Source organism: Rhinatrema bivittatum, unplaced genomic scaffold, assembly GCF_901001135.1.
Source record: "Rhinatrema bivittatum unplaced genomic scaffold, aRhiBiv1.1, whole genome shotgun sequence".
In the NCBI taxonomy this organism is placed as follows: Eukaryota; Metazoa; Chordata; class Amphibia; order Gymnophiona; family Rhinatrematidae; genus Rhinatrema; species Rhinatrema bivittatum.
Window position 1 is genome coordinate 1 of NW_021820908.1, and position 139,999 is coordinate 139,999.

The window sequence follows — 139,999 nt, forward strand, 5'->3', positions numbered from 1 at the left end:
GAAAGTTGTTAAATCACAAGAGGATTGTGAGAAATTGCAAGAGGACCTTGCAAACTGGGAGGCTGGGCATGCAAATGGCAAATTAAATGTAATATGTACAAGTGCAAAGTGATGGATTAAGGGAAAACTAATCCAAATTATATCTACAAATACAGGTTTCACAATAGGAGTTACCATGCAGGAAAAAGGATCTAGGTGTCATCGTTGAAAATACATTGAAATCGTCTGCTCAGTGTGCAGCAGCAGCCAAGAAAGTAGAGTGCTAGGGATTATTAGGAAGGACTGGAGACTAAAACAGAGAATATCATAATGCCTCTGTATCACTCCATAGAGAAACCATACAATGAGCATTGTGTGCAGCAGCAGCAAGAAAGCAAATAGAGCACTGGGGATTATTAGGAAAGGAATGGAGAATAAAACAGAGAATACCATAATGTCCCTGTATCACTCCATAGAGAAACCATACAATGAGCATTGTGTGCAGCAGCAGCCAAGAAAGCAAATAGAGTGCTGGGGATTATTAGGAAAGGAATGGAGAATAAAACAGAGAATCATAATGCCTCTGTATCGCTCCATAGAGAAACCATACAATGAGCATTGTGTGCAGCAGCAGCCAAGAAAGCAATAGAGTGCTGGGGATTATTAGGGAAGGAATGGAGAATAAAACAGAGAATATCATAATGTCCCTGTATCGCTCCATAGAGAAACCATACAATGAGCATTGTGTGCAGCAGCAGCCAAGAAAGCAGAGTGCTGGGGATTATTAGGAAAGGAATGGAGAATAAAACAGAGAATATCATAATGCCTCTGTATCGCTCCATAGAGAAACCATACAATGAGCATTGTGTGCAGCAGCAGCCAAGAAAGCAAATAGAGTGCTGGGGATTATTAGGAAAGGAATGGAGAATAAACAGAGAATATCATAATGTCCCTGTATCGCTCCATAGAGAAACCATACAATGAGCATTGTGTGCAGCAGCAGCCAAGAAAGCAAATAGAGTGCTGGGGATTATTAGGAAAGGAATGGAGAATAAAACAGAGAATATCATAATGCCTCTGTATCGCTCCATGGTGCAACCTCATCTTGAGTCTTGTGTGCAGTTCTGGTCACCACATCTCAAGAAGGATATAGTAGAATTAGAAAAGGTGCAGAAAAGGGAGACCAAAATAATAAAGGGGATGGAATGATTCCCCTATGAGGAAAGACTAAAGAGGTAAGGTAGGACTCTTCAGCTTGGAGAAGAGATGGCTGAAGGGAGATGAAGTGGAACAAGTAAATGTTAATCAGCTGTTTACTCTTTCGAAGAGTACAAAGACTAGAGGAGACACAATGAAGTTACTAGGTGATACATTTAAAACAAATAAGAGAAAATATTTTTTTTATTCAACACATAACTAAGCTCTAGAATTTGTTGCCGGAGAAAAGCTATTAGATTAGCTGCATTTAAAAAAGATTGGACAATTTCCTGGAGTAAAAGACCATTGATAATTATTAAGGTGGCTTAGGGAAATCCTCTGCTTATTCCTGGGATAAGCTGCTTGGGATCTCTCTACCCCTTGGGATCCTGCCAGGTTCTTATGGCCTGGATTGGCCACTGTTGGAGACAGGATGCTGGGCTTGATGGACCTTTGGTCTGACCCAGTATGGCATGTTCTTATGTTCTTCCTTGCTTCAAAATAGCATCCCTGTGGAGGTGGTAGAGACAAGGACAGTATCAGACTATAAGAAAGCATGGGAGAAGCATAGATGTTCTTTGAGAGGAAAGGATTGAAAAGCTGAGCAGGAGATATGGATGGGCAGACTAGATGAGCCATGTGGCTTTTATCTGCTGTCATATTATGTGTTTCTATACAAAGGGAGGAGCAAGGTGCTCTTAAGCCCCCATATTCATTCCACTAGCTGTGTATGGTAAATTTAAACTGAAGCTCTGTCCAGAGCTGTACTCAGTCAAATAGATGAATCATATTGTGTCATATTTTCTGAAGGCTGCCTTGTTGTATCTGTTTCAGGGAAAAGGCAAAGTGAGGACATACTGGCTTCTGGGGGAGCAGCCGGAGGAGGACATCATCTGATGAACATGTTTGATAAATATCTTTTTTTCAGTCTGTATGGGTTTGCTGCTCCAGGGACTTGAGAAGACCTTCTGAAGATGCAGGGGTTGCAGCTTGCTCTTCCTCCAGCGGTTTATTACGGAAACACTACCGCCCACCGCAGGAGGCGCTTCTCTTTCATCTCAAACATCCATTTCTAGGTAACTGCATCAGGAGAGACTACAGCAAAACCGAGAACCTGTGCACACAACAGTGGAGGACAGAGCGCATACACACTCATACACTGGAGTGATACCCTGGCTGCAGGAAGTCCACCATTGGGCAGAATCTGTTCATCTTTCACACACCCTTACCTGGATTACTGTACAGTGCTGGACCCAGCAGCCTTTTACTGCTACTACTCTGCTACTACTACTTATTTCTGTAGTGCTACAGCTGGATGCAGCATTATAGAAATCTTCCGTTTCAAGCAATAACACCAAGGAAGCCTCAACGCCTGCACTCCCGTAATATCTTCTGAAGACCGAACTGATAGGACAGATTCCCCAGAGTCCCAGGTGCAGGTCGAATAGTGACAATGTGTATCAAACAGATGAGGATATTGCTCCAAGAGATCCCTGAAAGGGCAAACATTTCAGAAATCTGGGCTGGATGAGGAAGGCTGGACAAATAACCATGGTGGGGGAGAAGAGGACACCCAGCTGAGTACCATGCTCCCCCATCCAACTGTGCCCTTTTTGATATAGCCTTTCCCATCCAGCTGATCTGTATTCACCTTTCTTCATCCATCATTCTCCTTCATGATTTTCCCTTACTCTGTCCCTCCATTTGTGCCTTTTTAAAATACACTTCTCTCCAGCATTCCCCTCCCAAGAACATGTTCATTGAGGTTTACCTCTACAGATGTGCTGTTCTAACCCAACTTTGTCTATCCAAAAGCTGTGCCTTTCTTGATAGATCCTTGGCCATCCAGCTGTGCCTTTCCTAAAATATACCTCTATCCAGCTGTGCAGTCCCTGAATTACAACTATCCTACCAGCTGTGCCCTTCCTGAAATATTTCTCTTTTAACTTTCTCCCTCTTAAAACCCACTACATCTAGCTCTGCCTTTTCTGAAACATCCTTGCTCTAGATGTGCCATTCCTAAAATCTGTATCTGTCTCTATGTGTAACAGCTACACCCACTGTGCAATAGCATTCTCCATTTAGCTGTGCTATTTGAAGCATTATCCTCTGTTCAGTTGTGTCTTCCTCCAGAGACACCATCTCTGCCACTCCTGTCAGTCCCATTGCTGTCCCATTGCTCTGTGTGCTGGGACAAGCAGAAGATTAAGGGGAGAGGCAAAAGTATGCACTGGACAGGAAAAGATAGACATCAGCTGCATTGGAATAGTGGAATCAGCAGGCGTATCAACAAAAATAAAACAGAATGGGAATCCACAGTGATGTTTTTTGCATTGATGTATTTCATGAAGAGCTGAAATCTTGTAGTATTCAGGATATGCATGTTTGAAACTTTAGGAAACATAGCATATGAATAAGCTATGTTCCATTCCCTTTGCCTTGGTCCCCAAACCAGCCCCACCTCCAGCAACTGGCACGGGTGTACCTAAGAGTAGATTGCCTTCAGTCAATATGTCCTGGCATGTGTATCAAAGAGCAACACGGTCTGATGGACCACGCTCTGTGAAGTCTTCTTAGTTTGATTACTCAAGTCGTCTTCTTCACGATGGTCTCTTTTAGACTTGGGGCCTCTTTCCCTGCAGTGATTTGAGCTGCCTTATGATATCATCCTTCATCTCTTACACACTACACATGGCAGACGACTGGCATACTGATGTTTGCATTTCTATTTACTGCTTTTTCTTCCTTCCAGTGTCCCTCTTCCTGGAAGATATCCACCTTTTTCCTTCATAGCATAGGGAGAGGGAGTCTCAGAGACTCAGAGAGCATAAACCAGAGAGTTTTCATTGGTTTGAGGCGAGATTGTTAATCCCCTTATATAGTAACATAGTAATGATAGTCCATGTCTGCCCAGCAAGTTTCTTCTGTTAGTAACTGCTGCTTCATGCAGGTTATCCCATGTTTCTGATAAGTTATTGCTAGTGGTTTATTTCTATGAACTGCTGAAAGAGCAGTGACTTATGGAATGGTCGGCTTCCATATGGAACGAGTTTACAGTCGTGTATACAGTCAGTCTTGTGACAATGTGTTTATAGACTGAACATTGGCTCCTAGGTGGTTTATTTATATGCAGAACCGTCTGTCTTGCAAAGGATGGTGGTAGGTGGAACTGTCAACTGTGTTAGACTTGGTTGAGGTGCTAAAAAATCAGCTCTATTGTGATTGGTTGGTAGGTGTGAAACCGTCAGCCTTACTGTGGTTAGTTGTTTATGGAATAGTTGGCTGTGTTGCAGTTAATTGATTTAGGACAGTCAGTCATGCTGCTGTTGATTGACCTATGGAAAAATCAGCTATGTTGCAGCTGACTGGTATATGTAACAGTTGGCCCTGTTGTGGTTGATTAGTGTGCAGAATATTCACCTACATTGCAACTAGTTGATGTGTTGAACAGTTGGCCATGTTGCAGTTGGTCACTGTGTGTGGAACATTTGGCTGTGTTATGTTTGGTTGATATGTAGAACAGCTGGCCTTATTGTGGTTGGTTAGTGAGAGTGTGGAACAGCCAGCCAGGGTGTGGTAGTGGATGAAGTGTAGAACAGTTGGCTTTGTTGTGGCTGATTGATGAAATGTGGAACAGTCAACTATGTTTCATTTGGTCGGTATGTATGAAACAGTTGGCTGTGTTACAGTTAACTGATGTGTGGGATAGTTGGCCATGTTGTGGTTTGTTAATCTGTGAAAGCCAGTTGCACTGTGGTTTGTAGACATGTGGAACAGTTGGCCCTGTTTTTAGTTGGTCGTTTTGGGTGGTACAGTCAGTGCTGTTGTAATTGGATGCTGTGCGTGGCTGTGTGCCATTCTGGGGTTAGTTTTCTTATAGGCTACAACAAAAACAACCATGTCAGAACACCACAGGACCAACTGATTGTCACATCTCTGGTCTTCTGATAACTTGTACACATATCACTGGGAAGAAGAGGATTGACAGTACATCTAAAAGTTTGTAAAAACAAATTACACAAACCAAGTCCCCTTGGGCCTGTTCTTTCTACATTTCTGTTATCAACCATATTAAACATTACATCAAGATAAAGAGAATGTTACAAACAGAAAGACCCACAATTAAATTATGATATTAATATTCACCTTGCTGCCCAAATATGCGCACTACTTTGCCTATTCTATTGAGCACAAAGGTTAGAATTATAGAAGGATTCAGAGACAGCTGAGCCAGCCCTGGTTTTAATCTCATTGCAGACTTGTTTTAATGTCCTAAAAAAATAATAAAAAAGAAGCAGAATAAGGATTACAGGAATTCAGAGGCTATAGAGGTGGGGTGGAAACCAAGTTCCAGCAGAGGGAGACTCCTACCATTTGGAAATGTTCACAAGGAGCGTAAATTCTTCCAGTGGGTGTATGTAAAGGGTTGGGGGTCTCCACACTGCACTTGCATTTGTTAGATCAACAGTTTCAAACAGGTTGCTGGACAATTACATTAAATACAGATTGCTGCAAAAAATTACTAACCAACTAATTATAAAACAGTATAAACTTTAGTCAGGTTGCCCAGTCAGACACAACTCTCAGCCACTTTCTGGTTGATTGCCAGCCATTTTTATTCCCAGCAGAACATGAAGTAGGGCAAATAATAATAAACAAAAATGTAGTTTTATAGTCAGAGCTCAGTTAGGACAACCGAGGTTCAACTCTGTTTTGAAGCACTCTGGGAGTTCCTCAATGTGAAAAACTCTGATGCAGGAGTTGAAACAGTTTTTTAATGACTTTGTATCTTCAGTTAATTCCCATTTACACAGTTCATTTCCACTTTGTAAAACATTCAAAATTAAGTACAAATACAGAGAGAAGATTCATTTTTGCTGTGATAATTTTTAATTTTTAACTTGCATTCCAAAGATCTTGTATACAGAATAATCAGTAAAACCTTGATCTCTTTTCTCAATGCTGATACCAAAAATAATGGTCTCATCTTTAAAAAAAAATAAAAAATAAAATAGGATATTATCATTTTAACTTTCAGCAGGTTATCATCTTTGGTCTGAAGGCATCATTCGATTCACAGACATGAAAACGGCACAGAACCCTTGTACAGCAAGCCTTGTTTCCCATCCCTTAGTTTCAGGGTTTCACAGGTGTCATTTCTGTTAATCCCTAGTGAGGGGCTGCACTCTCCAAACCTTGCAACAAGGAACTCTTAGCCATAATATTACCACCGGTGAACTAAAGAGACACTCCACGAGGTGCCATTTCTTGCTCTCTGATTCATCAGAGAATATTCACAGCAATTTAACCCCAACGTGCAGCCAGGGTTCACAGATGGTTACTGCACATTACTAGAAAGAGTTTGCACAGAAAGATTAGGGGCCAATGCAATAAATTGTGCTAGTCTGTACACACTTGCTAGTGAGCCGTTCTACGCACATTTTTGTCCAGATTTAACGAGGAGTTTTGCGCACAACCACGCTTTAGCATATGTGCACAAATTAGCACACCTCTATGGAAATCCCATGTTAATGATGGCATTAGCTATAAACCCTCAATGCAGAAAGGTGGGTAGGCTTAACCTATATATTCTTATCACTGGAAATTCAAGTCCTGGTCAGAGGTAAAGTTCCTGTACTCAGTGTTAGTCTGCGGGGCTGAAACTGGACTTCATGGTGCGGGGATCAGTATGGATATGCAGAAATTGTGCTTTGTGCACAAATTGGCTTTTCTGTACAGACAGTAAATCCTTTTTTCTGCACATAAAACCTGATTATGCACAGAAATGTTAAATAAAATAAAACCTGATTTGCGCGTGCACAAAGCTTAATTTCTGGTAAAAAAAAAAAAAAAAAAAAATAACTCTCCCGAGGTAAAATGTGAGCTCAGCTTAAGCAAAAAGCTGAGTGCCCATTTTAACTGAATGTGTGTGTGTGTGTGCATATTTTTAAACTCCTGGTATATCAGTACAATACCAGTTTACTGCCTTGGGAGCTAAACCTTTGAAAGTACAGGCATTAAGAAATGGTGCACATGGTTTTAATGCATAGCTTATTACATTGGCTCCACAATGAGCTGAGATAATGGGTCACCAGATAGCCTCAAGTTATCGGCTTGAGCCAGTCCTGCTTTTGCCCTATTGCGTGCTGAGAATTACAATCCTACTTTTCTTAGGGAAACTGGAACTCTGAAAACCATTATCCCTCCAAACCCACCCCATTTGCTGGATCCGTGGAGTGTTCAGGCCTCAGAGAGTGGTTTTTACTGTACCTCAGAGGCAGGGACTTTTAAGTGTTTATTTTTGATTGTGCTTTTTACAATGAGATTTCTACGATATGTTTGAGAAGAAATCTATCTGTAAATATATTTTATCCTCTCAGTCAAAGGTTGTAAATATAAGTATCTAAGATAGGGCAAAATATTTTGTTTAGATACAATAAAAGACACAAGAAGGAGTGACATGCCTGTCTCTTACTTTGCCTCTCTGTCTCCTTCCTCAGGTGGTTTTTGGTCACCATTTAGTGTGATGCATAATCCCGAAGCACCAACATCAGGGCTTAGCATCCACCAAATCTGCAAAGAGATATACATTTTTTAGAATTAAATTGCAGGGCAGGTTGCTCAGAGCGGGACCTGTACCTATCGAGCTGAATGAAACAGGAAATGCAGGGACGCCATGTCAGTTTCAAGCTGACACTGCCGAAAGAAACAGAAATGAAAGGGAAGCACTAAAACATAACATTGCAGAGAGAGAGATGCTGCTTGCTTGGATACAGTACAGAAAATAAAAAGAGCGTTGGGAAGCAATGCCTGAAATCACCTGCTTAGAAATAAAAAATATCCGACACAAAGGAGTTAAATTCAACCCCTCTGAGAGTCTACTTCAAATGAAGTAAGCTGCACGGCTGAGAAACCCTGTGATTTTGTAAAAGGGCTTTGTGGGCTCCAGTGACAGGAATGAATTTCTTTAGCAGAAGTTTTGGGATGAAGCTGCTCATCTACTACTCTGTGCGCTTAGTCATGTCCACATGTTTATTAACTCCTTCAAAAAAATGAAGCAGATTTGTGAGGCAAGACTTGCCCTGGGTAAAGCCATGCTGACTTTGTTCCATTAAACCATGTCTTTCTGTATGTTCTGTGATTTTGATGTTTAGAACACTTTCCACTATTTTTCCTGGCACTGAAGTCAGGCTAACCGGTCTGTAGTTTCCCGGATCGCCCCTGGAGCCCTTTTTAAATATTGGGGTTAAATTTGCTATCCTCCAGTCTTCAGGTACAATGGCTGATTTTAATGATAAGTTACAAATTTTTACTAATAGGCCTGAAATTTCATTTTTTAGTTCCTTCAGAACTCTGGGTGTATACCATCCGGTCCGGATGATTTACTACTCTTTAGTTTGTCAATCAGGCCTACCACATCTTCTAGGTTCACCGTGATTTGATTCAGTCCCTCTGAATCATTACCCATGAAAACCTTCTCCATTACGGGTACCTCCCCAACATCCTCTTCAGTAAACACCGAAGCAAAGAAATTATTTAATTTTTCCACGATGGCCTTATCTTCTCTAAGTGCCCCTTTAACCCCTCGATCATCTAACGGTCCAACTGACTCCCTCACAGGCTTTTTGCTTCAGATATATTTAAAAAAGTTTTTACTGTGCGTTTTTGCCTCTACAGCCAACTTCTTTTCAAATTCTCTCTTAACCTGTCTTATCAATGTCTTACATTTAACTTGCCAATGTTTATGCTTTATCCTATTTTCTTCTGTTGGATCCTTCTTCCAATTTTTGAATGAAGATCTTTTGGCTAAAATAGCTTCTTTCACCTCCCCTTTTAACCATGACGGTAATCGTTTTGCCTTCTTTCCACCTTTCTTAATGTGTGGAATACATCTGGACTGTGCTTCTAGAATGGTATTTTTTAACAATGACCACGCCTCTTGGACATTTTTTACTTTTGTAGCTGCTCCTTTCAGTTTTTTTCTAACAATTTTTCTCATTTTATCAAAGTTTCCCTTTTGAAAGTTTAGCACGAGAGCCTTGGATTTGCACACTGTTCCTCTTCCAGTCATTAAATCAAATTTGATCATATTATGATCACTATTGCCAAGCGGCCCCACCACCGTTACCTTTCTCACCAAGTCCTGTGCTCCACTGAGAATTAGATCTAAAATTGCTCCCTCTCTCGTCGCTTCCTGAACCAATTGCTCCATAAAGCTATAATTTATTCCATCCAGGAACATTATCTCTCTAGCGTGACCCGATGATACATTTACCCAGTCAATATTGGGGTAATTGAAGTCTGGTTACGTTATATCGATGACGTATTTGTTATCTGGACAGGCACTGACGTGCAGTTTTTTATGTTTTTTGATTGGGTCAACTCTTTAAACTGTAATATACAATTTAATTTTTGCATTCATCCACTGCATGTTTCTTTTTTAGACATCTTGATCTCGGTAGTGGGAGATCATTTTGAGACCACCCTGTTCCGTAAAGACAAGGACCACAACACCTTATTATCCTATGATAGCTGTCATCCTAGGGCTCTCCGGGATAATATACCCATTGGCCAATTTTTAAGGCTACGCCGCCTCTGCTTTTCTCGAGCCGAGTTCATCACCCAAGCCCAAACTATGACTGCCCGGTTTTTAGATCGGGGTTATCCGGCCCAGTGATTAAGAAGGCATTTAAAAGGGCTTTGTACACAAACCGGGATTGGCTCTTTCTCCCACCTACTAGTTCTGATGATACGGCTAACAACTGCATCCTGCCTTTTTCAATAGTGGGAAAAGCGATAGGGATGGATTCGGCGCCATTGGTCAGCACTAGCATTATCAGATTTATTTCATAGTCCCCTTCGTTTTACATTCCGACGGGGAAGAAATTTGCGCGATCGACTGGTGCACACAGCAGCGCTAGATGTTGACAACACTCATAGGAAGGAGGGTACCCACAGACCGTGTGGGCACTGCACTATGTGCAGCCATACAGACACCATCTCAGTCTTTATACACCCTATCACCGGGCGTTCTTTTAGACTGTATTCAAACTCTGATTGCACCACAAAAGGTGTCATTTACATTGTGAGATGTCCCTGTTCTTTACTGTACGTAGGAAAAACGACCAGGATGGTTAAAACAAGGATAATAGAACACTGCTCAAATATCCGGTCACTTAGAATGGACGAGCCCCTGGTGTCCCACTGGTCCCACAGTGGCCATTCCATCTCTGATCTCTCCTTTCTAGTGTTAGAGGTGGTTCCCCACCCACCCCGGGGGGGGGGGGGGGGCGATTTCTCCGGTACACTGGGTCGGAGAGAGCAGAGATGAGATCTTCACTCTTGATACCGTTTCCCCCAAAGGACTTAATAAAGATATTGAGTGGTATCTTTTTGACTGATGGAGGAAATCCGCTGATTAATTTGGTTGAAATAGATCTCGCGAGAGGTTCTGTTTTTGCGCCTTTTTCTGTTTAAATGGCTGTCATTTTCAGAGGGCGCTTGCGCTCCAGTGATTACTGCTACAGGTATGTGATTCTATGTTTTAATGGTTATTGTAGCCAAGCTGTTCCACTTCTTATGTACGTATATTATATTGCAGATTATAACTGTTACCTTGGTCCCTCCCGATGCAGCAGTCGCGAAACACGGGACCGTGTCGGGGGACTTTAAGAAATCACTGTTATTACTGATGGAGGTGCCAATCGAATGTATTTGACATTGAATCTTCTGAAATAAACAGACTTTTTGAATTCTTCAGTGGAAGTGAGATTTGTCCTGCACCAGTGTGCTTGGGTAATTGAAGTCTCCCATTATTACTGCACTACCAATTTGGTTAGCTTCCCTAATTTCTCTTAGCATTTCACTGTCCGTCTCACCATCTTGACCAGGTGGACGGTAGTATACCCCTATCACTATAGTCTTCCCCAACACACAAGGGATTTCTACCCTTAAAGATTCAATTTTGTATTTAGTCTCATGCAGGATGTTTATCCTGTTGGACTCTATGCCATCCCGGACATAAAGAGCCACACCTCCTCCCGAGTGCTCCTCTCTGTCATTGCGATATAATTTGTACCCCGGTATGGCACTGTCCCATTGGTTATCTTCTTTCCACCATGTCTCTGATATGCCAATTAAGTCTATGTCATCATTCACTGCTATACATTCTAATTCTCCCATCTTACTTCTTAGACGTCTGGCATTAGCATACAAACTTTTCAAAGTTTGTTTTTTGTTTGTATTTTCATTCTGCCTTTTAATTGATAGGGATAAGTTAGCATTTTTTAGCTCAGGTGAGTTTTTAGTTACAGGCACTTGGACTACTTTTCTAATTATTGGAACCTCGCTGTCGGGATGCCCTAATTCTAATGCATCATTAGTATCCTTTAAAGATACCTCTCTCCGAACCATGCGCTGCTGAGCGACTGTCGGCTTTCCTCTTTGTTCTAGTTTAAAAGCTGCTCTATCTCCTTTTTAAAGGTTAGTGCCAGCAGTCTGGTTCCACCCTGGTTAAGGTGGAGCCCATCCCTTCGGAAGAGACTCCCCCCCCTTCCCCAAAAGGTTCCCCAGTTCCTAACAAAACTGAATCCCTCTTCCTTGCACCATCGTCTCATCCACGCATTTTGCATTTAGTCTCATGCAGGTAAATGAAACTGTTCAGAGACTGGATTCCAACACGAACTGTAAAGGACGCATATGAGCAAAGGTCCAGGGCACCAGCTCCAGAGTGGACATCATGGAGCCAAGAACCTGCAAATAATCCCGCACTCTGGTGAAATGGTTGGCCAATAAGTCCCACACTTGTCCTTGTAGCTTGACAATTCAGTCCGAGGTAAGGAACACTCTCCCCTGTTGAGTGTCGAATAGAGCTCCTAAAAACTCCAAAGACTGGGTGGGCACCAGTCAGCTCTTGGCTAAGTTGATCACCCAACCCAGTGATCGCAGGAGTTGAAGCACTTTGAAAATTGCCAACTGGCCAAGCAACTCTGACTTTGCCCGAATTAGCCAGTTGTCCAGGTATGGATGCACCAGGAACCCCTCTCTGCGCAGATGAGCCGCCACCACAACCATTACGTTAGTAAACGTTCTGGGCGTGGTGGCAAGACCGAAGGGCAAAGCTAGAAACTGAAAATGGCGACCCATCACAGAGAGCCTCAGAAACGTCTGGTGGTCAGCCCGAATGCCTATGTGAAGATACGCTTCCGTTAGGTCCAGTGATGCCAGAAACTCTCCTTTTCTTACCGAGGCAATGACTGAGGTAACATCTCCATGCGAAAACGGGGCACCCTGAGGCAGTGGTTTACGCGCTTCAAATCCAGAATGGGTCGGAAGGACCCCTCTTTTTGGGGGAATACGAAGTAAATGGAAAAAAGCCCTTTTTGCTGCTCTGCCTGAGGAACCGGGGTGATGGCGCTGAGTTGCAGAAGGTGTTGCAAGGTATATTGTACTGCCTGTCGTATCTCTTCGTAATCGCATGGGGAGACCAGAAACCGCTCCGGAAGGTGGTGTCTAAAATCTAAAGCGTAGCCTTGATTTATCGCAGTAAGGACCAACTGGTCCAACATCACCTTGACCCATTCCTCATAAAACAGGGACAATCTGCCCCCCGACAGCTGGAACTGAGGAATGGGTCAGCGTCCCTTCATTGGGAAGACTTGCCCCAGATGAGGACTGGGTAGCCCCAGTTCTGCCAAAGCATCAGCCACAAAAGGGCTGAGACCAATTCTGTTGGCGACCGGACGCTTGCCAAAAGGAAGAAGCTGGAGCTCTGGATGGACGAAATCTCCGATTCCCTCTGAATTGAGATGGTGAAGAAAAAGGAGCCCCTCGACTTGGGCCTATCCTCTGGCAGTCAGTGAACTTTGTTCTCCCCCAGGGATTGAATCATATCCTCGAGGTCCTTGCCAAAAAGCAATTTACCCTTGAAAGACAACGTCCCCAGCTGAGCCTTGGAGGAAATATCCACCGACCAGTTTCTTAACCACAGGAGCCGTCGAGCCGAGACTGCTGACACCATGGATCTGGCCAAAGTCCGTAACAGATCATAGAGTGCATCCGCACTGTAAGCAATTGAAGCTTCCTGCTTGCTGTGCTTCAGCATCGGAAAGACCAGCATTAGCCTATAACTGCTGAACCCAGCGAAGGCCTGCTCACAAGGCAAAATTGCTGGAAATAGCTGCCCGCACTCCCAGTGCCGAGACTTCAAAATTTTTCTTGAGCTGCAGCTCCAACCTTCTATCCTGCAGATCCTTCAGGGCTGTAGCACCCGTAACTGGGATTGAGGTCTTTTTGGTGACTGCAGACACCGCTGCGTCCACCTTGGGCACCCGCAGTATGTCAATTACTTCCTCTGAGGAGAAGGAGGAAGAGGAGGAGTCAGTAAAGGTTCGCTCCCTCCAGGAAACCCTGGCTGAGGAGAGAGATGAGGTGGGAGAATCCCCCTCCCCCATAGCTGCACGAATCGCTGATCTAAAAGACTCCAAAATGGCCTCTGTTCCTGCGCTCAGCGGGAACAGATCTGCCTCAGCTGATCTCGGTGCAGCTAACACTGAAGGAGCTCGAGCAGCTTTGCCTTTAACCATTTTTGCGGCCCTGGAGGATCCCTCCCCCTCCCGGGAAGACATGCCGAGCACAGCCCCTCCCGAGAAAGACACGCGCGGGCCGAGCTACATGCAAGGCACGCAGACGAGCGCGGCATCGGGGCTGAGAAAGCTAAAATTCGATTCTGTAAAAAAATAGAAAAATAATCGTGGTCCGCCCAAGCGCCGAGTCAGGAAGTGAAGAGAGCCACAGCACTGGTGACACTGACAGAAAATGAAAGAAAATCAAAACTTTTTTTTGTTTTTTAAAGACTTGCCCGGCAGTGATCCACGGTCCTGATCTGGTGGGGTGGAGTGAACCGGGCTCCCCGGTGTCGCACCCAGACCTGCTAGCTTGGAACAAGAGGGCCCTCGACCCTTGTAATGCAGCTGCCTCAACAACCAGCGGGGGATGGTCACCTCAGGACCTTACAAACCCCCTGGGAGGCTCAGGACAAAAACTGCTTTTTTTTTTTTTTTAAATCAAAGTAAAAAGGTTTTACCAACCTAAAACTCTCTAAAACTCACAGAACTCACAACTCTAACTCCACTATGGAATCAGCACAGACTGTAGGCCTTGCACCTCCACCATCTGCTGGAGACTGAAATACTGCCGGACTGTACGTGGCACCATCCTGTATAAGGCGGAGTTTTTTTTTTTAAAACTTCTCTATCTCCATCTGCTAGAGGGGGGGCAAAACCCAGGAGTCTGGACTGATCCGGGTACGTACAGGGAATGAATATGCAAATGTTCTCTCATGCATATGCAAATTTTCTCTCATGCATATTCATTGTGGATATCCTGAAAGCCCGACTGGCTGGGGGTTCCCCAGGACAGGGTTGGGAACCACTGACCTAGACACAGGTGTGATGATGTCACTGGAGACATCCATATATTCTGCCTCCATTTGTTGGGAGGGGACATAACCCACATGTTTGGATTGGACTGGTGTATGAGGATGATATGGAAAAGCTGTTCAGTGCGCTTTTTTTTTACTCCTGGATTATTTACATGTCATTAGCTTCCTGCATCCAGTGGGGACTACTTATTTTAACAAGCATATTAAATGAAACCCACACTAAAATCCAACTTGGATTGTAGCATGTGTTTTATTACTTCGACCCCTTTATGAGTTGTACAGAACAATCATTACCAGAGGTACAACAGCACATTCATGAGCCCTTCCCCCAGATAAGCAGGACAATGTCATCAATACAGTCAAAGGAAACATGTAATATGGTAGAAATATTCACTTCTTTTATAGTAGATATATTTTTTTCTGTTGGGGGAAATGGATTTTGGATCAAATGAATAAGAGAGGAGCTGTTTATCAACCATCAATAATAAAGACAGCAACAGGTATTATATATCACAAATTTATCAGCAGCAATTCCAGAATCTGCACTGTAGAACAATAGCAGGGAAATATTCTGTTCAAAGGAAAAGACTGGATGAATTAGGCTATGTATCTCCTGGGGAGAGGGAAGGTGAGAGAGTTGGGCTGTGCATTATTCAAGGGAAGGAGAAAGAGTTGAGCTGTGTATCACCCAAGGGGAAGGAAGGGGTGGGGGGGAGTTGGACCATGTCATCCATGGAGAAAGAGAGAGAGTGGGAGAATTGGGCTTGCAATGTGCATCACCCAAGGAAAAGGAGAGGGTAGGAGAGTTGAGATGTATGTCACCAAAGGATAAAGAGGGAGTGTAGGAGAGTTGGGCCGAAAGTCACCCAAGGAGAAGGAGAGGGTGGCAGAATTGGGGCTGGTGTCACAACAGAAGAAAGGGAATGAGAGAGCAGGGCAGTGCATCATGCAAGGGAGTGGGGTGGGAAACTCAGGCTATATTTTATGTAAAGAGTAGGGGAGGAGAATTGGACTTTGCATCATGCAAGGAGAGGGATGGTGGGAAAGTTGGGCTATGCATCATGCAAGTGGTGAGGAGAGACTCAGGTTGTGCATTACCCAAGGTGAAGAGTGGAAGTGTCAGGTTGTGCTTCAAGAAGAGTGATGAGAGGGTCAGTCTGTGAATACTACAGAAGAAATGCATAACAAGGGTTTATAGATTGGGATAATTCTCCAAGGTGTAGGGCATCGGTTCATCCAGATATTCATCAATGGGTGTAGTGAAGGTAGCATTTTTCTTAAATGGAATGTCTCTTGTCCGGATGTTTGAAATACCCTAAAAAAGACCAGATTTATTTATTTGAAGATTTTTGGATACCGTCGTTCAGACATACCATCACAACAGTTCACACAATTAAAATGGAAATACAATGAAGTAGGAATAAAACTATAAAATCTAAGAATTCAGTCTGATAGATAAAACAATAAATAAACTAAGAGCCTATAAAATTTAACTAAAACATCTTACATATTAATAAAATGATGAAATAAAAAGAAAACATTAAAGAAAATAAATTGCATGATCTTGTGTCAGTCATGTTCTTGATAGGTTTTCCCAAATAACCAGGTGGATATTTAAGTACAAACATATAGCAAATGTTGCTTACCTGTAACAGGTGTTCTCACAGGACAGCAGGATGTTAGTCCTCACATATGGGTGACATCATCAGGATGGAGCCCAATCACGAAAAACTTCTGTCAAAGTTTCCAGAACTTTGACTGGCCCCTACTGGGCATGCCCAGCATGGCACTAACCCTGCAGCCAGCAGGGGTCCCCCTTCAGTCTTATTTGAAAGCTACAGGCAGTGCCGAAAAATAAAGTAATAAAACGTTACGAACCCAACACCACGGGGCAGTGGGCGGGTTTTGTGAGGACTAACATCCTGCTGTCCTGTGAGAATACCTGTTACAGGTAAGTAACATCTGCTTTCTCACAGGACAAGCAGGATGGTAGTCCTCACATATGGGTGAGTATCGAGCTGAGGATGTCCGAACCTGCACCAAATGTACCCAAAGGCGTGCAATAGGCACAACAACTGGGGTGGAATTTGGGAGAGGGCATCCTGAACCCCACAGGGCAGGCGGAAGGGTGTTGGTATGTCATGTTGTAAACAGGTTACGAAGGACAGACTGGCCGAAGATGGACTCCTGTCTTCCGGCTTTATCCAAGCAATAGTGGGCTGCAAAGGTATGGAGAGAACTCCAGGTTGAGGCCCTGCAAATGTCAGGAAGCGGCACCGATCGTAGGTGCGCTACTGAAGTCGCCATGGCCCTCACAGAGTATGCTTTAACACGGTCTTGAAATGGAATGCCCGCTTGCTGATAGCAAAAGGATATGCAGTCCACCAACCAGGAGGAGAGAGTCTGCTTACCCACAGGCTTTCCCAACTTGTTAGGGTGGAAAGAGATGAACAAATGAGTGCTTTCCCTGTGGGCCGCTGTACAGTCTAGGTAAAAAGCTAGAGCCCGTTTACAGTCAAGGGTATGCAGAGTCTGTTCTCCTGGGTTGGCATGGGACCTAGGAAAAAAAGTAAATAGTATAATGGATTGATTTAGATGAAAATCCGACACTACCTTAGGTAAGAATTTCAGGTGAGTGCTGAGGACCGCCCGGTCCTGCAGAAGTTTAGTGTAAGGCGGATAGGTAACTAGGGCCTGCAATTCACTAACTGCGCGCTGAAGTGATTGCCAAAAGGAAAATCACTTTCCATGTGAGTGAAGAGGCTCGAATGGCGGTTTCATGAGCCGACTGAGAATTAGATTAAGGTCCCAAGAAGGAGCCGGAGGACGTAAGGGAGGCTTTATATGGAACAAGCCTTTTAATAAGCATGTTACAAGGGGTTGCACTGATATAGGAACATCCCCGATACCCATGTGGAAGGCGGCTACCGCACTGACATGCATTCTGATGGAAGTGGACTTTAGACCCGATTCTGACAAATGCCAAAGATAGTCCAGAAACTTCAGGATTGGACAGGAAAAGGGGTCAAGGGACTGAGAAGAGCACTATGACGTGAACCTTTTCCACTTGTAAGAGTAAGATTTTCTTGTGGAAGGCTTTTGCGAAGCAATCAAGACACAGGAAACTGGATCTGAAAGGTTAAGTGGTTGAAGTATTAACCTCTCAACATCCACGCCGTCAGGGACAAGGCTTGAAGATTGGGATGGCGTAGGCTCCTGTCATTTTGAGTGATCAGGAGCGGGTCCTTTCCCAAGGGAATGTGCCTGCAGATGGAGAGATCCTGAAGTATTGGAAACCACTCTTGGCGGGGCCAGTGAGGTGCTATCAGGATCATGGTTCCCTTGTCCTGAAGCAACTTCACAAGAGTCTTCGAGAGAAGAGGAAGTGGAGGGAATGCATAAAGCAGACCGGTTGCCCATGAGAGCGAGAATGCGTCTCTGGGCTGAGAATGTTTGCTGCGAATGAGGGAGCAGTAGTTGTCAATTTTGTGGTTCCTAGGGGATGCAAAGAGGTCTATCTGAGGATATCCCCATTGTCGGAAGATGGAGTTCACTACCGAGGGGTTGAGAGACCACTCGTGTGGTTGAAATACGTGACTCAGCTGGTCTGCCAGCACACTGTCCACTCCCGGCAAGTAGGTGGCCCTGAGGTACATCGAATAGGAGAGGGCTTCTGCCCAAATCTGGGCAGCTTCTTGACACAGAAGGAAGGATCCTGTGCCTCCCTGTTTGTTGATGTACCACATGGCCACCTGGTTGTCCGTCTGAATTAGGATGACCTGATTTGACAGGTGATCCAGAAAAGTTCTTAGAGCATATCTTATTGCTCGAAGTTCCAGGAAATTTATCTGGTGTTTGGCTTCCTCTGGAGACCAAGAGCCTTGGGTTTGCAGATCGGCTACATGGGCTCCCCACCCGAGGTTGGAAGCATCGGTGGTGAGAATGATTTGAGGATTCGGAACCTGGAAGGGCAATCCCTGAAGGAGATTGTTCTGATTTTTCCACCAGGGGGACAGACAGAGTGAGTCGGTGACGTGGACAATGGTCGACAGAGGCTGAATAGCTTGAGTCCATTGAGACCTCAGAGTCCAGTGCATGAGTCTCATGGCCAAGCGGGCCATTGGTATGACATGGACTGAGGACGCCATATGTCCCAGGAGGACGAGAAATTGGCGTGCAGTCGCAGCATGCTGAGACTGCAGTTGGTGAGCAAGAGACCCGATGGTCAGTGTTCGTTGTTGAGGCAAGAAAGCCTTTGCCTGTAAGGTGTCCTAGTCTGCCCCAATGAACGACAAGGTTTGAGATAGGACTAAGTAGGATTTGCCGTAGTTGACAAGAAATCCTAGCGAAATTAGAGTGTGTAAGTTTAGATTGATTGATGACAGAGCAGCTTGCTGAGTGGGAGCCCTGATTAACCAGACGTCCAGATAGGGGTGGATGTGAACACCTTGTTTCCTGAGGAATGCTGCGACGTCTATGAGGCATTTTGTAAAGACTCGTGGAGCAGACGCTAGGCCGAATGGAAGCACTCGGTATTGATAGTGCTTGAGGCCTACTAGGAATCTCAGGAATTTGTGATGAGCTGGACTTATCGCAATGTGGATGTATGCGTCCTGGAGGTCTAGAGAGCAGAGCCAGTCTCTTCTTTGTAGAAGAGGTAGAAGCGAGCCCAAGGTGACCATCTTGAACTTTTCTCACTGGAGGTACTTGTTGAGGGCCCGTAGGTCTAGAATAGGACAGACTCCTCCCGATTTTTTGGGAATTAGGAAGTACCGGGAATAGAACCCTAGGCCTTTCTGAGACTGTGGAACGGGTTCTATTGCTCTTGACTGGAGAAGGAGGGAGACCTCTTGATCCAGAAGAATGGAGTGTTCGGACATTCTCCACATCGGCAGAGGTGGGAGGTCCGATGGCAGGGCAAGAAAGTTCAGATGGTAACCCTGAGCAATGATTGCCAATACTCATTGGTCGGTTGTGACTGAATGCCACATGTTGAGAAAGTGGCACAGTCAACCTCCTACTGGTATGTGCAAAGAGGAATCTGGCTGCTGCTCTCCAAGTGGAAGTCAAAAACCTGAAGTAGGCCCCGGCTGGGGAGCTGCTTGTGGTTTCTGTTTTCGGGTTTGGCGAGACTGATGTTTCTGATAAGGTCTCGTAGCACGGGATCTGGCTGGTGGTGGGTAGGACTTTCGTGGACGGTAGAATGACTTCTTAGAGTCCTTTCTAAAGGGCTGCTTTGAAGAGAAGTCAGAAGGCATCGAAGAGAGCTGTTTTATTTATTTATTTATTTTTAGCTTTTATATACCGGAAGTTCCTGTATACAATACATATCACTCCGGTTCACATTTAACAGAGTTAACTATCGCCGGGGAGGCGATTTACAAGGAACATGTTGAAAAAATGAACGGGTAATCTATAATAAGGTACAATCTATTATAAAACAACTGGGATCAACTTAGAGAACAACTGGGAAATATAAAACTGAAGCAATATAGACACTACATTATAGACACTGTAACCGAAGCAGCATAGACACTGTTAAATAGACACTACATTGTTGCTGAAAGACAATAAGTGTGGATTGATTTAGGGTCTTATTGTTTTAGGGTCTCATGGATTGTTTTAGGGTCTCATGATGATCTTTTAATTCAGCCACCGTCCATTGAATCTGTTCGCCGAATAGATTATCTCCTACACAGGGCAGGTTGGACAACCGGTCTTGCACTTCTGGGCGAAGGTCAGAAAACTTGAGCCAGGCCCACCGTCTCGCTGAAATAGCAACTGCTGACACTCTGGTAGAGGTGTTGAAGATGTCATAAGATATTCTGATCTCATGCTTGCCTGCCTCAAAACCTTTGCTTACAAGGGTTTGTAGTTGAACTTGGAATTGCTAAGGCAGGGAGTCTGAGAAATCCTGTATCTGCTTAAATATGGCCCTGTTATATTGGGTCATATAAAGCTGATAGGCAGCAATTTGGGAGATGAGCATGGCTCCTTGGAATTCTCGGTGTCCAATGTGGTCCAGGAATTTTTGTTCCTTACCAGGAGGGGTAGATGAGTGAGGTTTTGACCTCTTTGCCCTCTTTTGAGCAGACTCCACCATGACGGATTGGTGGTCAAGCTGTGACTTCTGAAATCCTGGGGATGACTGCACTAAGTAAGTAGTATCAGCTTTTCTGTGTACTGGAGCAATTGTTCCTGGATTTTCCCAGTTCTTCTTGAGAAGATCAAGAAGGACCTGGTGGACGGAAATAGAGGTTATTACCTTGAGGATATCCAGGAATTGGAGCAACTCCATCATCTGGTGCCTATCATCCTGTTCCATCTGCAATTGAAAAGGAACCAATTCAGCCATTTCCTTCACAAAATTTATAAATGAGAGGTCCTCTGGAGGAGAACACTTTCTACTCTCAGTGGGTGAAGGTGGAGAAGGTAAGTCATCGGTGTCTGTTGAGGTATCATCTCCCCAGGTATCATAAGGATCAACACCCTTTCCTCTAGGAAGTAGAGGGGGACAGGCTGGTTGGATGCCTGTAGGTCCTGGTCTAGGCTCTGAAGGAATCGGAGGAATTATCAGAGGCAACGATGATGGCATCGAAGGCACCGGTATAGGCATTGAGGGATGACTCGGTGGCGCCGATGGACATATTGGCACCAATGGTTAGATCGATGGCGAGGGACGTACAGGCATCGATGGCTGAGGCATAACTCCGGAAGGAGGAATGCGGAACGGTGTTTCTCCTCCCAAAGATGCTGTCAGTGGGGAGGGCATCGGAGCCATCGGAGACCTGGGCTCCATCGATGGAAAAGAGGCTATGAGGGCTTCCATCCTGGAAAGCAGCGGTGCCAGCGCTGCTGGAATTGGGTCGATGAACGGTTCCACAGTCAGTGCCGGTGTCGGTGCCAGAAGAACCTGAAGACGTTGTATCGCCTTGTCGAAGGCATCCTGGACCATCCGGTCCAGTTCTTCTCAGAGACCTGGAGCAAGCAGCCCCGGCTCCGGAACAGAAGAAGGAGGTAGGGGCATAGCCGGAGGGACCACCATTACAGGCGGAGTCGTGGCTCCCAATCCCCGATCGGGTGAGGGTTGCCTCGGTGACCTGGTCGCAGGAATGGTCAGTGCCTTTCCTGGACGGGGTTTTTTTAACAGCGGCTCGGTCGATGATTTCGCTCCCTCGATGGTCCGAGTCTTACGGTGTCGATGGCGATGTTTCTCCCTTCGATCTCCTCGATCCTGAGGGGGAGTAGAAGGTGTCGATGGCCAAGTAATCATCGATGCCGGTCGGTCACCGGTCGGTGGTCGATGCTGGCGTGAAGTCGACGGTGCCGGTTCTGACGACGTCGATGCGATGGACGGAGTCGGGGTTTGAGCACGGAAGAGAAGTTCCATCTTCTCCATTCTGGCATTGCGACCCTTCGGGGTCATTAGGGCACATTTGGTGCAGGTCAAGACATCGTGTTTGCATCCTAAACACATTACACAGACTTTATGGGGGTCTGTGATAGACATGGTGCGGGTACAGTCCGGGCACTGACAAAACCCCGACGCCATGGCTATGGAAAAACTTTAGCCGTGGTACGGTCGACGGCCAGTAGGCCGCGAAGGCCAAACTCGACGGTAATAGACAGAAAACTGGTAAAAACTTACCAGAGAACAGCGGACTTATAAAAGGTAGAAGAGGGACCCCTGTGGGCAACTTAACTTTTAGTAATTCTGTGAAGAAAATTCCTGTCAGGAATCTCTTCAGAGCTCCTTTACCGCGAGGCTACTGCTGCGTGGAAAAAAAGAAGACTGAAGGGGGACCCCTGCTGGCTGCAGGGTTAGTGTCATGCTGGGCATGCCCAGTAGGGGCCAGTCAAAGTTCTGGAAACTTTGACAGAAGTTTTCCGTGATTGGGCTCCATCCTGATGATGTCACCCATTATTTGAGGACTACCATCCTGCTTGTCCTGTGAGAAACATATCTACTGAGAAATCAAGATTCAGTTAGGAAAGAAGACATGAGGTATGAGAAGCACTTAGAATGGGCACCGACAGACAGAGAGAAAAGAGAGAGCTCCCAGACTGTGCAGCCTTTTCCATCAGTAGCTGACGCAAAGAACAACAAAGATTAATGGATACATTTTCAATAGCATAGCTAACTGCAAAGATACACACATTAGTCCTGGGGGAATTCTGTGCTACTGCGGAGTGCAGAATTTGCACAGAATTCCCCCCCTTGCGCAGAATTGCCATTTTCTGCACAGAATAGCCAAATTCTGCACAGAAAATAGCAGGGGAGACCCCAGCATGCCATGAAATGAGCGAGCGAAGAGAAAGGCCCGCTTGTGCCACAGGACATGCGCTCCCGGTGAAGATGAAGGCCGGGCGCGCCGTTTGCGGCGAAAATGGAAGGCCCCCGTGTGCCGCGAACGGAGTGTACTCCACTCGAGGCGAAGATGGAAGGCCCTGTATGCCGTGAATGGAGTGTGCTCTGCTCGCGGCGAAGATCAAGGCCCCAGTGAGAGAGAATCTGTGTGTGTGTGTGTGTGTGTGTGAGAGGAGAGGGATGTGAGAGAGGGGAGGGGGTGTGGGGGAGGAGAGGGTGAGAGCAGGGAGAGGAGTGTAAGAGAGGGGAGGGTGAGAGAAAGCATGGGAGGTAAGAGAGTGGGGGTTGCTTCAGTGTGGGTTTCAGAGAGAGGGAGCCTATATGAGGAGATTGTGAAGGAGAAGATTGGAGGAGAAGTCCATTACCTGCTATTAAGTTCACTTAGAGAATAGCCACTGCCATTTGCAATGGTAACATGGAATAGACTTAGTTTTTGGGTACTTGCCAGGTTCTTATGGCCTGGATTGGCCACTGTTGGAAACAGGATGCTGGGCTTGATGGACCCTTGGTCTGACCCAGTATGGCATTTTCTTATGTTCTTTGTGTGTGTGTGTGGGTGTGTGTGTGTGTGTGTGTGTGGGTGTGTGTGTGGGTGTGGGTGTGTGAGAGAGAGAGAGAGAGATTGGGAGCTCGTGTGTATGAGAAAGGGATCATGTGTATGTGAGGGTGCTAGCCTGTGTGAAGGGATTGTGGTATATGTGAGACATAGCCTGTGTGAAGGGGTGCGTGAGAGAGATATTGGTAGCCTGTGTGAGAGAAAAAGGAAGCTTGTGTGGGTGTGGATGCAAGAGAGAGGACCCTGTAGGAGTGGATATGTGTGTGCAAGAGAGTGAGGGAGCCTGTATGACAGTGTATGTGTACTAGAGAGCGGGAGCATGTGTGTGAGAGAGGGAGGGACAGAGGGAGCCTGTGTGAGGGGCAGTACTGAGAATGGGGGTCAAACTCTGGGACTGGTGATAGAATGGAAGGGGTTGAGGCTAGAGGTGGATGGGAGAGATACTGGCAGGTGGAGGAGTTGGGGCCTGAGAGGGCAAAGTGGCCAGGGCAGTAGGGAGAGCGAGTGGAAGGGACACTCTTTCAGTGAATTTCTAGGGAAATTCTGCTCAAAATATTTAAAGTGGGTCTGTAATGGTCACTGTCCGATTACAGATGGGACATTTTTAAAATCCTGTAGCCATTTTAATGTCAACAGCCGTCGATGAAATGAAGAGAAAGTGTGAGAGAAAAAAATTTTTCTCATGAGAGAAAAACGAGACAACGATTACTCACCAGCCTGTGGAAACCTGAGAGATCCCGTGTGGGAGAATATATATATAAGAAAAAGTGACTTTTGTCAGCAAAACACTGTGAGAAAAAACTCACAAGGCTCCTGCTCCGCGATGCCTACAGCAGCACGGAAAAACGAAGACTGAAGAGAGACCCTTGTGGCACAGAATATCATGGCATGCTGGGCATGCTCAGTGGCCTCACAGGGCCAGTCAAAAGTTTCTAGAAACTTTGACAGAGTTTTCCCACAATACGGCTCCATCAATGATGTCACCCATATGTGAGGACTAGCATCCTGCTTGTCCTGGGATAATCATTCGTCTTCTCAAGATAGCACAATAGAGCTTGACGAACTTCTAACCGTTTGAAAGGAGAAAGGAGACATCGATGGATGGAAAAGCTGGAAGCTCAATTGTCTAGTTCACATGAAAAGCAGAAACCACTTTAGGTAAAAAAGAAGTCACTGTCCTCAAAGAAACCCCCGACTGATATCTGAAGGAAGGGATCCTGACAGGACAACGCTTGTAACTCCGAAATCCACCTAGCAGAAAATATCACTACTAAAAAATCTACATTAAGAGTCAAGTCCTTCAGCGTCACTCTTCGGAGAGGCTCAAAAGGCACCGTACGCAAACCTCTGAGAACCAGATTAAGGTTCCAGCAGGGACAAACTCTCCTGACCGGAGGTCACAAATTTCTTGTTCCCCTGAGGAACCTGATAACATCCAGATGCGCCGAAATAGTGGAGTCCCCGATCTTACCACAGAGATAGCCTAAGGCCGCCAGTTGAACTCTAAAGAAGCTGGGAGACAAACCTTTGGAAAACCATCTTGCAGAAAAGACAAAATATCGTGAATGGAGGACTGGAGGGCACGGATTCTATGAGTAGCACACCAAGTCTCGAACACCTTCCATACGCACATGTAAGCCAGATTATTGGACTTCCTCCTGGCTTGCAATAAAGTGGTCACAACCAATTCCAGATAACCTCTACACCTCAACTTCCTCCTCTCAGCTAGACAAAAGTGATCGGCCTGGTCTGAAAATATTGCACCCTGACGAAGTAGGCCTGGCAGATGACCGAAACGAATCAGACCGTCCACCGCCAGGTTGATGAGATCCGCGAACCACGGATGCCGCGGCCACTCCAGAGCGACCAATATCACTTCTCCGCAATGTTTTTCTATGCGACAGAACACCTTGCCCACTAACGGCCAAGGAGGGAACACATAAAGTAGAACCCCCTGAGGCCAAGATAGAATCAGAGCATCAATGCCCTCAGCCTCATGCTGTCGATGTCGACTGAAGAAGTGAAAAGCTTTGGCGTCGCCATTAAATCCATATGAAGGGACCCCAACGTCGCCTGATGAGCCGCATCACCGCGTCCGACAATTCCCACTCGCCTGGATCTGAGTCCAACTTAGGAAATCCGCTTGAATGTTTTCGACTCCGGCTATGTGAGATGCAGCAATCCCCTCGAGGTGGGATTCCGCCCAATGCATTAAGACTCGCTACTGCCTTACTCTTGGTGCCACCCTGCCGATTGATATATGCCACTGTTGTCGCATTGTTGGAAAGAATCCTCATCGACCGCCCTTTCACTACCGGCAAGAACTCCCTCAAGGCTAGATGGACGCCCTGGTCTCCAAACGGTTGATAGACCACGCAGATTCTCTTGCAGACCAGAGACCCTGGACCGACCAAAGCTGACAAACGGCTCCCCAGCCAGTTAGACTGGCATCTGTAGTAACTATCACCCAGTCTGGGACCTCAAGATCCACCCTGCGAAGGAGATTGGGAAAGTGGTGCCACCAAGCTAGACTGTCTCTGGCTACACCCTCAAGGGGCAACAGCAAGTGAAATTCCTCAGAGATCGGTTTCCACCAAGCCAAAAGCGTCCTCTGCAACGGTCTCATATGGAAAAACGTCCACAGAACCAATTCCAAGGTTGAAGTCATGGAACCTAGAACCTGTAAATAATCCCACACCTTGGGAACTCGCGGGTTCAACAACTGGCGGATCTGATCCTGCAAATTGGGCACTCAGTCTTCTGAAAGATAAACCCTGCTGAGCCAAGTGTCGAACCAGGTATTCCAAGGACTGAGTTGGAAACAAATTACTCTTTGCCAGGTTTACGACCCAGCCGAGACTGAAGAACCTTGAGAACGCTGCTGACCCACTGAAGACGGAGAGTTTCCAATTTTGCCTGGATAAGCCAATCATCCAGATATGGATGCATCAAGACCTCCTCCTTCTGAAGCACCGCCACTACCACCACCATCACCTTGGTGAAGATGCGAGGGGCTGTGGCTAGTCCGAAAGGAAGAGCCCGAAATTGAAAATGCTGGCCCAGCACCATAAAGCGGAGAAAGCGCTGGGAGTCCAGGTGTATTGGAATATGCAGATAGGCCTCCGTGAGATCCAAGGATGCCAGCAAATCCCCCTTGCGAACAGCTGCTATCACTGAACGCAAGGTCTCCATCCGGAAGAGGGGAACTTTGAGGGCCACATTCACCTTCTTCAAATTGAGGATGGGCCGAAATGTGCCCTCCTTCTTTGGGACTACAAAATAGATGGAGTAGCAACCCGTGCAAAGTTCCGTGGTGGGGACAGGAATCACCACTCCCAAGCTCTGGAGACGCGCTAGGGTCTCTCGCACTGCCAACTGCTTGCTCACTGGACCGCAGAGGGAAATTGGAAAAAGATTGCGAATGGGCCAAGCAAAATCTAACACGTAGCCATTTCTTATCACACTGAGAACCCACTGGTCCTGTGTAATTTTAGCCCACTCGTATAAAATTGCGTCAAGCAACCTCCTATAATAGGAATGACGGAGTGGGCCAGCCTCACCTCTTTGTGAGGACCTGCCACCGGCAGCTGAGCCTCCTGTGGCTCCTCGAAAGGACTGCCCCCAAGACTGACCGCGAGAATAAAACTGTCTCTGAGAACCAAGGGTAGGTCTTACTGGTCTTGATCGCCTGTCCAACCGAAACCGAGGCCTAGCCTGAAAAAATCTTTTGGCTTTAGGCCTATCTGAAGGTAAACGGAGCGGCTTGTTATCTCTGACAGATTGAATCAGTTGCTCAAGGTCTTCACCAAACAATAGGCGACCTTTGAAAGGCAAGGAACCTAACTGCACCTTAGAGGAGACATCTACTGTCCAGTTACGCAGCCAGAGTAGTCTTCTGGCCGCCACAGCTGAAGTCATAGCTCTAGAAGAGGTACATTCCAAATCGTAAAGAGCATCTGCTCCGAAAGCAACTGCCACTTTGATGCGCTCAGCACTGTCTGCCTGCTCTCCAGCCTTGGGAAGGTGATCCTGCAGCTGCTGCACCCAGCGGAGGCACGCACGCTGCATAAAGCTGGAACAAATCGCCGCATGTAAACCTAAAGCCGAGACCTCAAAAACCCACTTGAGGTGCACCTCTAATTTGCGATCTTGCATATCCTTCAAGGCCACAGAACCGACCACCGGAATAGTTGTCCTCTTAGTAACCATAGACACCGCCGCATCAATCTTAGGAAGCGCAAAAGATTCCAAATCCTCCTCCAGAAGGGAATAAAGCTTTCCCATGGTACGAGGGACCTTCAGACCAGCATCAGGCGTACCCCATTCCGCAGTAGCCAACTTGCGAACCGACTTATGGAATGGGAAAGAAACTGGGGGACTCCTCACCCCCATCTAGGACAGGTCCTCACCCTATAAGTCTGCATCGCCCTGGGGCATCTTAACCCCCAGCACTTGAAAGGCCAGCAGGAGTAAGACCTCTAGTTCCTCCCTTTTAAATAAACGGACCTCCTTCGGGTCCTCTGCCCCTGGAGTAAGGCACCCCGAGTTGTCCCCAAGACCTGTTTCTCCGGTCATCAGCTCACCTGTACGCGTCGGCAAGTCCTGATCAGGCACCTCCCCAGATAAACTAGGAGCCGTATTTGAATCTGCAGAGCCATCTCTGGGACGATGAGGGCTTTATCGAGGCTGGACCAGAACCATCCCCCGGCAATGAGGCCCCCCTGGCAGTTCCCCCGGGGTGTGCCTGAACAGACCTGGCCACAGGACTGCCCTAGAGGGCTGCTGACCCACCAAAAAGGCATTAGAAGAATGAATTCTAGAGAGAATACTCTCCCTGCCCCAGACCCCTCAGGGGAAGTAGCAGGAGGAACAAGCACTATGGCAGCTTCCTTCTCCCCTGGCCCCTCCCAATCGAAAATTAAGTCGGACCAGGCTGGAGACAAACTTGGAGGACCCTCCCCCACTGCCCCCGATGGTGTGGGAACAGCCGCCGCGAAATCTAAGATGGCCACCGTTCCTGCACCACCGGAGGAAGCAGCAGCAACTAGGACAGGGCCCCGACCTAAAATAGCACTGCAATCCCCGGAGCTGCAATGCTGCTTCGCAGGTGAAGGAGCCCCTGACAAGCCCTCCCCGCCCTCCATACACACTGCACAGAGACCGGCTCGATTGAGCCATGATCTTGCCGAGCTGCAGGCCCTACACGCTGTACCACGCGCCATGAGGGGAAGGGGAAACAGATTACAGGCAACTGACCACCGAAAAAAAAGCAAAAACAAACACCAACAGACCCCCCCAAATTGGGCCGACCTTAATGGCACAGGAGGAGGAAGTCACCTGCTGAGCTGCTGCCTGTGATTAAACCTGTCCTGCTTTTTTTTTTTTTTTTTTTTTAAACAAAAATTTTACCACAAACAAAGGAACTGAGACCTAAACCTGCAATAAAAAAAGACAGGCGGTCACAGAACCAGAGGGCAAGAAATTAAAAAAAAAACCCCAGTGAGCCTGCAACCACCAGAACAGCCTCGTGAGGGGAGGGATATGGACAACCAGATGTACACCCTCTGGGCACACAGACAGGCATACAAAAGGGTGACAACCCCCGACCCGTCCACCTCAACCGGATGGGGTAGGACCTATCAGGCCAAAAAAGAAACCCCCGGAAGGCTCAAAAGAACACAGTCCTAGAAAAAAAAAAGGGAAGAACACATATCACAGTCTGCCATCTACTGGAGACAGGCTTATGAGGCAGTGTCAGTAAAACTTTCTGTGTCTCCATCTGCTGGCACGGATGCATAAACCCAGGAGTCTGGACTGATCTGGGTGGGTATGTACAGGGAACAGCGTTTAACATTTATTTATTTTATTTAACACTTTTATATACCGACATTAGTGTGCAACATCATACCGGTTTACATCCGAACTGAAAGGTGGAAAGTACATAAAACGGGAACGGGGGGGGGGGGGGGGGAGCAGTGAACCGGGAGAAGCCGGAAACAGAGCAAAAGATATAATGCAAACAATAAGTGATGTACTGCAAATAACAAGAAATAATAACAAAATATAACAAGAAATAGTAAAAAAATATTGACCGATGTTAGGGCCTGAAACCCATCCCTATTACAATGAGCTGCTTTGCATGCATTTGCATATATAAATTGTGCAAATCCATGCAAAGCAGTTTATGCATATCTTAATTCTATGCAAATAAAATAACGTGGCTGACAGGAAAAAAATCAGTCCCGTTATTTTATTGCGTTTGAGGGAGATATAATTATTTTACCAAGGGAGTATCAGGACACTAGTGTGGATCTCCGATGGTCCCATGGTAAAATTTAAAGGACCAAGCAGCCCCAAACCAGAGAAGAGACCTCCTGCCTGTCCTCCTGAGGCAGTGGCAATCCCAAAAATAGTAAAAAGGTTGTGAGATAGAACACCACACCACACCACACCTCCCTTCCCAAACCCCTCCCCTTTGTCTTAACACCACCCCCTTGCCCCAAACAATACCTCTTCCTTTGCAATACCCCCCCCCAGCAGCAGCCCCCACCCCTCCCCCCTGTCAAAATCTATAAAAATCCCTGGGATCTAGTGATCGATCCAAGCTCTTCCCCCATTTTCCCATCCAGAAAAAAAGACCCTGGTGGTCTGGGGAGAGGGCAACCTGATTCCCCCATTTCCAGATCTCACTACCCCCTAAAAAGCTTGTTGATCTATAGTGAGGGCCCAGAACACCCCGTACCTCTGGGCCCAAGCAACACCATTTTCAAAAATGGTGCCAACTTCCTTTGCTGTACCATGTGGTAGGGACAAAGGCTGGACAGTGCCATTTTGGAAAATAATGTTAAAAGGGTCCAGTGCTAGGAAGCACTCCAGGCCCCCACTATAAATCAACGAGTGGAGAGGCTTGGTGGACCATCAGACCCCTTGGATTTTCACAGATTTTGACTGGGAGGGGGCTGCTACTGAGGGGAATTATTGCAAGGGAGGAGTATTTCTTGGGGCTGTCATCATGAGAGTAGGACTCGTTTTGACATGCAATATTTTGTCACTTGCTTGTCTTGTGATAAAAAATTGCATGGCAACATTTTGTAAGGGATGGGCTAAATTTCACAGTGATGCCACCTCCCCCACCCCACGATATTTCACCCCTCCTGCAATAAAAACATTGTGGCTTGATAAATCTCCCCCTTCGAGTGGTCATGCGTACAGCTGTCCTATAATTAACCAAATAAAGTTATTTGGCTAACTTTAAGATAGCCGGCTATATTCAATAGTGAAATAGCAAAGTTACCTGGATTACTTTGTTCAGCTAACTTTGCAATCTGGCCTGTGACCGAATATGGACTCTAAGCTTTTTTCACCACTGAGTTGGAGAAAAGCCTTACTGAATCGGGACCCAAATCCAAGTATTACACAGCCCCATTCCCTGACTCCATCAACAGCACCACACCTTGGCATCCTGCAGGACTGTGCCTGAGACATGTACTTACTGTCACTTTGTGCACATTCTCTGTCCAGAAGGTCGTGGGCTGCTCTTTGAGGTAATCATGTTCCTGAGACAAAGGACAGAATACTGAATGAGGGTATATAAAACCAATAAATAAATAAATATTTTGTAAGGAAGCTTATTGTTTGAGGAGTATAAAAAGAGATTTCATACCCTTTCCCCCTCCTGCCTACACACACATTCAACTCCATTGTTACTGTACCATCTCAGTTACCATCTCTCAGTTCCTGCATTTTCATCTGTCATTCAGTTCCTCTTTCGTGCTCCAGCTCACTTGACTCATTTTGTCCTCTCATGTTATACACTTAACCATAGTTACCTTTTCTATGTGCTCTGATCCCTGTAGAGTCAGGAGAACCAAAAGAAAGCAGCAGCAGTGCCAAATCTAGACTGATTCTTTACTTTCATAGTTTTGTGGCAAAGACAATATTTTCATATATTGATCTGATCTCATTTTGTTCCTCCATGTACTTTACTTGTTCATGATTCTCCTCCTGACTCTGTGCTCCATCTGTGAATAATATCCAGATCTCTGTCTCCTTTCCATCACTTATACTGGATGTCAGCCAGCTCTCTCCCGCTGAATCACCATAAAACAGATGTTCTACTGTTCATATCCTGCTCAGTGGCTGCCTCTGCCGTAGCTCTGAGGTTGAACAAAGTTAGGGCAGAGGCAGCCACTGAAAATATTGGAGTGAGATTCACCCACCTAAGAATAGCAATGAGTATCCCCTGATGAAATACTAAGTTTTGAATCGTGCCACATTGGGATTTACAAATTTGAGTGGGATAGCATTTAAGATGGCGATTTTAATATGCACTGTAAGAAAAATTCCCAAAAAAATATAACACAGGATTTTGGAAAAATTAACTGGTAGTTAATGATTAAGACAAGCCATGGTAACCTGGATGGCACTTATGATGTCAATGCATGAAACTACAATTTTCCATTTATAAATATTTTTTCATACAGTCAATGACTGAGATTTAGAGTGAGAGGAGTGGAGTAAGAGCTGCGTTGGATTCTTTTCTGATCTCACCAGTGAGATTCTATTGCCTGGCCCTGATCCTGTGTTTCCTGGTTCATGTTCCAGTCCTGGTCTTTGGGTTCTTCCTGGCTCCTGCTTCTGTCTGGAAAGTCCTGGCAGCTGCCTGCACCCAAGGCTTCAACCTATGGAGTATGCTGGCTGCTTCAGATCACCTGGCCTCTTCAAGGTACACCCCTGCCTAGTCACCATACCTCCTCTCCTTCCCCTGCAAAGTAGGCTGTGATACCACCTCTTGTTTAAAATGCAGCTCCCATTGTCATTTTGAACAGGAGACCGCCACACTTTGTCCACTGCAGAGCTTATCTGACTCTGTATATTTATTTTATTTATTTATTTGTTTGGGGTTTTTATATACCGGTATTCGTCGAGACATTATATCGGTTTACATGTAACTTATAACAGCAGGGAAATACAATAAAACAGGGAGATAGGCGAAACTTGGAGAGTATACAGAGGTATTATAACAAGCTTTGGAAAGATCAAGTAGATAATAAATATAAGCAATTAACATGGAATTGCTGATAATAAGTAAAACATGGAGTTGCGGATAATATATAACATGGCTAATAAAATAACATGGAGTTGCGGATAATAAATATAAGTTAATACATAAATAGATATATCTTTGCGGGAAGACTATACACGAACGATGAGCAGCTAAAGGTACTGGCAAGGGGGGGGGGGAGGGGTGGAGGAGAGCATTGGCAGGGGTGGTGGGGTAATCTAGTTATTCCGGGAAGGCTTGTTTGAAAAGCCAGGTTTTCAGCTTCTTTTTGAATTGTTGAGTGCTTATTTCTAGTCAAATGTCTGGTGGCATAGTGTTCCAGTGAGTGGGACCTGCTATAGAGAATGCTCGCAGTTTAGTGGATGTTAATCGATAGGTCTTGTGTGGGGGATGTGAAGAGTGCCTTTGTATACTGATCTGGAGGGGTGCTTGGAGGCATGTAGGCGAATTTTGTTGTTGGTCCATTTAATGTTACTGTTGTGGATGGATTTATGTATAATGGATAAGTTTTTGTAGAGGATGCGGTATACAACTGGGAGCCAGTGTAACTCCTTAAGGATTGGTGTGATGTGTTCGTTTTGGTTGGTATTCTGGCTGTAGTGTTTTGGAGTATTTGCAGGGGTTTGATGTAGGAGGCGGGGAGGCCTAGGAGGATAGAATTGCAATAGTCAATTTTTGTCAGGATAATAGCCTGTAGTACGGTGCGGAAGTCGTTGAAGTGGAGGGGTTTAATTTTCTTAAGGATGTGAAGCTTGAAGAATGATTCCTTTATTGTGGTGCTAATGAATTTTTTATAGTTGAGTTGGTTTTCGATGGTGACTCCCAGGCTACGTGCGTGTGGTTGGAATGGGATGGTGTTAATGTGTTGGTTATTGTGTGTCATGAGCTTGGAGGAGTTTTGTTGCGAGATAAGGATGAGCTCTGTTTTCATTGTGTGTGGGGGTTAGGAGTTTGGCTTTCTGGCAGTTGGCAGGCCACGTCAGAAGCTAAAATCTATCGCCACGTCTAACTGTCTTTTCCTTGGGCCTACGCTTAGTGCATAGGAAATGTCACGTTCCGACCGCAGCAAGCTTTAGCAAGTAACAGCCTTCATCTGCCACTGGCTACACAGGAAATCAGTCTGCAGTAAACATATCTAGTGCAAGCTTTTGCAACCCCCAGAACAGCTCATGGCCTACTTGCCTTTCACACCTAGATAGCTCAGTACAATTGCCTCACGACCAGCTAATGACCTCCCCCCTCCCTGCCTGCAGACTGACCGCTTGCACCTACTGCCCACTTGCGCCTACTTAGTAAAAGGTCAGCACAAACATTTATGGTGGAAAAACACTGTGTGACGTATGTATCCTATGCTATGCGATGAAATCATTTACAATAAAAGGAGAGGCTTCCCAGAAGCCGGGAGCATGCTTCACCATGAATACTGTCTGAGGTGTCTTCATTGCTATTGCTACAATTGTGTTCAGAGCGAGGTGAAGGTTGGTGAGTAGGTGGTCTATTGCACTAAGGCAGTTCTCCCATGTTTTGATGGCTTTGGGTAACGATTCTTGGATGAAGATGAGAATTTGGACATCGTCCGCATATAGGAAGTGAGGAAGGCCTAGGTCTGTAAGAAGCTGGCAGAGAGGGAGGAGGTAGATGTTAAACAATGTGGATGAGAGGGAAGAACCTTGGGGAACCCCTTGGGTGAGTTGGGTGGGTGATGATTCGGAGTTTCCGATTTTGACCACATAGCGCCTATTCTTAAGGTAAGAGGTGAACCAGCGGAGGGTTGCACCAGTGACACCGATTTCGGAGAGGCGACTGATTAGGATGTCATGGTTGATGGTGTCAAAGGCTGCTGAGATGTCAAGTAATGCCAAGATGTAGGAGTGACCTTGGTCAATTCCTTTTAGTATGGTGTCCGTAAGGGAGAGCTGGAGGGTTTCAGTGTTAAGGAATTTCCGGAATCCGAATTGGCTGTTAGCAAGTGTATCATGTGTTTCAAGGTAGTCTGAGAGTTGGGCATTGACTATTTTTTCCCTGACTTTTGCCAGGAATGGGAGGTTGGAAATGGGACGGTTGTTGGCTAGGTCTGAGGTGTCGAGGTTGGGTTTTTTTAGGATGGGTTTTACCATAGCGGGTTTTCGTGCGTCGGAAACTATCCCGGAGGTGAGCGAACAATTGATTATTTGTGCTAAGGCAGGGGTAGGGAACCTATGGCTCGCGAGCCAGATGTGGCTCTTTTGATGGCTGCATCTGGCTCGCAGACAAATCTTTAATAAAAAAGTAAAAATCTTAACAAAAACCCCCACCCCCCAAGACCTGCCAAAAGCCCCTGGAGGTCCAGCGGGGGTCCAGGAGTGGTCCGGGAGCGATCTCCTGGACTTGGGCTGTCAGCTGCCAGTAGTGAAAATGGCGCCGACAGCCCTTTGCCCTCACTATGTCACTGGAGTCGACTAATGGCGGCGGTAGCCCCTGTGACATAGTAAGGGCAAAGGGCTGTCGGCTGCCAGTAATCAAAATGACGTCGACGGCCCTTTGCCCTCACTATGTCACAGGGGCTACCGCTGCCATTGATCGACCCCAGTGACATAGAGCAAAGAGCCGTCGGCGCCATTTTGACTACTGGCAGCCGACAGCCCAAGTCCAGGAGATCGCTCCCGGACCACTCCTGGACCCCCGCTGGACCACCAGGGACTTTTGGCAGGTCTTGGGGTGGGGGGTTGTAGTAAATTAATTTTGGAGGTCTTGGGGGGCGTCAGGAGGGTGGAGGGTTTTATTAGATTTTTACTTTTTTATTAAAGATTTGTATGCGAGCCCTGGACCCCCGCTGGACCACCAGGGACTTTTGGCAGGTCTTGGGGGGGGGGGGGGTCAGGAGGGTGGGGGGTTGTAGTAAATTAATTTGGCAGGTCTTGGGGGGGTCAGGAGGGTGGGGGATTGTAGTAAATTAATTTTGGAGATCTTGGGGGGTGTCAGGAGGGTGGGCGTTTTTGTTAGATTTTTACTTTTTTATTAAAGATTTGTCTGCGAGCCCTGGACCCCCGCTGGACCACCAGAGACTTTTGGCAGGTCTTGGGGGGGGGGTGTCAGGAGGGTGGGGGGTTGTAGTAAATTAATTTGGCAGGTCTTGGGGGGGGCATCAGGAGAGTAGGGGGTTGTAGTAAATTAATTTGGTAGGTCTTGTATGGCTCTCACAGAATTACATTTTAAAATATGTGGCGTTCATGGCTCTCTCAGCCAAAAAGGTTCCCGACCCCTGTGCTAAGGGCTTGGCGATTATGTTTGGGATGTCTAGTAGGGCTTTGGAGGGTAATGTGTCGTAGGGGTGTGAGGAGGGTTTGAGCTTTTTTAGTACAGTTTCAATTTCTATTGCTGAGGTTGTGTCTAGAATGTCCAAGGGAGGGTACTTGTTACTACGTATAGGGAATGCTGCAGGGGAGGGGGGTGGGGAATCGTAGCAGGAGATTCTTTATCTTATATTCAATTAAACATTTTCAGCCAGATTTTAAAAGCCCTACGTGCGCACATTCCAGCCTTTACACACGTGGCTGGATCTTGTGCGCACCGAGCAAATTTTTTAAGAGGCCCAGCCACATATGTAAAGGCCGGTACATGAATAAGTGCTGGGCCTCTTTGAAGGGGCGGACCAGGGGCGTGTTCTGGGTGGGGGGGCGGGCCAGGACAGCACCATTGTTGGCTGTCCCGAAGACTCACGCGCCGGCAGCCAGCTGGTGCACGCAACTTACTTCAGCTCGGGAACTGAAGTAAGTTGCAAAACAAAGAAAAAAAAAAAAAAGGTAGGGTTTAAGGAGTGGGGAGGAGAGGAGAGGGGAAGAGGGAGGGAGTTTAGATAGGGAGTTGGGAAGTTCCTTCCCACTCCGCTCCCTAATTGGAACAGACTAGGAGGGAACTGGGGACGGCCCGAATGCGTCACCGTGCGGAGGTTGCATAATTTCTCCCCCCATTGCGCGGACCGCCCACACATACACGTGCAACTTATAAAATCTGGTGCACGTGTGCACGCCTGGAAGCACACGCACATAGACACACGCACACACTTTATAAAATCTACCCCTTTATCGATTTATTTAAATTTAATATCCCACCTTTCTCTTTCATCTCAGAGCAGGTTAGAATAACATATAATAGAAAATAACTTCAGTACAAAAATCACAAAAAAAAATACCATTCTGATCTTAACTTTTTTCCTATTTGGTGTCTTCCACATTTGTATTGAAATCTTGGATCCTTTATTATTCTCTTTTCTGTTCCTTTGTGCTCTTTCAAATTCTGGTCTTTTTTTGTTTGTTTTTAGAGTTCCAATTCTGTGGATATGTTTTAGCTCAATTCACTATTAGATTAATTCTTCTCCATCATGTGGCTAATGAACAGTTAATAGTTTTTATACTAACCAATGTTCTCCTGTGATAAAACATCCAACCTAAAGTGAAAGCAGGATTAGGCAATAAAGCCACTTCTAATGCAGACAAGGTTACAACATGCTAAGTGCTTCAGGAGGCAGAGATGTGGCACTGAAAAGCTTCTCATGCAGGAGCACAAACAAATAGATCAAACAGTGAGTCTATAGACTGTGAACCACTAATCTTAGAAGAGATAAGAACTGTGGTCAGCCAAGCCTTCTCATTACTTTATGCATGCTTTCAACTGTAGCTCTTCATTGCACTTTTTGTCTGTATTAATACAAAAATCTAGAATATGAGGGCAGACTGTAAGGCCCATCTAGGCGGACAAATTTACTTCCCGATGCAATGCCATAAAGTTGCGTTTGCTGTTTGAGTGCATACAAAAAGCACCCTGTGTAGTGCAAAACATCAGGAGGAGCTTTGCTGGCTCCATTGCCAGTTAGCAGACTTTGACCAGCTTTTCAAAAAAGCTATTTTTATTGGCTAATACTGTTTTTATATTGCACGTTATATTGCATGGTTTACATTCAGCATTGCTCCAGCTGCATGCATGTTGCCTGTTATTGTGAACTAGCATTTTTATACAGTCCTATAAATTTGTCTGTTTAAATTCATTCATTTTCCTTTTATCTTTTCTTTTTTGCAATCCTACTTTTCATCTAATCAATCTGGTAAAATAGAGAAACAAGGGCAAAAATAAGGATGATAAAAGCAAAGGTGAAAGAAAAGACAATAAAAGAAGCATTTCAAACTGTTCCAGCTGTGGTGCCAGGTCTCAGTGGGTCTGTTGCCTCCCTCAACAGCATCTGATAAGACCCATCCTGTCTCCACCTCCAAGGTTGGCATGGCTTCCTAAGGGCATGTTCCTTAGTTTGCAACTGTTTTGGGGAACTTTATTTTTGTTAGCCATTGTGTCTGGATTTGTGAATTCTCTTCAGTTACTCAATCTGGTTACAGGATCATCCATGTCTACTGTCTCTCTTATTCCTATAAGCCAGGGTAAGAACATAAGAAAATGCCATACTGGGTCAGACCAAGGGTCCATCAAGCCCAGCATCCTGTTTCCAACAGTGGCCAATCCAGGCCATAAGAACCCGGCAAGTATCCAAAAAAGCAAGTTTGCTTACCGTAAACGGTGTTTTCGTAGATAGCAGGATGAATTAGCCATGCTGTCATGGGATCTGTCAATCAGGTCCAGGAGACGGAGCTTGTCAAAGCAGAGATTAGATTTTTGCTCTCTGCGGCTGCGCGTGTGTTTCCGCGCAGGAAAGTAACAGAATCTCCTCAGTCTGTGATTAAGCTGTAATGTAGTCAAAGAATCAGCGACAGCCAGGGAGGAGGGTGGGTCAGCATGGCTAATTCATCCTGCTATCTACGGAAACATCATTTATGGTAAGCAAACTTGCTTTTTCCCGTTGATAGCAGGGCTGAATTAGCCATGCTGTCATGGGAGTACCAAGCTCCCGATCACATTGTTTATGATATATATATTTGTACGTGATCTTTAACAATGTGGCAGTCACCGAATACAAGTGGATAGAGATTGCAGGATTGCATGCCCTATCTTCGCGTCAGTGGCTGTTTGTTGATCAAGGCAGTACTGAGATGTGAAGGTATGGAGCGATGACCATGTAGCTACCTTACAAATATCTATGGGTTGTACATTCTTAAGGTGTGCCAAGGAGGCCGCCACTGCTCTGACTTGGTGAGCTTTAGGATGAGAGTGTAGCTGTAAATTCTGTTTATCATAACAGAATTTGATGCACTGTGCTATCCAGCTAGAGTGCGTTTAGCTACTGGTAGTCCAGGAGCCTTTGGGTCAAAAGAGACAAAGAGCTGAGAAACACGGGAGTCCGAGTTTGTCCTTTCTTTGTAGTATGCTAAAGTTCTTTTGCAATCTAGTGTGTGCAGTAATTTTTCCCTGTCATTTGCATGAGGTTTAGAGAAAAAGGTGGGTAATTCCATGGTCTGATTGAGATGGAATTGAGAAACCACTTTTGGTAGGAAGGATGGGTGAGTTCGGAGAACCACCTTTTCGTGATGAAATTGCAAATATGGAGAATAAGGGACCAAGGCCTGTAATTCACTTACTCTTCATGCCGATGTTACTGCAACCAGGAATACAACTTTCCATGTGAGGTATTTAGAACATAAGAACATGCCATACTGGGTCAGACCAAGGGTCCATCAAGCCCAGCATCCTGTTTCCAACAGTGGCCAATCCAGGCCATAAGAACCTGGCAAATACCCAAAAACTAAGTCTATTCCATGTTACCGTTGCTAGTAATAGCGGTGGTTATTATCTAAGTCAACTTAATTAATAGCAGGTAATGGACTTCTCCTCCAAGAACTTATCCAATCCTTTTTTAAACACAGCTATACTAACTGCACTAACCACATCTTCTGGCAACAAATTCCAGAGTTTAATTGTGCGTTGAGTGAAAAAGAACTTTCTCCGATTAGTTTTAAATGTGCCACATGATAACTTCATGGAGTGCCCCCTAGTCTTTCTATTATCCGAAAGAGTAAAAAACAGATTCACATCTACCTGTTCTAGACCTCTCATGATTTTAAACACCTCTAACATATCCCCCCTCAGCCTGTCTCTTCTCCAGCTGAAAAATCCTAACCTCTTTAATCTTTCCTCATAGGGGAGCTGTTCCATTCCCTTTATCATTTTGGTCGCCCTTCTCTGTACCTTCTCCATCGCAATTATATCTTTTTTGAGATGCGGTGACCAGAATTGTACACAGTATTCAAGGTGCGGTCTCACCATGGAGCAATACAGAGGCATTATGACATTTTCTGTTTTATTCACCATTCCCTTTCTAATAATTACCAACATTCTGTTTGCTTGTTTGATTGCCGCAGCACACTGAATTGACGATTTCAATGTGTTATCCACTATGACGCCTGGATCTCTTTCTTGGGTAGTAGCACCTAATATGGAACCTAACATTGTGTAACTATAGCATGGGTTATTTTTCCCTATATGCATCACCTTGCACTTGTCCACATTAAATTTCATCTGCCATTTGGATGCCCAATCTTCCAGCCTCACAAGGTCTTCCTGCAATTTATCACAATCTGCTTGTGATTTCACTATTCTGAACAATTTTTTATCATCTGCAAACTTGTTTACCTCACTTGTCGTATTTCTTTCCAGATCATTTATAAATATATTGAAAAGTAAGGGTCCCAATACAGATCCCTGAGGCACTCCACTGCCCACACCCTTCCACTGAGAAAAAAGTCCATTTAATCCTACTCTCTGTTTCCTGTCTTTTAGCCAGTTTGTAATCCACGAAAGGACATCGCCACCTATCCCATGACTTTTTATTTTTCCTAGAAGCCTCTCATGAGGAACTTTGTCAAATGCCTTCTGAAAATCCAAGTACACTACATCTACAGGTTCACCTTTATCCACATGTTTATTGACTCATAAGAACATGCCATACTGGGTCAGACCATCAAGCCCAGCATCCTGTTTCCAACAGTGGCCTTGCCAGGTTCTTATGGCCTGGATTGGCCACTGTTGGAAACAGGATGCTGGGCTTGATGGAACCTTGGTCCATGGGTTCAAACGGGAAAAGCATAAGCTGTTCCAGAACTATGTTAAGGTTCCATGGAACTGGAGGCTTAGAGATCAGAGGACAAAGGTGAGTTAACCCCTTAATGAAACGAGATAGTAAGGGGTGATTGGATATAGGCATATTGTTAACTGGTCTATGATATGCCCCTATGGCACTGAGATGAACTCTAATGGATGATGTTGCTAGACCAGCTGCGTATAGTGTATGTAGATAATCCATGAGCAATTCAGGTGAGCAGTCCAATGGTGGTACACTTTTGGAAGTGCACCAGGTAGAGTAGCGTTTCCATTTATAGCTATAATCTTTCCTCATTGAGAGTTTCCTGGATTTTAACAAGATGAATTGTGCCGAAGTGGAAACTCCTTGTTCTGTTAAAAGGAGCCTATCAATCTCCACGCTGTCAAGTGGAGAGATGAGTGTAGTGGGTGTAAAGGTGTCCCTTGATCTTGGTAGAGAAGATCTTGGCGATTCGGTAATCAAATTGGGTCCATGATGGATAGTTGGAGAAGGAAACTGTACTATGGTTGCCTTGGCCAGGCCGGGGCGATGAGTATCAGTTGGGCTTTGTCTGCTATGCACTTTTGAATTGTCCTTGTTATGAGTGGTATGGGAGGAAAGGCATTCAGGAGGCCTGTCATCCACGGGATGAGGAAAGGCATCTTGAGCAATCCTGAATTGGCTTGGTCTTATCAAGCAGAATTTGGGAACCTGAGCATTGATTTCCGTTGCAAAGAGATCTATTGAAGGCGTCCCCCACTGCATGAAGATGTCTTGGGCGACTTCCGAATTGAGTGCCCATTCGTGAGGATGAAATATGCGGCTTAGTCTGTCCGCGCTTGTATTTGCCACACCTGGTAGGTAAGTTGCTTGCAGATGTATGCAATTTTGGTGAGCAAAGATGTATGCAATTTGATGTTCAAAGACTGACAGGGTCTCCTTGCAAAGGGACCACGAACCGGACCCTCCTTGTTTGTTGATGTAAAACATTGCCACTTGATTGTCTGTAAAGATCATGACCCTGTGACCTTTCAGGTTGTCTTGAAACACTTGTAGTGCATTCCAAATCGCTCTGAGTTCTAATAAATTTATCTGTAGGTTTTGCTCCGAGATTGTCCATAACCCTTGCGTTTCATAAATCTCGAGGTGTGCACCCCCATCCCTTGCGAGACGCATCTGTAGTTAATACTGCGTTGTGAGGAGGGGAACTGAACAATGCTCCCTTGGACAGGGTGGAGTCTAGGAGCCACCATGTTATGTCCTTTTTCATCTCGGAGGTCAACAATAACTTCTGTGTCAACGGTTGTGAGTGTTGTTTGCACTGACATTTTAGTCCCCATTGCAGGCGTCTCATGTGTAGCCTGGTGTTGAGAACCGTGAAAATAGCTGCCGCCATGTGGCCTAGGAGTACTAAAATTTGTCTTGCCGAAGGTCTCTGAGTATGGTTCAACACATGGATAAGATGACGCAATTGTGATATCCTGTCGTTTGGTAGGTATGCCCGGCTGCAAGTGGTGTCCAGGTATGCTCCTATGAATAGTAGCTGCTGTGTCGGTTGTAGGTGTGATTTCTGAAAATTGATCACTAATCCTAATTCCTGTAAGCATTGTATCACCTGACGGAGGTGATCGAGCAATATGTTTGGAGCTGAGGCGATTATGAGCCAATCGTCCAGATATGGGAAGATGGATATACCCTGTTGTCTGAGATGAGCCACCACCACAACCATACATTTGGTGAAAACCCTGGGTGCAGCCGATAGTCCAAAGGGAAGAACTTTGTACTGGTAGTGTTGATGCTTGTAGCGGAAGCACAGCTATCGCCAAGAGGAGGGATGGATCGGAATATGCTTGTAAGCATCCTTTAGATCGATGGAACACATCCAGTCGTTGGGTTGAATCAGAGGAAGGATTGATTTCAATGATACCATTTTGAACTTCTCTTTGGTGAGGAATTTGTTCAATTCCCTCAGGTCTAGGATGGGATGAAGGCCACCCGACTTCTTGGGTATGAGGAAGTATGGGGAATAAAATCCTACTGATTGTGTCCTCGGGGAAATTTTTCAAATGGCCTGTTTGCAAAGCAAAGCTATTTCGTCCCCTAGTTGTGGTTGAAAGCTTTGACTCTTTAGAGTAGAAAGGTGAGGTAATATGGGTTTTGTGATAAATTGGAGTTGGTAATCGTGTCGTACTATGTCTAAAACCCATTGATTGGATGTTATTTTCTCCCAGGCTGCTAGGCAAGAATGGATTCTTCCGGGTGGTGCTTGATGTCGTGGTGGTGGCTGGGTTATTAAAAAGATGGCGTTGATTTCACTGCAGCAGCCGGTTGTTGTGCCTGCTGCCTCTGGTTACGTGCTTTACCCCTACGTTGGTTCGGGGTGTGCTGATGCAGAGCAGGACACTGGTAAGCAGGGTACAATTGTGTACAAAAGGACTGATAAGACCTGTAAGGCCTACGGGCATATGATTGCCGATGAGTAGATCCGCTATAACGACGCGTAGTTGAGTAGTGAGATTGTGATGTTAAGGATTGTACTGCTAGAGCTTCCTCTTTCAGTTTGCCGACTGTGTCCTGAAAACGTTCTCTGAACAGGTTATCTCCTGTACACGGTAGGTTCGTTAGTTTCTCGTGTAAATCTTCCCATATCGTACTGGAGCGTAACCATACTAGCCTTCGGGCTGCAATTGTTATGAATACCGGCCGCGGCTTGCCACGACCGGGACCTACCGCTGTCCCCAGGGGCCGAACGGAGCGTCGACGCTGACGAGGCTCGTCAGCAGCAGCTTCCCCAACATGGCCGCGGCGTCTTCTCCGCGCGGCTTGGCTCCGCCCCCTGACCTGCTGCTAGGGCCGCGCGGGCGGCTCTGGCTCTGCCTTTAAGGAATACTCACAGGATGTGAGTCAGCGTCTTCCTGCGGCTTCCTGATTGGCTGGGACTATTTAAGCAAGGTCTGTGCCCTCACACCTTGCCTTGACTTCTTGGCTCCTGAGTTGCTTGGTTCCTGATTCCTGTTCGTCTGTCTGCGCTGATTCCTGGTCCGGCTAACGTTACTTCTGGTTCCTCGATCCCTGGCTTGGCAACGTACCTTCTCTGGCTCTTGACCCCTGGACTGGCTGTTAACCCTTCTGGCTTTCGACCCTTGGACTGGCTGCGGATACCTCTGGCTCTTGACACCTGGACTGGCTGTGAACCCTTCTGGCTTTCGACCCTTGGACTGGCTGCGGATACCTCTGGCTCTTGACACCTGGACTGGCTGTGAACCCTTCTGGCTTTCGACCCTTGGCCTGGCTGTGGACACCTCTGGCTCTCGAATATTGGACTGAACTTCCTTAAGTGTTCCTCGGGGTTTGCTCCTCGACCTGCTGGAGGCGCCAGCATCTGGATTACACGACCTGCAGGGGGCGCCTGCATCCAGATCTTCATTGTTTCTACCTGCAACTCCGAGGACCGGCCTCGCCTACCGACGGTGGCCTAATCAGTCATTGTTGGACTAAGGGTCCACTTCACCGATCATAACAGCAATGGCTGTTGCAGACGCCCTGAAAGATGTTTCATATGCCTCATATACTGACCTCAGAAGGTGTCGAGAACACTCCTCCATGTCATGAAGAGGCGGAGGTATCTGATCCATCGTTGAGGAAAGCATACCTTTTGTAGGTTGTATGCACTCATATAGGTATTATACCATGTAGAATTGATGGTGCATAATGCGGGCATTCAACATTGAGTTGTGGTCTATATTCCTGCCAAACTCATCTAAACATCTGTTATCTTTGCCCGGTGGATATAAGATATGTGACTTTGATTTCTTGAATCTTTGCATCGCCAACTCTACCACAATTGAAGCATGCGGTAATTGTGGTATGGAGTAAGGTGCTGTTTTCCTCATATGAAATTTTATATCCGTTTTTCTTGAAACCGCTGACAGAGCGTAAGGTGTTTCCCACGATTTCTGTAAGACTGTATGTAAGAGATCTTATGGTGGAAGAGATGTTGGTTCTCCTGGAGTGTCAAAATTTTTAGGAGACCAAAGGTTTCTGATTTAGGGTCTGTCTCTTTTTGGACCTCTAGAAGTAGTATTGCACCAATTTTCCTAAAAATTTGGGATATGTAAGGTCTTATGGAGGGGAATACGGTTCCTGCGGGTCCGATGGGAATCCCATAGATGATGATGGGGACATTTGTGGAGAAGGGGAATCGAGAGATGTATCCTGCCTCTGAATTGGTGAAGTTGGTCGCTTTGTTGTTGGGGATGCCGAATGCTCCACCGACGGTTCTCTAGTAGTATGTGTCTTTTGTTCCGGGGAACTGACAGAGGTATCGTTAGACATCTTGAAGGATGATTGAAGAGTTTCATAAAACCCTGCTAACGATTGGGACAATTGAAAAAATGCCTCTTTTGTACGATGGGGCATTGTTGAACGACCAACTGGTGCTTGTAACTCACATGCTCTAGGTTGCATTGGAGGTTTTTGAGTTAAAGTACTTGAAACGTTATAGTCTTTCCCCTTCTTTTCATGCACTATTTTCATTGAATTCTCTGAGGATGTAGAAGCATTAGAGGAAGTGACTTGTATTATCTCTTTATGAGATAAGGTTCTTGCACCTTGCGTATGAGACGATGTAGATGTAGAAGGGCTTATGTCCCATGTTCCACTCATCTTCGACAACTTTTTGTGATGCGAGTGATGTGAATGTCTATGATAATGGTGTGACGACGATTCTGTGTGGCTTCTACGTGAAGACGGTGATCGTTTTCTAAGTTTTGTTGTCAAACCTGTAGAAGTAGATCTCGAAGAGCGAGAAGCACCCGAGCGAATTGGGGTTACAGATGGAGAGGTGGAATAAGATATTCCTGATGATTCTCGTCGTCGTTTTAACCCATGTTGGATTGGATGAGATGGGTGTTTTGAGTGATGTCTAGCTGATTGTGGTGTATCATGTGGCGTCATAAGTTTGTTTGTCGTCATATGTTGAAGAGGCATCAGGCTTTCCAATGCTCCATGCTCTGGCGCCGTGTGCGCCGATGTTGTCGGCGCCATATGCACAAATCTCGACTTATGTGCAGATCTGGACTTGTGCGCGTATGTTTTCAGTGCCGTACGCGGAAGTGTCGTCGGCACCGATGTCTCCGGCGCCGTGCACGTAGATACGTCCGACGCCATGCGTTTTAGGCACCGAGGTTTTTGGCGCTTCTCGCTCTATTGGTTCTGTCGAATCCGATGGTCTATGTCGGCACGTCAATTCCTTACCTCCAAACCTGGAGGACTAAGGATCACATTATGAAGCACGATTTTGTACTGGAGCCATTGATATCGAGGGGCCAGGTGATGAATGAGCCTCCGATGGCTCTGATGAAGCAAAAAGTTCCAGCAGCTGGTAAGCTCGCTGTTTCAGTGCTCTCGGGGACATTTTGCAACAAATTTCACAATCTTGATGACTGTGATCTGGCCCCAGGCATCGGTCATGGCCATCTGTGACCGACTTTACCTTGCCAAAAGTACAGGGTTTAAACCCCGATTTTGTTGCCATTTTAGAAAAAATGGAAAATAACGCTGAGAAATCAGCTCCGCTTGCAATCCCGCGCGTGGAAAGAACAGACTGAGGAGATTCCGTTACTTTCCTGCGCGGGAACACACATGCAGATGCAAAAATCTAATCTCTGCTTTGACAAGCTCCGCCTCCCGGACCCGATTGACAGATCCCATGACAGCATGGCTAATTCAGCCCTGCTATCAACGGGAAATGCTTGCTATTCAATTTAACCTTCTCTTATCCCTATTGGTATCGGAATCACTGTTATACTAACTACATCAGTTGTGTTAAAGATTCTTCATTTGTGAACAGACAAATATGTTTATTTATCCCTTGCCTACTTGAATGTTTGTTCTGTAAAGCAGAAAGTTGATTTTATTTATTTATTTGTCGGTTTTTAAACACCGTTGTTTGTAACAGGCCTTCACAACGGTTTAGAGAAATAACAACTGTTTACATAAAACAGAACAAAAACTGATTACATTATAACAAAAAACTTAGGAGGGATATAGTTTGGAGAACATTATAAGTAGAGCAAAGAGATACATTTATTTGTAGACATATCAAACTATAAGGAGAATAATTAATAGGGGAGAGTGTATTATTATGGGGAGTCCTTTGAGGAGATTAAATAGAAATTTAGATACATAGTTAATTGTTATTAGAACCTTTATAGGTTGTAAGTGTATTAATTCTTATTGTCATTGCTTTAGACCAAGGCGAATCATATGTAATAGTCCATGTTAATTGATGGGGGGGTTTGGGAGGTTGTGGAACTGTATTAGTGGAAATGTATTTTATCCTATGCCGTCTTTATATGTTTGCTCGAAGAGCCAGGTGTTACGTAGCGGATGTTTTAGTGTGCCCTTGGGCCTCAGCCCGGCCCCAGACGCATCCATGACCGACCCGAGGGTTGACGTGTTCCATCGAGGCTGACGGGCTGACCCTCTGCCAGGCCTGCAAGCTCCCATGGCCAACACCCAAGGATGTTGGAAGTTGAATGGTCCTCTGACCATTCCGAGCCCTTTCGGACCTGCTGCTACGAACAGCATGGAGCAGCAGGTCTGGCCTGAGGTTGAGGGCAGACGGGCCTTGACACGTAGACAGGACTATGGTCGATGTGACGGCATCACAGACGAAGACACTTGGCTTGATGCAATGGCAACACGGACGAAGACACTTGGGTTCATGCAACGGCATCACGGATGAAGCCACGTGGGTTGATGCAACGGCATCACAGACGAAGACACTTGGAACTTAACAGCTGGAAGGAAGGACATTTGTACTGTCTCTCAGGGCGCCCTACTCAGCCCACCCGCGGGACTGAGTAGCGGACCACCCTGTCCCACTACGCGCCCTACACAGCCCTTGGAGGCTGGTCACGGACGACGAGGAGAGCGGGACGAGCGCAGGGAAGATCCAGGCAGGGAGGAACTCCAATGATGGAAACAATGTCATCCGAAGCTCCACCTATGACTGGCGGGAACAGAGGCTCAGGAGCACAGGGACCAATCCCACCTGCAGACCGCTCCATTCTCAGGCACACATTATCCGAGAACCACAGCTCTATAGGAACAGAAGGCTCAGGAGCACCAGACGAAGACGCAGAGAAGAACATCCGGACAGGCAGGCACATCAGGACGTGGAAAATCATGACAAGACATCAGGACATGGACCGGGACCTCAGGCAAGACACCAAGACACGAAGACGTGGTAGAAGGCAGACAAGACGAGGAGCTCTACGAAGAACAGAAGACCTTACAAGGCTCTGGCAGGCAGGAGCCTCCAGAGGGATGTCGCTCAGATGCAAGCACAGGCTGACGAAGCAGCCCTTTATAGGGCTGAAGTAGGAAGTCCACTTAAAAGTGGGGCCAGCACACATCCTGTGCCTGGCCCTTTAAATCTGGCAGAGAAGTGCGCGCCGGCACCTAAGGAGCAAGTAGGAAGTTGCGCAGGACCGCGGACAGCGGCCTGCACTGACGCACAACGCAGAGAGAAGCAGGACCGAGCCTGGACACAGGCTCCGATGTCGGCAGTGGCTCCAGCCGCTGCGGGGAGCCCTGGGGGAGGCTCCAGCCACCACTCCGGCCCGGGGATGCGGCCTTTGCGCCGCGAAGATGCAGAAACGTCGGAGGCGGCCTCTGGGCCGCAAAAGGAACTTCAATCCGCGGCACCAGCCGCATGGGAAGCCCCGACGACTGCATCCAGCCGCGTCGGGTGAAGCAAGGCGGCATGGTGAGTGAGTCTGCTCGCGGGGGAACCCGCGGGCAGCAGTTCATAACACCAAGTTTTTAGGAGTTTTCTAAATAGTTTTAAGTTGCTCTGTTTTCGTAAGTTTTCTGGTAGAGTATTCCATAGGTTTGGTCCCTCTAATTTGCTTGTTCCTCTAATTGTTCTTGTTCAATGTTCTTTGTAAAAAACCCCGGTCTGACTTCCCAGACCAGGGCTATCTTTTCGTTTCATGTAAACCGGACTGATTTGTATTGTATACAGGAATTCCGGTATATAAAAATTAAAAATAAATAAATAAATAAATAAATAAATAAATAAATAAATAGTTGATAAATACCTGACTCTCCTGCTGCTCACAGAGAACTGGCATTGGAGTACCGATACCATATTATTAAATTCTTTATGCCTTTCAGGTTTCAAATACTACCATCAAGTTAGAGAGGGGAAATGGGGGGGTGGGGAGGAGGGGTATGCATTTACATTGAGATACTTGCTCTGCAACAAGCTCTTTCTATAATTGTACAAGGCAGTGAAAATTTGATTCTTAAATTATAGGATTGGACCTTCACACTAATATATCGCTCACCAGGGCCTCATGATTCTGATTTAAATTGTTTGTGGATTATTTTATATCTTAATTACTAAATTTGTGTAAAAGTTTGATTATTGGGGATGTTAATATTCATATTGATATCATACTCATTTATTTGATGAACTTCAACTATTGTTTAGTGCCTTGCAGCTTTCACTATTAATTTCCTCCCCTACACATAAGGTTGGACATGTCCGGGAGGGCATAGAGTCCAACAAGATAAAGGTCATACAAGAGACTAAATGCTCAGGAGAATCTATATGAGTAGAAATCCCATGTGAGTTGGGTAAGAGTATAGTGATAGGAGTATACTATCGTCCACCTGGCCAAAATGATCACATAGAAGATGAAATGCTAAGAGAGATCAGGGAAGCTAACCAATTTGACAGTGTAGTAATAATGGGAGATTTCAATTACCCTAATATATAGAAACATAGAAACATAGAATTGACGGCAGAAGAAGACCAAATGGCCCATCCAGTCTGCACAGCAAGCTTTTGCACTTTTTTTTTCTCACATACTTATCTGTTTCTCTTGGCTCTTAGTAACCTTTTTTATTCTATTTCCCTTCCACCCCCGCCATTAATGTAGAGAGCAGTGTTGGAACTGCATCTAAGTGAAATAGCTTAATTAGTTAGGAGTATTAACCACCGCAATAAGCAAGCTACACCCATGCTTATCTGTTTATCCAGACAATGTAATTCAGTCCATGTTGGTTGTTGCCTGAATATAGATTCATCTTTCTTCATTTCCCCCTGCCGTCGAAGCAGAGAGCCATGCTGGCTATGCATTGAAAGTGAAGTATCAGTCTTGCTCCCTTGACGTTGAAGCAGAGAGCTATGCTGGATATGCGTGAAGTGTCAAACTTTCTCCCCACCGTTGAAGCAGAGAGCTATTCTGGCTTTGAATTGAAAGTGAAGTGTCAGACTTTCTCCCCTGCCGTTGAAGCAGACAGCTATGTTGGATATGCATTGAAAGTGAAGTATCAGGCTTATTTGGTTTGGGGTAGTAACCGCCGTAACAAGCAAGCTACTCCCCGCTTTTTTGTGAATGTAAATCCTTTTTTCCACATTTCCTCATTGCCGCTGAAGCTTAGAGCAATGTTGGAGTCACATTATCCATGTGTAAGTTTATTGAATAAGGGTATTATCATCAGGTAGTAGCCATCGTTCCTGTGAGCCACCCACTCTTCATTCACATCCTCTAGACTTTATGGATCCACAGTGTTTATCCCACGCCCCTTTGAAGTCCTTTACAGTATTGGACTTCACCACTTCCTCCGGAAAGTCATTCCAGGCATCCACCACCCTCTCCATGAAGAAATACTTCCTGACATTGGTTCTGAGTCTTCCTCCCTGGAGTTTTAAATCGCGACCCCTGGTTCTGCTGATTTTTTTCCAATGGAAAAGGTTTGTCGTTATCTTTGGATCTCTAAAACCTTTCAAGTATCTGAAAGTCTGTATCATATCACTTCTGCTCCTCCTTTCCTCCAGGGGGTACATATTTAGATTCTTCAATCTCTCATAAGTCATTTGATGAAGATCATCCACCTTTTTGGTCGCCCTTCTCTGGACCACCTCCATCCTGTCTGTCTCTGAGCGCAGTACTCCAGGTGAGGCCTCACCAAGGACCTGTACAAGGGGATCATCACTTCCCTTTTCTTACTCGATATTCCTCGCTCTATGCAGCCCAGAATTCTTCTGGCTTTAGCTATCGCCTTGTCACATTGTTTCGCCAACTTCAGATCGTTAGACACTATCACCCCAAGATCTCTCTCCTGCTCCGTGCACATCAGCCCTTCACCCCCCAGGGTAAATGTAATATCAGTACATGCTAAAGTTATAAATTTCCTGGATGGAATAAATATTTTATGTTTTAATCACTAAGTATAGTTTTAAGTTGTTTTATGAAGAGATTTGAGTTTTTAGGGACTTTTTTTTACCTAAATTTGTGAAGTTACTTCTGTTATAATATGATGCAGTTTTTAGGCCTTATCATGTACACTAATTTTTAGGTATATTATATCCTGTTCTGCTAAGATCTGTTACGATGGACTCCGAGTGACGGTATATAAAACTAAATAAATAAATAAAAATAAATGACTTCTTCATGGAGCAATTGGTTCCAGAACCCATGAGAGAGGAAGTATTTGTACATCAAATCTTTGGGAAATGTAGGATTTGTTGAGAGAGGTAACGGTGGTGGGGCCACTTGGCAATAGTGATCATCGCATAGAAACAGAAATGACAGCAGAAAAGGACCAAATAATCCATCCAGTCTACCCAGCAAGCTTCTGGTTATAACTACTGGCCATACAAGCCACTTTTATAATTATCAGTTTCCCAGACTGTCAGAATCACGCCTTTGTTGTTTGCTGTTTGAGTCCAATTCCCCGTTACCTCTTGCCATTGAAGCAGAGAGAAATGTTGGAGTTGCATCAACAGCATAAAGGCTTATTGGTTAAGGGTAGTAACCGCCATATCATTAAGTTACTCCCATGCTTATTCGTTTTCCCAGATGGTGCCATTCAATGCCCTTGTTGGTTGCTGTCTGTGATGAAATATTTCCTAACATTGGTTCTGAGTTATCCTACCTGGAGTTTCATTTGGTGATCCCTAGTTCTACTGATTTCTTTCCACTGGAAAAGGTTTGTCATTGATTGTGCATCATTACAACATTTCAGGTATCTGAAGGTTTGTATATCATCTCCCCTGCACCTCCTCTCCTCCAGGGTATACAAATTTAGGACCTCCAACCTCTCCTCATATATCATTTGATGGAGATCCATCACCATTTTGGTCGCTCTTCTCTGGAGCGCCTCCATCCTATCTCCGTCCCTTTTGAGATACAGTCTCCAGAACTGAATACAGTACTCCAGGTGAGGCCTCACCAAGTACCTGTACAAGGAGATTATCACCACATTTTTCTTACTGGTTATACCTATCTCAATGCAGCCAGTCATTCTTCTGGCTTTTGCTATAGCCTTGTCACATTGCTTCACCATCTTCAGATCGCTAGACACTATCACCCCAAGGTCTCTCTCTTGTTCCACACCTCAGATGAATGACTGCCCTTCTTGGCACTGAATCTCTGCAGTCATATCTTCGCCTACCGTTCAAGCTTTCTTAAATCACTTTTCATTTTCTCTGCTACTTCCGGTGTGTCCACTCTGTTGCAGATTTATTTATTTATTTATTTATTTATTTATGGTTTTTCTATACCAATATTCATTGTTGGACATCATATCGGTTTACAGTCAACATGGAGTCAGCAACATAGCTTTACATTGTAACCCATTTAACAGCTTTTACAGAATAACTATAATAACAGTTTAATGTTTTTAACAAAAACAGCTAAGCAGAATATATTTGCTTCGTGCAGCAGTAACAGGTTTATAATTTAACCAATCAGGGTTGCTAAGTGATATAATAATAATGTACATATATATCTAAAGTGACTGGTATAAATATTGTCATAATATCATTGGGAATGTGGACTGGACCGTTTTCAGTAGGATAAACTAGGGTAAGGTGGAGATTAGTATTCTCCGAGAGGAGAGCTACTGAGAGGTGAGGTGATAAGGTATGTGATGGGGGCATAGGTTATTGTGAGGGCAGGGAGAAGGGTGTTATAGGAGGCAGGGTGGAGTAGTAGGATGCAGTGTGGTGTCTTGAGATCATGAGTATGCTTGTGTGAAGAGCCAAGGTTTTAGTTTTTGTTTAAATTTGTTCAGGCAGTGTTCTTGGCGTATGTCAGAGGAAAAGGGTAAACAGTAGAGTGTCTCAGGGATCTGTACTTGGACCGGTGCTTTTCCTATATATAGGACGAGTGAGGTTATCAAATTTGCAGATGATACAAAATTATTCAGAGTAGTTAAATCACAAGCAGACTGATACATTACAGGAGGACCTTGCAAGACTGGAAGATTGGGCATCCAAATGGCAGATGAAATTTAATGTGGACAAGTGCAACATGTTGCATATAGGGAAAAATAACCCTTGCTGTAGTTACACGATGTTAGGTTCCATATTAGGAGCTACCACCCAGGAAAAAGATCTAGGCATCATAGTGGATAATACTTTAAAATCGTCGGCTCAGTGTGCTGCAGCAGTCAAAAAAGCAAACAGAATGTTAGGAATTATTAGAAAGGGAATGGTTAATAAAACGGAAAATGTCATAATGCCTCTATATCGCTCCATGGTGAGACCACACCTTGAATACTGTGTACAATTCTGGTCGCCGCATCTCAAAAAAGATATAGTTGCGATGGAGAAAGTACAGAGAAGGGCAACCAAAATGATAAAGGGGATGGAACAGCTCCCCTATGAGGAAAGGCTGAAGAGGTTAGGGCTGTTCAGCTTGGAGAAGAGACGGCTGAGGGGGGATATGATAGAGGTCTTTAAGATCATGAGAGGTCTTGAATGAGTAGATGTGACTCGGTTATTTACACTTTCAAATAATAGAAGGACTATGGGGCATTCCATGAAGTCAGCAAGTAGACATTTAAGACTAATCGGAGAAGATTCTTTTTCACTCACCGCACAATAAAGCTCTGGAATTTGTTGCCAGAGGATGTGGTTAGTGCAGTTAGTGTAGCTGGGTTCAAAAAAGGTTTGGATAAGTTCTTGGAGGAGAAGTCCATTAACGGCTATTAATCAATAAATAAATACTTAGGGGTAGATTTTAAAAGAAGCGCGATCAGCCTACTTTTGCTTGCGCATCAGACTCAAGCAAAAGTACGCTGGATTTTAGTAGATACGCGCGGAGCCGCGCGTATCCACTAAAATCCTGGATCGGCGCGCGCAAGGCTATCGATTTTGTATAGCCTGCGCGCGCCGAGCCGCGCTGCCTCCCCCCGTTCCCTCCAAGGCCGCTCCGAAATCGGAGCGGCCTCGGAGGGAACTTTCCTTTGCCCTCCCCTCACCTTACCCTCCCTTCCCCTACCTAACCCACCCACCCGGCCCTGTCTACACCCCCCCCTTACCTTTGTCGGGGGATTTACGCCTCCCGGAGGGAGATGTAAATCCCCGCGCGCCAGCGGGCCTGCTGCGCGCCGGGCCGCGACCTGGGGGCGGGTACGGAGGGCGCGGCCACGCCCCCGGGCCGTAGCCACGCCCCTGTACCCGCCCCAAAACGCTGCCGACATGCCCCCGGAACGCCGCGACGACCGGGCCCGCCCCCGACATGCCCCCCTCCGAGAACCCCGGGACTTACGCGAGTCCCGGGGCTCTGTGCGCGCCGGGAGGCCTATGTAAAATAGGCTTCCCGGCGCGCAGGGCCCTGCTCGCGTAAATCCGCCCGGTTTTGGGCGGATTTACGCGAGCAGGGCTCTGAAAATCCGCCCCTTAGGGAATAGCCACTGCTATTAATTGCATCAGTAGCATGGGATTTTCTTAGTGTTTGGATAATTGCCAGGTTCTTGTGGCCTGGTTTGGCCTCTGTTGGAAACAGGATGCTGGGCTTGATGGACCCTTGGTCTGGCCCAGCAAGGCAATTTCTTATGTTCTTATGAGTGTGAGCACTAGGTTGAGTATAACACCCTCCCTCGTGGGTTCCATTACCATTTGTTTGAAGACAGCCCCTTGCAGGTTATCCACTATCTCTCTACTTCTGGTCGATTCCAAGGAAGGGATTCTCCAGTCTACGTCCGGCATATTAAAGTCTCCAACAATCAACACTTCTCTCTTTTTTCCTACCTTTTGGATGTCTTTGACCAGATCTCTGTCTAGTTCTTCCGTTTGAGTTGGAGACCTGTATACCACACCAGTAAATATGAATGCATCATCATCTTTTTTTTAGGACGGCACATAATGCTTCCTCTCTAGCCCATATTTCTTGCAGTTCAGTAGCTTGGATATTGTTTTTGACATAACCATTCCCTCTACTAAACCTCTACAGATGTTGCAAAACGCAGCGGCCAGGATCCTTACAAACACACGTCGTAAGGACCACATCACACCTATCCTAAAAATCCTTCATTGGCTACCCATCCATTACAGAATACTATTTAAGACTCTCACCATCATCCACAAATCTGTATACCAGCAATCCACACTCCAACTCTCCATCCCTCTTGAACTACATACTTCCGCAAGACCGATCAGATCCACCTACAAAGGTTCTCTCAAGGCCCCCCCTAACAAATCCTCGGTCCACAACTCCATTCATAAGCGAGCACTTTCGACAGCGGGCCCGCTCCATTGGAATTCGCTTCCCCCGGATATACGCCAGGAACATTGCCATCTCTCCTTCAGAAAGAAACTGAAAACCTGGCTGTTCACTCAAGCTTATGGTTGAAGGAACACTTTATCAAACACATTGTCTCTCACCCTTGACTGCCTCCCTTCTCCCCCTACCCCTATCCCAGCCCCCCTCCCCCCCCCCCCCCCCACTTACCCTCATGCTTCCCCCGTCCACAAGATTTATGAATAATTGTGAATAATTACCCAAGATTAACCCACAGCCGAGTTTAATCTAGCTGATTTTGTATCGCTGTCTTTGGTTTTCAGGGTTTTTCAATGACTATTTTAGCACTCTTCAGTTGATATCGTTTTAAAATATCTTTCCATAGTTTTAAAATATCTTTCCTGTCCTCCAGCTCCCAAGTTTTTCGCTCCCTGTTTGATGTAACTTTTACCTTCTACATAGTTGTTAATTGGTTTCCCCTGTTCTATTGTAAACCGGTACGATAAGACCGCGTCTTGAGTATCGGTATAGTAAAAGAATTTAAATAATAATAAATAATAAAGAGCTCCTCCCCCCCTTTTCTGTCCTCTCTATCCTTCCTTAGCAAGTTATAGCCCGGTATGGCCATTTCCCAATCATGAGAATCTGTGAACCATGTCTCCGTAACAGCAACAATGTCCAAGTCTGTCTCCACCATTAGGGCATGCAGGTCAGAGATTTTATTCCCAAACTACAATCATTTGTAGCCGTAGCTTTCCAACTTTTCTCCCTTGATTTGTAGCAATTTTCTGCTTTTTGGGGGCTGATTGATTTTGTTATTTTCTCCTTCCATGTCCTGTATTGCTTGCGGGTGACTGAGAAAGCTTCAACTTGGGCCAAGAGAATGGCAGATACCTGGAGAAAGCCAGCTCCCCAATTCAAAATAGGGGAGAAGGTTTGGCTAAGTACCCACCACTTAAGCCTATGACTTCCCTCAATGTGCTTGGCACCGCGTTTTATTGGGCCTTTTTCTGTGCTATGCCAACTGGGCAATGTCATGAAAGCCCACGTTAAAGATTCATAATGTGTTTTATTTTTCCTTGTTTAAGCCAGTGGTGCTTTCATGGCCCTCCAGAATGCCACCTGAACCACAGGAAGTCGCAGCTGATGGAGATGATATCTATGAAGTCCAAAAAGTTATGGATTCCCACTGGAGGGGAAAAAAGGTCATGTACCTAATATCTTGGAAGAACTATGCCCCATAAAAAATTTGTGGGAGCCATTCTAACAATTTGGACATCAACCTCTTGAAGGACTTCCACCAATGGTAGCCCAGGAAAATCAGAGCCTCAGGGAGGGGGCTTAAGAAGGGGGTACTTTTTTATCTGGCGGTCTGTGGGCTGCTCCTGTGAACCACCGCACTCCCCAGCTAGGCCAGGCCCACCTCTCGTCAATGCGGCGAACACCACCCACTGGGCCATGCAGAAGGACACCGCTCCCCATCATGCTGAGATGCCTCCATTGACAGCACGCTCTGTGCCTTCCGCTAAGCACATGCACTTTTGCCTGGGATTTAAGGGACCACAGTGGGAAAGTCCCCACAGTACCTAGAGATGACATAATCAGTACTGCCCTATATAAAGGCAGTTCCCCAGCAGCAACTCACCTCAGCAGCAAATCCAGCTACTCTATAGTATGTGTTGCTTCTCAGCATTTCAATCTTCATCCAGCTTGTATTTAGTCTTCATTCCAGCTGTTCCAACCTTCATTGCTTGTTTCTCAAGCGCCTTGCCTGCTGCCCCAGCCTGTCCTTCCCTCTTCCTCCCCTTTGGACGAATGACCGGTTCTGACCCTTGCCTAGACTTCGAATACACCTGACCTGTGCCTGCCCCGACCACTCCCTGGATCTTTGTTACGCCTGACCAACATCTTCCTCTGACCATTGCTTGGATTCTGGATACGTTGTACCTAAAGGCTCAACCTGAAGGGAACATGGTCTGGTATAGGTGAAGGTCCTGACTGGTCTCTGCTTCACCGGGGTCCACCTGCCAATGCTGAGAAACTGTAGGGCTCCTTCCTGCAGGTAGCATCAATCTTGCCTCAGCCCAAGGGTCCACAGATACAAGAGAAAGCAGAGTTGCTTACCTGTAACAGGTATTCTCCCAGGACAGCAGGATGTAGTTCTCACATATGGGTGAGATCACTGGACGGAGCCCTATCACGGAAAACCTTTCTGTCAAAGTTTCTAGAACTTATGATTGGCACATTGAGCATGCCCAGCATGACATAAAGCAGAGTTGCTTACCTGTAACAGGTGTTCTCCCAGGACAGCACGATGTAGTCCTCACATGTGGGTGACATCACTGGACGGAGCCCTATCATGGAAAACCTTTCTGTCAAAGTTTCTAGAAAGCTTTGACTGACACTGGCACACTGAGTGCACTGAGCATGTCCACAGGGGTCTCCCTTCAGTCTTGTTTGTAGCAAAAAGTGCAAGCAAAAAATAAAATAAAATAAGAAACGTATGCGGACCCAAGTCCGCGGTGTGGCGGGTGGGTTTCGTGAGGACTACATCCTGCTGTCCTGGGAGAACACCTGTTACAGGTAAGCTACTCTGCTTTCTCCCAGGACAAGCAGGATGGTAGTCCTCACATGTGGGTGATTAGCAAGCTACAGGCTGACTCGTATTACAACAGGCCATTAGCAGACAACCCGTGCGCAGGCACAATAATTTGGTTGCTATTGGCAATGATGAGGCAGCCTGACATCACAGCAGGTGGTTGTAGGATTTGGGGAGTATAGTGGAAGAAAGCATTTCAAGACACGTTGGCCAAAGGCAGAGTCTTGATAGACTTCCATATGTAAGCAGTAGGGGGCTGCGAATATGTGAAGAGAGCTGCAAGTTGCAGCCTACGAAATGTCAGCAATTGGCACTGAATGATAGTGTGGTACCGATGTTATCATGTCTGTTACAGAATGCGCCTTCACTCAACCCTGGAGAGGAAGGCCTGCGTTTTCATAGCAGAATTCGATACAGTCTGCTAGTCAGTTGGAGAGAATTTGTTTGCCACTGGAACTCGCAGCTCGTCTTTGTCAAAGAAGGAAAGAGCTGGGTGTGGAGTGCACTGCACTGCACTTCTATGGAGTGCAGTGCAGACTAGATAGAATGCAAGTGCACGCTTACAGTTCAAGATGTGGAAAACCCTCTTGCCCTGGTGAGAGAGAGGCCTTGGGAAAAATGGGCAGAGTATATTCTGAGTAAGTTGACAGTCTGCGTCTACCTTAAGAAGAATATTAGGATGAGTACGGAGGACCACTCGGTCATGGAGGAACCTAGTGTCGGGTGAGTATGCAACAAGGCTTGCAACTCACTGACCCTTTTAGCAGAAGTGATAGCTACAAGGGAAAGAATTTCCCATGTTAGAATTTTAAAGTTATAGGAATGTAAAGGTTCAAACGGGGAACGTATGAGTCTTGTAAGTCTTGTAAGGGGGCTTAATCTGTAGAGAATCCATGATAAGCCGACACATAAGGGGTTGAGCTGTTAATCGGGCATCCCCTACTCCCAGGTGGTACGGTAAAATGAAACTGAGGTGTACCGTGCGAAGGATGTCTGGGGACCAGAATCCGAGGAGTATGCTAGATAGCCTAAGAGAGATGGAGTGGTGAAGAAAAAGGGGCTAATACCCTTTTGTGCACACCATGTGGTAAATCTTGCTCAGATTTACGTGAGGAAAGCTGTGAAGCTACCAGTACCTGAGAACATCAGTGAGTTTGTGTTATGTGACTGACCTGTGGGCAGGCTAATTGGTTACTGGAGTGATAGGTTGAGAAGTATGGGGAAGCATACTTATCGAGGCCAGGACGTTGTTATGAGAATCATTGGAAACCTGTCCTGCTGTAGCATCACGAAAGCTGTGGCTATGAGCGGTATCGGAAGAGACGCATATAGGAGGCCTTTGTTGCAGGGCGAGCAAAGGCATCCATGGGAATGCATTTCGATGCATGTGTAGGGAGTAGAATCTGTCCACTCTGTGGTTCGATTCGGACGCAGAGGTCAAAGATTGGTTGACCTCAGCGCTAGAAGATTTTGCTCGCTACACATGGATTCAGAGACCATTTGTGAGGATGGAGACATCTATGGAGAAGGTCTGCTAGTGTGTTTAGTATGCCTATCAGATAAGATATATCTGATAGGTATACTATATTGAGAAAATACAAACAAGATATAAATATAGCTAAGAAGAAATTCTTTGCTGAGAAAATTAATTTGGCTAATAATAATCCACATGTTTTGTTTAATATAGTTAAGTCATTGGTGTCACCTCCAAGTTCCGACGTTTCGGGGATTGATGAAGACACATGTGAGAATATAGCTATGTTTTTTCAGCAAAAAACAAATAAGATTGTGGCTGAATTTAAGAATTTACCTTATCCTAACTATGCTGTTCAAAACCCAGTTTATAGCTGGAGCTCCTTTGATTCTGTTTCAAATGACATCATTCAAAAATTAATAAAAAAACAAAAGGCATCTAATTCCCCATTTAATCCCTGTTCGGGAGCCATCTTTAAAGAATTGGGTGACTATTGTCCAGAAACCATATGTTTCATTATAAATCAATCATTGGAATCTGGTATTTTTCCATATCAATTGAAGTTAGCTTCAATCACACCAATTCAAAAAAACAAAACATCTTCTCCATCAGACTTCACAAATTTTAGACCAATTGCATCCCTTACCTCTTTGTCAAAAACAATAGAATCATCTGTGCTCTATCAGTTGAGAGAGTATTTATCAGAACATGATATCTTACATCCAGAACAACATGGATTTAGAAAAGGCTATTCAACCGAGACCCTTTTGCTTTCATCTTTTGATACATATATACGAGGATTTGACTCTAATTCTGATTACCTTTTGATCATGTTGGATATATCAGCAGCGTTTGATACGCTTGATCATGAGATCCTTTTAGCCAGACTTCAAGCAATTGGTATACAAGCTACAGTATTGAATTGGTTTACTAGTTATCTTGCCAATCGTCAATGCCAAATAAATTTTAAAGGCAAATGTTCGACAATTTATATGCAAAATACTGGGGTTCCACAGGGTTCTTCCCTGTCACCGGTATTGTTCAATGTTTATCTTCTTCCATTGTGTCATATTCTAGCTGCATTGGATGTTCATTTTAAGATCTACGCGGATGACATCCAAATCTATGTCCCCTATAAATCTTCTTGGGCTGAGACAATTTCACTTTGTAACCTTTATGTCAAAACAGTTGAACAATGGCTAAGTCATAGCCGACTTAAACTTAACACAAAAAAAACAGAACTTCTTTTTCTGAGCGTATTAGAGGACTCCCCGACTGGCCCTCCTCCATTGGTCACACTGGGTAATGAGGCAATTAAAGTTAAGAAAGTCGCCCGTAATTTGGGAATTCAAATGGACACAAATTTATCTTTATCACATCATGTCTCAAATCTGGTAAAAAAATTCATTTTTCAAGCTGCACACCTTAAAAAGATTAAAACCCTTACTTTTTAAAAACGATTTTCAAACTGTGCTTCAGTCTCTTCTGTTTTCTGGTTTAGACTATTGTAACAGTTTGTTCTTGGGTCTTCCAGACTCTGCGATCAAACCATTGCAGCAAATACAGAACTCAGCGGCCCGTCTTTTAGTAGGACTACCTCTGAGACATCACATTTCTCCTATTCTGTATAAGCTCCATTGGCTCCCGATTAAATTCCGAGTAAAATATAAGGTTCTTTCTATAATTCATTCATTAATTTATGATCAAGATTCTACATGGCTTTGTACATCTTTACGATTGTACAAACCAATGAGACATCTCAGATCATTATCGCAACACTTGCTTGATGTCCCCACAGTCAGATTAGCAAGACTTAATATGACTAGGGAAAGGGCCTTTTCAGTGGCAGGGCCGCTGTTGTGGAATTCTCTCCCTAACACCTTAAGGCAAATCTCCAGTCATAATGAATTTAAGAAGGCAGTGAAAACTTATCTATTTAAGATTGCATATGGTCATCTTGAAAATTGAATATCCCACCTTACAAGCCATGTACTCTGCAGTTATTGACTGTTTGATTATACACTTATTAGGAACCTGGATTGTATAAATTAAAGTTTTAGGCTTACTTATTTCCTTTCTCTCTTTATCTGTTTTTGTAAAAAATTAGTATATTTATTTTATGAGTAGGGATTTTGATGGTTTATTGTATTTTTTCTTTCTGTGCTTCTCTTTAACTTTTTGCTGATTAGATTGATTTTATTTTTCTAATTTTTATTTTATTTTATTTAAATTATCTTTTTGTTAATTTGATCTATATAATTGATACTTGTAAACCGCCTTGATCAAACTTGTTTGAAAAGACGGTATAGAAATATTTTTAAATAAATAAATAAATAAATAAATAAGAGGGCCGTAGATGCATGGAGTGAGCAAGGGCCCAGGGCTAGAGCTGAGCGTCCTCCTGGCAGGGCAGATAAGAGGCTGTGTGTGCTTGTGTGTTGGAATACCACATTGCCACTTTGCTGTCTGTCTGTATGCACAAAGGTTTGTGTCAGAGGCAGTATTTTAAGGCATAAAAGGCATAACGCATGGCTGGAAGCTCCAGGAAATTGATGTAAGACTCTTTATGGAGCGGAAAAGACGCATTTTGGGTTGGGAGGATGTGGATTCGAGCTCTCCAACCCTAGTTGAATGTGACCGTATTGGTACTGGATCGGTAATATGGATCAGGGACGAAAGCGGTTAATTGCTTAGAGCCACTGAAATTTGAAAATCCACTGAATCTTACTCATGGCTAGTCTGGCCTTATGAGTGACGTAGATTTTGAAAACCCCGTGGCCCAGCAATTAAAGGATTTATAGACTATGGCTATGTTGCATGCGCGCAGAGATGTGAAGAATTTGACAGGATGTCTGCGCGGTTGTTGGGCAGTAAGTCCGTTGCGACTGTAGTGTCCAGAACTGCTCCATATGGGATTTATGGTATTTGATCAGAAATCCTAGCCAAATTTAGAAGATTTATAGTGAGTCTTAGAGAATTTAGCTCCTTGCTCGGATTGACTCCTTATTAGGCAGTCGTCCAGGCAAGGAAAGGCGTGAATGCTGTTGTTCATTGTAGATGCCAAATGCCTAGCAGTCACTGCTAGGCATTTGGTGAAATACACCAAATCTAGTTCGAATAGTAGAACTTGGTATTGAAAATGTTGTTGACTCACTATGGAGCGCATAGAAAGACCAGAGGATAAAGGCAACCCACTTATTGTAGTAAGGGAAGCATGGTGCCGAGAGACACGATTCTGATGTTTTCATTCTGAAGAAAATTGTTGAGATTTCTGAGGTGCAGGATGGGCGGAGATCACCTGCTTTGCTTTGAAAAAAGGAAATAGCAGGATTAAAATCCTCCCACTTGTCACGCCCGAGGAATGATGCTCCGAGCCCTGGTCCTCAATGGGATGGCTGCTCTGTTGTCTGGCAAGGTTGAAAAATCCAGGAGCCTGCCCGACTGGCGGAGCTGGTATAATCTGGATATCCGTTGGTCTCAGGCGAGAGGGTGAGCGGTAAAAGGTTTTTCTAGCATCCCTCTCTGCTCTGCAAGTACGCAGAGAGCTGTCACTAGTCTCACGGTGGTCTTGTAATTGAAGCACTGTTTGCTGAACCTTTTACATGACAAATCAGCTAGTTTATCCAGGACTTGAGGCCGTAAATCAGAGGCTGGAAGCCAGGTTACTATCAAGTACAGAGTCCCATTACTGGCAACAGGAAGACTTCTCGAAGTAATCCCGTGTTGCTGGCAGAGAGGTTCCCTTGGTGTTGTGTCAAATATAGTTGGTAAATAGCAATATGAGACACCCATATGGTTCTTGGAAGATGTGATGACCTAGAACCTTCCAAGAAAATCTGGCTTGTTTTAGTGACCAGGTCTTGATGAGATTGGTGATGAAGCGGGAGTAAAGTGCCCATCGCCCTTCGTGGTAGAGGCTCAGAAGGACGAGTCGGCGGCGATGACTTAGGCTGTTGTTGGTAGGTATCACAATGAGGCGGTGCCACAACGGTGCGAATATCGATGGCTACGGTGTTAGTAGATTTCGGGAGGCATCGAGGATAGCCTGAGGGACATAAACGTCCGGCTCGACTCTATAAGCTGCTATGGTAGCGCAGCTATAGAGGAGACAGGCTAGGCGTTACTGGCGCTTCCACATTATTTTGTGGTGGCTCAGTACCTGGCACCAATATCAGTGGGGAACGACTCGGCACCTCAGGTGCCCATGTACCAGGCCCGCTTCGCAACTGACTCAATGGACCTTGATGTTGGTGCGGTATTAGTGCCGGCACCGAATGTGGAACTCACATTGGTGCTGGCTGTATCCCTTGGAGCTCGGCTCGGTAATTCTCCAGCCCCGAGGAACTGCAATTGATGTCCGGAACAGTGTCAGCAATGGTTGTTTACCGTGGCAGTAGCGAAGTTTCCCTCGGCGCTCGGCCCTGTCATTCTCCAGCACAGAGTAAGATGCCACCGATGCCCTGGATAGTGTCAGTGGCAGACGCTCACCATGCCGGTGACAATGATTCCCATGGTGCTTGGCCCGGTCATTCTCCATTGCCGAGGAAGATGCCCTCGTTCTCGGATGGCAATTGGTTACAGACTGTCTCCGTGCCTTCACTGCTCCTGGCACTGTTTATCACCCAAGGATTACATGGTGCTCTGGTTTAGAACACGGAGTATGGATCATTTTTTGTTTAGTCGAGGGCATTGATTTAGGTGCTTCGGTAGTATCAACGGTATCGATGGCGGCATTGAAGGCGGCATCGAGGGCATCGGCAAAGGCATTGATGGTATGGGTGAAGCACCGATGGCATCTATGGAGGGATTGATGGCATTGGTAGAATCGATGGTGGCATCAACGGGATTGATGGCAGCATCGACGAGGACATCGACGGCAGCGATGGAATCAATGGAATCGACGAAGGCATAGATGGCATCGATAGAACTGATGTTGGCACTGATGGAACGATGCGGGCATCGATGGAATTGATAACGGTATCGATGGAATCAACAGACATTGATGGCATGGATGGAATCGACATTAGCATGGATGGCATCCACATGGCCATCAACGGCATGGATGCCATCAACGGCATGGATGGCATAGACATGGGCATCGGCAGAATCGGCAGCATCGATGTGGGCATCGACGAAATCGACAGCATCGATGTGGGCATTGACGGAATCGATGAGGGCATGGACGGCATCGATGGAGCATCGACGGCATGGATGAGGGCATCGAAGGACTCGATGGAGGCACCGATGGAATCGATGAGAGCATCGAAGGTGGCCCTGGTGGCAAAGGTTACCGTGGACGTCCCTATCCCTCTAGCCCCGATGAACCCAGTGGAGAATCGCAGGAAGGACACTCGCAGATATCGTGGGGCTGACCAAGGGTGATAAACATAGAGAAAGAGAAGGCTGCAATTCAGTTGGTAACCTGGGGGAACCGGTAGTGAGGTGACAGGAACCAACCAAAAAACAGGGCATAGTACTCACCGAGCATCGATGAAATGCACGTGAAGGGAGACCCGTGTAGGGAAAAATTATTTGTGAAGTAAAACTTCAAGTGTTTCCGTGAAGAAAAGTTGTGAGAAATCTCTCACAGAGCTCCTGAACGCGAAGCAAACTGCATCGCGGAAAAAAGAAGATGGAAGGGAGACCCCTGTGGACACAGGGATCATGGCATGCTGGGCATGCTCAGTGCACTCAGTGTGCCAGTGTCAGTCAAAGCTTTCTAGAAACTTTGACAGAAAAATTTTCCATGATAAGGCTCCGTCCAGTGACGTCACCCACATGTGAGGACTACCATCCTGCTTGTCCTGGGAGAATCCCTGTAGTAACAGGGGTCTCCCTTCAGTCTCATTTGTAGAAAAAGGTACGAGCGAAAAAATAAAATAATAAAATGTTTCAGACCCAACTCCGCGGGGTGACGGGTGGATTTCATGAGGACTACATCCTGCTGTCCAGGGAGAACACCTGTTACAGATAAGCAACTCTGCTTTCTCCCAGGACAAGCAGGATGGTAGTCCTCACATGTGGGTGATTAGCAAGCTACAAGCCGACTCATATTTGTTAGGCCCAACAGCGTACAACTTGTGCAACATACACAACAAGTGGTGTACTGTTGGGAAAAATGAGGCAGCCTGAAAATCACAGTAGATTGGATGTGGAAGGAGTTGGGATTATTCTGGAAATAAGTTCTTCAAGACGGATTGGCCAAAGGGAGAGTCTTGACGTCCTTCCTTGTCCAAGCAGTAATGTGCTGCAAATGTGTGAAGAGAGCTCCATGTTGCAGCTTTACAGATCTCGGCAATCGGTACTGAATGATAGTGTGCTACTGAGGTTGCCATGGCTCTCACTGAGTGCGCCTTCACTCGTCCCTGGACAGGAAGGCCTGCTTTGTCATAGCAGAATTCAATACAGTCTGCTAACCAAATGGAAAGAGTTTGTCTGCCCACTGCAACTCCTGGTTTGTTTTTATCGAATGAAACAGAAAGAGTTGGGTGGATTTCCTATGGACTGCAGTGTGGTCTAGGTAAAATGCAAGTGCACGTTTACAGTCCAAGGTGTGTAAAACCCTCTCGCCTTGGTGAGAGGGAGGCCTTGGGAAAAACGTGGTCAAGACTATAGACTGATTTAAGTGAAAGTCAGTAACCACCTTGTGAAGGAATTTAGGGTGAGTACGGAAGACCACTCGGTCATGTAGGATCCTTGTATAGGGTGAGTATGTGACAAGTGCTTGTAGCTCACTAACCCTTCGAACAGATGTAATGGCTACTAGGAAGAGAACTTTCCATGTAAGAAATTTAACATCGCAGGAGTGCAAAGGCTCAAACGGAGAGCACATGAGCCTTGTAAGCACTACATTCAGGTCCCATTCAGTGACTGGTGGCCGTAGAGGGGGCTTAAATTGTAATTGGCCCCTCATAAACCTACTCACAAGGGGTTGCGCTGTTACCGGGGCATCCCCAACTCCCTTGTGGTCGCTGAGATTGCACTCAGGTGTACCCTCACCGAAGTCGTCTGGAGACCAGAGTCTGAAAGGTGCCAGAGATAGTCTAATAGAGATGGATTGGGGCAGGAAAAGGGGTCGATACCTTTTTGGGTGCACCATATGGTAAATCAGTTCCACTTAGAACAATGGGATTTTCATGTGGAAGGCTTTTGTGAAGCTACGAGCACTTGAGAGACATCAGATGAAAGGTTGAGCGGTTGCAGGAACAAGCTTTCAACATCCAGGCTGTGAGGGATAGGGTCTGAAGGTTCGGATGGCATAACATGCCTTGGTTCTGAATTATGAGATTGGGAGCTGTGCCCAGGCAAATGGGTTCTCTGATCGAGAGGTCGAGAAGCATGGGAAATCATACTTGTCGAGGCCAATAGCTTCACGAGAGTTTTGGCTATCAGCGGTATCGGGGGATACGGGTATAGGAGGCCTGTGTTCCAGGGGCGAGCGAAGACGTCCATAGTTAACTTGATTTGATGCCTGTGCAGGGAGCAGAATCTGTCCAATTTGTGATTCAGTTTGGATGCAAAGAGGTCTATTGTTGGTTGATCCCAGCTTTGGAAGACTCTGGTCGTTACCACAGGATCCAGAGACCACTCGTGGGGATGGAATTGTCGACTGAGGCTATCTGCTACTACGTTCTGTATGCCTCCCAGATAAGTGGCCCGGAGATACATGGACTATGCAAGGGCCCAGGCCCAGATCTGCACGGTTTCTTGGCAGAGGAGATAAGAGCCTGTGCCGCCCTGCTTGTTTAAGTACCATATTGCAACTGTGTTGTCTGTTTGAATGATAACAGTCTTGTGTGAAAGGCAGTCCTTCAATGCATATAGAGCATAACGTATAGCTCGAAGCTCTAGGAAGTTGATCTGAAATGTTGCTTCGAGTTGTGTTTGAAGATTGTTGGCATGAGTTCCCCAACCCAAGTTGGATGCGTCTGTGGTTAAAGTTACTTGTGGAATTGGTTGCTGGAAGGGTAGACCTGTTAGCAAATTGGCTTTGTTTGTCCACCAGAGAAGCGATAAACATAGCTGGTGGGTTACTTGAATCTGGGATAAAAGCAGTTGAGTGGCTTAGAGCCACTGAGATTTCAAAGTCCATTGAGTGATTCTCATGGCCAGCCTGGCCATAGGAGTGACGTAGACCGTGGAAGCCATGTGGCCCAGCAACATTAGGAATTGATGGGCTGAGACTGTTACTTTTGTGTGCAGAGAGGAAGCTAGTTTGGAGAGTGTGTCTGTGCGGTCATTGGGCAGGAAGGCCTTTGCCACTGTGGTGTTCAACTCTTCTCCGATGAAAGTGAGGAGGTGAGATGGAATTAGGTGGGATTTTTGGTAGTTGATGATAAATCCCAACGAGTGAAGGAGATTAATGGTGAGCTTGAGGGCGTTGAGAGCTCCTTCTTTGGATTGGCTCTTGATGAGCCAGTCATCTAGGTAAGGAAAGACATGTACGTGGTTCTTGCATAAATGAGCCGCAGCCACTGCAATGCACTTTGTAAACACACGGGGTGCTGAGGCCAGTCCGAAAGGTAGGACCCAGTACTGATAGTGTTGATGACCCACTAGGAAGCGCAAGTACTGGTGGTGAGGTGGGTATATTGGAATGTGAGCATAAGCATCTTGAAGGTCCAGAGAACAGAGCCAATCTCCTTTTTGCAGAAGGGGAAGCATCGTGCCCAAGGACACCATCCTGAATTTTTCTTTTCTTAGAAATTTGTTGAGATTGCTGAGGTTTAAGATGGTATCCTATACCAACGACATAACAAGGAAACTCCTGTGATGTGGGACTTTTGTGCGGATGCCAGCCTCGAGACAGCCTTTAATTTTGACTGCCCCCCTCGGATGGCTCCCGTTAATTATTCTTTATTTCTTTACTCAACCAATTTTTTAATTATTTTTGCGTTTCTCGTGCTTGCTCAGTCCATAGCTCAGTTCCCCCGTTGTGCGGACCGACCCTTCCCTTCCACTGTGAATATTGTGATTAAATTCACTTATCTCTGTTATTGACGAATACCGCTGATTTTTGGGTCTTGCTCCGCCTGCCCGACATGGGCCATGTTTCGGCAGATCACTGCCTGCTTCAGGGGCCGCGGGAACTAGCTGTGCTGGGATCTTCGTATGGACCGTTTTTATAGTCTTCGTTCATTATCGTGAGCGGCGCCTTCACTTGAAAATCCTTGAAGGGATTACGAAGTTCCCAGCACAGCTAGTTCCCGCGGCCCCTGAAGCAGGCAGTGATCTGCCGAAACATGGCCCATGTCGGGCAGGCGGAGCAAGACCCAAAAATCAGCGGTATTCGTCAATAACAGAGATAAGTGAATTTAATCACAATATTCACAGTGGAAGGGAAGGGTCGGTCCGCACAACGGGGGAACTGAGCTATGGACTGAGCAAGCACGAGAAACGCAAAAATAATTAAAAAATTGGTTGAGTAAAGAAATAAAGAATAATTAACGGGAGCCATCCGAGGGGGGCAGTCAAAATTAAAGGCTGTCTCGAGGCTGGCATCCGCACAAAAGTCCCACATCACAGGAGTTTCCTTGTTATGTCGTTGGTATAGGATTATAGCACAAGGCAACGAGATTGGTTGTTGTAAGAGGTTTAAGATGGGGCAGAGACCGCCTGTTTTCTTTGGAATAAGGAAATAGCGGGAGTAGAACCCTCTGCCCTGCTGTGACCGGGGTACAGGTTCCACAGCCCTGGCGCCCAGAAGGATGGACAGTTCTGTCTGTAGAAGACTTGTGTGATCTTTTTGCATCCACAGAGGATTGGGCGGTGAATTCTGGGGTTCTGTGAGAAGTTTAGACGGTATCCCTGGGTTATGATGGAAATAACCCATTGGTCTGTGGTAATGTTGAGCCAATTGGTTATGAAATGATGAAGTCGACCTCCTGCTGGCAAATCTGGTTCTGAATTTGTGGAGGGGCTGCTGTTCTCTAGGAAGGTTTCAAAATCCAGATGCCTGGCCTGTTTGTGGTGGAGGCTGAGGTCTGGATGTTTTAGGTTGTCGAGGATGCCCTCTTTGAGATGGCCTAGCTGTCTTCACGCGAAATGCAGGTGGGTAGTATCTGCGAGAACGATAAAATTGTTTTTAGGGTCCCTTCTGGTTGATCGTCTCGCAGAGGAAGGGGCCTCAGTAGTCACTGTTGACAATTGGCGCAGGGTTTCATTTTGGTCTTTCAATTGAGTCACTGCGTTTTGAATTTTGACACTGAACAGGTTTTCGCCGGTGCTTGGTAAATCTGCAAGTCTGCCTTGAATCTCAGGCCGCAGGTCCGAAGCTTTTAGCCAGGCCCATCTCCTGGCACTGATTCCTGTCACTGATATTCGAGAAGCTGTCTCAAAGATTCGTAAGCAGTACGAACTTCATGTTTACCAGCCTCAAGGCCTTTATATAATATGGCATTGAGGGTGTCCTGCTGTTGCTGAGGAAGAGAGTCAGCTACTTCTTGAACCTGTTTCCACAGGTTCCTCTGGTACTGTGTCATGTAAAGTTGGTATGCAGCTATTCGTGACACCAGCATAGACCCTTGAAAGATTTTGCAACCTAATATGTCCAGGAATTTAGGATCTTTGCCAGGAGGTGTGGAAGAGTGTGGTCTCAGTTTCCTGGATTTCTTTTGTGCAGATTCTACCACTACTGATTGATGTGGTAGTTGTGGTTTTTGGAAGCCAGGGATGTGCTGAGCAAGATAAGTTGCATCTGTTCTTTTAATTACTGGTGGAACAGCGCTCGGATGCTCCCAGAGACGATACTGTAGATCTACAAGTACCTCATGTACTGGAATTACTACCACTTCCTTTGGGGCATCGACAAATTGGAGAACTTCCAATGTCTTGTGCCTTGTGTCCTCCTCCGTAATGAGATCAAAGGGAATTGTCTCTGACGTCTCTTAACAAAATTGGCAAAGGAGAGGTCTTCTGGGGGAGATTTTCTCCTTTCCTCTGGAGGAGATGGTTCCGACAAAATATGCTCCGTGGAAGTGTCAGTGTCTATATCTTCCCATGTGTCAGGTTGAGATCCTGAAGGAGGGAAGAAGGTTGATGGTGTAGGACGTGTTGGCACTGATGGATCCTTCGATGGCCTCGATGGATGGTGCAATGGCATGGATGCAGGTTTCAGTGGCACCGGAGGAATCGATGGAAAACACGGGCGTCTCGGTCCCGAGAGCCCTAATGGACCAGACATCAGTTCAGGCATCGGTAAAAAGGGACTGGAATCCGTGCATTCGTCGTCTGAAGACCCAGGAATGGGTATCAGGGCCTTCAGAGGTTGCGCAGGTTGCTTCGGCATCGGTAGCACAGGCTGCGTTGGAAGGGCATTGATGAGTGTATCCAGCCTGGTTAGCAACGGTGTAAATATCGATGACTTCAGTGTCAGTGCCAGTTTGGGGGCCGGCACCGGTGGATGAAGGTCTTGGAGAGCATCGAGCACTGCCTGGTGGATGAAACCATCCAGTTCCTCCCTGCAAGCTGGTGTTGATATCGCAGCTACAGGGGGTGGCAGGCTAGGCGTTACTGGCCCCTCCACAGGGACCTGTGGGGGCTCAGTACCCGGCACCGATATCAGTGGGGATCGCCTTAGGAGTTTGAGTGTAGAGGGTGATAACACTCCTCTACCCGTGTCCTCTTCACAAGCGGCTCGATAGCCATCGAAGCCGATGCGGTATCGGTGCCGGCACCAGGGTATCGGGGGTTTCGGAGACTCAGTAGGTCGTTTCGGTACCGATGACCCAGGCTGGATCAGAAAGGCACCGATGAGTGTGTCCAGGTGGTCAAGTAGCAGTGTAAAGATCGATGGCTCCGGTGTCTGTGCCGGTATGGGGGCCGGCATCGATGGAGGATGAATGCTTCGGAGGGCATCGAGGACCAATTCTCGGACAAGCATGTCCAGCTCCTCCCTGGAAGCTGGTATAGGTAACACAGCTACAGGGGGAGGCAGGCTAGGCACTACTGGTACTTCCACAGGAGTCTATGGGGCCTCAGTACCCAGCATCGATGTCAGTGGGGATCGCCTCTGTATCTCAGGTAAAGAGGAGGTTGGAGGCTCCTCTACCCGACCCTCTTCACCATCAACTCGATAGCCATCAAAGCTGATGCAGTGTCTCTGCCGGCACCGGGAGTAGACTCGCGTCAGTGCCGGTGTTTCCCTTGGTGCTCGGCCTGGTCTTTCTCCAGCACCGAGGAAGAAGATGCCGATACCCTAGATGTCGTCAGTGACGGACAGTCACAGCTGCCTTGCTGCTCCTGACGAGGTTTGTCGATGGACTTTGACGATGCTCCTGCCGGTGATGACTGGTGGATGTCGATGGAGTTAACTTTAGTTGGAAAAGGGTCTCCATCTTGTCCAGTCAGGCACGCCTGCCCTTCAGGGTCATTTCAGCACAGCTTGGGCATCAAGGCACAACACACAGACATCATACGGGTTTGTAATTGACATCGTAGCAGATACTCTGGATATTTTCTAAAGCCCGTAGCCATGTTTGAAAAAAGGGCCGCTAAAACGGTCGGTGGCCTCCGGGAACCAATGGTAAGGTAGCCGGAACCGACCAAAAACGGTGGAAATTACTCACCGAGCGTTGAGGAAAACGATGTCACGATGGGAGACCCCTATGAGGGAACTTTTTGTAAAGAAAACTTCAAGTTTTTCCGTGAGGAAAAGTTATGAGAAAATTCTCACAGAGCTCCTAACTGCAAGGCAAACTGCAGCGTGGAAAAAAAGTGACTGAAGGGAGACCCCTGTAGCTAGAGGGATTATGGCATGCTGGACATGCTTAGTGTGCCAGTCAAAAGTTCTAGAAACTTTGACAGAAAAGTTTTCCATGATAGGGCTCCATCCAGTGACGTCACTGGCAGCTGAGATTCAATGCCAAGAAGTGCACAGTCATGCATATTGGGAGTGGAAATCCGAATGAACTGTATTCGATGGGGGGAGAAAGGCTGATGTGCATGGAGCAGGAGAGAGACCTTGGGGTGATAGTGTCTAATGATCTGATGTCGGCGAAATAATGTGACAAGGCGATAGCTAAAGCCAGAAGAATGCTGGACTGCATAGAGAGAGGGATATTGAGTAAGAAAAGGGAAGTGATTATCCCCTTGTACAGGACCTTGGTGAGGCCTCACCTGGAGTACTGTGTTCAGTTCTGGAGACCGTATCTCCGAAGAGACAGAGACAAGATGGAGACGGTCCAGAGAAGGGCAACCAAAAGGGTGAATGGTCTTCATCGAATGACTTATGAGGAGAGATTGAAGAATCTAAATATGTACACCCTGGAGGAAAGAAGGAGCAGAGGTGACATGATACAGACTTTCAGATACTTGAAAGGTTTTAATCATCCAAAGACAACAAACCTTTTCCGTCGGAAAAAAATCAGCAGAACCAGGGGTCACGATTTGAAGCTCCAGGGAGGAAAACTCAGAACCAATGTCAGGAAGTATTTCTTCACGGAGAGGGTGGTGGATGCCTGGAATGCCCTTCCGGAAGAAGTGGTGAAGACCAGATCTGTGAAGGACCTCAAAGGGGCATGGGATAAACACTGTGGATCCATAAAGTCTAGAGGACGTGAATGAAGAGTGGGTGGCTCGCGGGAATGACGGCTACTGCCTGGAGATAATACCCTTATTCAATAGACATACACATGGTTAATGCGACTCCAACATTGCTCTAAGCTTCAACGGCAAGAGGAAACGTGGAAAAAGATTTGCATTCACAAAAAAAGCGGGGAGTAGCTTGCTTGTTACGGTGGTTACTACCCCAAACCAAATAAGCCTGGTACTTCACTTTCAATGCATATCCTGCATAGCTCTCTGCTTCAACAGCAGGGGAGAAATACTGATACATCACGCATATCCAGCATAGCTCTCTGCTTCAACGGCAGGGGAGAAAGTCAGATACTTCACTTTCAATGCATATTCAGCATAACTCTCTGCTTCAACGGCAGGGGGAATGAAGAAAAGTGGATCTATAAACAGACAACAACCAACAAGGTCTGAATTATTTAGTCTGGGTAAACAAATAAGCATGGGTACAGCTTGCTTATTGCGGTGGTTACTACCCCTAACTAATTAAGCTAGATATTTCACTTAGAGGCAGTTCCAACACTGCTCTCTACATTATTTATTTATTTATTTATTTAGCACTTTTATATACCGACTTTCCAATAACAGAATTACTGATCAATTCGGTTTACATTCTAAACAATAACAATGACAAGTTGATGTCTTACAATGAACAGGTAGATAGAACTTGGAAACAGATATATGGGGTTAATAACAAAACGTAAAAGTTACGGAGCCTAATGTAGGCTGGAGACACAGGTGTTAGGCACTCCATCCCACAGGTGTTAGGAACTCCATCCCACCGGACCTTAGACAGGAGCCCAGCCTCCAACCTTCAGGAAGAGACTTAAGACCTGGCTGTTTAAAAAAGCTTTCCCGGACACCGATTAATTCTATTCAGCCAGATTCTACCACTTCCACATGTAAAAATGTTATTACTAATGTAAATACCTATACCTAATGTTATTCTCTCCCTTTTCTTCTCTCCTCCCAGTTCTTTTACCTTGTTATTTGTAACTGCTTCCTTCTACACAAATAGGTTATTGAATTGTTCACTGTACACCCCTGTTATATGTAAACCGGCATGATGTGTTTGCAACATGAATGCCGGTATATAAAAATTTTAAATAAATAAATAAATAAATAAGGTTAGGTTTTTTGATTTTCGACTGCATAAGGATTCGTAGATGACCTGAGAGTTCTCTAGAGGGTTCCAGAGAGTTCTAGAGATGATCTAGAGAGTTAATGGCGGGGGTGGAAGGGAAATAGAATCAAAAGGTTACTAAGAGCCAAGAGTAACAGATAAGTAAGAGAAAAAAAAAAGTGCAAAACTGGATGAACCCTTTGGTGGTCTTCTGTCATTTCTATGTCACCTATATGGAAGGACTACCATCCTGCTTGTCCTGGGAGAAATATTTTTTCACAGAAACGGTGCTGGATAGTTGGAATGTCCTCCTGAGGAGGTAGTAAAGATGAAAACAGTAAAAAAAAGCATGGGATAAATACAGAGGATTCTTATTGGCAAGAGTATGGTAATGAAGCATGGTATACAGTGGTTGGTGGCAGAAGTATGGCGCTAAACCTTACCATGTTTGGTGGTGATGACACAGTTGAAACTTATCTTGATTAGTGGTGAACTGGTGAATTTGAAGCATACCTTAGATGGTGGAGGAGGGATGGATTTGAAGCCTTTCACTTGATAATCATGTTGCATTGTACTTTCTGTCTCCATCAATTTTGGCGGAGGAGGGTCACGTTTTTCAAATGTTTCTTTGCTGAGAAGACAATAATCACAGGTTTACATACAGGTTAACTTCACCTTTCCATAAAAACAAGTTACATAGAAATGCATTTATTTATATTCTGCTTTTTGGCACTTCAAAGAAGATTACATTGAGGTATTGTCGGTAAGTGTTGGAGTAGGCAAAAGGGAGGTATAAATGAAGCAGTAAAACAATATGAAACCGAAGAGGTCAAAGAAACACTTAAATAAATAAAACAGTGAATAACAAACTCACTAAAATGGTACAGATGCTATATTATGTGTATATCATCATGTGTATGGTATATGTTCTCTGTTAAGTGTACTGATGAGGGTGCAATTTTCCTTCTTTTTTATATTTGAGACACTCCTTTCAATCCTTGATTTTATACTGTTTATTGTGATTTATTTATTTAAAATACTTATATTCTGCCTTTAACAGGCCAGTTGGGCTAAGCAGATTGCATAAAACAAATACAATTAAAAACATAAATATAACCATACAGCAAAAATCAACTCAAAATGTCTACTATAACAATGTACACTCATTGATAACTGAACAATAACTCTAGTCATTATTCCTCAGAGAATGTCTCCTGAAACAACAATGCTTTAAGCTTTTTGCAAAAAAGGCAATCTACCTTATAAATGGGCCATGACCAACGGCGGGCAAGGACGTCGGTCTTAGCCAGCGTCAAAAAAAAAAACAAACATGGCGGCGTCGAGTGGCGGCGGCGGCGTCGGGTGGCAGTGGCAGCGGCGGCAGCGAGCGGTGGCGAACGACGACGACGACGAGGAGCGGCGGCAGCGGCGGCCAGTAGCGAGGGAGGGAGGAGAGAGAGAGAGGGAGGGAGGGACTGAGTGAGAGGGAGGGACGGACTGAGTGAGAGGGAGGGACGGACTGAGTGAGAGGGAGTGGGAGGGACGGAGGGAGGGAGTGAAAGGGAGGGACTGTGGGAGGGAGGGACTGAGTGAGGGGGAGGGAGGGATTGAGTGAGGGGGAGGGACTGAGTGGGAGGGAGGAACTGAGGGAGGGGGAGGGACTGAGTGAGAGGGAGGGAGGGGGAGGGACTGAGGGAGGGAGGGGGAGAGACTGAGAGGGAGGGAGGTAGGGGGTGGGGAAGAGTGAGGGGGAGAGGGAGAATGAGGGAGAGGTGAGAGACAGGGATGTGAGTAAGTGGAAGGGTAAGAAGTTGTGGAGCAGAGAAAAAGGGAGTGGAGGAGGGCTGAGGGAGAGGGGATGGGATTGAGACAGGGTGGGGAGTGACTGAGGGAAGGGGAGAGAGGTGGGAGTGACTGAGGGAAGGGGAAGGAGGTGAGAGTGAGGGGAAGGAGGCAGTGGGAGACAGAGAGTGAGTAAGACTGAGGGGTGGGAAGGGGGTGAGTGACTGAGGGGAAGGGGGAATGAGGGAGAAAAAGTGTAGGAGGGTGCTGTTTTCGAAAATGGACCGAAAACAAAAATGTAATGTAGCCCGTTGTGACGGGCTTAACGGCTTGTAGTCTATATTAGACTGAAGATCTCCAGGTAAGGAATTCTATAATACAGTCCTTATAAAGGAAAAGGCACAATTACTTGGGTCTGACCACTGAAACATATTCTGCAGAGGATGCTGGGGTCTTCCAAAACCTGAATCATTCTCATCATAACATTAACATGAAGAAATTGCTCATACTGAGGTAACAACACAGGAGATGTTAAAACAAATTGTATTGATATTATGTTTTCTACTATGGATAAGTCAGGTACCAAAACTTTTTAAATAAATAAATATTATATACTACTTTGAGCATTTGTATGGAAAAAGCAGTCACAGCCTTGTTATATCTTGAAAGATGGTATATCAAATAAATATATAAATCAAAGAAATAAATGAATAGGTAAATTAAACATTAACGGGCTGAAACTGCCATGAGAAGGTCCCCAATTTGATCCCCAAGTCAAATCTCCCTCTCCCTAGGTCAGCTGAGGATGCTGCGGAGACATTGCTCACAACTATCAGGGAAGGAAGTGGGGAGTCCTAGCCCTTGCTTAAAGGTGATAGCTGGTGGCCAGATCCAGGGCCCATGTTAGCCGGACTCTGGAAGGAGGCTAGGACATGGCCCCTGGCCAAGGATCATCATTGCAATGACTGGATTAGGTATGTCGCAAGGAGCAGGATATCAAATAGGGGAAAAAAAATCCCTGGGTAGTTGCATAAGCCAGATTCTGATTGAGCTAGAAGTAAAAAGGAGCAGGAGGAGTAACAAGTCACCGGTTGTATACAGCATTCACCCAAGAGTTCTAAAAAATTAAATATGAAATTGAAAAGCTAAAAACAATAGAGACCAATATTCAGACAGCCAGTGAATGGGTAAATTACTATGATGTGCCTTGAATGTGGACTTTAAAAAATTAAAAATTAATTTGAATAAAGTTATGCTTAACATTTTATAGAAACATTCAATGGGACTTACCCGGATACGTCTTTCTTTGAATATATCTGGATAAAGCTAGTCAGTGAGTATTCTATGAGGATAGTTTTATAACTGTACAAGTTGTGGTAAATTATGTGTGCACTTTTTACACACACTTTATTCCAGCTTTTCACAGCAAAAAGTCTGCATATGTTTGCTTTGAAAATTTGCATGAAAGTAGCTTGGAACGTGCTTACCTGTAACAGGTGTTCAAAAGGATAGCCCGACGTCACTCCTCACAAGCAGGTGACATAATCTGATGGAGCCTGGCACATAACTTTTAGATCCAAGTTTCTAGAACTTTGACTGTGCCGCATTGAGCCAGGCATCCACAAAGGGGCCACTTCAGTTTTGATCCTTAAAAACATAAGGAGAAGGGGAGTATACCTGGAGAGAGTTCCTCCTGCTGGAGGGAATCGGCCAGTGGGACTGCCGTAAGCCTAAGAAACATCGCTAAACTTTTTCCTCGGAACGAGTTGAGCCACGCGCCCTGAGAAACCACCTGACCGTGAGTGAGACCGGATATGACCAGGGGCCTGCGGCTGGCTCTAAGGGAGTGCACCTGGAGAGAGTTCCTCCCGATGGAGGGAATCGTCCAGTGGGACTGCCGTGAGCCTGAGAAACATTGCTGAACTTTTTCCTCTGAGCGAGTTGAACCACGCGCCCTGAGGAAACCACCTGACCGTGAGACTGGATATAACCATGGGCCTGCGGCTGGCTCTAAGGGAGTGCATCTGGAGAGAGTTCCTCCCGATGGAGGAAAATCAGCCAGTAAGGAATATGGAAAGTTCAAGTGTAGACTTGCCTGATTTAAAAAATGTGACGTTGATGGATGTTTGGAGATCTGTGAATAGTATGGATAAATTATTAACGCAGGCTATGTCACAATTTGTGTTCTTTAACACTGAAACAAAAAATATGCTTCAAGACCATTCAAGTCGCTTAAATAACATGGAAAGTAATTATTCTGAGGTTAATACATAAGGGGTAAACTTACAAGCAGTAAATACATCTTTTATTAAAGATAGTCTGGTGATGTCTAGACAACTTGAAGGTTTGGAAAACGTATTGAGATCTAAGAATCTCCGTCTTTTTTAACTTCCCCATCACCAGACTTATCGGCTACTGAGCTACTACGGAAATACTTGAATGAAGTATTACAAATTCCCTCATATCAGGAAATGGTATTGTCTAAGATTTTTTATGTACCTAGATCTTAGGTCCAGAAGAAGGAATAGATTTAATACAAGGAAATAGCCCCAATTTAACATCATTCTTAGAGGCATCAATTGATGACATCCCAACAAGGGCTACTCTTTTAGTTACCTTTAATAGTGAAATAGACAAGAATTTGGTGTTACAAAAGTATTTCAAAAATAAGGATTTTCTCTATTGTGGGGAAAAAATTCAGATATTCCCGGACATAGCAAAAGTACTCAGATGAGAAGAAAAAATTTCTTGTTAAAAGAGAGGGTTTTATCCTTAGGGGGATTATTTTTTTTCAAATGTCCCTGTAAATGTTGTATTACTGTATAGGGAAATAAATTTGTTTTCTTTGACTCCACACATTTGGAAACTTTCCTTCGAGATAAAGAGCAGAAACATGAATGATCTAGAGAATTGTTGAGGTATTGATGAACATACACATTTAAAATGTCTCTCATGATTTGAATTATATATAGAAATATTTGCTTGTTATAGCGCTCCCCCAAAGTAATGTGGACTAGATTAGGTTGATGACATTAGTCAAAATTACTTAAAGATTTGTTTTTCTTTTGCTGTGGTGTAATCCTGAATACCTATGTTTTATTAATGTAGAATTGATAAAATTTCAATAAAATATTAACAAAAAAAAAAACCCAAAACAAAACATAAGGAGAAGCCAACTCCAAGGAGAGGCAGGTGGGTTTTGTGAAGAATAACATCCTACTGTCCTCAGAAAACACATATTACATATAAGCCACTCTACCTTTTTCTCTGAGGAAACGCAGGATGGCAGTCCTCACAAATGAAGAATTCCTACCTACAGGCTCCTCCTAACAAAGAAAAGGGAATACTGTAAACAGTGCCAATGGGCAAAACCACAAAATATTTTTGTTGGCAACAGGCCTTTTATCTTTTATTTTCTTATGAGGTGCAGCCTGAAACATAACAATGGGCCCTAGGAGGAATCGGAATTGGGTTCTACACCTCAAACAGAACCTATAGGGCAGACTGACCAAACCTAAATTTGTGTCGGGAATCCCTACCCAAACATTAATATAATGTGAATGTATGAAGAAGAACTCCAAATCACAGCTTTGTGTCAGGGTCAGCAGGATTCAAAACCATGGCCTTAGAGTGTTCAGAGCCAGAGGACCTGGTGACAAAGCCACAAGGACTCTGAGGCAACACATGTTCCCCTGTGGGACCGCTTCTAGGAATATGGCACACAGGCAGCCCAGATCCCAGTATAATTCTGAGGAGAGAGTCCTAAACTCGATGACATAATCGGTCAGTGGCCTGGCACCTTGTTGCAGATGCAGGAGCGCAGATCCGGCGATGGTCTTGTGACCGGGGTCGTCAAATATGGAGCGAAATAGGGCGAGGAAGACCGGCAAGTCATTGAGGATCAGATCCGTTCGCTCCCAAAAGGGTGACGTCCAGGCCAAGGCTTTTCCGTCCAGGAGGGACAAGATGTACATAGTTTTGGAAACTACGTCGGGGAAATATGCAGGTTGTAAAGAAAAGTGCATGCTGCACTGGTTCAAGAAGCCCCTACACACAAGGGGTCACCTGCGAAACGAGGAGGTGCCGGCAAGGGCACTGGAGGTCAGAACGGTGACGCCTGTGAAATAAGGCTTGGCTTGAGAGGCATTGGGACAGAGTCCAGCCGATTACTCAATTGATTTATGGCATTAGCCAAACTCTCTAATACCTTTTGCTGCTCTGTAATTCGCTGGGCCAAGCCAGGGATGGCCTGAATCGCCGAGACCTGTGCCGGGTCTATGGACTTGGCAATCTGTTAGGATTTGTAGGTATGTGGACCCTGGGCCGAGTGAGAGATGGTACCCACCACAGAGAGGAGCCCTGTGAGCCTCACCATTGGGAGGCGAGGTCTCAATGGATGTCAGACACAGCTGTGGAATAGAGTCTTTATTAGAGAATAGAGAGGCACTGCCCGAGAGGCAGGGAGTGCAGGAGAAGTCACAGAGTCCGTGCGGTGTACCTTTGTAGTGAAGGGAGTACAAAGGGAGTACCTTTGTAGTGAAGATACGGCAATGGTCCGCAGAGCGGGGTAGACCAGAGAGGCTCCTTAGTAGAGATGATACAGTAGTAGTCCGAGGAGCAGGGCACATCAATGAGGGTTCCTCACTTAAAGATGATACGGTAGTGGTCCGCAGCACAGGGTACACCGATGAGGGTTCCTCACTAGAAATGGTCCAGTAGTGGTCTGCAGCGCGAGGTACCTCGATGAGGTTTCCACACGAGAGATGGTATGGTAGTGGTCCGCAGCGCGGGATACACCAATGAGGTCTCCATTCTAGAGATGGTATGGTAGTGGTCCGCAGCGCGGGGTACACCGATGAGGTTTCCACACTAGAGATGGTACGGTAGTGGTCCGTAGAGCGGAGGTACTCACAGTAGTGAAGGTTCCAGGAGAAGCCTCGGGAAATGGGACAGCAGCAGTCCAAGGCGAAAGGCCCTCCAAGGAGCGGATAGCCAGAGACGAGGAAGGGCCCTCCAAGGAGCAGGTACCCAAAGCGTCTCACGCCAAACGAGCAGGAACTGGAATGGGAAGTCCGTAGAGAGCGAAGCAGATTCTAGAATGAGGGAACTTGCTGCCAAGTCGTAGGTAGGCAGGGCCAGCCAGCTTAAATGTCCTGGAAGGATGATGTGATTAAGACTGGCCTATGCGCGCGCCTAGGGGATTCCAAGGGCCAGATAGTGGTCGGCAGCGTCCGCTGCATCCAGGGAGGCCCTGGAGTGGTAGGCAGGGCAGCCGAGGCCGCAAGTCTTCCCAACAGAGTCAAAGCTGTAAAGAAGGAGGTGAGCAACAGTGGTCGCAGCATTCTGTGACCGACGGGTGTAACAACATCAGGGTTATGTAGCGGCCTCTTTTGATGCCATCATCATTTACAGTGGAGATTGGGAGACAGGCCTATGTCAATTACAGGCAGTACTTACAAGTCTATGAAGGGCTGGACTGACAGCCAACCCCAAGAAATGTAAATTATAGGGTCAAGAAGTACAATATCTGGGATACTCCCTTGGGAGAGGAAACGTCCACCCACAGGCGCAGAAAATAGAAGCAATTACCCAAGTACCAATCCCACAGACAAAGAGTAAGGTGAGAGCCTTTATAGGTCTCATCAGTTACTATCGATGGCTCATACCAAACTTTTCAGAAAAAGCGGAACCCCTCACACACCTATTACAAAAGACAGCCCCGGAGAAGGTTAGATGGTCTGCAGAGGGAGAGGAAGCCTTCCAGATTTTAAAGAAAGCCATATGCTCTGAACCTATTCTGCTAAGCCCGGACTTTTCTAAGCCCTTTATAGCACAGACAGACACATCAGAGGTGGGGCTAGGAGCCGTACTTGCACAAGAGAAAGAAGACCAAGAACACCCACAAGCCTTCATTAGCAGGAAGCTACTTCCCCGAGAGAGACGCTATTCTACGATAGAGAAAGATGCCTTAGCTGTCAAATGGGCCTTGGAGCCTTTTCGCTACTACCTACTGGGCCGCCAGTTCACACCGGTAATGGATCACCAACCCCTTGTCTGGGTCGCTCGGAATAAGGAGTCCAATGGACGAGTAATGAGGTGGTTTCTGGCTGATCTGGATCAGACAGACATCCGAGTTTGTCATCCAGGCACATAAACTTTCTTTCCAATCAGTCCTCAAGACAAAGATTCTTTAAGTTTGAAATTATTTATTGTACAGGTAGATTCTACTTACAATTGTTGCATCTCAATAGTGAGCCCCAAGGCAAAGATCTTTGGTAACTGGAAACAGGGTAGCAGGAGGGAGAAGAAGGTCTCTTGAGTTGCAGGAATTAATTTATGGTGGAGGTAAGGAGTTTGAGGGATATGAGGCTGATTTAGTCTTCAGAAGAAGGCAGTAAAAAAGAAGGTAAAAACTCGATCGTTTCAGGAGCTTTACAGAGCGCAGCTAGCTCTGGAGCCCGCATGGGCAAGACCTGGCTTTCGTCCTGAGCTGTTAAGGGAAACGCCAGCACAATCTGGGGGCAGGGGGGCAAGGTCCAATGGCAGTGAGCCCAAGAACCATGTGACACAGGGGGGAGCATGAAGGACAGTCCCTTGAACTTATAAGGCACCTAGGAAGACTCAAGTTAGATTGAGGGACATTCAAGCTCTTCCGGTAGTGAGAGAAAGCTGAGGGGGGAGGGAGCTTCTCTTAAAGGCAAGGCTTACAGTCTTTTATCATGTGTTACAAAAAGTGTTTCAGTATCAAGAATCCTCAGAAGGAAGGATTGCACTAAACACAGTTAAACTACAGTATATATAGATACAAACATGTACCCACTGCTGGGGACAGAACACTCCCCATCTGGTATCACAAGATACCATTATATCATTATGATACCACTGTATCATTATGCAAGAGTGCAAAGTTTATTATAATTGGATCCTTCGACGTTCAGGGAAGTTAACGATCATCTCGGTCCCTCAGTCATCCAGGTAATGTCTTCTTCAAAGGATTTCACCAAGCTGAAACGAGAGATAGACAACACAAAGAGAGAAAGAGTCTCTGGGGTGGGCAACGGTCCATGGAATTCAAGTTTCTTCATGCGGCATGAGGAGCACCACCTCATTGATGGGCCTGTAGAAGATCTTGGTTGTCCCTTGGTTCACAGTCTTTACTTCAATCTTGCAAACGCTTCCATCGTTTCCAGGGTAAGTCTTGACGACGAGTCCCAGAGGCCAGCTGTTGCCTTGGTTTTGGCTGTTTTTGAGAAGGAAGAGATCACCTTCTCGGATGTTGGGTTTGTTGGATTGCCACTTGCTTCTATACTGGAGAGTCGGCAAGTACTCTTTCTTCCAACGACTCCAAAAGGAGTTGGCAAGCTGCCGGACCCGTTTCCATCAACGCCTATAGAGCTCCCTGCCGTCAAAGTCTCCATGTGGCACAGGAATGTCAATAGTCTTTTGAGTTAAAAGCATGACATGCAATGTTCGACTCTTTACAGGCTCCTACGAAGTTGGTTCCACAGTCGGAGCAGGTCTGAGTGGCTGAACCGCAGATTTGAGCGTATACATGGAACCTTCTTGTCTGGTTGTAGATGTAGCCCAGTGCTACTTTGCTGTCCATGTAAAGATGGATAGCATCAATTTGCATGTCCTTCGGCTGTTAGTAACTCCACTATTTCCACTGCTAGCACCGTTCCACATAATTCCAGACGTGGCATGGTGTGGTTAGGCTGTGGTGCTAACTTGGCTTTGCCGAAGATGAAGCCCACACGCACTATCCCTTCTGTGTCTGTCACTCTCAAAAAGGCCACCGCAGCTGTGATCTTCACAGATGCGTCAGAGAAAATGCAGATGTCTTTGTGGCTGGTTGTATTGAGTGATATTGGGACATAAGTGTGTGGTATGTGGGACTGTTCAAGCACTTTTAGGGAGCTCTTCCATTTTTCCCATTCTGGCTCTACTGCTTGAGGTAGTGGGATGTCCCACTTGGTGGTACTTGATGAGAGTTCTCTTAACAAGAGTTCTCTTAACAAGTCTCTTCCTTGATTCGTGACTGGAACCACAAACCCCAGTGGATCATACAGACTGTTGACTATGGACAAAACACCTCGGCGAGTGTATGGTTTATCTTGGGTTAAGAACTCGACATAAGTCTTCAATATTTAATATGTCTTACATGATTTTATAATTTATTTACCCCACTTTGTTCATTACCCTTGTCCCCCCCATATTCCTTCCCATCATCCTTTTCTATTTTGTTCCCCTTTTTTACTTAGATTTACCCCTTTTATGCCTATTCTACCCTTGTTCGCCAACTCTCTTTATGTTAACCGTTTTGTTCATTAACTACAATTGTAAAGCACTGTTGCTAATTTCAAATTGTCTGTAAACCGATGTGATGTTACTAAACTAATATTGGTAAAGAAAAACCAATAAATAAATAAATAAATAAATAAATAGAAAATACTCTTCTGTGATGAGCTGATAGGTTTGGGAATGAGCCCTCAGCTGTTGTATATGATACTTAAAGTTGGTGGGGTTCTCTGTGACCTTCTCCCTGTTCTGCCCCAGGTTATGCCACTCTCTTTCTATTCTGTGTTTATGCCTCTGTCTTCTTGCCTCAAATCTCTGCTTAGCTTTGTCTGTTGGCTTAGATAATCTCTTCAAATTATTGCTTTCATCCCCTCCTTCAGCATTTCTCCCTTTTTGCTCTGTGTCATTTCTTAATTCAATGGCTTCGGCTAGCTGTTCCAAGGTGTCTTTGTCTTTCTGTATTGCTGATTCAGCCATGTCAACAGCAAACATTTTTCTTTTGCCACTGAGTTAAAGGGAATAACTCTGAATTGCTTTAGAGGCAGACGGGTGAGGCTAGCTAACACTTCAGGGACGTTAGCCTAGGCTTTCTGCTCCCTTTCCCTGGAGTCAGCAGGGATCTGGTATCTATAGCAACCTTCAGTGGCAAATGTGTAACAGGAGAGATAGGGGAGAGGCAGAGCAGCTTTCACAATCGCTGTTCCTTTGGAGTTAGAAGATCTGGTATCTATGGCAACTAATTGCTCTCTGCTACTAGCCTGCTGGAGCATAGCTAGGGGAGGGGGGAGCTGCTCACAGGTGAGAAATTCTTCCTTGGCAAGAGGGAAGCTTGAACGGGCTTAAGTACTGTTGTTAAGTCTTTTGTCTAGTGTTCAATTCTGGCGGGCTTGCTCTTTGTATACCTTGCTTATAGCATAGGTTCATGTTACATCTGCAGTTTGCTTCTTTAATGCTTTGCAGACTCAAAGTCAGTTCTGAAAGTATAAGTCTTCACAATCGTAGGGTTTTTATATTTGATTCCCTTGCCTCTCACCACAGCTGGGAGGTGTGGAAGGCTTATTCAAGTGCAAGGCAGTGCTTCTAACAACCTTTCACCTTTAATGATTTCTACTCAGTGTAGACTTCCTTTCAATAGGCTGTGCTTTGGGGCTGAAATCCCTGTTTCATTGCACTGCATACAGTTCTTTTCACTGTTTTTACTGTTTAATTTTCCTGTTTGATACGAGTTTTTACTCGATTTACTTGAGTTTTTGCTATTTTCCTGGGTCATACCAGTTTTTACTGATCTGGATCAGACAGACATCTGAGTTTGCCATCCAGGCAGGTAAACTTTCTTTCCAATCAGTCCTCATGACAAAGATTCTTTAAGACTGAAATTATTTATTGTACAGGTAGATTCTACTTACAATTATTGCATCTCAAACGTGAGCCCCAAGGCAAAGATCTTTGGTAACTGGAGACAGGGTAGCAGGAGGGAGAAGACGGTCTCTTGAGTTTAAGGAATTAGTTTATGGTGGAGGTAGGGAGCTTGAGGGATATGAGGCTGATTTAGTCTTCAGAAGAAGGCAGTAAAAAAGGTAAAAACTCAATCGTTTCAGGAGCTTTACAGAGTGCAGCTAGCTCTGGAGCCCGCATGGGCAAGATTGAGCTTTCGTCCTGAGCTGCTAAGGGAAACGCCTGCACAAGCTGGGGGCAGGGGGCAAGGTCCAATGGCAGCGAGCCTAAAAACCATGTGACACAGGGGGAGCATGAAGGACAGTCCCTTGAACCTATAAGGCACCTAGGAAGATTCAAGTTAGATTGAGGGGCATTCGAGCTCTTCCCATAGTGAGAGAAAGCTGAGGGGGAGGGAGCTTTCTCTTAAGGGCAAAGCTCACAGACTTTTATCATGGGTTACAAAAAGTGTTTCAGTAACAAGAATCCTCAGAAGGAAGGATTGCACTAAACACAGTTAAACTACAGTATATACAGATACAAACATGTACCCACTGCTGGGGACAGAACACTGGCACTCCAACCATTTGACTTTAAAGTCCAACACAGAGCAGGGAAAGCAAACGCAAATGATGACTTCCTTTCTAGGAAAGTCTCCCTTGTACAGGCAGGCGCTCAATTAAGGAAGGTTGAGCTGAGGGGGAGGGAATATGGTAGAGAACATGACAGAAAGCCTCAGACTGCTTTAAGGGACCGGCTCCAGCTAACTGGCCCGGTCCACCTTAAGACAGACAGGAAGGGGATCCTCGGGTGGGGGCATTTCCCTGAGGTAAGGGATAAAAAGGTGAGGCCCTGAGAGAGAGGAGAAGGCCCCAGGAAGAAGAAGGAAGCTGTAATTAATTGCTGTGTCTGTTTTGGAAGTTTTCTTTTGCTTGTCAGTCTGCTAAGGTAAGCAGTCATTTTCTTCTGTTCTGTTACATAAATCTGTAAATAAACTGGTGAAAAGCAGACCAGTCTCCAGCCTGGTCTGTTCTCCGGCCTACCTCAGTCCCAGACCACTCCAAGGGCATCACAGGTGGTAATAAATGCTTTTAAATAAATAAATGAATAAATAAAAAAATTCTTATTACTAGAGTGCAAAGAGCAGGTAGGAACATATAGCATCAGTAAATTCAATAAGTAAAATGGACTATCTAGACTCATAATCTTAAACACCATAACCAGAATTTTAAAATCAATACGATACTTTACTCAAAGCCAATGTAATTCACATAATTGCAAGGATATATGTTCCCACTGCTGCCCACCGGTGAAATGCAGAATTCTGCAGAACTTGCACCACTCTAAGAGAGGTTGGCAGTCCAACAAGTAGAGAATTGTAGTAGTCTATGATAGACAGCAAAAATGCTTGGATCACCATCTAAAAATCAATCCTATCTAAAACATGTTTTAGATGTCTCAACAGTCTAAGCTTGTAGTAGCCAGACTTTAAAACATATTGGGGCAGATTTTAAGAGCCCTGCTCGCCTAAATCCGGGCGGATTTAGGCGAGCAGGGCCCTGCGCGCCGGTGCGCCTATGTTCAATAGGCCTACCGGTGCGCGCAGACCCCGGGACTCGCGTAAGTCCCGGGGTTTGGCGAGGAGGGCGTGCCGGGGGCGTGTCGGGGGTCGGGCCCGAGCCGCGCGGCGTTTAGGGGGCGTGTCGGCAGCGTTTTGGGGGCGGGCCCGGGGGCGTGGTTACGGCCTGGGGCGGTCCGGGGGCGTGGCCGCGCCCTCCGGACCCGCCCCCAGGTTGTGTCCCGGCGCGCTAGCGGCCTGCTGGCGCGCGGGGATTTACGCCTCCCTCCGGGAGGCGTAAATCCCCCGACAAAGGTAAGGAGGGGGTTTAGACAGGGCCGGGCGGGTGGGTTAGGTAGAGGAAGGGAGGGGAAGGTGAGGGGAGGACGTTAGAGGATTCCCTCCGAGGCCGCTCCGATTTCGGAGCGGCCTCGGAGGGAACGGGGGTAGGCTGCGCGGCTCGGCACGCGCCGGCTATACAGAATCAATAGCCTTGCGCGCGCCGATCCAGGATTTTAGCGGATACGCGCATATCTACTAAAATCCCGCGTACTTTTGCTTGCGCCTGATGCGCCAGCAAAAGTACGCCTATTCGCGCGGTCTGAAAATCTACCCCATTGTGTGTGTTCCTTGACGGAAAGCCTTGAGTCAAATAAATAACCTAAGTTTTATACCGACTCTTTAAAAGGAATTGTACTTCCTAAAATAACAAGATGGTTCATGTTGTATTTAACAAGGTAATTAACATCACGTGAGAAGCACATTGCTTCAATCTTGTTTATCTTCAGCAACAAATGATTTTCCTTCATCCACTCATTAATCAACTGGACACAAAGACAGGTGATTAAAGGTAGTTTCTGAATTTCCCCTTACGGTAAAAACAGTTGCAGATCATCTGCAAACAATATAAAGTTAACAGCATACTCATCCAATAATGAACAAAGGGGCCTTAGATAAAACAACACCGATCCTTGAAGTACATTACAAGGAATGTTAAACCAATCAGACTGAGATTCAGCAAAACAAACTTGCTGCTTTCTAACATGGAGAAAGCAGAGTTGCTTACCTGTAACGGGTGTTATCCCAGGACAACAGGATATAGTCCTCAAATATGGGTGACGTCACTGGACGGAGCCCTATCATGGAAAACATTCTGTCAAAGTTTCTAGAAACTTTTGAGTGGCACACTGAGCCCACAAAGCATACCCAGCATGCCATGATCCCTGCAGCCACAGGGGTCTCCCTTCAGTCTCGTTTGTAGCAATAAGTGCGAGCGAAAAAATAAAACAATAAAATGGCAACGGACCCAACTCCGCGGGGTGGTGGGTGGGTTTCATGAGGACTACATCCTGCTGTCCTGGGAGAACACCTCTTATAGGTAAACAACTCTGCTTTATCCCAGGACAAGCAGGATGGTAGTCCTCACATATGGGTGATTAGCAAGCTACAGCCTGACTCATGCTTTAACAGGTCAATGGCTCTCAACTCATGCACAGGCACAACTGGGGTGCCATTGACTAAGATGAGGCAGCCTGAATCACAGCAGGCATTTGTGGAAGGAGTTTGGTATCACACTGGAAATAGGTTTTTCAAGACAGATTGTCCAAAGGCAAGGTCTTGTCTTCCTTCCTTATCCAAGCATTAATGAGCTGCAAATGTATGCAGAGAACTCCAAGTCGCAGCTTTGAGATGTCAGCAATAGGCACTGAACGGTAGAGTGCTATGGATGTTGACATAGCCCTTACTGAGTTCGCCTTTACACGCCCCTGGAGAGGATGGACAGGAAGATTCCACAAACTTGTCCGGAGGGAGGTGATGAAAGTCCAGATAATAGCCCTCTCGGATAATGGCGAGGACCCACTGGTCCGACGTAATCTCGACCCATCTGGGGTAGAAGAGGGTTAACCTGCCCCCTATGGCTCCGTCCCCCAGATGGATCGGCGGATTCTCATTGTGAGGCGCGGCCAGGCCCTGAGCCCAGGTCTGCTCCCCTCTTGCGCTGCTTGGTCCGAAAGGACTGATTCCGGGCCTGAGGACGAGGTGCCTGGTAGCGACTCCTGTAGGAAACGAAGCGCTGGGAGCTTCTACCCCTGGAGGGCCTTGGAAAGGCGCGCTGGTTCCTCCTGAACCGATCTTCCGGCAGTCGAGGTACTGGAGAGGCTCCCCATGTGCTGGCCAGTCTATCAAAGTCGCTGCCAAACAGGAAAGAACCCCTATAGGGCATTCTGGTGAGGCGTGTCTTTGAAGGCGCATCGGCTGACCATTTCCGGATCCAGAGCTGCCTCCTGGTGGCTACGGAGGATGAGATCCCCTTGGCTGTTGTCCGGACTAGGTCTGATGCAGCATCCGTGAGGAACGAGAGAGCTGACTTCATGTCTGCTGCTGGAGTGTTGTTCCTAACCTGTGACAAACAGGAACGCGTCACCACTGTGCAGCAGGTTGCAATCCGCAAAGATAGAGCTGCCACCTCAAAAGTCTGTTTCAGAATGGCGTCCAAGCGCCGGTCATGAGGCTCCTTGAGGGCCGCCCTCCCTTCAACTGGAATGGTAGTGCGCTTGACCACAGCACTAATCAAGGCGTCCACCTGAGGGCACACCAGCAGCTCCTGTATAGCCGGTGCCAGTGGGTACATGCCCACTGGCAGTGGGTGCCAGTGGGTACATGCCCTTACGGGCATGTACCCACTGGCACCGGCTATACAGGAGCTGCTGGTGTGCCCTCAGGTGGACGCCTTGATTAGTGCTGTGGTCAAGCGCACTACCATTCCAGTTGAAGGGAGGGCGGCCCTCAAGGAGCCTCATGACCGGCGCTTGGACGCCATTCTGAAACAGACTTTTGAGGTGGCAGCTCTATCTTTGCGGATTGCAACCTGCTGCACAGTGGTGACGCGTACCCACTGGCATGAACTAGAGTGAATGCAGCCGCTGGTGCAGCCCATTCTAAATCTATCAGTTGTTGTGCTGCTTGCAAGAATGGAAAATGGCGGGCTGTAGGACGAAGACCTTCCAGCAGGGGGTTCTGCGCAGAGGGTACTGTAGCGCTGGGACCTGCAATATCCAACTCCGCCAGGCACTGAGACACCAGGTCCGAGAGATCCTCCTTAGGGAAGAACCGCCTCATGGTTCTATATGGCTCAATCCCAGGGGGGAGGTCCCCCTCGTCCGGGAGGTCGGAGTCGTCCGGTGAAACCTCCTGGTCCGACGGATCCGGACTGTCCAGCGGCGGGAGGTCCCGCTCACGATAAGGACGTGAGGGTCCAGGAGCAGGATCCGCAGGAGCCGCTACCGCAGCAGCAGCCGCCGCAGTCGCAGCCACCGCAGGAATAGCAGAAACAGCAGGAACAACAGAGACAACAGGGACAGCAGAAACCGTTTGCATCTGCACAAAGGCATGAATCCCCTTAAAGAGATCCACCCAGGAAATTGAAGCAGCCTCTAATCGCCGGGGTACAAGATCCCCCGGGATTCCTGATTGGTCGAGACTGCCTGCTAAATCCGGGGTAGCCCCTGGGGAATTGTCCGCAAATCGTGGCTGAGACTGGGCCTGGCCCGAGGGTCCCACGGCCTCCTCACATTGGGCACATAAGGAGTCTGGCTCTTCACTGTGCGTGGCTCGAAGCTGGCATGCAGAGCAGAGGCAGGCGGCGCCCCCGCTGAAGACGCTGAGGCGTTCTGTTCCATTGAAAAGTATGCGCGGAACAGAACAGGCGCACAATAATAATATGCGGCAGCAATATGCACTTAATACAACAGGCGCACAATAATAATAATAATATGCGGCAGCAATATGCGCTTAATACAACAGGCGCACAATAATAATAATAATATGTGGCAGCAATATGCGCTTAATACAACAGGCGCACAATAATAATAATAATATGTGGCAGCAATATGCGCTTAATACAACAGGCGCACAATAATAATAATAATATGTGGCAGCAATATGCGCTTAATACAACAGGCGCACAATAATAATAATAATATGCGGCAGCAATATGCACTTAATACAACAGGCGCACAATAATAATAATAATATGCGGCAGCAATATGCGCTTAATACAACAGGCGCACAATAATAATAATAATATGCGGCAGCAATATGCGCTTAATACAACAGGCGCACAATAATAATAATAATATGCGGCAGCAATATGCGCTTAATACAACAGGCGCACAATAATAATAATAATATGCGGCAGCAATATGCGCTTAATACAACAGGCGCACAATAATAATAATAATATGCGGCAGCTATATGCGCTTAATACAACAGGCGCACAATAATAATAATAATATGTGGCAGCAATATGCGCTTAATACAACAGGCGCACAAGATGCGGCCGCGGTATGCGCTTAAATACAACAGGCGCACAATATGAGGCAGCAGTATGCGCTTAATACAACAGGCGCACAATAATAATCATATGCGGCAGCCGTATGCGCTTAAATACAACAGGCGCACAAGCATAATATGCGGCAGCACTATGCGCTTAATACAACAGTATACGCTCAATGATATGCCCGATGCGCTCAGCAATATTCGGTCAGGAAAACACGCTCAATTGTATTCAATATGCTCTTAGCAATAAGCGGTTAGCAATACACACTCAATTGTATTCAATATGCTCTTAGCAATAAGCGGTTAGCAATACACACTCAATCGTATTCAATATGCTCTCAGCAATAAGCGGTTAGCAATACGCGCTCAATGGTATTCAATATGCGCTCAGCAATAAGCGGGTAGCAATACACACTCAATGTTATACCATATGCGCTCAGCAATAAGCGGTTAGCAATACACGCTCAATGTTATACCATATGTGCTCAGCAATAAGTGGGTAGCAATACATGCACAATGGTATGCAATATACGCACAATGAGAAAGAGAATATGCGCTCAGTCAGAGACATGCGCCTATCTCGGGCGCACAATACCTGAACAAGGCCACAATAATGGCACCCTCCACGGCGTGCCACGCCGCCGATCCTCAAGTCCTCGGAGACCAAAAGTAATAGATGTACGCCTTACCTGATCCTCGGCGCTTCCCGGCTGGAACCTGGGCGGTCTCCGGCTGCGGGGGGAGAGGGCAAGTACCTTCACCGCCTCGGTTGAGGATATGCACCCGCTGCCTCGTCCACGCCGGGACCGAGGCGCCTCGTATGCCTCACCCGAACCTCGCCCGGGGGCTACGTCCCTGCTGTGATTCGGCCACCGAACCGAGGACTTACACCTCTGGGGGATCCCGGAAATCACCCCGGGAAACTCTATTGGGGGAGGGACCTTAGGGTATCACCGCAGGAGTGCGGGGCTCGATGCTGTAGAAGATTAGGTGAAAAGAAAGTAGAAAATAGAAAGTAGATTTGGAAAACACGCTCCGTGAGCGTGCAGGCTCTCCAAACTGCTTTGGAGACGGAAATTACTAAGTTGCTATGCTTCCTGTGGGGGTATATATACCCGTGCTGACGTCAGATCCCTCTCCAACTGCTAGCACGAGCATACTATACACATTCGTTCTGAGTCCATCTGGCTACACGCCAGGAAATTTCCTATTAACTGTTTCAGCCCCTTGTCCTCCTGAGGTCTTTTTGGCCCCTCCTCCTGAAGATAGTACTGGGGGCTCTGAAAAGAGATCTCCTCTGCTACTGCCAAAACCGGTGCTAAAATGGCTGTCATTCCCATCCTCACTGGGTATCTCCTGGTGGAGCCAGCTTCAAGGTCCAGGATTCGATTTCTCCCCAGAAACAGGAAAAGATTTGCCTTCACCAAAGAAGGGGTCCCCCGAGCTAAAACAGAGAAACTCTCCGTTCTTCCTACACAAGTATGGCATAAGCTCCCATACCAGTTGCCCCTGTCATTCAGAGCTTCCCACCTCAGCGGGAGCCACCATAATGCAGCGTTTGTGGACTGAAAATAAACAAGCTGCCTCTTACCATCCTTTCTCTCAAAAGGGTATGCAACAAACACAGAGGATCCCTGCTGACTAAAGAAATGAAGAAATAGGGAAACTTTTCTATTACATCTTGGGGATAGCCTGCACAGAGCAGCAGTTGTTACCAGCCTGACCAGTAGAGTTAAGGGTAGCCTCTATGGAGTAGTAGTTGCCACTACCCTAAACAGAAGGCTTGTGGGTAGCCTTCACAGAGCGACAGTTGCTACTACCCTTAATAGAAGGTTTGGGGTTAGCCTGCATACAGTGGCAGTTGCTACTACCCAAAATAAAAACAAATCTGAATGGACCATATTGGTCTTTATCAGCTATCTTTCACTATGTTGCTATGTTTTTAAACTTTATTGTAAAGCCAAACAAAAACAGATAAAAGGATCCACACCGTGACCAAATTCCACCTTCCCAAGAAGGATATATTTATTTGTTTATTTATTTATTTATTTATTTAACCAATTTCTATTTTGTCGATTTGAAAATCTCGTCAGATTATAATTTCACGTACATAATGTTTATCAGCGGAGAGGCCAAGATGAGAGGGGGGGGGGAGGAAATCAGCACAACTCAATAGACAGGATCAAGCTAGAAAGGGGCCACTGACCACCCCCTTCCCAAACCCCCTACCACTGTTCACCCTATTCAACTAGGAAGAATGTCCCAGTAGAACAAGAACTTCCTGTTGCGCCCATCGGTCGCAGGCGGCTGCGACCTTTGTTGCTCAACTCCTTTCTCTATACAGCTCCGAGTCTGGGAAAGATGGCAGCATCTGCTTCTACACGCCGACCCTCATAGCGTGCCCGGGACGGCGTGGGCGCTCCCGGCAGCCATATTACATCCGGGGTTACCTAAGGCACGCGCACACGCGCCTGCCCCCTTCTTAAACGAGTCATAGTGGGAACCTCGGGGGCACCCCCACCACATGACGTCATCTGCCTACCATATTTAAGCTCAGCTGACTTCTTGCAATACGAGTTAGCAAGGATTCCTGTCCTGCTATTTCCACCATTCTGGGACTTCGCCTCGCTGTCCTTTCTGGGTGACCTAGGTACCCGCTCCTCAGGGGCCTTGCCGCACTCAGGGCTATTTGCTCCTTGGAGGGCCATCTCTCTGCCTCACTTCGTTACCAGTGAGTTCCTGCATCGTTCTCGGATGACCTCTTGCTGTTCCAGTTTCCGGTCTACTCGGTGCCTGATCTTCTATCTACTGCCTCAGAATCAGTGTGAGTACGGAACCTGCTCCTCTACCTTCATGGCACGGGTTCTCGGGTTACCCCACTTGAGGGCCACTACCGGAACCATCCTGCCTTGAGCAACTATTTCATCGGCTTCCAGCCTACCCTGCTCTGCGGACCACTACCGGAGTTGCCAGCACAAGCTACGCCTAGAGAAGGTATTCACCGAACTACTCCGCTCTGCGGAGTAGTTCGATGGACCAGCTTGCAGGTCATACTCTCTGGACTGACTCCATTGATCCGCTCCTCGGATCATCATTGGCTATATAATAAAGTTGTTTCCTCTGTTGTCTATCACTGCTGAGACCTCGCCTGTTGTGGTGAGTGCCCACAGGGCTCCTCCCTGTGGGTGGAGTCTACCATTTGCTAGAAACAGAAAAATATTGAGAAGCTGCAGGTGTCACAGTTCCCTATAAAGGATGATATCAGCAAACTCTTGTTCTCTGTTTCCATTTGCTAGTAGGGGAGCAAAACGCATGCACTTGGAGTGGTCTGATGGATAATAAGCAATACTTCTTTATTGAGAGGGAGGTGGATGCTTGAAATAGCCACCAGCAGAGGAAGTGGCAACCAAAACCATGACAGAAATTAAATATGCTTGGGACAGACACAGAGCATAGTGGTAAGAGAAGAGGCAGAGTAATAGGTAGAAGAAATGAAGGAGGAAAATTGAGTATTTGCTCAGGCATATCCAACTTTAGAGGGCACATGATGGAAAATGCAGTCAACTACTTTCTGGCCATTTTCTAGTGTAATGCTTCCAAAAAATCTGGGCAAACTGACATGAAGGAGCTACGGTTACAACCCTCAAATCATTAGGTTTTCAAGAAGTCTGGGGTAATTGACATGAAGCAGATTGGCCTCAATGGAAAAGGACAAGAGCCATATTTATTTGTTTATTTGAAAACATTTATTACCCGCCCTTCCTATGTTCAGGGTGGGGTACAAGGTACATACATAATTAAAAACAAACATCAATAATACAATAAAACCTTCATACAGTCATGTCACTAAAAACACAAAAAAAACCAAACGTGCAGCCTATGGGAATATTAAGATGGAATACTTATCAAGAGTAGGCTTTTTGGCATAGGAATGTTTTTAATGACTTTTTAAAAAATTTGGGCTCTTTTAATAACTTGATTTCATTTGAACTTATTTGCTGCTTACCAGATTTGGCTATAGAGTAGTCGCTCTATCATCTCTTCCCGTTTCCCTGTGAAGGAAAATAAAGAAAAATATTTGAACACAAATCTTCTCTTAATCCTCTGAGATTTTAACCTTAAAAATTGCTTCTTCTATTCCTATAGTAGCTCATTCTCCCACTGCATCCCAAGAAACTGACTTTAGTTAGGCATCTGCTTCAGGGATTGATTAGGGTTGAGGGAATGGGAGATAGGTTATGTTGGGCCTCTACTGCCTAACCGTAGCATTTGGCAAGGAGCTGCAATTGCACCCCATCAGCAGGAAATAATAAACAACTTTTTGTTCCTGGTTTTAAAATGTTATCGATTCAAGACATTGTCACAAACCACCTACTGTACAAAGCCTTAAAAGGACTTGTCATTATAATAAATGGTTTGATCTCTGTAGATGAAACACAGAGGGTTCAAATTTGCCTTAAGAATTTGGATCTCATCATTTTCTATAGGGGTGTATCTGCACTGCTCGTCATTTCAGAGTCTGTCTTGATTCTCCAGAACCTGGTTTAGATGGACTTATTTGTGAGGTCTGTGGTCCAAGACGCATAAAAAGTTCACCAGGACCTCATCAATGCACTTTCAAAAATGACTCCAATAACTGTCAATTGCCATCAAAAAAGCATATTTCCAAGGCAATATCTTCTCCAGAGTACTCAGATATAATACCAGCACATATCTGGAGCATCTGAGCACAGGAAACAGAGAGGATTAAATGGACAATTTTCTCAGTGGAGGGGGGTGGGCAATTGAGTACCTCATGTACTGGGACCCATATTTTTCAATATATTTATAAATGTTCTGGAAAGGAATATGAGTGAAGTAATCAAATTTGCAGATGATACAAAATTATTCAGAGTAATTAAGAACATAAGAACATGCCATACTGGGTCAGACCAAGGGTCCATCAAGCCCAGCATCCTGTTTCCAACAGAGGCCAAAAACCAGGCCACAAGAACCTGGCAATTACCCAAACACTAAGAAGAACCCATGCTACTGATACAATTAATCACTAACCAACCTCTTTCCCTTCTCAATAGTACTCCAACATAAACATATAAGGGAATAATTGCTTGGTGGTAATCTTGTACGGAGGTGATTCTGTGAGGGTAACCGATTTGCAGTTATCCTCTCATGGACCTCCGTCTATTATTCTTTTATTAAATTTACCAACATCTTTTTTTATTTCTTGGAATTTTCGATTTTTCAATTTTTTCTAAAAGTCCCTTCTCCCCTGCTGCTTTTCCGCCCCACTGGTGTTTTATTTCATACTTATCGGGACGTCACTTCTGTAATGTCACATGGGTACGGAGCTGCTTGTCCGACACGGGCCATGTTTCGGCACGGGGTGCCTGCTTCAGGGACTATGGGAGAATGAGCTGTGTCCAAAACTGGGTTCACAGCGTATGAAAAAGTTATCTTAAATAACGAAAGCCTTTATTACACATTTAATGGCAATACTTAGCCTAAGACCCACCTTGCCTTTAAAAACTTACTGTTGTGCTGCTTTTCTTTGTCGTACGTGGGACGCCCGTGGTACTTGTCTGGGCATCGGCTCAGTCCTAACTGTTCATATAGACCTGCCTAAGGAGCCTACCTCCCACTCTTTGTCAGACCGAGGCTATCTCAGATGTAGGTAATTAAACTAATGCTTTGAATTTTCGCGGTAGCGGACCTGACGGAGGACTGCTTTAATTCGTCTAAGTGTTTCTGCCCTATAGAGCGGACCTGGTGGAAAGCCAATGCTAACCACGTCCGTTTGATCGTTTTTTTCTTTTTTCTTTCACAATGGGCGGCATAAATTGAGCCAGGGGCGTTTCCTAGGCGGGGCTGACCACTCTTAATTTTTACTTTTATGTAGGGCGGGTTTGATTCAATAGAGGGCGTTTTACAGGCGGGACTGACGGCCGCGCCTGTTTGTAAATTAAAAACTTCTTGTTTCTTTGTGAAAGGGCGGGTTTGATGCCATCTCACGGGCGGGGTTGACTGCCGCGTCTGTATATAGATTGGGAACTTTTGTTCCTCTTGATATTGTGCCTCTTTGAAACGATTGTCCTGTAAAGAGAATAATATTATGGGAAAGGATTTGACTTTGATATTAAGCTGAGGGCAAGCCATCAGAATGCAGCGTGGCCTCAAAAGAAAGATCAAGCACACAAATTGGAAAGGCAGCAGCTGATTCCCCATATTTACCTTTTGATTCACACATTATGTTCACTTAAAATCTCCCCTCCCTATAGGGGGCGTAAGTTACTTAACAGGTCAGCCACACGCTGACCTGTGCAGCAGTAACCATAGAGATACCGTGGTAGCCATACCGGCACTATGGCAGATGACTACAGGCTTTTTATAGCCACAAAAGCATTAAAAATCTCTATAGATGCACTTAATTATTTCAAAGAGATTAAATATTTCATTTAACAGCTAGCAGCTAACCTATGGGTCAGCATGGTTCACAGACCCGGCAAGGATTTGTCCCATGTTTGAAGATGTTTTTTCAAAAAATTGTGATACCACATTAGACGAGGAGAGAATACACGTTCCATCACCAACATCTCACTAGGAGGTTTGCTCATGCCGGCAAGGCAACATTAAGAATTGCAAGGATCCTAGAGCAACGCTACAAGCCCCAGAGTAAATAAACTGCGAAACAACAAAGCATTTAATAGTAGAGTTATTCAAAGGTTGTAGAAACAGCGTTATAGTTTTATGATTTACAGGACAATCGTTTCAAAGAGGCACAATATCAAGAGGAACAAAAGTTCCCAATCTATATACAGACGCGGCAGTCAACCCCGCCCGTGAGATGGCATCAAACCCGCCCTTTCACAAAGAAACAAGAAGTTTTTAATTTACAAACAGGCGCGGCCGTCAGTCCCGCCTGTAAAACGCCCTCTATTGAATCAAACCTGCCCTACATAAAAGTAAAAATTAAGAGTGGTCAGCCCCGCCTAGGAAACGCCCCTGGCTCAATTTATGCCGCCCATTGTGAAAGAAAAAAGAAAAAAACGATCAAACGGACGTGGTTAGCATTGGCTTTCCACCAGGTCCGCTCTATAAGGCAGAAACACTTAGACGAATTAAAGCAGTCCTCCGTCAGGTCCGCTACCGCGAAAATTCAAAGCATTAGTTTAATTACCTACATCTGAGATAGCCTCGGTCTGACAAAGAGTGGGAGGTAGGCTCCTTAGGCAGGTCTATATGAACAGTTAGGACTGAGCCGATGCCCAGACAAGCACTACAGGCGTCCCACGTACGACAAAGAAAAGCAGCACAACAGTAAGTTTTTAAAGGCAAGGTGGGTCTTAGGCTAAGTATTGCCATTAAATGTGTAATAAAGGCTTTCGTTATTTAAGATAACTTTTTCATACGCTGTGAACCCAGTTTTGGACACAGCTCATTCTCCCATAGTCCCTGAAGCAGGCACCCCGTGCCGAAACATGGCCCGTGTCGGACAAGCAGCTCCGTACCCATGTGACATTACAGAGGTGACGTCCCGATAAGTATGAAATAAAACACCAGTGGGGCGGAAAAGCAGCAGGGGAGAAGGGACTTTTAGAAAAAATTGAAAAATCGAAAATTCCAAGAAATAAAAAAAGATGTTGGTAAATTTAATAAAAGAATAATAGACGGAGGTCCATGAGAGGATAACTGCAAATCGGTTACCCTCACAGAATCACCTCCGTACAAGATTACCACCAAGCAATTATTCCCTTATATGTTTATGTTGGAGTACTGATACAATTAATAGCAGTGGCTATTCCCTAAGTAAACTCGATTAATAGCCGTTAATAGACTTCTCCTCCAAGAACTTATCCAATCCTTTTTTGAACCCAGCTACACTAACTGCACTAACCACATCCTCTGGCAACAAATTCCAGAGCTTTATTGTGCGTTGAGTGAAAAAGAATTTTCTCCGATTAGTCTTAAATGTGTTACTTGCTAACTTCATAGAGTGCCCCCTAGTCCTTCTATTATTCAAAAGTGTAAATAACTGAGTCACATCTACTCGTTCAAGACCTCTCATGATCTTAAAGACCTCTATCATATCCCCCCTCAGCCGTCTCTTCTCCAAGCTGAACAGCCCTAACCTCTTTAGTCTTTCCTCACAGGGGAGCTGTTCCATCCCCTTTATCATTTTGGTCGCCCTTCTCTGTACCTTCTCCATCGCAACTATATCTTTTTTGAGATGCGGCAACCAGAATTGTACACAGTATTCAAGGTGCGGGCTCAACATGGAGCGATACAGAGGCATTATGACATTTTCCATTCTATTAACCATTCCCTTCCTAATAATTCCCAACATTCTATTTGCTTTTTTGACTGCCGCAGCACACTGAGCCGACGATTTTAAAGTATTATCCACTATGATGCCTAGATCTTTCTCCTGGGTAGTAGCTCCCAATATGGAACCTAACATCGTGTAACTACAGCAAGGGTTATTTTTCCCTATATGCAACACCTTGCATTTGTCCACATTAAATTTCATCTGCCATTTGGATGCCCAATCCTCCAGTCTTGCAAGGTCCTCCTGTAATGAATCACAGTCTGCCTGTGATTTAACTACTCTGAATAATTTTGTATCATCCGCAAATTTGATAACCTCACTCGTCGTATTCCTTTCCAGATCATTTATATATATATTGAAAAGCACCGGTCCAAGTACAGATCCCTGAGGCACTCCACTGTTTACCCTTTTCCACTGAGAAAATTGACCATTTAATCCTACTCTCTGTTTCCTGTCTTTTAACCAGTTTGTAATCCACGAAAGGATATCGCCTCCTATCCCATGACTTTTTAGTTTTCGTAGAAGCCTCTCATGAGGGACTTTGTCAAACGCCTTCTGAAAATCCAAATACACTACATCTACCGGTTCACCTTTATCCACATGTTTATTAACCCCTTCAAAAAAATGAAGCAGATTTGTTAGGCAAGACTTCCCTTGGGTAAATCCATGTTGACTGTGTCCCATTAAATCATGTCTTTCTATGAGCTCTACGATTTTGATCTTGAGAATAGTTTCCACTATTTTTCCCAGCACTGAAGTCAGGCTCACTGGTCTATAGTTACCCGGATCGCCCCTAGAGCCTTTTTTAAATATTGGGGTTACATTGGCCACCCTCCATATTCTTAATGTTTTTTTCCCTGTATGTACCAGGATCAGTCCAGGACACCTGGGTTGTGACCCCGCACCAGTAGATGGAGACAGATTAAAACTTGTGGGCGGAGCTACATATGCTCCTGTGCCAGTCACAGCCCCTCAGTCTTACTCTGTCTCCAGTAGGTGGTGCAAGTGTAGTCACAGCCTCTGGGTGCCCTGAGGACTGATTCTTAGTTTAGTCAGGGTTATTTTAGTTCTTTTACTAATTTTCTGCTCAGTTTGTTTTTTAAGGTAAATTTTTAATTCTAATTCTGGTTAGAGTAGTTAAACGGAAGCTGTCCGTCCTGCCTCCCAGGGGGGTGGGAAGGTTCTGAGAGGACCATCCCCCCCTGGTTGAGGCCGCTGCTGAGGGTCGAGGACCCGAACTGCCAAAGCAGCAGCGTCGGGGTGACACCGGGGAGCCCGGTTCACTCACCCCCAACAGGAGCAGGAGCCCCAGGACCCTGGACAGCGGCAGGTTTGATTTAAAAAAAAAAAAGTGTATTTTTTATTTTTTCTTTGTTTGTGTCGGCTCTCCGTTTTTTCTTCTTCGCCAGGGGGGAAATAGGTCCTCGGTTCGGCGAGGGGAGGGGAGTTTTTCGGCGCTTTAAATTTTAAATTTTATTTTTATTTTTCCTTCGCGTTCCCGCGCGACTGTGAGGATGCCTCGGGGTACAGTTTGCCGCGCTTGCGGCTCGGCGTGCGCGCGGCTCTCCCGTGAGGGGATTTGTTCCGCCTGCGTTCCGGGCGGGGAGGGACCGTCTACAACAAGCAGGGGGGTCCGTTCCCGGTCGGTGCGGTCACCGTCGCGCACTCCCGCCGTTTCTGTCACGCCAGCTGACCCCTTCCCGCTCAGTGCGGGAGCGGCGGCCATCTTGGCTTCTGTTCATGAAGTCAGGCAGGAACCTGCAGGGGATTCTGCCGTGCCTCCCGCGTTGTCGCCTCAACAACGGTCTTCAGGGGGGGCTTCCACCGGGGGGGCTAAGTCCCCGGATGAGGATGGTGATGATTCGGTCACCTCAGATTCGGAGTCTTCGTTTTCGGCAGATTTTGCCCTCCTGCTGCGCAAAGTTTTAAAATACAAGGGCCCAGGCGCAAGGAGCTGCATAGCCACTCCAAAAGGGACACTCCAAAGAAGAAAAAATCCCGGGATGACCCTGCGACAAGAAAACGGACACCAAGAGGTGTCCCGCAGGATACAGATACCGACTCCACCTCACAAGATGAGGTGGATCCGCCCGACGAGCCCCTGACGGGGGTCGATGGCGCGACGGGGGACAATTCTGCCCAGTCGGGGCCGGGCAAACCTTCGCAAGCCGGTGATGGGGACGACCCGAAGGTGGTACGTCTTTTCCGAAGGGACGAGCTGTCCCCGCTTATTCCGGCAATTCTCAACGAGTTAGGGGTTGAAGCCCCACCGACAGTTTCTCGCCCCGGAGCAACTATGGACCCAGTCTTGCTGGGACTCACTGGTCCAGCGGTAGCCTTCCCATTCCATTTCTCGGCATCGGACATTTTGTTTCGGGAGTGGGACACTCCTGAGCTGGGACTGAAGGTAACCAAAGCTATGGATAAGCTCTACCCCCTGCCGGAGGACGCACTGGAACTTCTTCGGCTTCCAAAGGTGGATTCTGCGGTGTCAGCGGTAACGAAACGTTCCACGATTCCGGTCACTGGGGCCACGGCCCTTAGAGACATACAGGACAGGAAGCTGGAGGTGCAGCTCAAGAAGATCTTCGAGGTCTCAGCATTGGGAGTCCGAGCTGCTATCTGTAGCAACTATGCCATGCGGGCTAGTTTGCGCTGGGCCCAAGTTCTACAGGCGAATGCAGGTCTTTCCCCTGAAGAGGCCACGCAGGCGGATCGCCTAGAGGCTGCCATTGCTTATGGTGCGGATGCTCTTTATGATCTACTACGTACTTCCGCTAGATCCATGGTTTCTGCTGTCTCGGCGCGCCGCTTGCTTTGGCTTCGCAATTGGGCGGCGGATGGATCCTCCAAAGCTCACCTTGGAGCTCTGCCTTTCAAGGGAAAGTTATTGTTCGGTAAAGAGTTGGATGATCTGATGCTTTCCCTTGGTGAGAACAGGGCTTTTAAACTCCCAGAAGACAGGTCCAGAGCCCGGTCCTCTTATTCGGCCAGATCCCGGTTCCGAGGCAACAAGAAATCTCGTCCACAGAGGTCCTCGGGTCAGTCTTATCGCTCGACTTCTTCCCAGGCTTCTTCATGGCCACAGTCCTTTCGGGGGAAACGTTACGGCAGACAAGGAGGCACCCCGTCCAGCACGGGGCCCAAAGCCTCTCAATGAGATACGGCGGGTCCATTCCTTACGGCTGCCGCTGGCCTCCGTTCCAAACGTAGGGGCGAGGCTGACCTTGTTTTTCGAGGAATGGGCCAAAATAACTTCCGATCAGTGGGTCCTCAACATCATAAGACACGGTTACGCGTTAGATTTTGCACGGACTCCAGCAGACAAGTTCCTGATGTCGCCCTGCAAGTGCCCAAAAAAAGACGACGGCAGTGCTAAGCACCCTCCGGCGCCTGGAAGATTTAGGAGCAATCGTCCCCGTTCCTCCCAATCAACAAGGCACAGGTCGTTATTCCATTTACTTCATCGTGCCGAAGAAGGATGGCACGTCCCGCCCGATTTTGGACCTCAAAGGAGTAAACAAGTGTCTGCGTATTCCACACTTCAAGATGGAAACGATTCGGTCAGTGATTGCCTCAGTTCGTCCAGACGAATTCATGGCCTCCTTAGACCTCACGGAGGCGTACCTCCACATCGGAATTCAGCCGTCTTTCCAGAGATTTCTGGTGCACCCCTACTTGGACGATTGGCTAATTCGAGCCAAGTCCGAAACCTGTTGCAGACCTTAGGTTGGGTTGTCAATCTCAACAAGAGTCAGCTTGTTCCTACCCAGTCCTTGGAATACCTGGGAGCTCTTTTCGACACGAAGCAGGGCAAGGTTTTTCTGTCCGCGGATCGTGCACGCAAGCTTCAGTGTCAAGTGCGTCGATTATTAAGTCTTCAGCTGCCGCTGGTTCGCGATTATCTGACGGTTCTGGGATCTATGGCATCCACACTGGCGTTGGTTCCTTGGGCTTTTGCTCATCTGCGACCATTACAATTTGCGTTGCTCTCCCGATGGAAGCCGGTATCAGAAGAGTTCCACCTCCCACTTCCACTCACGACTCAGGCGCGGGAGAGTCTTCACTGGTGGCTCGATCCGGGCCATCTCTCTTGCGGAGTGTCTCTGTTGGTCCCCGACTGGACAGTGGTGACAACGGATGCCAGTCTCTCCGGTTGGGGAGCGGTCTGCCTAGACAAGTCGGTACAGGGCCGATGGTCCTCCGTCCAGTCGCAGTGGTCCATCAACCGTCTGGAAACCAGAGCGGGGCGCCTGGCTCTGCAAGCCTTCCTCCCGTTGGTCCAAGGGAAGGCGGTCCGTGTGTTGTCGGACAATGCAACAACAGTATCATACATCAATCGCCAAGGGGGGACAAGAAGTCCACTTGTGGCGGAAGAGGCAAAGCTTCTGATGAGCTGGGCAGAGCGCCATCTCAACTCCATAGCAGCGTCTCACATAGCCGGGGTCGACAATGTTCAGGCGGACTTCCTCAGTCGACACCACCTCGACCCCGGAGAATGATAGCTGACGGAAGATGCCTTTCATCTCATTTGCGATCGGTGGGGGCTGCCCCACATGGACCTGATGGCCACGTGGCACAACGCGAAGGCTCCTCGGTTTTACAGTCGACGTCGGGAGCGAGGAGCCGAGGGCGTCGATGCGCTGGTTCTTCCTTGGCCAACCAAAGTGTTGTTGTACGTATTCCCTCCGTGGCCAATGATAGGCAAGATCTTAAGGCGCATAGAGTTGCACCCGTCCAACGTGATCATGGTAGCGCCGGAGTGGCCACGGCGCCCTTGGTTTGCGGATCTCGTTCAGCTGTCGGTGGATGCTCCCCTTCGGCTACAGGGGTTTCCGGGGCTCCTTCGTCAGGGCCCCGTTTGTTTGGAGGATGCGGATCACTTCTGTCTCGCGGCATGGCTTTTGAGAGGCAACATCTAAAGAAAAAAAGGCTATTCAGATGCGGTGGTAGCCACGTTACTGCGGTCCAGAAAGCAGTCTACGTCCTTGGCTTATGTACGTGTCTGGGTAGTTTTTGAGGAGTGGTGTGTCAGCCGAGGGCTAGATCCCATTTCCGCTTCCGTCTCTGATATTCTGGCTTTTCTTCAGGCCGGCCTAGCCAAAGGGCTTTCATGTAGTACCCTTCGTGTACAGGTGGCGGCGATTGGTTGTTTGCGGGGTAAGGTTCGCGGTTCCTCTCTGGCCCTGCATCCCGATGTCTCTCGTTTTCTTCGGGGGGCTAAACATCTTCGTCCACCACTACATCATCCATGTTCCTCCTGGAATCTTAATTGGGTCCTTTCTTCTTTGTCTACGGCTCCGTTCGAACCCTTAAAATGGTCTACTCTTAAGGATCTTACTTTAAAGACCGTTTTCCTGGTTGCGATTACCTCGGCTTGGAGAGTCTCGGAATTACAGGCTTTGTCTTGTTGGGAGCCATTCCTGCGGATTTCAGATACGGGAGTTTCCCTGCGGACGGTTCCGTCTTTTTTGCCAAAAGTGGTGTCACCGTTTCATTTGAACCAGTCTATTGAGCTTCCCGCTTTCGCAGGTGCTGAATATTCGGACCCGCAATGGAAAGAATTGCGGAAGTTGGATGTGCGGAGGGTTCTCCTCCGTTATCTAGAAGTCACTAACCCTTTCCGGGTGTCGGATCATCTCTTTGTTCTATTCTCGGGCCCAAAGAAAGGGGGCCCGGCTTCCAGGACGACAATCGCACGGTGGCTTAAAGAGGCCATCGGCTCAGCGTACGTGTTACGAGGGAAGCCTATCCCGAACGGTCTCAGGGCTCATTCGACAAGAGCTCATGCTGCGTCTTGGGCGGAATCTTCTCAGGTTTCGCCTCAAGAGATTTGTAGGGCAGCTACCTGGAAGTCCTTACATACCTTCATTAGACACTATCGGTTGGATGTTCAGGCTGCGAATTCTGGGGGTTTTGGAGAGAGGGTACTCCGAGCGGGACTCTCTGCTTCCCACCCTCGGTAATTTAGCTCTGGTACATCCCAGGTGTCCTGGACTGATCCTGGTACGTACAGGGAAAGGAAAATTAGTTTCTTACCTGATAATTTTCGTTCCTGTAGTACCAAGGATCAGTCCAGGATCCCGCCCGTACTGTTCTGAAGAAACGGAGAGTCCGCTCATTTCTTTGTTAACTATTCCGGTTATTGCTTCGTTCCCTCGTTTTGGGGTTCTGTTCCGGTTGGGGGTCCTTGAATGGCTCCCTGTTAAGGTTAGTTATTTAGTTTGGTTGTTCTATTTTTTGTCTACTTTGACATTACGTATGACTGAGGGGCTGTGACTGGCACAGGAGCATATGTAGCTCCGCCCACAAGTTTTAATCTGTCTCCATCTACTGGTGCGGGGTCACAACCCAGGTGTCCTGGACTGATCCTTGGTACTACAGGAACGAAAATTATCAGGTAAGAAACTAATTTTCCTTTCTGTTTGTTCTGCCCTTAATTGTGGGCTAATTGAAGACTTATTTGTCTATTTCTTTTTTCTTTCACTTTAAATGTATTGCTGCAATAATGTACTTTTATTCCTTATCTCAAGTTTATGCTTGTGTAATATTTTGAAATTAATAAATATAAAATTAAAAAAGAAAAGAAAAGAAAGTTGTTTCAGCAGTAAGTACTTCTGACTGAATTGCTAATTCTGTGTATTCCATTGCAAAGCTGTGGCAAGGCTGGAAGAGTGTGAGAGAGTGTGTGCGTGTGTGTTGGGGGGAGGGGGGAAAAGGAACTTTTGTTTGAGCCTGGGACCTTGCATGCCCTAGCATCCCATTGCAAAGCTATGGTAAGGCTGGCAGACACACTGGCAATGTTCATCAAACATGTACTTGTGGGGTGGTGCATTTTGTGCAACTGTGCTAATCTTTTTCTCTTTGTTTTATTCAGTCAAGAATAGCAAGGAAGAGAACTTTCACTATGGAGGAAGTTATTGCACAAGTGACATGCAATGACATCAAGGTCTCATGCAGCTCTGAAAATGAAATACATAAGTTTACTGCCTTTCTTAACAACAAATCAAATTGCTATACAATAAAATAATAAAAGCACAAATAAAATACAAAGCAACAAAAATAATAAAACACTGAACAAAAGCAAAAAAGAAAGGTAAATCAAAACAATAATAGCAGATAGATAAAAGGAAAATTGTTTCTTTCCTGCTAATTTTCATTCCTGGAATATCACAGATCAGTCCAGACAAATGAGTTTATGCATCCCTACCAGCAGATGGAGGTAGAGAGCAAAATTTTGAGGCACTGCTACATAACTGAGAGTGCCACCTGCAGTCCCTCAGTATTGACCTGTACCCAAGCCAAGATGACTAACCCCAACCTCCAGTATCTCTTCCTCTAAAAAAGCAAACTCCCAACCAAACTGACCGCAGAACTAGGAGCAAGAAAAAGAATTTTGAGTCTCAAACAAGTGAGAACTACATACAATATTATTCTGCAGTACACAACTTAAGACTGCATCACCAGGAGTGTCCAGAATCAGGAGAGGTCTTTTGAAAAGCATTATAATGGGCTGGGATTCTAGACTGATCTGTGGTATTCCAGGAATGAAAATTAACAGGTAAGAACCAACTTTCCTTTTCTGATCATACCCCAGATCAGACCAGACAAGTGGGATGTACCCAAGCTCCTCTAACCTGGGTGGGATCCCGAAAGACCTGCACGCAGTACACTCTTACCAAAGGAGCCCTCCTCTGGGGCCCTGACATCCAAACAGATATGCCTGGTTAAAGTGTGCAAAGAGGGCCAAGTTGCCACCCAACAAACTTCCTGCGGCAACATTAACTGACACTCTGCCCAGGAGGCTGCCTGTGCCCTAGTAGAATGCGCACACAATCCCTCAGGGATCGACTGACCTTTACTAACATAAGCCGAAACTATTGCCTCTTTCAACCAATGAGCAATCGTACTTTTAGCCACTTTGCAACCCTTCTTTGGTTCACTGAATAACACAAAAAGATGGTCCAAGCACCGAAATCCATTGGTCACCTTGAGATATCTGAGGAGAACCTGACACACATCCGAAAGATAAATAAAGCATGGGGAGAATTGGGCATCAGGTGAGAAAACCCCAGCATCTCCACCGTCTGGCTAAGATGAAAAGTCAACACTACCTTGAGCAAAAAAGAAGGAACCACCCTCAATGAGACCCCCTCATCAGAAATTTGCATAAAAAGCTCTCTGCATGACAAGGCTTGGAGCTCAGAAATCCGTCTCACCAAGCAAATCACCACCAGGAACACCACCTTTAAGATAAGATCCTTCAAAGTAGCCCTTCGTAATGGTTCGAAGGGAGGACCACACAATACTCACAGGACCAAGTTAAGATTCCAGGATGGACAACGTCTACAGACTGGAGGACACAAATGCTTCTCTCCTTTCAGAAAATGCACCTTTTGACAAGCCCTCCTGCAAAAAGGCCAAGACATGGGCACCATTCGTTTGCAAAGAATCAGTGTCATGGACCCCACACCAGGACTGAAACACTCTCCAGACAGTGATATATTCCAAAGAAGTGGAGGATTTTCTAGCCTGAAGAAAAATAGAAATCACCAGCTCGGAATATCCTTTCAAGTGGAAACGTCACCTCTCAAAGGCCAAGCCGCTAGACAGAAGTGATCTGCTTGCTCCGACAAGATGGGTCCCTGACGTAGCACTCCTCCCAGGTGGCTTAACTGAATGGACCCTTCTACCGCTAGCTGAACCAGATCTGCAAACCACAGATAGCACAGCCACTCTGGCACTGGATCACTCATTCCTGATGCCACTCAATGCAACGCAACACCTGACCTACAAGCGGCCACGGAGGAAAGATATATAGCAGGAGCCTTTCTGTCCATGGCTGAACTAGGGAGTCAATCTCTGAGGAGCCAAACTCCTGTCGGTGGCTGTAAAACTTGGTCACCTTGGCATTCTTCCTTGTTGCCATGAGATCAAACTGGGGTTCGCCCCACCTGCGCCAAATGAGCACAAAGGCCTCTGCTGACAGCTCTCATTCTCATGGGTCCAGCTGTTGTCTGCTGAGATAATCCATCTGTACATTGTCCACCCCTGCCACGAGAGGCTGCAAGTGCTTCTAGCTGAAGTTCTGCCCAGGCAAAGAGTTCACGAACATCCTGAGCCCCAAGCGACTCTTCATTCCACCCTGTCAATTGATATAGGCCACTGTCATCGCATTGACTGAGAACACACATACCGCCCATCCCTGAATCCGAGGAAGAAAGATCAACAGCGCCCTCTGGACCGCCCTTGTTTCCAGTCGGTTGACTGACCTGGACGCTTCCATCGAAGACCACTGGGGCTGTAGATCCTTGAGATATTGCTCCCCAACCACTCAGACTGGCATCTGTGGTTACTACCACCCAGTCTGGAACCTCCAAATCCACTCCCTTCTCTAAATTGGACTGCGACAGTCACCATGAGAGACTGGACCTGGATTCTTCCTGGAGCGGTAATGGCAGCTGAAACTCCTCAGACATTGGATTCCAACGGGACAGAAGTGCCTTCTGAAATGGACACATGTGTGCAAACATCAATGGCACCAAATCCAGCACAGAAACCATGGTCCCAGACCTTGGGGACCGACAGGTCCCTCAGCCGAACCACTTGTGACTGCAACTTGAGCACTCTTTCCAAGGTAAAAAACACCTTGCCTAACTGGGTATCAAATTGTGCTCCCAGATAATCCAAGGGCTGGGATGGTTCCAGATGGCTCATCGCTCGGTTTATCACCCAGCCCAGGGACTCCAGGTGCTCCATCACTCGTCAAATGGAATACAGACACTCCACCTCCGACTTCGCCCGAATGAGTTAATAGTCCAGATACGGATGCACCAGTATCCCTTCTCTTCTGAGGGCTGCCACCACTACCACCATCACCTCTGTGATCGTTCTCGGAGCAGTAGCTAGCCCGAAGGGAAGGACTCAAAACTGAAAATGCTCCCCTAGCACCGTGAAGCTTGGAAACTTCTGATGGTCTGCTCTGATGGGAATGTCGAGATATGCCTCCGTAAGATCCAAGGAGGCCAGAAACTCCCCTTTGCGCACCACTGCAATCACCATTCATAACGTTTCCATCTGAAAAGGTGGTACCTGCGATGTCACATTGACCCTTTGCAGATCCAGAATGGGCCAAAACGAGCCCTCCTTCTTGGGAACCATTAAGAACACGGAATACCTTCCCTGACCGTGTTCCTCTTGCAGCACTGGAAGGATGGTTTCCAATCATTGCAGCTGCAGCAGAGTGTCCCACACCACTGCCCACTTACCAGGCATAGCGCAATGGGACGCCACAAAGGCATCTTTGAGGAGACGAGAAAATTCTAAAGCGTAGCCTTCCCTTACTTCCAACACCCACTGGTCTGTAGTGATTCTGGTCCATCCTCGTAAAACTGGGATAATCTTCCTCCAACCACCACCAGGGAGGAGTGGACCAGCCTGCCTTCACTGGACGGGCTTTGCACCTCTGGAACTCTCTCTGGCTGGTCTATGGGTCCTTCGAAAGGACTGCTGCCTTCCTGAACCCTGCTTCTGCGTAGAGCCTGAAGAATATCTGCTGGAGAGAAATCTCATTTCATGGAATCAAGTGCAAGGTGGGAAGGTCTTATCTTCAGGCAATCTATTCCCTTTACATTCTGCCAAATGCTTCATCAGCTTCTCTAGATCCTCCCCAAACAATAACCTTCCTTTGACGGGAAGATTACAAAGCTGCACCTTCGGCCACACATCTGCGAACCAATTACATAACCACAGAAGACTTTGTGCAGCAACCAAGGACACCGTATTCCTAGCCAAAGTGCAAAGCATATCATAGAGGTCATCGGCCACATAAGCCACCCCTATTTCCAACTGAGCATCCTGGCCAGTCTCCACAGAGGTTTCCGCTACCTTCACCTGCGCGTTCTGCACCCAGCACAAACAGGCCCTCTGCATTAGACTAGCGCAGACTGCAGCCCTAAGGCTCAGAGCCGAGACTTCAAACAGCCTCTTCAACAGGATCTCCAGCTTCCAGTCCTGGGCATCCTTCAAGGCCGCCGACCCTACCACAGGAATCGTTTTGTGACTGCTGACACCGCCGCATCCACTTTGGCAGTTTCCACAGCTCTAACGTGTCCTCCAGCAGGGGAGACAACCTGGGCATAGCCCTGGCCACCTTCAAACCAGCTTCTGGGAAATCCCATTTCTGGTCAATAAGCTTCTTTACCTGTTGTGGCAAAGGGAATGCCCTCAGAGGTCCACACAGTCTCTCCACACAGTTTACTCCTTCATTGTCGGAATCCTCCTGCACAACCTTAATCCCCAGCTCCTCCAGAACCTGAGGGATTTCACAATTCCTCCTTACAGAATAACCTGCCAGAGGGACCTCATCTGCATCTGGGTCCCCCAGCGAATTAATCACCGGATCCAAGCCCTGACCAGAGCCCTGGTCCACCTGTGGGTCCTGCGGATTGTCGCCCTGCGGATCAGCACCATCGGAACCTTCAGAGGAAAGATCCGACCCTCGCGATTGATCTAGACCCAACAGACACAAAATGCCCCCGATCCTGGGAGGCGCCTCAGCCCGAGTCTTCTTACCCTTGCCTCAGATAGTCTGAAAAGCTGGGTTCTTTGCTGCCAGCTCCTGCCTGGCAAGATAGGCCTCATGCATTAATAAAACAAAAATCTGCGGAAAATCCTCAGTGGTCTCCCTGCTCCATGGGCGCCGGGTCCTCCCCTGCATCCTCTGGCACATCTCCCCCTCCCTCCAGGCCCCTGATGCATAGTAGAAAGTGGGGGAGGAGAGTCCCTGCCTTCCCATCCATGTCAGGGCTCCTGCCATGAGGAGTTAAAATGACCACCATCTCTTTCACCCCCCCCACCCCCCATGGGGCCTCCTGCATAGGACACATGTGCAGTGTCTGCCCCCTGATCCTTTTGCTAAGGCTCCCTCGCCTCCAGAGACATAGACAGGCCAGAGAAGGGCTGCATTGAGGCAAGAGTGCCTCCCCCCGCTTGCCTGATTGGCTTTCCCGTGCTCAGCAGGAGATGGCATTACACACGACACGGCTAAAAATAACCCTGAACAGGAGAAAATAAAGCCACCACCACTGCCACCACTGTCCCAGCTTTGAGTGCACTGTTTCCTCCTCACCCCGTCGCTAAGCTGACACACACCTCAGGTGCTCCGACGGAGAAAAAATAAAAAAAAAAAAAGCTCAGAAGCTGTGCGGCCTGTTTAAGTTAAGCTCTTAAAGAAACAGCCTGCTGAGTCACACTGAACAGTAAAAGCAAATGAAAATACTACTTTCCTGTTTCTGGAAGATCCAGGACACTACAGCTGGTCAGCCTGCGTTAGAGGACCTCATGGAGAGCGAGGGAACCAAGACCCCTGGCTTTCCTTACCCTGGAATCAAGGATCAAGTCTGGCCAGGGATTTCCAACTCCCCTGCTCAACCAGAGGGATGGCCAACGAAGGAACCTAACACTCTGGGAGCTCCATCTTCAGTCTTCTATCTTCTCTCTAATCCTAAACGAATCTTATTTTACTTAAACCAACAGACTACAGGTTTGTACCTCTACCATCTGCTGGAGACAGAGAAATACTGAGGGACTGCAGGTGGCACTCTCGGAAATGTAGCAGTGTCTCAAAGTTTTGTTCTCTGCCTCCATCTGCTGGTAGGGATGCATAAATCCACTAAGTCTGGACTGATCTGGGGTATGAACAGGAAGATTATTTTCCTAAGAAAGAATATCTCTCCTTTGAATGATGAAAAGGATTTGCCAAAGCCTCAGGAGAACCATCTCCTTGCTGTCGGACATGCATGAGGCTCATTCATAAAACAGCCACAGGTAAATTCACAAATTATGAACCGACTTATCTGAATAATGAATTTACTTGAGACCCTCATAAAATGAGCATGTAATGTCTCATTTATTGACAGTTACACGTTACTATGTAAACCACCCAGATGAAATACTGATCAAATATATTAATCATAGGTCCGTGACTTTTCATGAGAGTATCTCTTTAAAACAAATCACTAAACACAGCCCCTGAAGAAATATCGAAACACATATCGGTTTGGTGTTTTCTATCTCCAGATTCCTATTATATCAGGAGACACAGATAAGAGCTTCTTTAACAAAATTTTTTCAGAGACTCTTTTTATTCGTATAAAAATGTGTTAAAAAAATCTAAGAGACCTATGATTAAAACATAGTTGAAGTAGAAAGAGCCACAAGAAGGGCAGCACATATAATGGAATAGTCCCTTTCAACTATAGCTTTTGGAAGACAGATTTTTAAATTGATTTTAAAAGGGATTCTATTTAGTATAACATTGGTATTTCCTTCCCTGAAGAAGCCATGTTTATGGCAAAGCATACTGGATCCTGATATCGGGAAATGTATTGTATGGGTACTGGGGTGTTTATTGAGGGATTTAAAGTTTATGGAAATTGGGGAGTTTATTGTTGGGTTGATATTAGTGAGTTTTGTGTATTTTAGATGATGAGAGATGAGTGGGTTGCATGCGTGTGATACATGAGAGTTGGTATGAATAATATACATTTTCATAAACTGGTATGTATAATTTGGGACTGTTACGGTATAATGTACATTGCAAGAAGCACATGTAATTTATTAAAATATTAAATTGTTTGTAATATTGTGGTTTAATGAATGTTAATTACATATAGATTCCTTTATTGGATGTAATATATATGAATGTTGGAATATATATCTGCATTAGCATAGTTGATATGTTTGAATATAGCCAGTTAGGTTTAAAGTAATCTGACTACAAGTAGCTGAATAATTTTATGCGTAATTGGTTATATTAAAAAATATAGCTGGTTAAGTGGCTACACAGTTATAAAAAAAAAAAGGGAAGCTCCATGTGAAAACAACCCGCCACCCAAACAAAGTGAGAAAAACAGCCCTGCGGGCATCACAGTCTGAACAACCAAAATCATAAATTCTTCCCTCAAAGAGGGCATACTTTCTACAGATCTAAAAAAAGCCACTACAAAAAAAGTCAAATGTGGAACCAGACAAACCGGAAAAAACTTCCCTGTATCAAATATCCCTTTACTTGGGAAATGTATAGAACAGTTAGTATCTGCTAGACTGAATGACTGACTAGCAGAGAAAACCTGGCTGGACATCTGTTAATCCAGATTCAGAAAAGAATGGACTAGAAACAGTCTTAGTCGCTCTGCTGGATGATCTCCTGGGATATCACAATAGAAGTCAAGCAACAGGCTTGGTGCTATTATACTGTATTTCTCTAAAGTGTTTGATAGAGTAGATCTTAATATCCTGCCATCTTATCAGAGGATGGTCTAAGCAGGGTCCTAACATGGTGCAACTCTTTCCTATCAGATAGGCAACAAACTATACATTTCACAGATAACACGTCAGCAAACTGGATACTAGACTGTGGGGTCCCCCAAGGCTCCATACAGACATCAATGCTCTTCAACATATACCTCAAATACTGGTATAACCGATCTACACTTTTTCCATACAACCCAATGGATAGTGGTAAATGGAGTTCTAGCCAAGGGGGATGTTACTGGTGGTATGTTTGAGGAATCAGTCCTTGGGCCAGTTTTTCCAACATTTTTGTAAGTGACACTGTGGAAGGACTGTCAGGAAAAGTTTGTCTTTTTGCTGATACCAAAATCTGCAACAAGGTAGACAGCCAGTAAGATGTGGAAAACATGAGGAGGGATCTAGCAAAGCTCGAGGAAAGGTCTAGGGTATGGCAGCTAAACTTTAATGCTAAAAAATATAGAGTTATGCATTTAAACTACAAAACCCAATAGAGAGGTACAGTATTAGAGGTGAAATTCTTCTAAGGATGAAGTAAGAGCAGGATCTGAGAGTGATTGTATTTAAGGTGGCCAAACAGGTGAATAAAGTGACAGCAAAAGCCAGAAAGATGCTTGGCTGCACAGGGAGAGGAATGGTCAGCAGAAAAAGAGGGGTGAAAATGCCCCTGGTCTTAAAGAACTTCTCTTTGTAGAGCATTCAGCACTAGTTTCTTATTTTCTTACAGATATCCTAGAGGTAATCTATTGCTTTGCTTGGCGACACACTGGTGTGTCGCGACACACCGGTTGAGAAGCGCTGGTCTAGAGCAAGGAGCCCGGAAGGACTCTAGATATCAGGAACCACGGAATACAGATGCCTCCTGCAGGTCAATGATGCTTGTAGACAAGGGCATGGAGTTCTCTGCTGCAATGGAAGTTGAGAACCTGGGTGCAGGCGCCTCCTGCAGGTCATAGAAAAAATAAACCCAGGGAAAAAATGCAGACATCTTGGCGAACTGGAAAAGACAAGGACGAGAAAACCAGAAGCTTAGGCCGCTGTGGAAGCAATTAACCCTGGGTGAAGGCACCTCCAGATGCTTCCCGAAGAGTTGTTGGCAGTCAAGCAGATGCATGTGCCTCCTGCAGGTTATAGGAAAAACAAAATCCCAAAGAATGGCTGGTGCCTCCAGCAGGTCGAGGGATTCACAAAAATTCCACTGAAAAAAAAAACCAAACAGAAATCTTGGCTTAAAAATTCTGGAAGTTCAAAACATGGGCCCAACACAGGAAAACGCTCACCGAGCACATGGCCTTCGCAACCTGTTACGAGCACGTGAGAGCGGTCGCTTGTTCGGGACAGAGTGTGTGCCCTTGGACCACAGCACGAGCCCAGAGGAGAACCCAGGGCATGAGCCGTGGCAGGCGAGGCGTATCAGAGCACGGGCAGACAGGCTGAAAACTCGGAGCACTCTGACCTCTGCCAAACCTAAAACCCAGCAACGCAATGTTGGTCTCTGGGGTAGCCCTCCAGCCACTCAATAGTTCTTTCAGACCTGCCACCTAGGAATGGCAGGTGCTACAGGATGGACAGAGGTTGAGGACAGATGATGACTCTGGAACTAGGACGTAACATAAGCACTTGGAGCCTTGGATGAGACATGGAAACTTGGAGACTCAGGCAGGTACTGCCCCTCAGCGCGCCCTACACAGACCCCCATGGGCTGGTCGTGGACCACGCTGACCCGCTGCACACCCTACACAACCTGAAAGGCCAGTCACAGACCACAAGGAAAGCGGGACGAGCACAAGACTGAAGCTCAGGAAAAAACAGGAATCCGGACAGCACTTGAAGAAGGATCCAACCAGAACAGGGCTCCAATGACTGGCAACAGGACACAGGATCAGATACGGATTTAGGATAAACTCACAGAATGGTCATCTGGAGACTGGATCCAGCAGGAAGAGACAAGACTGGAACTCCCCGATCCAGGGACTGGAGAATCTGAAACATCTGAAGACAGGAACTAAAGAGACTGGAACATCCGAAGACAGGAACTAAAGAGACTGGAACATCCGAAGACAGGAACATCTGAAGACAGGAACCGAAGGGACTGGAACATCCGAAGATAGGAACCAAAGGCACTGGAACATCCAAGACAGGAACCAAAGGGACTGGAGCATCCGAAGAAAGGAACCGAAGAGAACTGGAACATCAGGACAAAGGACAGATGGGATGCAAGATCCGTCAAGAGACCAGGAACATAGGACGAAGACAAGGGAGCTCCCACAAAGAACAAAGAACCTTGAAGGAGAGAAGATGGAACTCGGAGCCTCCTGGATGGAAGAATAGGAATGGAGCATCCAGGAGCAGACAGCTCCTAGCTAAGGCAATGAGGATATGGTGAAGAGCCCTTTTATAGGGCTAGAGAGCAGAGTGATGTCATCAAACAGAGCTGTGGGGCTTTTCCCGCCACGAGCCCTTTAAATATAGGAGAGGTACGGCCGTGCACCTAAGGAGAAGCCAGGACTGGGACAGAGTAGGAGCAGCGATGTTGGCAGCCTCCAGGCTGCAGAGAGAAGATGGTGGCGGCATCCGGGCCATAAGGGATGGACAAGCGACAGCAGCCTACCACATGACAAGGAAGGAACATCAGTGGCTCCCTGCCGCAAGGGACAGCATAGGTGGCTGCTCACGCTGCAGAGGAAGCGAGGATGTCGGCAGCCTCCTATCCGCGAGGGACAAGCATGGTATCGGCTGCATTCCAGCCGCATGGGAAAGGCGGCAGCAGCAGCGGCCTCTGAGCCGTACGGGAGCGGAGGATAAAAGCGGCTCCCTGCCGTGGCAAGCAGGACGCCCTTGGCCTCGGCTGGTGGGAGGTGAGAGGCTGCTCGCAGTTGCACCTGGGAGCAGCCTCATAACACTAAGAGCCCCTTTCTCCTTTTTTCCTCTCGCTGCTGTATTACTTATTTATTTTTTTATAAAGCAAAAAAAAAATGCCCCGGGAGCTGAGGAGAACACTGCTGACAGCTTCCCCGGCCGGTCTTAAAAGACCGGGTCCCTCCTGCACCTCTCCTTACCTCAGCACTGAAGACTGTCAGTCAGCCGCAGTGAAAACAGCTCTTTTTTTTTTTTTTTTAAATTAAACTTTACCAAGACACAGAGAAAAGCTGTTGCAGGAGACAAGGGAGCAGCTGTAGCAGAGACGGTGATGACAAGGGAGAAGCTGTTGCAGGAGACAAGCAGAGCAGCTGTAGCAGAGACGCGCCCTACGCGCCTGAGTCTCCAAGTTTCGTCAGACACCGAACTGTGGCGGGCGAAACCCTGACAGGAATATCCAATTTCCCGGACGCCCGGCTTCTACTGAGGGATGGCCCATGAAGGCACCTAACACCTCAGGAAGCGACCGTAAACCAAAAAATTAAATTCAAACTACATAAATAAAAAATATAACTGAAGACTGCAGGAGTGCATCTATACCACCCGCTGGAGTCAGAGAAATACTGAGGGACTGCAGGTGCACTCTGGTTATGTAGCAGTGCCCAAAGGTCTAATTGTTCTCTGACTCCACCTGCTGGTAGGGATACACAACCCACTTCTCTGGACTGATCTGGGTATGTTCAGGAAAAATTTTTTTTACCTGAGCTCAGCCTTCTCTGGCTAGAGCAGAAACGGTTTCCAATACAGGGGGAGAGGGCTAAAGCTTTTACTGCCGAGCCTCTCTCGGAAACAGGTCCCGGCTATGGGGAGAGAGGGCTAAAGCCTTCACCACTGAGCCTCTATTGGTTTGCAACCGCTATTGGAATTTCTGGTCCATAGCAGTCAAAGCTATCTGACTGAGTTCACTATAGTGAGGGAGGGTCCACATGGAGGCAAGAGGTGCTATATAGATGTCTCTTCTTTCTATTCCTTCTTTTTTTCTCTCTTTTTTTTTTTCTTTTACTCACAGGCAATCCATCAAAGAGAAATGCATGTCCACCATCTGCTGGAGATGGAGAATACTGGCGTGCTGATGTCAAGGTGGGACTATATGGCTGTGATGTCAGCTTCTGCTCCAATTCCATCTGCTGGTAGAGGTTCATAACCCACTCGTTGGGTCTGACCTACCTGAACGCTAAAGAACCTCACTTGGAATACTGTGTACAATTCTGGAGACCGCAACTTCAAAAGGATATAAATAGGATAGAGTCGGTCCAGAGGATAGCTACTAAAATCGTCAGTGATCTTCGTTCTAAAGCACATGGGGATAGACTTCAAGATCTAAACATGCATACCTTAGAGGAAAGGTAAGATAGGGGAGATATGATAGAAACATTCAAATATCTCAAAGGTTTCCATGCACAGGGGTTGACCCTTTTTCAACTAAAAGAAGGCTCGAGAATGAGGGGTTTTGTGATGAGGTTGAAAAGGAGTAGACTTCAGGAGTAATGTTAGGAAATATTTATTTACAGAGAGGGTGGTGGATGCATTGAATTGCCTCCCAGTGGAGGTGGTGGAGACAAAAACAGTATCTGAATTCAAGAAAGCCTGGGATAAGTGCAGGGGATCTCTAAGGAAGTGATGGGAATTATAATGCTAAATTAATTGGATGGATGGGCAGACTGGATGGGCCATATAGTGCTTTTCTGCCGTCATGTTTCTATATTTTTATGACAATACTTATAAAATAGTTACATATGGTCCTGCCTTTACTCTGGCAAGCTCTTTGTACTTACCTGCAACTAGCTGAAGAGGGCACAGAATTGCTGCAACCACTCCTGGTTGAGGAACTGGAGCACCTGGTCTTCTGTTTTAATTCCTCCACTATCTGTAGGCTGCATGCTGGCCGTAGTGCTGGAAGATGTATGCCAGAAAGCGGACAGCTTGGCCAGATTCCTCTGCCTCCCAGCAGACTGACCCTCCTCTGGCAGAATAGCTGTGCCAGCAGCAGCAAGTCTGTCCTGGTGAACTGGAGCTTACAGGTTTGTGAGGGTGTCATGCTTGTTATATGCTTTGTGCTTACAGAAATTGGAAATAGAATGTATGAAAAATAAAGCACAAGCAGTCCAGGCAAGTCCACCCACTTGGGTACCACATACATATATTTTTGGGTAAAGACAGTCTGATTTTGATAATAGTGCAGTTCACATCACAACAACTACAAAATCCTGGGCACATTTTAGGCATTCACAGATAGGTGTTTATTTATTTATTTAACTCTTTTCTATACCTACCTTCATGATCGCGATCATATCAGATCAGTTTATAAGGAACAAGGGAAGTAAAATCGCTAAGAACCTATACCTATACCCTATGCCGACTCTTTTCTATACCGGCCTTCATGATCTCGATCATATCAGATCGGTTTACAAGGAATAAGGGAAGTAAAATTGCTAAGAACATTAACAAGAACAGATAACGAGGTAGCAGCGGGATAGATAAAGTTATAATAAAACAGGGTCGAGTGAACTTGGGGTATGACATAGCTAGGGCTACGACTAGAAGGAAACCAGAAAAGATTAACTAAAGGTCAAGTTAACAAATGTACATAGGAGGGATCTTGAGCCATGAAAGGCTCAAGATCCCTCCTATGTACATTTGTTAACAGATAGGTGGTTATTTGCTCATTTAGGAGTGCTGCTAAAAATGTGCACTATGCTTATAGCTCACTATCATCATGGAATCTGCTAACAGCAGTAAGCTCAGATTTACCTTTCTGGCGAGTGACATCACACACAGGCCTGCGAAAGGAATCATGTGTGGTTGTGAGGTCAGCCATCTTGGACAGCAGCTCCACAGTAATGAGGCCGGGGTGTCCATTACGATGAAAGAATCCTTCACTTACACACCCAGCAGAGGGAGGGGGACTGTCCAGTGCAGCAGTTGCTCTCTATAAAGATAGAACACAAAGAATCTTATCATGACACCCCTAGGTGAGATACAGCCCTTTTTGTGAGATTCTATAAAGCAGTGGCATGTCTGTACCAGAGGATATTACAGCAGCATGATCTTTCTCACAGCAGTGTCCTGTAAGTACCAGACAGGCCTCCAAAAGGAAGCTTCTACAAAGGAGTGACCTGTCAGTACCAGATGATACTCCAGTAGCAAGAGCTTCTTCACAGCCATGCCCTGTTGTGTCAGATGGGCCGGCAGTGGTGCAAACTTCCTCACAGCAGTGCCAGATATGATGATGGCAATGTGAGTTTCCTCACAGCAGTGCTCTATCAATGCCAGACAGGACTCCAGCAGTGTAAACGTCCTCATTGTCTGTGCCAGAGGGGATTTCAGCAGCATGAATTTCCTCACAGAGGTGCAGATAGCTCACACTACTGTCAGCCCTGTAACTACCAAACAAGATGGGAGCAGCTGTAGTGCAGAAAAAGAAACAGAATCTATACAAGGAATGCAGGTGTGAGGTGAGACTTGGATAAAGGACATTACCTCCTCTACCCAGTTGTCTAATAGACACTTGCTCCGATCACCGGCCTCCATCCTCCTCGCTGGCAGTGCTATTGCACAGTGGTTCAACACTGAAAAGCAAGAGGAGGGAGATTATCATGAAAAAAAAATAGAGCAAAACATCTAGGAATATAAAAAAATGGCAATCCAAAAGACTACAGCACAGACCCATTGAATTCTGCAGGAACTGACCTTCAAAATGCTACCAGAGTCTAAGCATCAATTACTTTTCAGCTCTCCACCAGCTTCAAAGACTCATTACTCAAAAAGACTCTCATGGCCAGCTCAGACTCAAGAGACACCACCACATCCAGCTTGGAGACCCATGCCACCTGAGAGACATGCCACTAAGCAGCTAAAAAACCCGTGCCATCTCAGTTAGAGACACCTGGATAACCAGCTCAGGAACCGATGTCCATCACTCAGCGTCACCTCCATAGCCAGCTGAGAGACCCATGACACCTCAGTCTGAGACACCCCCACAACCAGCTCAGAGATCCATGCCACCTCAGAGACACCATCACGACCATCTGAGAGACCCAATCCACCTCAGTCAGAGGCACCACCACTATGGATCCCAGCTCAGAGACACCCCTATAACCAAGAGGCTCATGCCACCTCAGTCCAACAGCCCTACAACCAGTTAAGAAACCCATGCCACTTCACTCAGAGACTTCACCGCATCCAGCTCACTCACTCAGAGATACCCTCAAAACCAGCTGAGAGAACCCAAGCCATCACTCAGAAACCCATGTTTCATCATTCCGCAATCCCCCATAATCAGCTGAGACCCAAGCTCCCTCAGAGACACCACCACATCCAGCTCAGAAAAACCTCTACAAGCAGCTAAGAAATCATATCCTATCAAAGATACTCTCATATTCACTCAGAAGCCCACACTCTATTTCGCAAACATAGCCCCATACTCAGATTAAATACCTGAGGGCCCTCACACAAAAATACTCCCGTGTTTGGCTCAGATACAAAATCACCATTTTTATTTATTTGTCGGTTTTTATATACAGTCATTCGGTGTAGCCATCACAACGGTTTAACAAATTCTAGTACAAATAAAACAGTGCGTAATAAAAGTAAAATACAATAACATTCATGATAAAAATAGGATACAATTACATATTAAAAGAAAATAAATATTAAGAACATATAAAGGAATAAAGTCTTAAGATGTTAGAGCAGGGTGGGTAAGGAGGTGCGAGGATTATTACGAATCTTGGTATGCCTTGGTAAAAAGCCAGGTTTTTAGCTCCTTCTTAATTGTTTTTAGACTAGATTATAGTCGTAATTCGGTGGGAAATGCATTCCATAATTTTGGACTGGCAAGTGAGATTGCATGTTCGCAAACTAACGCAAGTTGTGCAGGGCGTACTGAAGAAATTGTTAATAGGCCTTTGTTGGCTGACCGTAAGTTTCGTTGAGGAACGTGAAGTTTAATTACTGCATTTAGCCAAGCTGTCTGTTCTTCATATATAATTTTATGTAAGATGGTAAGTATCTTGTATTCAATTGGAAGCCAAACAGAGAATATGAGGGCAGATATGGACCAATAGGCCCATCCAGTCTTTCCAGTTTACTTCCTGGTGCATATCAGATACCCAGTTGACATCTGGGGGTAGATATTCAAATCGCATTCAGCTCTATTTAGCCAGATACTTATGCAGCTAAGTAGTGGCCACTGAATATGTGCCTACGCGCAGCGGCTGCTGCTTAGCCATATAAGTCTTTAGCCAAGCTTTTCCAGGACCATGATCATCATTTTTTCCCCTCCAACCAGCAAGAACATATCTTCTTCACAAACCCCCATTTTCCATACCACTACCTACTTCGGTATCTAATCTCTTGCTGCAGGACACTTGAGACTTTCTCACTTATACGTTATAATTTTTATGCTCTATAAGACCTGTCAACTTAATTGTTTAAGTCTTTTTTTTTTTTTTTTTTTCTCCTTTATCTTTTGGTCATCAATGTTACAACGTTATTGTTAAATTTTGAACTTATGTACACTGTTCCAAGTTTCATAACCTTGTTCTATGTAATGCCTTTTGGCAATTTTCATGTTCTGTTTCAATGTAAACCGATGTGATCTTTATTTCATATAGGAACACCGGTATATAAAAATCTAAAAATAAATAAATAAATAAGTCCCTTATACGGCTAAAAGTTACACTCATAAAACGTGGGCTTGTACTGAGTGGATTGGGGGAGAAGCAAGTTAGCCATATAACTTACATGCCTATCTACTGATATTTGAAGTTAGCTGGATAAGTTTATATCAAAGTTTAGACTCCCCATTTATTTATTTAAAATTTTTCTAGACTGCCAATTACCATTTCTTGGCAGTTTACAATACATAAAACCCATAAAGCAGGTCTAAACTTAGCCGAGTAGACTTATGCAGCGAACTGTGCACCTATACATGTATATTTAGTGGCTTTGCCATGCTGCTGATTATACATTGTAACGTAGATGGATTATTTCTAACCAGCTAATTTGCTTACACGGGCAGCTGTGAATATCTACCCTGGTTTTTCCTTCACTTCATTTTAACTAAAGAACATCTGTGCTTATTCCAGGCTTCTTTAAATTCTATTACTGATTTTTGCCTCTACCACCTTCTCCGAGTCGGTGATATGCATCCACCACCCTTTCCATGAAGAAATATTTTCTAATGTTGCTCCTTAGCCAGCCCCCCTGGAGCCTCGTACAAGTGACCATTTGTTCTAGTTGGGGTCAGCAGCCCTTAGCACACATGATACACAGTGACATGCAAAGCCCTCCCAGCTAGCACATGTCTACCTCCTGAATGTCAGCACAGTCAGTAGAGTCAGTTCTTCTACCCCTGTGGCAGGCTGTTGATGGGAACCCCTCCACCATAACCTCCCATGGCACAACATTACTAACAGCCTTTCTTGTGTAGTCAGCCCAGTCATAGCAGGTCGGACTGGCTAACTACAAGCTGTTTGAGATTTCCTCCCTTTGATAATTGCCTGCTTTTTTTTCTTTGAAAATTGCTTTGCTGCTTAAATGAATCAGTTGGGAGAAGGATAATTACATCAGCACATCTGGAGGGGTTTACCACTTTGAAAACAGACTGGGTTGAAACAGTCTCAGTCATCGCAGGACTGACTTGCTAACTATAAGCTGAGTTTATTTTCTTGCTTCCATTATTGCTTTGCAGATATTTTCCTTCTCATTATTACCTTTAGGCTATTTGTTTTATTTGGACATAGCTTCCTTCAATATTTGTTTCTATTCTTTTCAGTTTTGTTAGTGAATTTAGTTGGAGGAAAGTTAATTGTATCAGCATACCAATCAGATTGGTATGCTTTTCTTATGTAGACTTCCACAATCATTAGATCTCTTTGAAATCTTGCTCAATTAAGTAATAATCTTAAAGGATTTATGGAATTCTTTACAAAAAAAACCAGCTAATCTGCATACTAATTAAAAAATATTTGACACTATGGGATTTATTCAATGTAATAACGGTGGAACTCAGGTCCTTGGATAGACCTTCTGGAAGTGAGGAAATGACTAGGCTACTTCAGAACAAAGGAAGAAGCATTGAGAAAAAGCTGGAAGGCTAGGAGCATAAATGCTCAGAGTTTAGTCAATAAAATGTTAGATCTGCAAGCCTTAAAGACAGACCTAGATATTGTTGCTATAATAGAGACAAGGCTCAATGAGCCCTACTAACATAGTAACAGCAGCAGATAAAGACCAAATGGTCCATCCGGTTTTGCAATTAAGGATAGTAACTGCCCCTCCAGGCAGGTTACCCCCATGCCTTCTGTTAAGGGTAGTAACTGCCACTCCATGCAGGTTACCCCCATGCCTTCTGTTAAGGGCAGTAACTGCCGCTCCATGCAGGTCACCCCCATGCCTTCTGTTAAGGGTAGTAACTGCCACTCCGTGCAGGTTACCCCCATGCCTTCTGTTAAGGGCAGTAACTGCCACTCCATGCAGGTCACCCCCATGCCTTCTGTTAAGGGTAGTAACTGCCGCTCCGTGCAGGTTACCCTCATACCTTTTGTTAAGGGCAGTAACTGCCGCTCCATGCAGGTCACCCCCATGCCTTCTGTTAAGGGTAGTAACTGCTGCTCCATGCAGGTCACCCCCATGCCTTCTGTTAAGGGTGGTAACTGCCGCTTCGTGCAGGTTACCCTCATGCCTTCTGTTAAGGGCAGTAACTGATGCTCCATGCAGATAATCCCATGCACCCCTTTCATCATTTCTATCATCTAGCATCTACGGACCCGGAGTTTTATACCATGCCCTTTTGAATTCATTTAAGGGTAGATTCTTAAATCCGCTCGTGGACGACAATGTGTGCGTGGTTCCCGGTGTGCGCTTATGAGTGTCCATGTACACGTGGTTCCCGGCGCTCGCTCATGGATGCGCCAATTTTATAACATGCACGCGTCAACGCGCACATACTATAACATCCACTACCCATGTGCACATATATGCTTGATTTTATATCGGTGGGAGCAAGAGTGCACGAGTGCCAACTCGCATGTGCAAGGGGGGAAAGTTTAGTATATGCACGTGGAGACACAATAGGGCCATTCTCCAGTTCCCTCTCAGTCCACTCCAACTGGGAGGGAACTTCCTAAACACCCTACCTACTCTGCCTGCCTTTTCTCCTATCCTCCCCAACCGCTAAACCCCTCTAACCTTTTTTTTCTGTTCTGCAACTTACCTGCTCTCCAGAGCAGTAGTAAGTTGCGCATGTCCGGCGTTCCCGCCCCTTTTTCTTCTAGCTGGTCTTCAGCACGTACCAAGAGATACGTGCGTGGCCGTGGGCCTTTAAAAATGCCCATAGCTCGTATGTGGCCTGGCCACGTGCATATCTCTCGGTTTTCACACGTGCCAGCTTTTAAAAATCGGGCCTTTACTGTTTTCACCTTACCACCTCTTCCAGGAGAGCATTCCAATTATCCACTACCCTCTCTGTGAAGAAATATTTCCTGATGTTCATTTTGAATCGTCCCCCCTGGAGTTTCATTTCATTCTACAGTTTCCTTTCCAATAGAAAAAAAGAGTAACAAAGTAACATAGTAACTACAGAAGAAAAGGACCAAAATGGTCCATCCAGTCTGCCCAGCAAGATCAGGACATATAGGAATGGTAGAAAATGTGAGAAACTCTTTATGTAAAAAAATAATCTGAAAGCAACTGAAATGCAATGGGTACTGGGAAAGGAGGAGATATCTGGGATGTCTTGGAAAGGGGAAAATATCGCTTCCATCTATGCTGGATTGGTCTAGACTCATGCGGAAGAACTAGACAGCTGGAATGAAGGGTGAAGTGTTGGGTTGGAGATTTTAACCTGCCAGATGTGAATTGGAGCATCCCCTCAAAAGAATCAGAGTCAATTTAAAGGCGTCCAGGATCTCTATATTTCTATAATTAAGTATAGAGATCCTGGACGCCTTTTGAAATGCCTGTATACCAATGACAAAAGTCTAAAAAGATGGGAGAATTATAACATATAGCACTGAATAAAGAGGTAAAATTAATTGGCATCTCATAGACCTGTGGAAGGAGGATAATCAATGGGGCAGTGCTATACCAGGGTCAAATTATATCGCAAAGATAGGGTGGATCAACTTGGTGGAAGGGTGACGCTTTATGTTAGGGATGGCATAGAGTCCAATAGGATAAAGATCCTGCAGGAGACTAAATGCACAGTAGAATCCTTATGAGTGGAAATTCCATGTGTGATGGGGAGGAGAGTAACAGTGGAGTTATACTATGCCCACCTGGCCAAAATGAATAGAGAGACAATAAAATACTAACAGAGGGGCGTTTGACAAAGTCCGTCATGAGAGGTTTCTAAGAAAACTAAAAAGTCATGGGATAGGAGGCGATGTCCTTTTATGGATTGCAAACTGGTTAAAAGACAGGAAACGGAGAGTAGGATTAAATGGTCAGTTTTCACAGTGGAAAAAGAAGCAGTGGAGTGCCTTAGGGATCTGTACTTAGACCAGTCCTTTCTAATATATTTATAAATGATCAGGAAAGAGGTACGACGAGTGATGTGATGAAATTTGCAGATCACACAAAATTATTCAGAGTATCTAAATCACAACAGATTGTGATAAATTGCAGGAGAATCCTGCAAGGCTAGAAGACTGGGCATCCAAATGGCAGATGAAATTTAATGTGAAGAAATGCAAGATGATGCATATAGGAAAAAATAACCCATGCTGTAGCTCCACAATGTTAGGGTCCATTTTAGAAGTTACCACCCAGGAAAAAGATCTAGGCATCATAGTTGATATTATAATGAAAACGTCAGCTCAGTGTGCTGCGGTGGTCAAAAAAGCAAACAGAATTTTAGGAATGATTAGGAAGTAAATGGCAAATAAAATAGAGGATTCATAATGCCTTTGTATCGCTCACTAGTTAGACCGCATCTTCAATACTGTGTGCAATTCTGGTTGCCACATCTCAAAAAATATATAGTTGCACTGGAGAAAGTACAGAGAAAGACAACCAAAATGATAAAGGGGATAGAACAGCTCCCCTGTGAGGAAAGACTAAAGAGGTTAAGGCTATTCAGCTTGGAGAAGAGATGGCTGAGGGAGGATATGTTAGAGGTCTACAAAATCATGAAAGGATTTGAATAGGTATGTGAAATGGTTATTTACCCTTTCAGATAAATCAAGGACTAGGGTGCACTCCATGAAGTTAGCAAGTAGAAGCAAGTTTGCTACCATAAACAGTGTTTTCCATAGATAGCAGGATGATTTAGCCATGCTATCTGGGCGTCCCAAGCTAAGGGTTGTTTTGTGTGAAAAAACACAGTTAAGTTGATTTTACTTGCATTCCCTTTCTGTGTTCCTTTTTTTTTTTGCAAACTTTCCCTTTCGTGGACAGCCCTTAAGTTCTTGCTCCATGAGTTGAAACAGCAGTGGAGTGTAAATGAGTTGAGACAGCAGTGGAGTGTAAATGTATGAATTGATGACCATGCTGCAATCTACAAATGTCCTAAATTGGAACATTATCTGGTATGCTACTGAAGCAGCCGTTGCTCTATCTTGATGCGCCTTAATGGCATCAGGTGGCTTGTTTGAATGTGACGTATAGCAGAACTATATATATTGAGTTATCCAATTCGACAATGTTATTTTATTTATTAACATTTTTTATATGCTGCGTTCTTCAATGGGGGTAGGTCAAAGCGGTTTCCAAAAACACATATACAATAATGAAATACTAAAAAGTAGTCGTTAAAACATAAAAGCAATAAACAACTCATATAACATAACCAAACAGAAAAAAGAAGCTGCAACTTGCATCAGTGGGGATAGAGAGGGTTAAAAAAAAGACATTGGTTGCTTAAAAGCCAGTGCATATAAAAAGGTCTTCAATTTTTTCTTAAATTCTTTGGGGTTCGACAGAAGCCTTAGTGAGTTTGGTAAAGAGTTGCAGAGTGTGGAGCCTGCGACGTTTAGCTACCGGAAGGCCTGGTGCATTTGGGTTGAATGATACGAACAACTGAGATGATCGGGAATCTGACTGTGTCCTTTTCTTGTAGTAGGCCAACACTCTCTTACAGTTCAATGTGTGTAATAATCTTTCCCTTTCATTGTGATGTGGTTTAGGGAAGAATGTTGGTAGTTCTATCGATTGATTCAAGTGGAACTGCGAAACCACCTTCGGGAGGAAAGAAGGGTGAGTTCGAAGAACGGCCTTGTGATGATAAAAACTGTAGGTATGGACTATAATGGACTAAGGCTTGAAGTTCGCTGACCCTGCGTGCTGAGGTTACTGCTATGAGGAAGACAACCTTCCATGTGAGGTGCTTTATGTGGGCTGAGTTCATAGGTTCAAATGGCGATAGCATAAGTTGTTCCAAGATGAGGTTGAGGTTCCACGGTACTGGTGGCTTGGAGATAGGTGGTCTAAGGTGAGAGAGACCCTTGAGAAATCGAGATATCAAGGGATGAGTTGATATTGGCTGACCGCGATGTGGTGTACGATACGCCGTTATGGCACTGAGGTGAACTCTGATTGAAGAAGTTGCTAGGCTGGACATGTATAACATGTGGAGGTAGTCCAGTAGTGATTCAGGTGAATAGTCTAAGGGATGTAGGTCATTGGATGTGCACCAGGTAGAGTAACATTTCCATTTAAACCTGTAATTCCTTCTAGTGGATGGTTTTCTGGACTCCAAAATTATCTCCTGGGCTGCGACTGAGATGCCCTGCTCTGTCAGGAGGACCCGCTCAATCTCCATGCTGTTAAATGGAGGGAGGAGTGCATTGGGTGAAGAAGGGTTCCCCCTTCCTGCGCTAAAAGATCTAGTCAATTCGGTAGTCTGATTGGCTCTTCGATGGAGAGATGTAGCAGGTAGGTGTACCATGGCTTGCTGGGCCAAACCTGTGCTATTAATATCAGTTGAGCTGCATCTCTTATGCATTTCTGTATTGTCCTCGTAATGAGAGGTATGGGGGGAAATGCATACATTAGGTCCTCCGTCCAAGGGATGAGGAAGGCGTCCTGCGCTGTCCTTTGATGACTAGTCCATACCGAGCAGAAGCAAGGAACCTTCGCTTTAATCTCCGTAGCGAAGAGGTCCATCATTGGTACTCCACACTTGGCGAATATCTCTTGAGTCACTTGCTGGTTGAGTGACCATTCGTGAGGGTAGAATATCCGGCTTAACCTGTCCGCCCGAGTATTGATAACTCCCAGTAGGTATGTTGCCTGAAGGTGGATTGAGTGGCGGTATTCCTGGTCAAAGATGAGAAGTGTCTCTCTGCATAGGGACCATGAATCTGACCCTCCTTGCTTGTTTATGTAGAACATTGCTACCTGATTGCCGATGTACACCATGACTCGACGACCTTGCAGGTGAGGGAGAAAGGCTCACAGGACCAACCCTGCATCGACAGCACTTGCAAGTGGGTTGGTCCTGTGCCATGCAAATTGATCTGTAAAATCTGTTCCTGGCAAGACCACAGTCCCTGTGTTTGCCAGTGGTCTAAATGTGCTACCCAGCCCTTGCGAGAGGCATTGGTGGTAAGTACCGTGTTGTGTGGGGGAATACTGAACAATGCACCTTTGGTCAGTGTTGTCTTGTTTAGCCACCAATCTATATCCTTCGTCATTTCTGAAGTTAGCACCAGTCGTTTCGTTAACGGTCGTGTTATTTCCATTGTCGTTTCAAACTCCACTATAGGCGACACATATGTAACCTGGTGTTGGGTACAGTGTAAATGGCTGCTGCCATGTGTCCCAATACTGTATTTGGTGCACTGAAGGTCTCTGCGTAATCTTGAGGGAGTGCAAGAGATGCTGCATCTCCAACTTCCTGTCCTCTGGCATGAACTGCAGAATTTGTTTGGGTTTAGGGTGGATTTTTGGTAATTGACTACCAGCCCCAATCGGTCCAAGCACTGGAACAGTTGCTGAAGATGACAGATGAGCATTGTGGGATTCGATGCTACTATGAACCAATCATGGAGGTATGGAAAGATACGTATACCTCGCTGAAGGAGGGATGCCATCACCACTACCATGCACTTCGTGAAGACTCTGGGGGCTGCTGATAGGACAAACGGGAGAACTTTGTATTGGTAGTGCTGGTCCTTGTATTGGAAGGACAGGTAACGCCACAAAGATGGGTTGATAGGGATGTGGGTATAAGCATCCTTCAGATCTATTGAGCACATCCAGTCGTTGGGTTGAAGAAGGGGCAGAATGGTTTTTAGGGATACCATTTTGAACTTCTCTTTGATCAGGTAGTTGTTCAACTCGTGGAGATCCAGAATTGGTCGGAGGCCACCGGACTTCTTGGGAATTAGGAAATATGGCGAGTAGAACCCCTTGCTCCGGGCGCAATGCGCGATAATCTGAATTGCATGTTGGTGTCGTAGTGAAGCTATCTCTTCCACTAGTTGGGGTTGGATTACTCTGGTTTTCTTTACTGTTTAATGAGGACGTGGAGGTCTGGTTAAGAATTGGAGCTGGTAGCCCTTCTGAATGATGTCCAATACCCAATGATTGGTTGTTATGGCTTCCCACGCCGAGAAGTGGGACGTTATCCTACCTGGTGGGGCTGGCTGTGATGGTGGCATCTGTAACCCTAAAAAGATGGGGTTGTTTTGGATGAGGCTGAAGGTTGCTGGCCTTGGGTTCGCTGGGTTCTAGGTCGTCCTCTCCTGTTTTGCGACGGTTGTTGTTGCGTCCGATGATATGGTTGGTATGTGGGAGGTCGATATGGTGGATATAGTCTAAATGGAAGATGGTGAAATTGTTGCTGGCGAGATGGAGCGAAGTAACGCCGTGGCACAGGGTATGTAGATGGGGTTATCAAAGATTGCACCGCTACAGAGACTGCACCATCTACACCAGCAGTAAACCAAGTAAGAGACCTCGGAGCCATTCTAGACTCCCGCATGAACTTCAAAAAGTTCATAAACACCACCACCAAAGAATGCTTCTACAAGCTACATGTCTTAAAACGGCTCAGACCTCTCCTACACCTCCATGACTACCGTTCAGTCCTTCAGGCCATACTGCTCTCAAAAATTGATTACTGCAACGCTTTACTTCTCAGCCTTCCTGCCTCCACTACAAAACCTTTACAGATGCTACAAAATGCTGCAGCTAGAATCCTAACTAATTCAAGGAGAAGAGACCATATCACACCTATACTCAAAAATCTACACTGGCTCCCCATCAACTTTAGAATATTATTCAAGGCTCTGACAATCATCCATAAAACCATCTATCTTCAGTCCACACGCCAACTGAAAATTCCACTCAACCTTCACGCATCTACTAGACCAATCAGAACGGCATACAAAGGATCTCTTCGCGCACCCCCCACCAAAGCTTCACTTCACCCCGCCATTCAGAAACGTGCCTTATCCACTGCTGGACCCTCTCAATGGAACTCACTACCACCAGAGCTTCGCCAGGAACAATGCCCAGTCGCCTTCAGAAAGAAACTGAAAACCTGGCTTTTCAAACAAGCCTTCCCCGATTGACCATTCCTCAAACTACACAAATTAAGATTGGACACAATTATCCTTTCATAGATTGTACATAAATACTTTGTCATAGCCTCCAACAAAAATACTCTGTTCCTTCCACAATTTTAAGCTCAGAATGCTCTCCTGCGCCCAAACCAATAAAATTGCAACACCCCCCCCCCCCCCCCCGCCAGATTCCTACCCACCTTTCACTCTTTCCTCCCTTAATCTTTCCTCACTTTTTTGGCCTTCTACCCCCTTCCACCAGCCTCATCCCTAGAACCTTTGCCCTGCACAGATAGCACTACCCCTTAAAACTGTTTGTCTGACCACTTACTTAGTAATTTAAAAAAATGTATGTTTGTTAGATGTTCACCCTCTAAATCGTTCACCTAGTTACAATTTACCTCTACTTGGTATCCATTCTACAGTCGTCCTGAGTTCATCACCCTGTTCCATGTAACTTTATGCTCTTATGCTACTATATCGTTGGTTATCCCTTGTTTGATGTAAACCGGTACGATAAGATCTTATCTTGAGTATCGGTATATTAAAAGATATTAAATAAATAAATAAATACAGACTGCTCCTTTAAATTGGCCACCGTTTCCTGAAAGCGATCTCCAAACAAATTATCTCCCTTTCACAGCAAATTGGCTAACTTGTCGTGCACGTCTTCACGGATCATGGTTGCCCGGAGCCAAGTCATCCTTCTAGCTGCTATGGCTGATGCAGAAGTTCTTGAAGAGGTTTCAAAAGCTTCATACACTGTGCGGAGTAGGTGTCTAATACCCTGGTTGTGGAATGGCCGTTGCAGTTGGGTCAACGGTGGTGAGCACTCCTTTCAACGATTGTAAACACTCGTATAAGTATTGCACCATATAAAACTGATGCTGCTATATACGAGCGGAAAGCATAGCAGCTTGGAACGCTTTCTTCGCAAAGTCATGAAGATAGCGGGGATCTTTCCCTGGGGGTGTGAATGCATGCAGCCTGAATTTTTTCATGCGCTGCATGGCAGATTCCATCACTATCAATGTCTGAGGTAGTTGTGGAAGGGAGTAGTATGGCTATTGCTTCATTCTGAATTTTAAATCTGTCTTTCTAGAATCTGGGGGAATGGTAAATGGTGTTTCCCATGATTTTTCCAATACTATGTTTAGCACTTCATGCAGAGGAAAGGATGTGGGTTCCCCCAGTAAATCAAAAATTTTTTAACAGGCCCAATGTTTCAGCTCTTGGGTCTGGGATCTTTTGTATCTCCAACTGAAGGACGGATCCCATTTTTTCTAAGAACTTAGGGTATGATAACTCCTCAGGCGGGGAATAGAGTTCTGGCGGATCTTCAGGCGGGTCCGACGGATACCCCGTAGATGTACCTGGGGATGATTGAGGTGAGTCGGGCCCTAAAGGGGAAGGAGGCATTCATGCAGGTAGCTGAGGCTCGAGCGGTTGAGGCGATATTAGGGGTTCCGGGATGCTTCCCTTGTGAGTTATGGCGTCCCTGATGAACTAGTTATTGGTGAAGGTGATAGGGTAAAAGTGGACTGAAGTGTTTCGAAAAACCTGAGAGTGCTGCCGACAATTGAGAGAAAGCCTGCTGGGTCTGAGGTGGCATATGCTGTTTCGAGGATCGATTGGAACCCAGCGGTGGCACTGCCGCCAATAATATATTCGAGTCTGGGGCCCCAGACTGTCCTTTCTGTGGGTATAGTTCCTCTGTGACCTTTCTCTTTTTCGCCAATGGTTCTTGCAGAACGTGGCTTAGATCACAGGTTCTAGATAGATATGATAGGTCAGAGAAGATCTGTGAGGGTGATGATTAAGAAGAGGAGTGGGAGGTTATGTTGACCCATTCATCCTCTGACTGAAAAACGGTCCCTGGGGTCTGCTGTCCGAAGGATGAACTTGATTGCCTAGAGAGATGAGGGCTTGATAATGGTAAGTGTTGTCATCCCGACTCACCCTTAGCCTTTGTGTGAACTGTATCAGGTGATGAGTGTCAGGATACATATCTTCCTGAGTCGGTGGTCTTGCATTTCTTGGGAAGGCTGGTCCCAGCCTTATCAAATTTGGCTGTTGTCAATTGTTTCCCTGTGAAGTGTGATGTTTGCTTTGATTTTTGTGAAGTTGGAGCCGATCGGGACGCATCATGTGCCAACTGCGTCGTACCCTGCGTCGACAGCACTTGCATGTGGGTCGGTCCTGTGCCATGCTTTGATACTGGATCCAAAGGCATCAGAGCCGACGCAGTTTTCGACAATGGAGCCCCGTGCGAAGTTCGCGATTGCATCGGCATTTTATGCATCGACTTCGGCGCCGAGTGCACCGACGATGGCGGCCCACCTTGTCGATGTTTCGACGTAGAAGCAGTTTGATGGTCCCCGCTCTGCATCAAGCTTTTTGAGTGCCCCGACTCCAGCTTATCCTGGTGGGCCTTGGTTTTTGATCTGTGGGGGTCCAGGCCTGGAGGTGGATGGATCCAACAACAATGCTCTCCTTAACGTTGGGGCCTGTGTTTTAGAGGACCCCAGTGATGAATGGGCCTCAGACAGTGGGGCATAGGAACCTCCGGTGCTGATCCTGAGGTCCTCTATTTTTTGTGCTCACTGTCACTGGGCCCTGGGCGACATGCAGCCGCAGTGCTCGCATGTGCCTTGGTCATATTCCGGTCCCAAGCACCGATAACATCGATCGTGGCCATCAGTGATGGACATGATATTGTCACATCTACACAGCTTAAACCTTGATGGTCTTGGGATCTGTTTTTTTAGACATAATTTCTGTCTCGTGTTAAACAAAAACTGAGGAGACTGAAGCTCCGCATGTGTTCCAACACATGGAAAAAACAGACTGAGGAGATTCTGTTTTCCTGCACGGGAACACACGCGCAGCCGCATAGACCAAAGCTCTGACCTCTACTTAGGAAGCTCTGCCTCCCGGACCCTGATTGACAGTTCCTATGACAGCATGGATAATTCAGCCCTGCTATCAACGGGAAACAGTTCCCTTATGAGGAAGGGCTGAAGAGGTTAGGGCTGTTCAGCTTGGAGAAGAGACGGCTGAGGGGGGATATGATAGAGGTCTTTAAGATCATGAGAGGTCTTGAAAGAGTATATGTAAATCGGTTATTTACACTTTTGAATAATAGAAGGACTAGGGGGCATTCCATGAAGTTAGCAAGTAGCACATTTAAGACTAATCGGAGAAAATTCTTTTTCACTCAACGCACAATAAAGCTCTGGAATTTGTTGCCAGAGGATGTGGTTAGTGCAGTTAGTAAAGCTGGGGTCAAAAAAGGTTTGGATAAGTCCTTGGAGGAGAAGTCCATTAACTGCTAGTAATCAAGTTTACTTAGGGAATAGCCAATGCTATTAATTGCTTCAGTAGCATGGGATCTTCTTAGTGTTTGGGAATTGCCAGGTTTGGCCTCTGTTGGAAACAGGATGCTGGGCTTGATGGACCCTTGGTCTGACCCAGCATGGCAATTTCTTATGTTTTTATGTTCTCACTTAAAATCTCCAACTCCTTCCTCTTTTACGTATAGGACCCCGTACTCCACTTCCCCCACTCTCTCTCTCTGACATAAATTTCCCATTTCCCCTTTTCTCTCAGGTATAATATCAAAGTCCATCCTCTCTCTTTTACGTATAGGGCCCATATACAGGCTCCCCATTCTCGCTCAGGTATAATTCTCCAATTCCCCTTCTCTCTCAGATATAATCTCCAAGTCCCTTCTTGCTCTTTTACGTATAGGACACCAAATCCCAGCTCCCTGACTCTCTCCCAGGTAAAATTCTCCCAGTACCCCTTCTCTCTCAGGTATAATCTCTAAGTCCCCCCTCTCTCTTTCAGGTATAGCACCCCCTATACTCCAGCTTCCCTACTCTCTCTCCGAGGTATAATGTTCCCATTTCTCTTCTCTCTCAGATGTTACTCTCCCAGTTCCACTTCCCTCTCATGTATAATTCTCCCAGTTCTCCTTCTCTCTCAGATATAAATTCTCCCATTTCCCATTCTCTCTCAGGTCTAATTCTCCAAGTTCCCCTGCTCACTCAGGTCTAATTCTCACAGTTCCCCTTCTCTCAGGTATAATGGCGCTTAACATCTCCCAGTTTCCCTTACATAAGAACATAAGAACATGCCTTACTGGGTCAGACCAAGGGTCCATCAAGCCCAGCATCCTGTTTCCAACAGTGGCCAATCCAGGCCATAAGAACCTGGCAAGTACCCAAAAATTAAGTCTATTCTCTCAGGTATATAGAAACATAGAAATGACGGCAGAAGAAGACCAAACTGTCCATCCAGTCTGCCCAGCAAGCTTTCACACATTTTTTTCATACTTTTCTGTTACTCTTGTCCCTTTAAATAACGTTTTTGGTTCTATTTCCCTTCCATCCCCGCCATCACAGATAGCAGTGCTGGAGCTGCATCTAAGTGAAGTATCTAGCTAATTGGTTTGGGGTAGTAACCGCCGTAAAAAGCAAGCTACTCCCACACTTGTTTACCCAGCCTGTGCAATTTAATCCTTGTTGGTTGTTGTCTGAATATAAATCCTCTTTTCTTCATTCCCCCTGCCACTGAAGCAGAGAACTATGCTGGATATGCATTGAAAGTGAAGAATCAGGCTTATTTGATTTGAGGTAGTAACCACCGTAAGCAAGCTACTCCCTTGCTTTTATGTGGATGCAAATCCTTTTCTCCACATTTCCTCTTGCCATTGAAGCATAGAGCAATGCTTGAGTCGCATTAACCGTGTGTATGTTTATTGAATAAGGATATTAATCTCCAGGTAGTAGCCGTCATTCCCGCAAGCCACTCCCATGCTTCTTTTCATTCACATCCTCTAGACCTTATGGATCCACGGTATTTATCCCACGCCCCTTTGAAATCCTTCACAGTTTTGGTCTTCACTTCCTCCGGAAGGGTGTTCAAGCATCCACCACCTTCTCTGTGAAGAAATACTTCCTGACATTGGTTCTGAGTCTTCCTCAGTGGAGTTTTAAATCATGACCCCTGGTTTCCCTTCTCTCTCTCTGAGGTAAATTTTCCCATTTTCGCTTCTCTCTCAGGTGTAATCTCCAGCTCTCACTTTTACGTATAGGACCTCGTATCCCAGCTACCCCACTCTCTCTCTCAGGTATAATCTCCAGGTCCCTTCTCCATCTTTTACATGAAGGACCTCATATCTGAAATCTCCTATGTCTCAGGTATAATTCTCCCATTTCCCTTCTTTCTCAGATTTAATTCTCCCATTCCCCTTCTCTCTCAGGTATAATCTCCAAGTCCCTCCTCTCTCTTTAACATACAGGGCCCTATATCCCAGTTCCCCCACTTTCTCTCAGGTCTAATTCTCCCAGTTTTCCTCCCCTCTCAGATATAATTCTCCCCAATTCCCCTTCTCTCTCTGTTATGGGAGTCTCTGTTTAGTGGACCCTTGGGCCGACCTGCTGGAGACTGGGAAAGGTGGTCAATGTCTCTAATGAACAGCAGACCGGGAAGCAGATGTTCAGGCAGCCCGTAGATGCTCTTCACCCTGGAAGCTGGTATTCCCCCGGGAGGAGCCCGTAGGAGCCCAACCGCTGGGACTTAGGTGGCTTCATCCTTGGAAGCCGAGGCCCCCGAGCTGCAATTATATCTTTTTAGAGATGCGACGACCAGAATTGTACACAGTATTCAAGGTGCGGTCTCCCCATTGAGCGATACAGAGGCATTATGATATTTTCCGTTTTATTCATCATTCCCTTTCTAATAATTCCCAACATTCTGTTTGCTTTTTTGACTGCTGCAACACACTGAACCGACGATTTCAATGTGTTATCCACTATGATGCCTAGATCTCTTTCTTGGGTTGTAGTACCTAATATGGAACCCAACATTGTATAACTATAGCATGGGTTATTTTTCCCTATATGCATCACCTTGCACTTATCCACATTAAATTTCATCTGTCATTTGGATGCCCAATTTTCCAGTCTCACAAGGTCTTCCTGCAAATTATCACTATCTGCTTGTGATTTAACTACTCTGAACAATTTTGTGTCATCTGCAAATTTGAATATCTCACTCGTCGTATTTCTTTCCAGATCATTTATAAATATATTGAAAAGTAAGGGTCCCAATACAGATCCCTGAGGCACTCCACTGCCCACTCCCTTCCACTGAGAAAATTGTCCATTTAATCCTACTCTCTGTTTCCTGTCTTTTAGCCAGTTTGTAATCCACAAAAGGACATCGCCACCTATCACATGAATTTTTACTTTTCCTAGAAGCCTCTCATGAGGAACTTTGTCAAATGCCTTCTGAAAACCCAAGTATACTACATCTGCCGGTTCACCTTTATCCACATGTTTATTAACTCCTTCAAAAAAGTGAAGCAGATTTGTGAGGCAAGATTTGCCTTGGGTAAAGCCATGTTCACTTTGTTCCATTAAACCATGTCTTTCTATATATTCTGTGATTTTGATGTTTAGAACACTTTCCACTATTTTTCCTGGCACTGTTATGGGAGTCTCTGTTTAGTGGACCCTTGGGCCGACCTGCTGGAGACTGGGAAAGGTGGTCAATGTCTCTAATGAATAGCAGGCCGGGAGGCAGATGTTCAGGCAGGACGTAGATGCTCTTCACCCTGGAAGCTGGTACTCCCCCGGGAGGAGCCCGTAAGAGCCCAACCGCTGGGACTTAGATGGCTTCACCCTTGGAAGCCGAGGCCCCCCCGGGAGGAGCCCGTAGGGGCCCGGCCACTGGGACTTAGGTGGGTTGTGGATCAGGACAGGTAACTGGAACTAGACTAGGAAGGTTGCAATATTGTAACTGGGCTCGGGTTCTGGAACCAGGCAGGAACTGCAGCAAGACTCGGGTACTGGAACCAAGCAGGAACTGTAGCAAGACTCGGTACTGGAACCAGGCAGGAACTGTTGCAAGACTCAGGTACGGGAACCAGGCAGGAACTGTAGCAGGATTCGGGTACAGGAACCAGGCAGGAACTGTAGCAGGATTCAGGTACTGGAACCAAGCAGGTACTGGGGCAAGCAAGCAGGAACCAAGCAGGTACTGGAGCAGGAACGGAGCAACGAAGCAAAGTGAGTCACTCCGGGGCACAGCGCAACAGGAAATCGGGAGGCTAACCCGTTGCAAGGCAAAGACTGGATGACTGCGGCCGGCTTATCAAGGCCGCGGCGTCTGACGTCAGGAGTTGGGCGGAGTCACCACTGGCGGGAAATGGCTTAGAAAAGCGCCCAAGTGGGGCATGCGCGCGCCTAGGTGCCGGGCATCCATGGGAGACCTCATAGCGGCGCAGCCCCACTGGGGACACCGCCAAACAGGCCGCAAACCAGGCCTCTGGAAGCGGGAGCAGGTCCGCAACACTCTCAGCTATAATTCTCTCAGTTCCCCTTCTCTCTCTGATATAATTCTCCCAGTTCCCCTTCTCTCTCCCAGGTATAATTCACCATTTCCCCTTCTCAGGAATAATCTCCAAGTTCCTCCTCTCTCTTTTACATACAGAGTCCTATATCTCAGTTTCCCCCACTTTCTCGCAGGTCTAATTCTCCCAGTTCCCCTTCTCTCTCAGGTCTAATTCTCCCTGTTTCCCTCCCCTTTCAGATATAATCCTCCCAATTCCCCCTCTCTCTCAGCTATAATTCTCCCAGTTCCCCTTCTCTCTCTGATATAATTCTCCCAGTTTCCCTTCTCTCTCCCAGGTATAATTCACCATTTCCCCTTCTCTCTCAGGAATAATCTCCAAGTCCCTCCTCTCTCTTTTACATAGAGTCCTATATCTCAGTTCCCCCACTTTCTCGCAGGTCTAATTCTCCCAGTTCCCCTTCTCTCTCAGGTCTAATTCTCCCAGTTCCCCTTCTCTCTCTGATATAATTCTCCCAATTCCCCCTCTCTCTCGGCTATAATTCTCCCAGTTCCCCTTCTCTCTCAGCTATAATTCTCCCAGTTCCCCTTCTCTCTCAGCTATAATTCTCCCAGTTTTCCTTCTCTCTCCCAGGTATAATTCACCATTTCACCTTCCTTCTCAGGAATATTCTTCAAGTCCCTCCTCTCTCTTTTATGTATAGGACCCCATACCCCAGCTCCCTGACTCTCTCTCAGGTAATATTATCCCAGTACCCCTTCTCTCTCAGGTATAATCTCTCTCTCTTTTAGGTATAGGACGCCCATACTCCAGCTCCCCTACTCTCTGAGGTAAATTTTCCCATTTCCCTTTCTAACATATAATTTTTTACATATAGGGCCACATACCTAAGTTCCCCCACTCTCTCTGAGGTAAATTTACCCATTTCTCTTCATTCTCAGGTGTTATTCTCCTGCTTCCCCTTCTCTCTCATGTATAATTCTCCGCATTCCTCTTCTCTCTCAGATATAATTCTCCCAGTTCCCCTTCTCTGTGTTGTGCCTGTTGGTCGCAGGCAGCTGCAACCTCTGCTGCTCACCTCCTTTCTCTCCACTGCTTCGAGTCTGGGGAGAAAAGCCGCCTCCACTTCTCCACACCGACCCTCATGGCGTTCCCGGACGGCATGGGCGTTCCCGGACGGCATGGGCGCTCCTGGAAGCCATCTTACATCCGGGGTGACCTAAGGCAAGCGCACGCCTGG

The 139,999-nt window shown here is 46.1% G+C and overlaps 1 protein-coding gene across 1 annotated transcript; it reads right to left on the reverse strand.

Annotated features, from left to right (window-relative positions):
• Positions 1-15,120: 15,120 nt before the first annotated feature.
• Positions 15,121-120,463, reverse strand: LOC115082284 (sperm-associated antigen 8-like). Its single transcript, XM_029586517.1, has 6 exons — positions 120,367-120,463; positions 119,638-119,815; positions 95,338-95,383; positions 74,435-74,552; positions 31,035-31,097; positions 15,121-15,932 (listed from the first exon to the last, which is right to left on the reverse strand). The coding sequence occupies exons 1-6, from the start codon at positions 120,415-120,417 to the stop codon at positions 15,810-15,812; spliced, it is 579 nt and encodes a 192-aa protein (XP_029442377.1). The 5' UTR covers positions 120,418-120,463; the 3' UTR covers positions 15,121-15,809.
• Between the last annotated feature and the right edge of the window lie 19,536 nt (positions 120,464-139,999).

Excerpts from the sequence above, each read along its gene's own strand:
- LOC115082284 (XM_029586517.1), bottom strand. The coding sequence starts at position 120,417 with ATGGAGGCCGGTGATCGGAGCAAGTGTCTATTAGACAACTGGGTAGAG. Across the intron at positions 95,384-119,637 it reads TGATGTCACTCGCCAGAAAG|GGAAACGGGAAGAGATGATA; the intron begins GTAAATCTGAGC and ends TTTCCTTCACAG. Across the intron at positions 15,933-31,034 it reads AGAATGTGCACAAAGTGACA|GGTATTTCAAACATCCGGAC; the intron begins GTAAGTACATGT and ends GGTCTTTTTTAG.